This window comes from Rattus rattus, chromosome 13, assembly GCF_011064425.1.
Source record: "Rattus rattus isolate New Zealand chromosome 13, Rrattus_CSIRO_v1, whole genome shotgun sequence".
In the NCBI taxonomy this organism is placed as follows: Eukaryota; Metazoa; Chordata; class Mammalia; order Rodentia; family Muridae; genus Rattus; species Rattus rattus.
Window position 1 is genome coordinate 12414080 of NC_046166.1, and position 122709 is coordinate 12536788.

General features: G+C 51.2%; 6 protein-coding genes across 12 annotated transcripts; 4 read left to right on the plus strand and 2 right to left on the minus strand.

Annotated features, from left to right (window-relative positions):
- The first annotated feature begins 18643 nt into the window (after positions 1 to 18643).
- Positions 18644 to 21488, plus strand: LOC116914955 (myocyte-specific enhancer factor 2B). The gene is made up of 8 exons (XM_032919372.1): positions 18644 to 18697; positions 19119 to 19322; positions 19571 to 19705; positions 20114 to 20243; positions 20366 to 20499; positions 20609 to 20693; positions 20816 to 20903; positions 21070 to 21488. The coding sequence occupies exons 1-8, from the start codon at positions 18644 to 18646 to the stop codon at positions 21287 to 21289; spliced, it is 1050 nt and encodes a 349-aa protein (XP_032775263.1). The 3' UTR covers positions 21290 to 21488.
- A 4748-nt stretch (positions 21489 to 26236) lies between these two features.
- On the plus strand, positions 26237 to 36379 carry Tmem161a (transmembrane protein 161A). Of its 4 annotated transcripts, none has more exons than XM_032919097.1 (12): positions 26237 to 26284; positions 28190 to 28293; positions 29753 to 29833; positions 30354 to 30451; positions 30565 to 30721; positions 31763 to 31914; positions 33234 to 33294; positions 33420 to 33563; positions 33649 to 33762; positions 33879 to 34053; positions 34160 to 34256; positions 34611 to 36379. In XM_032919097.1, exons 1-12 carry the CDS (start codon positions 26282 to 26284, stop codon positions 34862 to 34864), a joined length of 1440 nt encoding a protein of 479 aa, XP_032774988.1. In that variant the 5' UTR covers positions 26237 to 26281; the 3' UTR covers positions 34865 to 36379. The 4 variants fall into 4 exon arrangements, with proteins under 4 accessions (XP_032774988.1, XP_032774990.1, XP_032774991.1 ...); XM_032919099.1 differs by having other exon boundaries at positions 30640 to 30721; XM_032919098.1 differs by lacking the exon at positions 26237 to 26284 and having other exon boundaries at positions 28171 to 28293; positions 30323 to 30451.
- A 601-nt stretch (positions 36380 to 36980) lies between these two features.
- On the minus strand, positions 36981 to 60145 carry Slc25a42 (solute carrier family 25 member 42). The gene is made up of 8 exons (XM_032918959.1): positions 60093 to 60145; positions 45398 to 45509; positions 43287 to 43392; positions 42200 to 42225; positions 41640 to 41806; positions 41135 to 41251; positions 40591 to 40742; positions 36981 to 39087 (listed from the first exon to the last, which is right to left on the minus strand). Exons 2-8 carry the CDS (start codon positions 45476 to 45478, stop codon positions 38780 to 38782), a joined length of 957 nt encoding a protein of 318 aa, XP_032774850.1. The 5' UTR covers positions 45479 to 45509; positions 60093 to 60145; the 3' UTR covers positions 36981 to 38779.
- Positions 60146 to 67853: 7708 nt separating this feature from the next.
- Positions 67854 to 82658, minus strand: Armc6 (armadillo repeat containing 6). 2 transcript variants are annotated; one of them, XM_032919515.1, is made up of 8 exons: positions 82303 to 82658; positions 79053 to 79179; positions 76797 to 76879; positions 72663 to 73236; positions 71229 to 71374; positions 70214 to 70345; positions 69769 to 69906; positions 67854 to 68524 (listed from the first exon to the last, which is right to left on the minus strand). In XM_032919515.1, exons 2-8 carry the CDS (start codon positions 79171 to 79173, stop codon positions 68312 to 68314), a joined length of 1407 nt encoding a protein of 468 aa, XP_032775406.1. In that variant the 5' UTR covers positions 79174 to 79179; positions 82303 to 82658; the 3' UTR covers positions 67854 to 68311. The 2 variants fall into 2 exon arrangements, with proteins under 2 accessions (XP_032775406.1, XP_032775407.1); XM_032919516.1 differs by lacking the exon at positions 82303 to 82658 and adding an exon at positions 82190 to 82292.
- A 2328-nt stretch (positions 82659 to 84986) lies between these two features.
- On the plus strand, positions 84987 to 109623 carry Sugp2 (SURP and G-patch domain containing 2). 3 transcript variants are annotated; one of them, XR_004389796.1, is made up of 11 exons: positions 84987 to 85105; positions 91353 to 92918; positions 95628 to 95748; positions 98514 to 99001; positions 100713 to 100824; positions 104068 to 104555; positions 105521 to 105582; positions 106256 to 106392; positions 107003 to 107123; positions 107741 to 107827; positions 109371 to 109623. XR_004389796.1 is itself a non-coding variant. In XM_032919517.1 (10 exons), exons 1-9 carry the CDS (start codon positions 84994 to 84996, stop codon positions 107121 to 107123), a joined length of 3207 nt encoding a protein of 1068 aa, XP_032775408.1. In that variant the 5' UTR covers positions 84987 to 84993; the 3' UTR covers positions 109371 to 109623. The 3 variants fall into 3 exon arrangements, 2 of the variants coding, with proteins under 2 accessions (XP_032775408.1, XP_032775409.1); XM_032919517.1 differs by lacking the exon at positions 107741 to 107827; XM_032919518.1 differs by lacking the exon at positions 107741 to 107827 and having other exon boundaries at positions 95631 to 95748.
- Positions 89119 to 90101, plus strand: LOC116915092 (transmembrane protein 60-like). Its single transcript, XM_032919519.1, has one exon. The coding sequence runs from the start codon at positions 89463 to 89465 to the stop codon at positions 89946 to 89948; it is 486 nt and encodes a 161-aa protein (XP_032775410.1). The 5' UTR covers positions 89119 to 89462; the 3' UTR covers positions 89949 to 90101.
- Positions 109624 to 122709: the final 13086 nt, after the last annotated feature.

Below are 122709 nucleotides of genomic sequence, written 5' to 3' on the forward strand. Positions count from 1 at the left end.
CAAACTCCAACAACCAAAACAGTGATGCCAGAGTCATTGGAGCAGTTGAGTGGAGAACAGAACCGGCTCTGCCTAAGACCTCAGCTGAGTCCATGTCCAGGTGTTCACCATACCCAGCTGTGCCAGACAGAAACTCCTGTGCCACTTACACATGCTAGGACCTGGGGAGATGGCTTAGCCAGCAAGATGCTTGCCTCACAAGTCCGCGAACTAGTGTCTGACCACCAGACCCATGTCAAAAATGCCAGGCATGGGAGTTGGGGATTTAGCACAGTGGTAGAGCACTTGCCTAGCAAGCACAAGGCCCTGGGTTCGGTCCCCAGCTCTGAAGGGGGAAAAAAAAATCGCCAGGCGTAGTGGCCAAAGCTTGCAGCCAGCACCCACGCAAATATGCGTCCACAGATACATACACATGAATGCTAAATGTGGATGTACCCCTGGGTCCAGCTACTGAAGCAGCGGGGCACTCTGAGCATTAGGGAGCAGTCCTGGTGTGCCACAGCCCCTGGTGCCCTTCACAGCTGGCAGCTGGCACCTTTCAAAGGTTTCAGAACAGTCTATCCCCAGCCTGAGCACCTGTTGTGCAGGCCGCCCCGGCCATGGCTGATTTCCATTTCATTTGTATTCTCCACACAAGAGCGGAGCAGTGGTTCGAGCACAGTGCTGCCTGCTCACACAAACCAGCCAGAGGCTCCGGTTCTTCAAAAGGAGCTGAGCCTCCCAGGGACTGAGTCACTCAGCAGGGACTTACATCTGCCCCCGACCAAGGCTTACAGCCTCCTTCCCCACCTAACTCAGTAACCTGGAGCCAGGTAGTGACCTTTCTGTGCCATGGGGCATCCAAGACGGGGCCTGACACCCACTGACTAGGGTAACCTGAAAGGGGTCTGACCTAGATGAAGTGTAGGCTCCTCCAGGTCTGTGTCAAGGGTGTGCGTTAGTGTCATGGCACATGTGTGGAGGTGACCAGAGGACAACTTGGGGAGTCCTTCCACCGTGGGACCAAACTCAGGGTCATTGGCTTAGCAGATAGCACCCGTACCACAGAGGCATCTTATAAACCTTGGATTGTTTTCCTTTTAGACAGGTTTTGCCTAGGTAGGCTGGTCATGAATTTTCCTCTGCTCAGCCGCCTTACTTCTGGGGTCAAAGCCAGCACCACCAGGCCTAGTGCTGCCAGCTTTTGAATAATCCGTTAACTCTAAAGTACAAATGAGGCTTTTTAAATATTAAAAAGATTGACTTTATTTTTAGTTGTGTGTGGGCGTGCAGGTGTCCACAGAGGCCAGAAGAGGGTGCTGGATCCCCTGGAGCTGGAGTTGAAGTTGTAAGCTGCCCATTGTGGGTGCTGAGAATGGAACTCAACAAAAACAGGATGTACGCTTAACCCCCACCAGTCACCTCTCCAGCCAGTCTGGCCTTCCACATGCTTCCCTCCCTAGCCCAAGCCCCCCTCGCCCTTTTTTAAATTTTCTGCTTTCTCTGCCCCTAACCTCCTGGAAACCCTCCCAAACTAGAAACAGACCTGTGTGTGCCCCAGACATAGTTCTGCCAGTTCCTCTTCAGGCCTCTGTGGGATCTGCAAGGCCTGAAGAGATCCAAGGCACATTGGGTCTGGCCCCAAGGTATGAGGAAGGATACAGAGTCTGACGTACACACCCCAGCGCTGGGGTGGGTGGAGTATGGGATGGAAATTCTTAGAGTGTGAAGGACTGGAATTGGTTCCCCCAGAACCTGTGGCTTTTGTCTCTGCCCTTTTCGCTCGCAGAGGTGCAGGGAGGTGAAATGCCAGCCAGAGATCACACAGCAGGCTCTGCAAAGGGACAGGGCTTTCCAACCCTAGGAGAGGTGGTCCTTGGCAAGCCTTCAGCTCTTCCCCGCTGGGTGTGGTGGTTCGAGCCTGGCATCCCAACACAGCTGCTAGGTTGAAGTCAACCAGACAGGCAGAATGAGACCCTGTCTCAGACAGCCAGGCAAGCTGACAGGTCCCTGTTCTGCCACAGCATGGCAGGTGGAGGCAGGAGGATCAGAAGTTCAGTGTTGGGGGTTGGGGATTTAGCCCAGTGGTAGAGCGCTTGCCTAGCAAGCGCAAGGCCCTGGGTTCGGTCCCCAGCTCCGAAAAAAAGAAAAGAAAAAAAAAAAAAAAAAAAGAAGTTCAGTGTTATCCCTTTTAGGGTTGTTTTTTGTTGATTGACAAGGTTTCTCTGTGTAGCCCTGGCTGTCTTGGAACTTACTCTCTAGACCAGTGTCCTGAAATTCAGAGATCCACCTGCCTCTGCCTTCCTCATACTGGGATTAAAGGCTTTGGTCTTCACACCAAGCTCAGGGTTGTTATTATTATATGAGTAATTTGAGGTCTCTGACAAAAAAAAAAAAAAATTGGAACAAAAACCCAATAAACAAAGAGCCCTGCCTTTTAGACCTCGTCATTCCTTGCTCCAGTATGTGCTGGATACACAAACTTCACTGAATAGCCCTCCAGGGATATTAAAAAGATGGGATCAAGAGGGTCCAGGACAGCAGGCCACCTCTGTGGACGTGGGGGAGTGGCTTCGTGTGGGCCAGGTAACGTCAGTGTCATCCTGGTCCTTGTCCAGTCCCGTTTCCCCACCCCCACCCCCTCCTAGCGCAGCGGCCCTGCTGCAGCTGCCGCCCTCATGTAACCAGAGCCTGCGGGTTGCATCAGAGCCAGGGGGAGGTGGCCAGGTAAACAGCAGGGGCCCCCGGGGCCAGGGCTCCCCAGGCTCCTTCATCACGGAGCCTCGTTCTTCATCACGGAGCCCAGGCAGAAGCCCCCAGGCTTGGCCCGGGTTCGGTTGTGTCCTGGGGACGCCTGTGTGTGTACAGCACAGCAGGAACTTTCCTTTTTTGAGTCTGAAGAGAAAGTTTATCGCTGTGGAAGTGGTTCGCTGCAGTCATCCAAAACTCAGGGGGTGAAGGCAAGAGGCTTGCCCTGAGACTGAATTAAAGAATGAAACATTGGGGGTTGGGGATTTAGCTCAGTGGTAGAGCGCTTGCCTAGCAAGCGCAAGGCCCTGAGTTCGGTCCCCAGCTCCGAAAAAAAGAAAAAAAAAAAAAAAGAATGAAACACTGTTGTGGGCGCGGAGTTGTGCAGACAAGGTTCCAATTACACCGGTGTAGGACAAGGCAGAGGCCACCCAGTCAGCTGTGCTCCTGTCCCACACCTCAAAGCCCCTCACCCAGGGGTGAGCTACTCAGATCAGAAAGCAAATGTCCCCGTTTCTGGGGTGCACTTCCCCATCCCCAACAGCACTCTAGGTCAGCCCTTCTCCACAGTTCTGGTCTGACCTCCCACTGTTCCCCACCCTGGCCCAGTACTACCTGCCAAGAGTTGGGGGAGGGAACGTGTGGAAATTCTACTTCCCTCACACAGGGCTTCATCCCAAAGCCAGCTTCATCTCTGACCTCTGACCCTGACATTCTTTTCACCCTGAGGCTTACCTCAAGTGCTCTCCACTTGGGTCTTCCTCTGGCCCTGGCTCTGGGCAGAATGATGCTGGGACTCCAGGCCGAGTGTGAATGGGAGTCCTAGAAGCCACCAGGGTGACTTTCCCTCTGCAAAAGATCTGAACTGGGCACGGTAGTGGAAGTATATGATGACACTGGCAAGAGGCACAGCTAGGTAGGACCACCTTGGTGACCCCCCACCCATATGATGGTTCTAATTGTGGGAGGGTGTGATCCAGCATAGGACCAGATTGGTCCAACTTGCAGAATCAGAGTTCTAAGGAAGTCTTTATTTCCTTATTGAGCAGAGTCTCATTCAGTAGCCTGGGCTGCCACAGAGCTAGATGTGTTCCTCCTGCCTCAGCCTCCTTCATCCCAAGATCTTGTTGGCTTTTTTTTTTTTTTTTGTTCTTTTTTTCGGAGCTGGGGACCGAACCCAAGGCCTTGCGCTTCCTAGGCAAGTGCTCTACCACTGAGCTAAATCCCCAACCCCTTGTGTTTCTTTTAGAGTTGGAGATTGGAGGTAACTTTCTGCATGCTAGGTGGACACTCTACTGTAGTCTCATGCCTCTTGTTTGTTTTTATATTTATTTTGAGCCAGGGTTTTATTATGTTGTCCAGGCTGGCCTTAGACTCACCATCCTCATGTGATCCATCGTCTCAGCCTCCAGAGTACCCGGGATTGTAGACTCGAGCCACCAGCACAATTTATTTCTTTATCTGCAGACAGTAGTCTCAAAATTGCCCAGGATATGCTTGAGCTCAGTGTGCGTCAGATTGGCTGGCGTAGTTGGAAGGACAGCTGTGTCACCAAACCAGCTGCTAACTGTATGTCACCCTTATTAAGGTGTATGGTCCTGGCTAACTGGTCCAAAATAAGGTTAGGGTCATCACAGTGAGGTCCAGGAGCCCTGAATCCTCAAGGAGAAACCTAGCTGTTTTTACAGCCTTGCCCTATATTTTTTAAATTTTAATTTTTAAGATAATATGTATTTGTGCCATAGCAGGTAGAAGTCAGAGGACAACTTACTGGCGTGGGTTCTCTCATTGCACAGTTCCGTACCAGAGATGGGACTCCTGTTATGCTTAGCAGTAAACCCTTTACCCACTGAACCGTTTTGTCTGGCTCCATGACCGTTTTCTTTTTCTTATTTTTCTTTCTCTTTCCTTTGGTTTTTGTTGTCGGTAATGGTCTTTGGTTTGTTTGTTTGTTTGTTTGTTTGTTTCCAAACAGTTTCTCAGTGTCCAAACACAGTTTCACAGTTCTAAGTCCCTGACTGTCCTGGAACTTGCTTTGCTCCGTAGACCAGGCTAGCCTCGTCACCCTGTACCTCTCCAAGGGCTGGGATTAAAGTTGTGTGCCACTATGCTCTGTTTTGTTTTGTTTTGTTTTGTTTTGTTTTGTTTTTCTAGGGTCTCTTGCTCTGTATCCCATGCTGGCCTGCAACTAGCTGCAGTACTCTTGCCTTAGCCTCCCGGTGTGCACTGCTTAGTCTGGCTTCCCTTCGGACCCTAGCATCTTCTCCGGACCTTGTTTGAAGCGCCTGGAGCCAGGACACTCCCAAGTATCCGCCCCTATGCAAATGTCCACCTCCATCCAATCAACTCTTGAGGGCGGGGCTGCGCGGGAAGGCTTCTGCTGCCTAGCCGGAGCTGAGTTCAGTGCGGCGGCTGCAGTAGGCGCCAGGACTCTCGCAGTGCACAGCAGGTGTGGCCGGCAGGGACTGGACTCCGGGGACTCCTGAGGTGTGCGCGACTCTGGGGTGGGTGGGGTGCAGAGGGCGGTGTGAGTGTGCTGTCTGAAAGTTAGGGGCCTTGCTTTCAGGAGTGTTTGCTAAGTAGGGTCTCTAGCCTAAGCTAGTCTGGAAGTTACTATATACTAGCTTCAAACTCACAGCAGTTCTCCTGCCTCAGTCTCCAGAGTGCTCGGATCACAAGCGTGTGACCACTAAATTGTTGGAGGTTTCTTCTTTCTCTTGAGAGGAGGGAGCTTAAGATAGGGCTTGCTCCATTGTCCAGGCTAGTCGATAATTCACTATGTAGTTCAGGATAGTACAAACTCAAAGCAGCCCTCCTCCCTCAGCCTGCCAAGTGCCAGGATCTCAAGGGTGTGACCACACTCCACTGTTGGAAGTTTGGGTTGGCAGTTTGAGAGAGGGTTTCACTCTACAATCCTGTCCTGGAAGTCTGTGTAGCCATACTCGGTGCTGCATGCCTTTAATCAGGCAGATTTTTTCAGGCTAACCTGTTCTACATAGTGAGCTACATGCTGAGACCTCGGTGGTGGGGACTCTGTAGCTCAGGCTAACCTAGAATTCATGGCAGTGTATCTTTGGTCTCCCAAGTGCCAAGATCACGATGTGTACCCACGGGTGACTGTGTTTGTGGTTTTCTTTGTTGTGGTTGGGGGGGGGTGAGAGGTTGAGACAGGGTCTTTGTGTGTAGTCCAAGCCAGCCTTGAGCTTTCTTCAGTCCTCCTGCCTCTGATTCCAAAATGTGGGCTCACAGGTGTGTTCCTACTTGAGGCTGTGTTTGAAGTTTCGGATTATGGTTGGTTCTGTGAGCACACTACAGCTGTGAGCTGAGGCACCTGCTTCTTGGGGTACACACCACTTGACATCCATTGCCCGTGTTTTCCTTCAGGCATGGACATGAGCATGGAAGATGGGATGAAGGTCTCCCCCCACCCCATGCCTGTGTCTTCCTTGGAAACTTCATTAGGAACAAGTCACAGAGCTCTGAGGCAGTGCCCTTCCATAGTGCTGACCCCTCCTCACCTCTCATTCTCCAGAGCAGTGGTCTTGGTGACCCCATCCTTGCCGGGCCCCAACCCTAGATGCAGATGGAGGTCAGACACAGCTCAGGCCTCCATCTGCTGTGTGGGACTCCTTACTAGGGAAAGCTAAGGGCTGTGGCCCTGTGGGACCGGGTACTAGAATTCTGACAGTGTGAGCAAACCTGGGTTCAATGGAGTCGTCAGTGGGCAGGAACTGGGAGAACACTTACCTAGAATCTACCAGTGAGGATCTGAGGAGGATACTCAGGAATGTGTGCAAGTCCCAAGTCCACCCAGGATCAGTGTTTTAAGTTTGATTACTAAGGCTGCAGGGGCCTCTGAAAGGGCAGGCTTGCTCCTTTCAGTCTCAGTATGTCACCTACCTCCTAGCTGAGAGCAAAACAGAACTTGTCCTGAAGGGGACAGAATTTTGGGACACTAAGGCCTGGGGGCCGTCTGAAACTGGTTTGGATTTTTCTCTTTTTGTTTTAAAGATTTATTTTATATCAAAGATTTATTTTATATCGTTCTTAATTCCATGTATGGGTCAGGGAAAGGGTACCAAAAGGGCTGGATTAAATACCATGGGGCTGGAGTTTTGAGCCACTCGCCGTGGGTGTGGAGCCAAGCTTGAGTCCTCTGGAAAAGCACATTCACTCTTAACCACTGAGCCGTCCCTCCAGCCTAAGAAGTGTGTCTTTTTGGGCCAGAGTGTCAGGTTGCCCAGGCTGACATTGAGCTCCTGATCCCCACCTGGGATGACAGATATGAACCTCCAGGCCCAGCTTATGACGCTGGACATCGGAGGAGAGTCCTAAGGACTGGTCGGGACACCCAGCCCTCCTGGAAACAGACAGGCCCTTGAGAGAATTGAAGCTGTGCCTGCAAACATAGCCACTGCACCCACCTTCCATGAGGTACCGTTTTGTCTGCCTTTGTGACCACGGCAAGGCAAATGGAGCCCAAACTTGGCTCTTGGGGATTTTGTTTGTTTGAGAAAATCTCCTGAAGCCTAGGCTGACCTCAGAGTTGCTGTGTAGCTGAGGATGACCTTGAACCACTGGTCCTCCTGCACCTCAGAGCTGGAATGGCCAGCATGTACCACCATCCTGGCTTTGCCCAGGAACATGCGCTCTGTCCTGACATAGTCCGGGACCTGGATTTCAATCCTTGGATGAAATCCGCTGGGTGACAATGTCAAGCCCACTTCCAAGTTACTCATAGGCAGAGACGTAGAGTATGGCAGGCTGATGCCGGGACCCAAGCCTACTCCTAACTGGGAACCTGGGAGTCTTGCCATCTGGCACTGGAGGGAAGTCCACTCCCTGTTTAGGGGGACCCTTGTCTCTTGGTAGCTGGCCTGTTTGTGCGAGGCGGGACGTGTGCGGGTGCCATGGGCAAACAGTAGGCACTCAGTCACAGTGATACAGTGAGCTGTTTCCAAGCAGAGGGGCTGGGGGAGGGGCAGCTTGTCCCTGAGACCCTCTTTAGGTAGTACTTCACCCCAGGTCAGGGTGAGGCTTAAGAAGGGAGCAACAATGCTGCTTAAGACGTGGCGCCCCCACAGCGTCCCTCACAGTTGTGACCCCAGCTCCTCCTGTCTTCTTTCCCAACATGCAACCCCGCTAGTCCAGGCCACAGCTGCTCTGATGTGCACCATCCCTGCTTCCTGCCTTCAAAGCCTCTCCCCACCTCAGCCACTACATCAAGAACAGTGAATGAACATAACCTTCCCATAGTGCTCTGCCCCTGCTCTCCACACTCTGCAGCCTTCACTCACCCTGTCCATCCTGGCTGAGGCAATGGGCTTCCCCCCAGGGCAGGTGGCAAGACAGCCAAGCGTCTCGGTTAGGGGCGGACTTCAGCATTGGCACCAGCATCCTCCTCAGGATCTTTGCACTGGCACTACCACCCACCAGGCAGGCTAGGACCTGGATGATGTACGTCCTTCTTTTTTTTTTTTTTTTTTTTTTTTTTTTTCGAGCTGGGGACCCAACCCAGGGCCTTGCGCTTGCCCCCAGGCAAGTGCTCTACCACTGAGCTAAATCCCCAACCCCGATGTCCTTCTAGCCTCAAGACCCCTCCTCAGACAGGCCTTCCTGGACCCTCTGTCAAAGCCACTCTCACAGTTACTTGCCTCAGTCTCCCCCTTCTCTTGTACATAGGTCTTACACAGCCTAAGCTACCCTCAGATTCACCCTGCAGCTGGTCCACCACCTCCACCTGCAGACTGCGGGATGACAGGCTTGCGGCACCAGAGAGTGGTGTCATTTCCACCCCTACCACACAGACCCCCACGGACAGACACAGTTACAGACACTGGCTAGAGGGGAACCCATTGTTTGTCCTCCCCCTGGCCTCGGTGTCCCTAACATTTCTGGGCATACCGAGGAGGACACAGGATGTCTCACACACCTCAACTCAGGTTTCCATCTGGTATGTCTTGGGGCTTTTTGAGGCCATGGGTACAGTCCCTTCCGCCCAGTGCTGACAGATGTGTTAATTTCCCAAGCTGGGAGGCCTGGGCCTCTGAGGACCAATTCCCCACAGGAAGATCCTTCTGTGGAACAAAGAGGGAAATCTTGGGCAGCCACTGTGGAAGCTCAGGGGACAAGGCTGGGAGCCTTGGGTGCCCCTAACACGGGACAGCAAGATTAGGCTCAGAGGATGGGTCTGTCCCTACTCCTGGGGCAGTGGCCTTGACGGGGGTAATCACACCTACACTTGCACTTTACCTTTTGAGATAGCACCTCGAACTGAACCTAGAGCTTGCCATTTTAGCAAGACCGGCCCACCATCAAGTCCTCTAGATCTGCCTGGCTTGTATGTGGGTTCTGGGGCTTAACCTCAGGCCACATGCTTACCTATACCGAGCCTTCTCAGCCTCAATCCAGCCCCCGTTAAAATCGGATGTTATGTTATGTGTAGAGGTTTTGTTTTTGTTTTTTCATTTCTGTTGCTCTTGTTTTGAAACAGGATCTCATTGTGTAGCCTTGGCTGGGCTGGAGCTCACTCTGTAGACCAGGCTGGCCTTGAACTCAGAGATCCACCTGTCTCTGCCTCCCAGTGCTAGGGTTAAGGGTGTACACCACCAAACTAGGCTTGATTTTTAATTTTAAGGTTTATTTATTTTATGTATGTGAGCACACTGTAGCTGTCTTCAGACACACCAGAAGAGGACATCAGATCCCATTACAGTTGGTTGTGAGCCACCATGTGGTTGCTGGGAATTGAACTCAGGACCTCTGGGAGAGCAGTCAGTGCTCTTAACCGCTGAGCCATCTCTCCAACCCCAGATTAGAATTTTTTTTTTTCTTTTTTCTTTTTTTTTCGGAGCTGGGGACCGAACCCAGGGCCTTGCGCTTGCTAGGCAAGTGCTCTACCTCTGAGCTAAATCCCCAACCCCAGTCAGTGCTCTTAACCGCTGAGCCATCTCTCCAGCCCCTTGTTTTGTTTTAATATGAGGCCTCACTCAGCCCAGGCTGGCCTTGAGCTCATTATGTGGTTGAGGATGTTCTTGAACACCCTTAGTGCCTGGATTATTGGTGTCCACCACCGTCATGGCTGTTTTCATGGAGTGATGCCAGTAGAATCCGGGCTTCATGCATGCTAGACCTACACTACCACCCGATGAGAACACGGTCTTACACTGTTGGCCACAGGTCATCTGTGGCCTTAAGTTTGTATTGTGTGCCATGAGGTCCTTACCAACGGCAAGAAATAGAACTCACCAACACAGGGCTTGCATAGCACACACAAGGCCCTACATGTCAACATATCGTCAGGCTCCAAAAGGAAAAAAAAAAAAAAAGCAAATTGGAACAGCATTTAATGACCATGAGCCTGCTCTGGATAGTCAGCCAGTGGCCACTATGGATCCTGACAGTGTCTGTCCTCTGAATTCAACATCTGTGTCCCCCACCTTGAGCAGACCTGGTAGGTGTCAGAGGGTTCCCAACTGGGCCTCAGTCTCCTCAAATGAACACAGGGACCCTGAGGGGCCTTCCTAGGATTCTGGAAATGAGGCTTGCTTGCCCCACCCTGTCAGATTTCCCAGCTCCTCATGCTATATGCCAAGCACCCACCTCAGTAGGGAAGCGGGAGCAGGACTGGGACCCACAGGGACAGGGCCACCTGTATCCGGAGATGCATGCATGTCACAGAGACCAGCCTGCATAAGTCAGGGAGGTGAGAGCTTTGGAGGATATTTGAGTGTTTGGGAGGTGTCTCTCTCTGTGTCGTAGGGCACTGGCTGTGTTTGTGACAGTCTGTGTGATGGAGGATGCCTGCATCTGAGGATTGCCACTTCTGGAGATTCTGTAGTGGACCTCATGTTGGGTTTAATGTTTGGAGAGTTGTGCGAATCACGGATATTTCTTTTTGTTTTGTATGACTGATTTCACTGTAGCCCCGGCTATCCTGGAGCTCATTATATTAGCCTCGTTGGCTTCCTCCTGCAATCCCCCTGCTTTACCTCCTGAGCTCCAGGATGACAGGCGTTACACTAGGTCAAATCCTTTGAAGACGTTTATAGGCTGGGATCCGGAGTGTTTGGGGACCTATTGTGGTATATACCTGTGGACGAGGTATTCTCCAAGTGAGTGGAGTCGCTTCCATTCTCCAACTTCCCAAGCAGCCGTTATAGGTAGAGGCTGAGGAGGGGCGACCCCAAAGCCATCTGAAAGGGCTAGACAGCCAGGCAGCCCTGGGCGGCGCAGATTGACCGGTTTTGGTGGTTAAGCTGCGGTTGCTGCGGGGAGGGGGCGAGGGAGTAGGTCACATGCATCTGCTCAGCCAGGCAGCTGCGGTGGGCGAGGCCCCGCCTCCTGACCTAGGCCCCGCCCACGGGGGCGGGTCGTCGGCTATAGAGGCCAGGAGATGGGCAGCTGGGGTCGTTCTCAGCGGCTGGGGCCCCCAGGAGAGGGCGGGGAGGGGTCCCGGCTTTCCAGGGGGCGCTTCCTGTCGTCGTAATGAGGAGTCCTGGGAGCAGGTGATGAAACCGCAGCCTGGGTTGCGTGAGGCCGCGTGTCCCGCGGGCCTGGCTCCCCACCTGCCTCTCACTTCTCCTTTCTCTGCTCACGCTGGGCTGTGGGTCCCTTTGCAGCCCGGTGGCCCATCACAGGGAACAGGTTGGAAGCTGGACGTAACCTAGCACTCAGAGCCCTGACATCCAAAGGTTGGCTTCTGAGAAGGAAAGACAAATCGAAAGCCCTTAGGGTAGGAGAGACAGTGTTTCTAACCTGCTTTCAATAACCGGTGGGGGAAAACAGGGGCCTCATTGGGGTAAGAGGCAGAAGGTCACTGGGAAGGTGGGATCTCTCCTAGTCACCGACATTTCAACCCCTGGGGACCCAGAGGCCTCACAAAGCTAGAGAGGTGATGGTTTGTGGTTTGTAGACCTCCAGGCAGTTTGTCGATCGACTTACTAACCATAACCACCAGACAGAAGGGTTGAGTGTGTATGGGGAGACATGTTTTTTATTTTAACTTAAAAAACTACATCCATAGCCAGGTATGGTGGTTTCACGGCTTTTTTTTTTTTTTTTTTTTTTTTTTTTTTCGGGCTGGGGACCGAACCCAGGACCTTGCGCTTCCTAGGCAAGCGCTCTACCACTGAGCCAAATCCCCAACCCCGGTTTCATGGCTTTAATCCCAGGAGGCAGAGGCAGGTAGATTTCTGAGTTTAGGCCAGCCTGGTTTACATGAGTTCCAAGACAGTTAGGGCTACATAGTGAGACCCTGCCTTTAAAACAAAACTTTAGTAGTCATTAATTTACCTGGGCCTGTGCTCACCATACCTGGTGCCTGGAGCTCAGAAGACACTTCAGGAGTGGGCCCTGCCCTGTGGCCACCCTCAGGTCATCATGTTTGCAGTCTTCTGCCCTGGACAGCAAATGTGTTTACCGCCCCGGCGCTGTGTGTCACAGAGAATTTCTGGTTTTCCGAGCACCTTGCCCCCTCATTGTTCACACCTGAGACTGGCTCTCAGGTCACCCACATAGCAGCTCTCTCTCCTCTGCGACCCTGCTGACCGGCTCTCACCAGTGGTCAATGCTTCCTCTAGGATCAGCCCCGCCTCTCCCTGTCACATCAGTCTACGCTGAATGGACACATCTCTGTGGCAAGAAGGCACTTGAGTTTGTTTTTTAATTTCACTTTAATTCTGAGTCAGGGTTTCATGTAGCCTATGACCTTGGATGCCCTTGACCTCCCGATGAGCCTCCACCCTACATCTTACCGGTGCTGGGGTGGCGGTGTTTATCTCTGAACACTCCCTTCCTAGCTGGACAACACTGGGCCAACACTTGGGTGTGCAAGGCCCCTCTCCAGTTCTCAGCTTCCTCCTTATGCCTGACATTCAAAATGTGCTGCCCCCTCCTCCCCACATTCCGATCACCCCAACATCTGGAGCTGAGGCAGTGGGGTACCTCTGTGGCTGGGTAATTTGCATGAAAGTACAAATAGGTCTGCTGAGCCCGGGCGACCGCCTCCGCACTCCACTCCACACCTGGGCCACAAGCGTCCCCAGCCCGTGCTGAGTGATCGGAGATTTGCATTGTCTTGAGTATTTCTGGGCAAGGTGTCCACTGGGGGAGTCTAAGAGGAAGTGTACAGGGAAGCTGGAGGTGGAGCTCTCAGCCTCAGCTCTCATGTGTGTGGTGTGGAGGCCAGAGGTCACCGTGGGGGTGGGAGTCTCCCTTAACCACCCTACATACTTTTAAATTCTTTTTTTTTTAAAGATTTATTTTATTTATTATATATAAGTATGCTGGGCAAGCGCTCTTCAGACACACCAGAAATCCCCAACCCCATTAAATTCTTTTTTTAAAAACCATTTATTTTGGGGTTGAACTCAGGACCTCTGGAAGAGGTCAGAGCTCTTAACATGCGCAAGAGCCATCTCTACAGCCCCTCAGCTTTTAAAAAAAAAAAAAAAAAAAAAAAAAAAAAAAAAAAGATTTATTTTTTTTAATTTATTATATTTTTGCTTTTTTTTTTTTTTTTTTTTTTTTTTTTGGTTGCTGAGGATTTGAACTCAGGACCTCTGGAAGAGCAGTCAGAGCTCTTAACTGCTGAGCCATCTCTCCAGCCCTACTTTTAAATTCTTTAGCTAGGGTCTCACTGTGTAGCCCTGGCCAGTCTGGAACTCCTGGTCTCTTGGCCTCTGCCTCCCTAGGGCTGGAATTAAAGGGCTTTTCCACATAAGTGTGGAATACATTGATAATAAATAAATAAATTAATTAATTAATTAATAATTTGAGAGCTTGGAGTTCAGCGATTCTGCCTGCCTGGCTGGCCAGTAAGCCCTCCTCATCTCTCCAGGGAAGCACTCTTGGCCCTCTATGCGGGTGCTGGGATTTCAACTCAGATTCATACTTAGGCAGCCACTCAGATGGGGCTGAGCCCTGGCCTCCTGCTCCCCATGAGAGTTTGCGTGTCATCCCAGCACTCTGGAGCCTGAGGTAGGAGGATCAAGAGTTGAAGCCAACCTGGAGGATGTTAAAGTGTGTCTCAAAAAATAAAATAAAATAAAATAAAATAAAATAAAATAAAATAAATAGCTAGGAGTGGTGGTTGTGTGCCCTTAGTCTCAGAACTGGGAGGCAGAGGCAGGCTGATCTCTTTGAGTTGCAGGCTATCCTGGTCTACATAGCAAATTCTAGGCCAGCCAAGGCTAAATAATGAGTACCTGTCCTAAAACTAAATGAATTAATTAATCAGTACTGGGACCGGTGGGTAAAAATGTTCGTCATCATCCTGATGACCTTAGTTCAACCCCTGGGACCCACATGGTAGAAAGAGAACCGGCTCCTGCAGTTGTCCTCTGAGCTCTACCACGCATGCTGTGACATCTATCTCCCCACAAAATAAATAAATTTAAAAAAAAATTAGGGGCTGGAGACAAAGAAGCACTGGAGCGGTTGAGAGCCCTGGCTGCTCTTTCTGAGTTTCTAGATTTGGTTCCCAGCACCCACCTGGCAACTCAGGACCATCTGTAACAGCCGTTCAAGGGAATCTGACTCCATTTCCACCTCCTGAGGGCACCAAGCATACATGTGCTTCGAATACATACATGGAGGCAGATGCACCCATGCAAGGCTAGGCGTGGTGTCGTGCCTTTGTTCCCAGCACTGGGGAGACAGAGGCAGGTAGATGTCTGTGAGTTCAAGGTCAGCCTAGTCTACATAGTGACACCCTATCTCCATAAAACAAACCCCAAGTCACTCACACACATAAAACAATTTAAATAGAGAGCTTAAGAGAGCTCAGGGTTAGGAGCACTGGTTGCTCTTCCAGAGGACCCGGGTTCAGTTCCCAGCACCCATGTGACAGCTTAGAACTGTGTGTAATATCTGGCCTCCTCAGACACCAGGCAGACAGGCACATGTTATACAGACTTACATGCAGACAAAACGCATACACATGAATAATAAATTAATTTTTATCACAGTGAAAACAAGTAAATCCAGCCAGGTGTGGTTGGGTTTGGGTCTGTGGCCCCGTTGGTAGAGCGCCTGTCTGGCATGCATGAAGATCTGGGTTCCACACTTGGCACCGCACAGCACACTCAGGAGGCAGGAGCAGGAAGATCGAGTTCAAGGGCATCCTGAGTTGTGTAAGAATGGGAGACCAGCTCGAGCGATATGAGACACTGTCTTAAAACAAAGTGTATTTTGCCTGGTGTGGTGGTGCATATCTTCAGTCCTAGAATCAGGAGGCAGAGGCAGGAGCATCTCTGTGAGTTTGAGGCCAGCCTGTCTATGTAGTGAGTCCCAAGACAACCAGGGCCATGAGAGACCCTGTCCTCTGCTTGAAACAGAGACCCTGCAGTCCCCTGCACCTGCTTTTCCTTCTTCCAGGAACCTGCCTATCGCTGTCCTCAGGTCTGTGTTCAGAGAGAGCCCCCATATCCCTTCTCTCTGCATCCGTCCTTTGGTCCTCCCCCTCACACCCGTGCTTCACATCTTGGGGGCAGAGGGAGATAGCCCAGTGAATGACTCAGGTCCAAGCATGGCCCGGCTCTCACGGGATCTGAAGTAGGAGACCTTTCCAGAGTTATCTTGGCTGGGGAACCTCCGGTCCAGTGCCGCCTTCAGTCTCCTGGGACCTGCCTGGGTTTTAACAACACATCCCAGCCCTGGGAAAGGCCTGGTTCCGGCTAAGGGTTAAAATTAGCAAGGAGGTTAAATTTAGTAAGAGAAGCTAGACCTGGGGCCCCAGTGGCCCTAGAGGTGCTTCTTAGACTCAACTCAGCGCGGAGAGGGTGGAGGCTAGCCAACCCTAACCCTAACCCACACAAATCTCACCTGTGCTAGCTGAAGTCTCCCACATTGCTGGGTATGCAGGGCTCTCAGACAGGCTACTTGGTTTGAGGACTAGGAAGCAGCGTGGCTAGCTTCACTAGCTGGGCCTGGCCTTGAGCCTTGCTGCTGCTGCTGCTGCTGCTGCTGCTGCTGCTGCTGCTGCTGCTGCTTCAGAATTATTTATTTTATATGAGTACACTGTAGCTGTCTTCAGACACACCAGAAAAGGGCATCAGATCCCATTACAGATGGTCGTGAGCCACCATGTGGTTGCTGGGAATTGAACTCAGGACCTCTGGAAGAGCAGTCAGTGCTCTTAGCTGCTGAGCCATCTCTCCAGCCCTGGCCTTGAGCTCTGCCTCCGCTTTCTCAGTACTGAGATGAAGTCATGATGCCTGATTAATTTTTGAGTCCCGCAATGTAGGTCTGACTAGCCAGGAGCTCCAGAGCTCGAGGAATTCCCTGCTGAAGCCTCCGGGGTGCTGGTGTCACTGGTGTGAGCCTCCATTGAGGCTTCCAGCTCTCATGTGCTTCAGGGCTCGTTACCAGCCAAGGTGGCACTGGATATGCTGTGTCTACCTGGGCTCAAGACAGTGAGCAGAGACTGAGGGAGAGGCATCCCTATTTGGAGATGGGTGCAGGCTGGCCCATGTGATCCTGAGGTGACCACTAACTGGCAGTGTCAGCCACTTGTGAGGCAAGAGAAGTTGTATAGCCCCCAGTCTGTGGAGGGGACGGACTGTTCCCCAAGAGGGCAAGAACCTCACTGTCTGGTCCTCCTTGTGTTATGAAAGGGCTCTGGAGCTACCCAGTCCCCAACACAGGGGTCAGCTTCTGCTACACAGCAAATTTGATGCCAGCCTGGGCTACAGGAGAACCTGTCTCCTAAAAAGTAAAAAATTAAAAGAGAGAAAAGAAAAAACAAAACAAAACAAACAAACAAAAAAAAAGACCATGAGAATGGCCAGTTACTGCTCTGTTTCAGAACAGTGTCCCAGTGCTTGGGTCTCTGTGAGTCCAGGTTTTCATGCAGGATATAGTGCTCTAGGCCAGTGGGTGTCCCCACCTGAGCGCTCGCGTGTGTGTGTGTGTGTGTGTGTGTGTGTGTGTGTGAGCTCTATGTGTGTATGAGCTCTGTGTGTGTGAGCTCTGCATGTATGTGTGAGCTCTGTGTGTGTGTGGGGGAACATCTAATGACCAGAGGTTGGTGTGGGATGCCATTACCTATGGCTTTCTGTGCTTGTCTATGTATCTATGCTTGTGTGTGTGTGTGTTTATGCTTGTGTGTGTGTGTGTGTGTGTGTGTATGCTTGTGTGTGTATCTTCCTGTGTGCACCTGTGCCTATGTATGTGTCTGAGCACTCACAAGTACACAGAAGACACTGATCATCACTCTACCTAATTCCTTCTCAGACAGGATTTCTCACTGAACCTAGATCTCCATGACCACCAAGCCCTGTGCTTGTCCTGTGTCCCCCATTCTCACCTAGCACTGAGGTTAGACATTAGCACCCAGACTTTCACATGGGTCCTGGGATTCAAACTCAGGGCTCATTCTTGTGAAACCAGTCCTTTTACACACACTCCCAACCTTCTCCCTACACCCCACTTCCTGGTCTTGAGACAGTCTTTTACTAAGCCAGGGCTTGCTCCTTTGGCCGCACTGGAGCCTGGGAGTCCGCCTGACTCCGCCTCCCAGTGGAGAGTGCAGTGTTTGCTCTGGGCGCGCTGGAGAACTCTGGCCCTCACATTTGCAGGGCAAGTGCTTTACCAACTGAGCTATGTCTGTAGCCTCCCTGCTCTTGAGGCCATCTCACAGGAAGCCCAGACTAGCCTAGAGCTCCTAGACTCCAGCAATCTCCTGCCTCAGCCACCGAGTGCTCATTCCATGCTGTGTCACCCATATGCAGCTCAGAATGTTACCTTGTTTTCTTTTGTTTAAGTTCTCACTGTAGCCCAGGCTAGTCTAGAACTCCTGGAAGGCCCACCAGGGAGCTCCTCACATTCCCATGTGGACCCTGTGGTGGAGTCCTCAGGTCTGCCAGCCTAAACCAAGCCAGCAGGGGAGTTTTCCGTGACTCTGCACATCAGGCCTTTCCCTCAGGCCCATGCAGAAGACCACAGCAGAGCATCTTTCCTCGGGATGTGACGGCCACATCTGTTCTACTGGCACTCTGGAGGCTGAGATGGGGACTTCGAGCTCTGGGTCAGCTACCCCAACTACTTAGCAAAACCACGTCTCAGAACACTCTCCCTCCGGGTCCCATGATGAAAATGTGAGGAGCCCCCAGGCCCACATAACGTGTGACCCCATGTGTGGGAATGTCCAGAACGGGGAACCCACAGAGCCAGAGAGCAGAGGGAGCAGGGGAAAGGAGCGAGAACAACTACTGCCTTGATGGCCATGGAATGTTCTGGAATTAGACCGAAGTAATGATTACACAGTGCAGAAAAGCACACAGTATGACCTATTGCCATGCCAGATAACACAGCGAATTTTGCACTAAAGAAAGAAAAGAGTTGGGTGTTGGATGCACGAGTTTGGGGCCAGCCTGCTCTACATAGCAAGTTCCAGGACAACTAGGGCCACATAGAAAGATCCTGTCTCAACAAAAAAGAGGATGCCTGAGATGGCTCATCTGGCAAGGCCATTTGGTGCCTGAGTTCCACCTGCAGGACCGTTGTGGCAGACAGAGGGAACCTGCAGGTTGTCCCATGCCGTGCCCACGCACACATGCGCACACTCAGTAGTGGGTGAACAGCCTCCACATCTGGTCTATTGCCCAGAGCACACCCTCCATCTTCCCTGTGGAGCTGAGGCTAGCCCGGATCCCAGCTTCTCCCTGCCCCAGCTTCCTGGGTATGAGAATGTGGAAGTGCACGGACCACTGCATTTATTGAGCATGTAGTACCCCCCATTGGTGCCCAGTGGGGCTGCCCTGATTAAGGGGCTTCCTTCTCCCTGTCATCTTGCTCTCCCCTTTGTTCTGCTGGGATTTGAAATGGAGGCTGGGTGCTGTTGGCCTTGTTATGCTCACGCCCGCCCTCCCTCTGCCCTCTCTTACAGAACAGCCACTCTGCACAGTCACCCACGATGGGGAGGAAAAAGATCCAGATCTCACGCATTCTAGACCAAAGGAACAGACAGGTGAGTTCCCAGGTGACTTTAGAAGGGGCGTGGCGGGGTTGGAGATTTAGCTTGGTGGTAGAGCGCTTGCCTAGCGAGTGCAAGGTCCTGGGTTCGGTCCCCAGCTCCGGGGGGGGGAGGGGGGAAGAAGGGGCATGGCGTTGCGGGCAGGGGCACATGCAGGCAAAGGTCAAATGGTCTTATAGAGAAGTCTGAGTCCTGAGGCAACCTTGAGGAGTCTGACTATGACAGAAAGCTTCTGCTTCTGGGGCCCAGTCTTTCTCTCAGAAGGGAACTGGACACTTGGGTGGAGTTGCAAACTCGCAGAGGCAGAGTGGTTTCCCAGGTTCAGATGGGAACCGAAGCAGAGAAGCTCGAGCTGCAGTCCCTTAGGCACACTCTCCTTTAACACCCCCACCCTGTCTCCGTGGCTGTGGTGTAGGTGACTTTCACCAAGCGCAAGTTCGGGCTGATGAAGAAAGCTTACGAGTTGAGCGTGCTGTGTGACTGCGACATCGCGCTGATCATCTTCAACAGCGCGCAGCGCCTCTTCCAGTATGCGAGCAGCGACATGGACCGGGTGCTGCTCAAATACACCGAGTACAGCGAGCCGCATGAGAGCCGCACGAACGCGGATATCTTGCAGGTACCTGAAGCCGCCTACAGTTCCCGCTGTGTGACCCTGTTAGTTCCTGATCCTTTCTTTCCTCTAACACTGTAGGGACTTGAACCTCGGGGGAACTCGGTGGTTTTAGTCCCTGGGGTCCATCTGGAGCAGGCCACGCCCATCTGTATCCGTGCAGATTGGCTGTGGAAGGTCTTCTCTCCCGGGTACCAAGTTCTAGGAATCCGGTAAGATCAGAGGGCCACCCCCGTTATCTGCTGTTCCCACAGACACTGAAGAGGAGGGGAGTGGGCCTTGATGGGCCCGAACTGGATATGGAAGAGGGGCCAGAGGGTCCTGGAGAGAAGCTGCTGAGGACGCTGGGAGGAGACAGAGGCTTGGCCTCGCCCCCGCCTCGGATCTACGTAAGAGGACTTTCCTGTTCCTTCTTCTACAGCCCCCCACCCCACTCCAACACACTTCAATATCAGAGTTTGAGTTTGAGACTATGAGAGTAGTGATAAAAGGCCAGAAGGGAGCGACCTGCATGGAAGCCGGTCTTATCCTGGGTGGGTGGGGAATGCACTTTATGACCCAGGCTTAGAAGGACCGTACCAGTTCAACAAACAAGTCTTCCTGTCAAATTTCTCCGATGATCCGACACCCTATGGTCTGCAGAAAGAGACCACAGCCCAGAACCAAGCTATGCAGCTCAGATGGAGCCCACCTGGCAACCCCAGCCTTGGGTCTAGGCCTTAATGGAGATGGATCCTCAGAGACATCTGAGGCACAGAGCAACCTCTGCTTCATTCTCCCCTCCTCTCTGTCCACAGCCAGTGGCCCCCGCAATGTCGGTCTCAGAGCTGTCATACCGGGTCCCACCCGCCACTTCAGGCTGTGACCCTGGCGGGCTGGGGGAGGCCCCGACTGTCCACAGCCGCCCGCCTCACTTTCGACCCCCGGGTGAGCGTTAGGAGCATGAGGGATGGAATGTGGGGAGGGCAGAAGGGCACGAGGAACCCGGGCTCTAGTCTCCATGAGTGACATGACTGCCCCTCTCTTCCTGGGTCTTTGCCTCCCTCCAGGCCTGGGACACCCCATCTTCTCTCCGAGCCACCTTGCGGGCAAGACACCCCCACCCCTGTACCTGGCGACTGATGGGCGGAGGCCAGACCTGCCCCCTGGCCTGGTTGGTGCCCGAGGGGGACTGGGCACATCGGTGAGAGGGGAGAGAGTTGGAAGAGGATGGAGGAGGAAGAGGGAGAGAGGAAGGGAGGAGGCAAGTGGTCACATCCAGCCTCAGTTTTTCCGCTTTGCTGTTCCTGCAGAGGAGCCTGTACAGTGGCTTGCAGAGCCCTGGCGCCCCGGGCCCGGCTCTGGGTAGCTTCGCCTTCCTACCACCAGGCTCAGCAGGTAAGACCGACCCCATCCGACTTGCCAGCCCGTTTGGGTCCCTCGTGTTCCCAACCCCGAGTCCGGGAGTGGGAGGGTTGGAGTACTGACAGGATTTCCGCTCATCCAGCCTCTGCCCGCAGATTGCAGTCCGGGAGACGCAGCTCAGGTCCCCCTGCAGCCCTCGCCCTGGCCACCAACGAGGGACGCGGTGGACCCCGCCGGGCCAGCGTGAGTTAGGCGCCCCCTAGCGGCCAGGAGCGAGACTCGCCTGGACCGGGTTGAGAGTGGGGCCGTGAGATTTAGAAGGGATTCCAGAACCCCATAGCCTGCAAGCCTTCTTATCTATCTGTGGGTCTCTCCCTTTCTTGCCTCCCTTCCCCCATCTCTCCAGCAGTGCCCGCAGTCTGTGCGAGGAGGGTCCCCCGAGCCGAGGGGCCTCCCCTCCGACACCTCCGGTCAGCATCAAATCCGAACGTCTGTCTCCAGTCACTGGGACCTCTGGAGACTTCCCCAGGTCCTTCCCCTACCCTCTGCTCCTTGCCAGACCCCTGGCAGAGCCACTGCGGCCTTCAGCGTCCCTGCGCCGCTTGACTCCCGACAGCTGGCCACGGTAGCGCTCTAAGAGGATCCTCCAGCCTCCGCAGAGTTCCCGCAGTCTCAGGTTTCCTGCAAGACCAGGAGGGCGAGGGCACCCAAGGTGCATCACTAATGAGGCCCTGCCCCTTCCTGGGAGCCGCTGTATCAATAAAGCTCAAGGATTCGGGAGGGCACTGTGCAGCCCCCAGCTCAGAGCCTCCCGAGCCCGGGATAGCCACACCCAATCTCCCCAAAGGTCTTCTTTTTGCCTACACTGATTTTGGGGTGCACTCCACAGACACAGATTCCAAGAGGAAGGCCATGTGGAGGGTGGGGATTTGACCCAAGAAGGAATCACAGGCATCGCCACCAAGGGCAAGCCAAGCTCCTGGAAGTGTGAGTCTGGGATGAGGCCACAGCCCTATCACCATGGTGGGTGAGAGTGGGAGTAAGAGTGGGCTGCCCGTGGTGACCAGGAGTTCTAGGACAGCTTGAACAAAGAAGACACTTTCAAAACAGTGGCTCTGGGGTAAATGCACTTGCCATCAATCTTGTTCTAGTGCTGGAAATTCTACCGGTGGCAGGGAAGAACCAACTGTGCCCAAGTTGACCTCTTTATGTGCAGCCGCCCACACACATACACAGATGCAAATGAACGGAAAATTTAGAAATGGGGGGAGGGTTAATGGCAAGAAAGCTTGCTGTGCAAGCATTAAGATCTGAGTTCGAGGGGTTGGGGATTTAGCTCAGTGGTAGAGCGCTTGCCTAGCATGCACAAGGCCCTGGGTTCGGTCCCCAGCTCCGAAAAAAAGAAAAAGAAAAAAAAAAGATCTGAGTTCGAATCTACAGCATTCATATAAAAAGCCAGATGTGGTCTGAATGCCTGTAGCCATCGTGCCAGAGTGAGGTGGAGATAAGATGGCTGGGGGCTTAGTGGCCCAGCTCCAGCTTAGAGGCAGACCCAGTCTGAAGGGAGTAAACACCTGACTGCTTCTGTGTCCTCTGATGCTATGTTGGCACCATCCCACAAGGAGACAGACATACAGTATGTAAGACCAATTAAAGGGTGGAGCCAGGGCTTTGGGGCTGCACCCTTCCTCCTCCAAGTGTGTCTTGGATTGAAGAGATGGCTCAGAGGATGTGATGCCCGCCATGTAATCATGTGACTAAGGTTCAGTTCCCAGTGCCCTGGTCACAAGCCCAGGGTTCCAGACACTGTTAACTAACTCTGCTGCAGGTTTGCTGGCTGCTAGTCTGGCCTAGAAAATTCAGCCTCTGGTTCAGGCAGAGTCCCTGCCTCGAAGGGGACACATGATGTCCTCTCATAGCTTCTGCCAGGGAACCAGCAAGGATACCAGGGAGCTCACATACACGGGCCTGAATGATTATTATACACAAATGCCTTTTAGTTTTAAGGGGATGGGGTCCGTTAGGACACGATGGCCCCACTGGTGGGAAAAGCACTGGCTTGCTCAGAGTTCAGTCCCAGGAGAGAGTGCACATGGCAGAAGGAGAAGACTGATCCCACGTGTTGTCCACTTGTGGCATCACCATACCTTTCCCCAGTACGCAAGTCAGTATTTCTCAACCCGTGGGTCACCTAAAATCATTGGAAAACAGGTGTTTACATTATAATTCATAACAATAGCAAAATTAGTTATAAAGTAGCAACGGAAATAATCTTTTTCTTTTTTTCTTTTTTTTTGGAGCTGAGGACCGAACCCAGGGCCTTGTGCTTGCTAGGCAAGCGCTCTACCACTGAACTAAATCCCCAACCCCCGGAAATAATCTTATGATTGGGGTCACCACAACATGTGGAACTGTTAAAGTGGCTTCCTAGCATTGACATAAGTCAATGTAAAAACAAGCTTTTAAAAATGGGTTTCTAGGCTCAGCTGTCTCCTTCCACCCAGGCCTCCTGGTCTCCATTATGACACCGTATCCTGGAGCAGGAGGGAGCAAGGTTGCTTCAGCCTTGGGTGAGCACTTAAAGGGCCTCTGAAACTCAGTGACCGTCTTCTGCCTGGCTATTCCTGGCTCCACACTCCCCCAGCTGAGTGCCTCAGACCCCACTGGGATTCAGGGCAGGGAACTGACTATGCCCTTAGGCCACTCAGGCCCAACTCTATGAAACCAAGTCAGTGGGCACTGAAGATTGAGGCCAGGTTGTAAGGCCCAGCGGGACTCAGGAGAGGCCTCTGGGTTCTAGAATGATCCTCAGGGCTTCCATGGCCCAGACATTGAGCCAGGAGAGCATGAGGATGTGTCTGAGAAACAAACAGGCCTGGGAAGCAGGGGGTGGTGTCCTATGTCTTTAATTCCAGCACTCAGCAGGTGAAAACGGCAGATTTCTGAGTTAGAGGGCAGCCTGGTGGACTACATAGCAAGACTGAATCTGAAGAAGACACCACACTAGAGGCCAGGCCAGCCCAGGCACCTGGAGCAGGAGCTGATGCAGAGGCTGTCAAGGAACGGCTCAGACTGCCATCTTCTTTCCCTTTTCCATTTTCTCTTTGTATTTCCAAGGCGGGGTTTCTTTGTGTAGTACCCCTGGGTGTCCAGGCTGGTCTCGAACTCAGCAGAGAACTGCCTGCCTCTGCATTCGGAGTGCTGGGATCAAAACATGAGCCGATACCCCTTAAAACCCAGGACCACCAGCCCAGGGATGGCACCCACCACCTATCATAGGCTGGGTCCTCCCACAACTACCGCGAGTTTTAAAAAGGCCCAAATGCTTGCCCACAGCTCAGTCTCGCGGAGGCATCTCTCAGTTGGGGTTCCCTTCGCCCAGAGGACTTCAGCTTGTGTCAAGTTGACCTAAAACTCCAGCACACTGAACTTCTGAACTAGACCAGACCAGACCATGAATGAGACCCAGGTTGCTCAGAGACCAAAGCAGCTGCACCTCAGACATGGACAGGAGTTTGAGAAAAAGCCAGGCCAGGTGTGGTGTGGCAAGTTTGTAACCTCCAGCACTGGGATGCAGGGATACCCAGCTTCTGCCAACAGAACCTTCTGAGTCCAGAGGGTCAAAGTCACTGGGAAGTCACGCAGACATCCATATAGATTCATAAGCAATGACGAGGTCATCACACGGGCAGCGCAGTCAACTTCACAGACAACATGGAGCGTGTGCCCCATCAGACAGTCAGACACCCAGGCCTGTCCAGGACTTACCCCAGATAAGAGATGCCCTCTCTCCAAGACACCTGGGGTAGACTGTAGGGTCCTAAGTCGACACTTAGCTCTTGTTCAAGCTCTCTCTGAGGCCGAGGTGGTTGTACGTGATGCTTTTGTTTGAAAAGCAAAACAAAGCAGAAACAAACTGAGGCTTGTCAGCTCAGGGTGCCCTCCTGACCCAGCCTCCCAAGAGCTGGATTCCGTGTGAGCGCCCCCACCACCCCCTGTGGATCTAACTCTAGCATTTTCTATTTCGTGAGCCTAAATCTTCCCTTTTGTTGTTTGGGCCTTTTGGAATTTATGTTTGAAGATTTGTCATTTGAATCAGAGCCTCACAGTGTATCCCTGCTGCCCTGGAACTCATTATGAAGATCAGGCTGGCTAGTTCCAAACCTCCAAAAATGGCTTTGCTCCGTCTCGCTAGTGCAGGAGTTAGCGACGTGAGCCGCCAAGGCTAGGCTGCACTCCCTTTTAAAAATTAACTACTATTACATCCATAGGTGTGAGTGTATATAATGTATGAGTGGTGTGGGGGTCAGAGGTCAACTTGTAGGCTTGGTTCTCCCCTTCACCACGTTGGTGCTGTGGTTGGAACTCAGGCCCTTATCATGGTAAGAAACTCTTTTGTCCGAAGAAACACCTCATCAACCTACCAGTCTTTAAATAGGAGGCTCTAGCAGCTTCAATCTGGCTACACAGCCTACGCTGTCTTTGGCCTTAAAACTGCCTCCACCCTCCAAGAGGGTAGAGAACTGTGTGATCCACCACACCTGGGTAATCAGTGAGGGGTGTGAAGCCCCAAGAAGGGAAGCACACACACGGATGTGCAGCCATACACTCTCTGGGCAGAGGTGATGGTGGAGTAAGCTGGAGAGGTCATTCACACAGCACAAACCTTGCCTGTGTACAGCGAGCTCCATCCCCAGCAATGAGAAAACTGACCAGGCATGGTGAAACACTCCTGTCACTTGAGCATTTTCCAGCTGGAGGCAGGAGGATCAGAACCTCAAGGTCATCCTTGTCTGCATAGCGAAGTTCAGACCCCACTAAAACCAAACAGGGCTAGCAAGTCTGTTCATCGCCTTGAGGCTTTTTCTGTGAAGCCTGAGTTTGATCCCCTGGGGCCCACATGATAGTAGGAGAGAACCAACTGTAGCAAGTTATCCTCTGCACCCCCACCACACGACCAAGTAAATAAGCATGGTAAGAAACACCCCCAACCACCCGAGTAAAAACAAAACAGCTTAGACAGCTGGTTAATTGATTAGGAGTGAGTACTGCTTTTGCAGGGAACCCAAGTTCAGTCTAAGCTCTCTTCTCAGTCTATAAAAAGCCACATGTATCTTCGGGTTCAAAGGATCTGGCCCTCTCCTCTAGACTCCAAGGACAGCTGAGGACTGCAGCCACGTGCACATACCCACAAAATAAAACGACCCCAGGCAGTAGTGGCACAGGCCTTTCTTTAATCCCCAGTACTCAGGAGACAGACACAGGCAGATCTCTGACTTTGAGGCCAGAGTGGTCTGTCTGAAGTAGGGACTCTGTACACGCGCGCGCGCGCGCGCACACACACACACTCACACACACACACACACACACACACACACACACACACACACACGAGACAAGGGAAGAAAGAGAAAGAAAGATAAGGAAGAAAAGAAGGAAGAGACAGTAGTCAGAAAAGCTCCAGCTAGAACTACAATTTCCAGCATGCATTGCGCACACCACCCCGTTCTTAGCCCGCTGACTGACTTCCCAGTTGATCGTCCACAGCATCCTAATTGGCTGAGATCCCTCAGCGCTTCCCCGCCTCCAGCCTTGTGCCAGTGTGCGCCCGGGGAGCGGACATGGTGAGCAGGCCCTCTGGTTTCCCAAGGGAGGAGGACGGCCCGGCCGAGCTGAAGGGATCCCCGAAGCCCTGGAGGCCTCGCGGGCAATTGGAAGGGGCGTGTAGTCAGTGGTGCAGGACCAGGTGGGAGGTGAAGCTAGGGCTCTGGTCTGGAGTGAGGGAGCTGGAAATGCAGCTCTTTGCTCTCTGATAGGGTCCCATGTAGTCTGGGTTGTACTAGAACTTATTCGTAGCCTATGGGGACCTCGAACTTCTGATTCTCCTGCCTCCGGAGTGCTGGGATGACAAACGTGTGCCACTATTCACAGCTGTTTTTCTTTTAAAATATTTTTTATGTTTCATTATTATATTTACTAAGTATGAATTGTTTTGTATGTATGTCTGTGCGCCACGTGTGTGTCTGCTGTTCTTAGAGGCCAGAGAAAATATGTAGGATTCCCTGGAAGCCGAGTTAGAGAGAGAGGGCTGTAAGCTGCCAAATTGATGCTGGGAATTGAACCTGCGACCTCTGGAAAAGCAATCAGTACTCTTAACCACTGAGCTATCTCTCTAGCATCCTGCTCCTTTTATTTTATTTAGCTACCCATTAAAGATTTTATTTACAAAGGGTCTTACCTGATGGTGTTGATGGGCAGTATTGGCAAATGCCTTTAATCCTAGCACTCGGGAGGCAGAGGCAGGTGGATCTCTGTGAGTTTGAAGCCAGCTTGGTCTACAGAGTGAGAGTTCTAGGACAGCCAGGGCTACACAGAGAAACCTGCCTCAAAAAAACAAAGCAAAGCAGTACACCACCACACCTGGATCACAGATTATTATTTTTTCCAAACTCGAGCTTTATTGAGTCTGAGTCCTTGCAAATACTATTCTTGGAGCCTGAGACATATACACCCAATGTCACTTGTAACATGGCTTGACTCTGGCATGCAGAGAACCCTTGTGCTAGTAAGTGAACACAGATTATTTTTAATGAGCAATTGTTTTAAATATTAATCTGTATTTCATGCTACTTGCTATTTGGCTATGACACCAGAACACTGGCAGCCGCTCTACTGGCACATAGTGTATATAATTAGATAATTACAGAAATTAGTGCTGTGTCAGGAGCCTGACTTAGCTTCCTACTGGAGGATTTGTGAAACTGTTCTGCAGTGCTGCTTGGTTTGTAGAGGAGAGCTGCCGGCTACTCACTTGGTAGGGTGATCACCCCAGAACTCGGGAGGTGGGGACAGGAGGCTTGGCAGTTCAGGGTCACCTTCAGCTACATACTGAAGTCCAGACCAGCCTGGGCTAGAAGAAATCAACCAACCTCCCTCCCTCCCTCCCTCCCTCCCTCCCTCCCTTTCTTTCTTTCTTTTTGTCTTTCTGTTTTTTCTTTTGGTTTTGTTTTCTCAGATATTGTTTCTCTGTGTAGCTCTGGCTGTCCTAGAACCCATGCTGTAGACTAGGCTGGCCTCAAACTCAGCACTCTGTCTGCACCTGCTTCCCAAATGTTGGGATTAAGCCCATGATTAAATACCGTGCCTGGCAAGAAACATCCTTTAAACAGATAAGTAGTTGGGTGTGATGGCTCTGGCCTTTAACCCCAACATTGGTGAGCCAGAGGCAGGTAGATTTCTAGAGATTGGAGGCCAGCCTGATCTATATAGGGCCACTAACCAGGGCTCACAAAGCAAACAAAAGTATGCAGGGAAAGGGGTCAGCACTCTTTGGTGGAAGCAGGGGTCAGGACCAGGTTAGCCGCTGGGGATGTCCAGGACTCTGAAGCAGACTCAGGCCTCACCCCACTGTCTTCTGAGAGATAGCACCAGAGGCAGATGCTGGCCCTCCCCCCCCGCCCACCTTCTCTATAAATAACCTGCATTACTTCAGGGAACTTGAGACTTTCTGACCAGAGCTGCCCCTTTAGGCGGTCCTTGGAGTGCAGCTGGTGGTGACTCTGTTCACCGCCACCCTCATGCACAGGCTGGCCCCACACTGCTCCTTCGCTCGCTGGCTGCTCTGCAATGGCAGGTAAAGTAACGTGGCCCTGCCCGGGTCACCTGGTGCATGCATGTTGCTTCTTCCTTGTTAAAAATATTATGGGGTTGGGGATTTAGCTCAGTGGTAGAGCGCTTGCCTAAGAAGCGCAAGGCCCTGGGTTCGGTCCCCAGCTCCGAAAAAAAGAACCAAAAAAAATATTATGACTATTCTTAATATCATGTGTAGGTGTCTGCACGTGTGGGCTGTGCACTGGAGGGCAGGTACCAGGGGAGGCCTGGGGGCTGGAGCTCCAGGCAGTTGTGAGCTGCCCAGTGTGGAGACTGAGAACCCTTTGGGGGAGCCCACGTGCTCTTAACCACTTCCGGCCCGGGTTCTGTGGGTTTTAATCAGTCTCACACAGTAGCTCAGGCTGTATGTGAAAGTGTGGCAGTCCCTCTGCCTCAGCCTCCCACCTGCATTTCAAAACCGATTTCATTTCAGTTGTGTGTGTCTGTGTGGTTTGGGCCTTTCCTAAGTGAAAGTTGTCAGTTCTGGATGGTTGTGGACTGCCCGACATGGTGTTGGTATCTCAGGGACATCTGCAAGAATAGCAAGAGCTTTTAACCAGCCACTGAGCCACCTGTCCAGTTTGCGCATTCTAAACTTTGATTTATTCTTCCTATTGTGCGTATGATGTGTAGGCGCCCGTCCTGGCGCTTGTGTGGACTCAGGCTGGAGAGTTGGTTTTCTCTTTCCACCCTAAGTAGGCTTCAGGCGTTGAACTCAGGCCACCGGGTTTTAGGCATGGTCTCTACATAGTCCAGGCTGTCTTGGGACTCACTTGGTAAACCAGGCTAGCCTGAGCTCACAGAGATGCCTTTTGAGAGCTGGGATTTAATGCAGGCACCACTCTTGATGTTTTGTAATGCAGTGGTACAGTGTGGTGGGAGGGGCTGCCTTAGCGGGCCCAGGGGGTGCCAGCCACACGGCAGGTTTAGTAGAAAATGAGGCATGGAAAGGGGGTAAGAAGGGCGTGGAGGCAGAGAAAGAAGGGAACAGAGGACAGAGAGAGGGGAAAGAAAGAAGGAAAGAGGAGAACGTGGTGGTGCGGCAGAGGGAGTGGGAGAGACACACCGTACCTGGCTGTTGGCTGTCCTAGGCTGTTGGCTGTACGGCAGAGCCTAGAAGAAATGCTAACAACTATGCCTGATGTCTTTTTTTAAGATTATATGTTTATAAGTACACAGTAGCTGTCTAAAGACGCACCAGAAGAGGGCATCAGATGTGAGCTACCATGTGGTTGCTGGGAATTGAACTCAGGACCGCAGCCTCTCTCCAGTCCCATCCTTTGTGCCTTTAAAGTACACCTTGGATCTGCTCTGCCCACCTCCAGCCCCCCCCACACCCCCTCCCCCAGCGCTGCCAATGCCCAATGATCTATTTTCAAGGCTAGGTTCAGATTCTTTGCCTCACACCCCTAGGCCAAGCGTTCTTGACTTTCCCCCCTCAGTCTGTTCCGGTACATACACCCGTCAGAGGAGGAACTGCGGGCGCTGGCAGGGAAACCAAGGCCCCGGGGCAGGAAGGAACGGTGAGTGGCCCCCACTTTGACCCCATGGGGCCCAGGCAGGCTATACCCTCCTGTCGGGGACAGGCCTCACCCCTGCCCAAGGGCTCCAGGCTGGGGGACAATGGCCTGCTCTCCCACTTGGTGCTGCCGTGCACAGTGGCAGCAGCTAGCATCTTGTATTCTTGGCTGTTGGCTCTGGGCTGGCCCTGTGTCTAGGCTGCCCTCACACCTGCTGTGGCTGGTCTAGAGGAGATGGGTGTGTATGTCAGCTCTCACTGTCCCTGTGCTATAGATGGCGGCTCTCCCTGTCCCTATGTTATAGAGACATCAGCTCTCACTGTCCCTATGTTATAGACCTAAGCTCTCACCATCCCTATGTTATAGACGTCAGCTCTCACTGTCCCTATGCCTATGTTATAGAGGTCAGCTCTCACTGTCCCTATGCTATAGAGGTCAGCTCTCACTGTCCCTATGCTATAGACGTCAGCTCTCACTGTCCCTATGTTACAGACGTCAGCTCTCCCTGTCCCTATGTGCTCAGGTGGGCAAACAGCCTTCATGATGAGAAGCCACTGTCAGTGCCTCGAGATGCCCATTTCCAGCTGGAGACCTGCCCCCTCACTGCTGTGGATGCCCTAGGTAACACCCTGCACAGTCCCCAGTCCCCTCCCCAGCTGCTGGGTCATTCTGCCCAGGGGGAGCTTTGGGTCAGGCGAGCCTGGAGCAGCTGGCTGAGGCTCCTGTCCCTGCAGTCCTGCGCTTCTTTCTGGAATACCAGTGGTTCGTCGACTTCGCTGTGTACTCGGTTGGTGTTTACCTCTTCACAGAGGCCTACTATTTTGTGTTGGGCCCAGTCCAGGAGACCAACATCGCTGTGTTCTGGTGTCTGCTCACTCTGGCCTTCTCTCTGTATCCTTCCTCTGGCCACTCACCATGTGGGTGAGTGGGACTCAGGCCCCAGCTTCCCTGCCCCTCTAACTTGCCGTCTATGGGATCACCCACTGTGCCATAAACCTGTTCCAGAGTCAGAGGTATGCAGGCCACCCTGGTTTCGAACTCCTGGCTCACCCTTCAGCTCTCTGGTGACAGGTGTTCATCACTACCTGCTACACTGTACACGCAGTCTGGTTTCCTTGTATCGGCCTCACCATGTGGGTTCCTGTTCCTCCAGGTCTAGAGAATCAGAGACAGCTTCCTGGGATTTGGCCCATCTTTTTTTGTTTGTTTGTTTTTTCAAGACAGGGTTTCTCTGTAGCCCTGGCTATCCTGGAACTCACTCTGTAGACCAGGCTATCCTTAAACTCAGAGATCCTCCTGCCTGTGCTTCCTGAGTGCTGGGGTTAGAATTGTGGGCCACCGCCCAGTCCATCTTTTTGCCCAAACTTTCTGGCATATATTCTGCATCAGGGAGGATCACCAGGCCAGCTTGGAGTTTGGAAAGACCTGGTCTGTCTGCATTGAGAGCAGAGGCCCAGATATGGTGGGGACTGTAGTCTAGGGGTCACCTGGCCACCAAGTGTTCAGGGTCTGAGTCTGGGGAAACCTTAACCAGGGGCTGCATCTTGGAGAGTTTCGAGGGTAACTGATGGAGGTACTGTGTGCCTTTGGCTCTTAACTAGCAAATCCTAATGGTGGGTGTGCCTGAACATTCAGGAAAAGGGCCCCTGGATTCACAGGAGCCTGGGGTTCTATCGCAAGCACTGTCTTTCCCATAGCATTCCAATGCCACCTCTGCTTGGGCCTCTCACTGCCCCACCTTCCCTAGGCACTGCTGCCACAGTGATTTCTGATTGGCCATGGTTCATTAGGTCACCTCCAACCAAATACCAGTACCCCAGCCCACCTGAGCCATGTCCCACCCAAGGCCAGTTCCTGCCTGGGTTGTCTGCCCTGGAGAGGGGGTCTGGAGAGGTCCCAGCCTGTCTTTGGCTTTCTTAACCCCATTCCCAGCAAGGTGTTCCTCATGGTGACCCGGCTGTACTTCAGCAGCAAGGAGGCCGGCGAGCGCTCAGTGTGTCTCTCCTTTGCTTTCCTCTTCCTCCTCTTGGCCATGCTGGTGCAGGTGGTTCGAGAGGAGACCCTGGAGCTGGGCCTAGAGCCAGGTAGGTGTGCTCTGTTGAGACCCAAGTCACTTTCTGTTTGTTTCTGCCCTCTCCCCTCTCCAGGTTTGAGACTGGGTCTCACTCTGTGGCTCTGGCTGGTCTCAAACTCACAGAGCTCCTCCTGCCTCTGTCCCTCGAGTACTGGGATTAGGATTTATCTGTTATTACTATTTTTAAAGATTTACTTTTATTCCCTGTGCACGGATGGGTGTTTTCCATCATGTGTGTCTGTGTACCAGGATTGTGCAGTACCTATAAGGGCCAGAAGAGGGCACTGGAGTTACAGCGGCTTTTGAGCCGCAGTGTGGGTTGGGGCTGGGAATGTGGACCCTGGGAAAGCAGCAAGGGCTCCTTACTGCAGAGCCATCTCTGTAGCCCTTGTTTTTGTTCGTGTGTTGCTTTTAAGATTTAGTTACTTTATGTATGTATGCCATGTCTTCATGCACACCAGACGAGGGCATCGGTTCCTACGGATGGTTGTGAGCCACCGTGTGGGTGCTAGGAATTGAACTCAAAACCTCTGGGGGGTTGGGGATTTAGCTCAGTGGTAGAGCACTTGCCTAGCAAGCGCAAGGCCCTGGGTTTGGTCCCCAGCTCCGGAAAAAAAAAAAAAAAAAAAAACCTCTGGAAGAGCAGCTAGTGTTCTTAATCAGTGAGCCATCTCTCCAGCACCCCTGCACCCTGTGTTTTCTTTTCAAGATTTATTTAAAAATTTTAATGTATGTATGTACATAAGTGTGGGTGCTATTGGAGACTAAAAGAGCTAGAGTCACAGATGGTTGTGAACAACCCTACCTAGGGCTTGGGAACCAAACTCTGGCTGTCTGGAAGAGCGTCCAGTGCCTTCTCTGAGCTGTTTCCTCAGCCCCGTTTCTTGAACAGTCCTGTAGTCTGGTCCTGGTAGGGCTGGGTGTGGGTCAGAGACCCGGCATCTGCGCTGCACATGCAGGAGCCCTGGGTTGTATCTCAGCCCAGGAAAATACGATTAGAATGGGTTGTCTGGGCTGGGGCCGGGGCCAGTGTGACAGCACTTGCTCTGTAAGCCGGAGGGCCTGAGTTTGCACCCATGTAAAAAGTAGAAATTAAAGGGGTTGGGGATTTAGCTCAGTGGTAGAGCGCTTGCCTAGCAAGCGCAAGGCCCTGGGTTCCGTCCCCAGCTCCGAGAAAAGAAAAAAAAAAGTAGAAATTAGTTGTTCATGCCTGTAAACCCGGTACTAGGGAGGCAGAGACGGGTGGATCTGGAAGAGGGAAGGCCAGCCAGCTTAGCTTTGGAAACCTCAGCAATCAGTCGACACCACTTGATCCTTTCCTTTCCCCAGGCCTGGCCAGCATGACCCAGCACCTGGAGCCTGTTCTGAAGAAGCAGGATTGGGACTGGACGTAAGTCCTGGGGACTGGATCACGTCCCCGGGACTGGATCTTGGGGGCGGGTGCAGGTAGGGGGAATATCTGAAGGCTGAATTCTGCCCAGTTGTGGGTTTCCTGATACCATCCCTTCTCTCCAGACTCCCTGTGATCAAGTTGTCCATCCGCCTTGGGCTGGCCGTGCTAGGCTCCTTGCTGGGCGCCTTCCTCATTTTCCCTGGCCTGAGGCTGGCACAGACCCACCAAGATGCGCTAACCCTGTCTGCGGACCGACCGCTGCTACAGTTAGGCGGGTCTCCTGGGGTGGGATGGAGTTGCCCTAGAGGCTGGGGGTGAGGAGCCTGGACCCACTGAGATGCTTGCCTTCAGGCTGCTCCTGCACACCAGCTTCCTGTCCCCCCTGTGCACCTTGTGGCTCTGGACAAAGCCTGTCGCCCGGGACTTCCTGTACCAGGCACCCATGAGGAACATGACCTTCTCTGTGTGCGTGTTAGGGGGCGCTGAGGGACCTGGGGTGTCTGAGGCCATGGGCTGGAACGATAGTGGCCTGGGGAAGGAGGGCTCACCCAAACTCCCAGCCTGCTTTGCTCTTGTTGCAGACCGTCGGAAGAGGCTTTCGACTCCCTGCGCCTCTGGGTGCTGGTGGTGCTGTGCCTGTTACGGCTGGTAGTGACCCGGCCACACCTGCAGGCCTACCTGTGCCTCGCCAAGGCTCGCGTGGAACAGCTGCGAAAGGAGGCTGGCCGCATTGAGGCCCGCGAAATACAGCAGCGGGTATGCACCCCGCGTAAGATGGTCCCAGCCCTGAGGGGGCCTGGTCGCAGGATCTCTGCCCTGGGAAGACCACCCCCCTCTACAATCCCCATTGCCTCCCCCTCAGGTGGTCCGGGTGTACTGCTACGTGACAGTGGTGAGCCTGCAGTACCTGACTCCACTCATCCTTACTCTGCATTGCACACTGCTGCTCAAGACCCTGGGTGAGGGGCTGGTGGGAAAGAGGGCGGGGCCAGAGGATAGAGGGTGGGAACAGGTCTGATAAGGGTGGGATCTTCAGATAAAAGCAAGGGTGTGGTGGGGTCTCTGAGTGAGGGCAAGGTTGGCAAGTAGGAGTGGGTACGTGGCTTGGTAAGGGCGGGGTCGGCAGATAAAAGTGCGGGCAAGGTTTGGGGAAAGCAACAGTCAAGACAGGAGGGTTGGAGGCGGGGCCAGCAGACTGGGGAGGATGGAAGCTCCTAAGGTCCATGGGGTGTAACCTAGGTGTGGGCGGGGTGTGAGAGCCTCGGCTCGCACCGTTATGTCTGCACCGGTAATTCCTTTCTTCACTTTTGCAGGTGGCTACTCTTGGGCCCTGAGCCCTACTCCTCACCCACTGGCCCCAGCCCAGCCCTCAGAGACTTTGATCTCTGTAGACCCTGCAGACGAGGCCCAGCAGACTGCAGCCCAGGTCGCAGGGATCCTGGGTGGCCTACTCACACCCCTTTTCCTCCGAGGTGTGCTGGCCTACATCATCTGGTGGACTGCTGCCTGCCAGCTGCTCTCCAGCCTCTTCGGCCTCTACTTCCACCAGCACCTGACGGCCTCTTAGCATGAAGGCACGGCATCTGATTTCTGCCCACCAGGCGCGGGACTCCGGTGTTTGTGCCTCGATGTCCTTAGATGACCTAAGGGTTGGTGGGGGAACTCCCTACCATCTCTCTCACCTCAGTGCCTAGGTCATGAACCTCTTGAAGCAGTCTCCCCTGGGTCATGATCCCCAAGTGTGTGGGGCACTTTTTACAGAAATGTCCCAGAGACTAGGAAGATGAGCGGGGAGCCTGGACAGTAAGAGAGGCCTAGGCAGGAGTGGAAACCTGGAGGTCAGGGGTGTCTAGGAGAGAGCTAGGGGTGGGACTCTGACCTAGCGTCCACACAGCCCTGGTGCCTGTCACTGTCACCAGGAGGAAGGACAAGAGTGTCTGTGCCTGTCTCCTCAGCACACTTGGGAGGCTGCGGCAGGAGGGTTAGACTAGTAACAAGACTGGAGAACAAGAGAAAAAAAGGGAGTCATGAAAGCTGAGGGGAGAGATGGCTACCACCCTCCAAAGCTGTTTAGATGACAGCTGTCGTGTGTTTTGAGGCCTTGGTGACTAAGGGTCACCTCCAACTCCAAAGCTGTCCTTTTGCTGACTTGGTGTGTGTACATGTGTATTTATGAGGTACGCAGACCCTCCTACATTTGTAAATGTGTACTGAGAATAAAAAGGAGGGCTCCTGCACTGCTGCCTTACCATGTCGCCAGTGTGGTCTGGCCCAGTCATGTTCCAAGAACCAACCAGTGCTCAGTCAGCCTTGAGCCTCCAGGTCTCATGCTGGGGAGAAGGCCCTGGTTTCTGTCCAAGAGGACTTAGAAAGGTGACTGCCTACGTGCTTGTGAACACGGGTGCTATGACACAATAGGTGTATGTGTGAGAGCAGGGATCAGAGGACAACTTGGCATGCAGATCCGAGCCTTCTGCCTTGAGACAGGGTCTCTTGTTTACCCCTGAACCCTTCAGGTCGGCCGTGCAGCAGGCTTCAGGGAGTCTCTGGTTTCCACTTCCACCTTGCAGTAGCAGTGCTAGGATTATAGACTTTGCTGCTGTCCTGCTTTATGTGGGCCCTGGGGACTTGAACTCAGGTCTTCACGACTGCAGCAAGTATGGCTGACGTGTGTGTGGTATGAATCAACGGGATTTCCTTGAAGGTCTGTCTGGAGTCTCCCTGCCTCCCAGACTGACCTGACAAGGGCTGTGGATTCCCATGGGAATCAGGGACGAGCAAGGGAAGAGTGATGTCCAGCAGGGGGCAGAAAAAAGCAGACACGGCTGGAAAGCAAGGCTCTGCTCTGCATTTCAAAACGTAGGGGCACTCCATGGTGCCAAAGGGTCCTGCCTCAGACACCGATGAGGGCTGATTGGGGCGGGGCCTCTGCTGAGCATGATGGAGCTCAGCTGATGACGCCGGAGGTAGGTGGGCCCAGCCAGCGCTTTGTAAGAACTAGAAGCTGGTATGGATTATATATCAAATATGTAAGTAAATCTGAGGCACTGTGTTGTTGCAGATTTAGCTACATGGCTACCATTTTCCTGGATCTCTTGTCTTTTTTGTACTGGCTAAGGAACGCAGGGCTTCTCAGTATAATAAGGGCTCTGCCCTTGAGCCACGCCCCCCATCACTGGGGGACTCAGGCTCCATCTTTGGCCATCAGTTTATTCCCAGTAGCCTGTGTCACATTTACATCTGAACAGAAAGAAGCACAGAGCGCCTGGACGACACACCTGGAGTCCCCAGCTCTTTCACAAGGATAGCCAGGGTTCTAGAGAGATGGCTCAGAGCACTGGCTGCTCTTGCTGACGACTCAGGCTGTGCGTGCACCCCACAGAGTGGCTCATGGTCATCTGTAAGTCTAGACTAAGGGTCGCCTGCCTCCTCAGGCACTAGGCATACATTCCTGCAGGCAAAGCACCAAATAGTGGCCTCTTGGTGGTGGTGGCGTACGCCTTTAATCCCAGTACTTGGGAGGTAGAGGCAGAGAGGCCAGCCTGGTCTACAAAGCAAGTTCCAGGGCAGCCAGGACTACACTGAGAAACTATTTAGGAAAAATTAAAACAAAAGTGCTAAGTAGCTTCACCCTGTTCCAGGGCTGAGGTTCAGATTGGGGGGATGAGCCAGAGTTGAAGGAGTGAGAAGCAGGAGTTATTAAATTTTTATTAAATATACTCTGTTGGCACAAATCTTCAAAATATATAAACATATATAAACAAAGTATCTTCATGGCATCAAAATAGAACTCCAGACTGGACAGTGACCATGGAGAAGGGCAGCCACAGAGGCAGAGAGCCCCTAAGCCAGAGCTACTGGGGGTATATGGGGAAGCAAGAAGATCAGGGACCCATGACACCCTCACGTCTCCTGCCCAGCCGGTTGCCTGATGCAGGGCTTGAGCCATCTACATGGTGCAACCTGTTGGGGTGGCCCAGGAGCTTCCGTCACCTCCAGCCTCCTGGCATGGAGTGCCCAGCCTCTCCATCCCAATATGGGGCCAGGCAGGGAACAGAGTGGGCAGTACACTCACAAGAGCACAGTCCCTCTAGCCACCAGAGGTTGCCAGGATACCGGGGGACATGGTGGGGATGCCCATCACCATACGAGGAGGCAGAGAGATGGCCGAGCATCACAGGCACAAGGTAAGAAATACAGAACGAGCTAGGACCACAGCAAGAACTGCACATGCCTGGAGGTCAAGCCACCCTGCTCAGGTCCTGCATGTGAGACGGCTGCCGTCCGTCCATCTGGCTGTGGGAATCAACACCCAGGTCACCACACTGCACAGGATAGGGGGTTTGTATGTGCAGACCTGGGGCAGGATAAGTTAAAAACTAGAAACTAGAGGCAGGAGGACTGCTGTAAGTTGGAGGCTAGCCTAGATAACACTGAGGAGCAGGATAGCCAGGGCTTATAACTGGGACTGTCCCAAAGACCCTAAATCCAGAACCCCAGACCCCAGAAAAGGTAATAGGTTCCTGTGACACCAAGGGAACCCCAGGAGTTCTTGAGAAAGCTGGCTGGTGGTCCCTGGGGACCCTGCCAGTCCCTATACCCCGGCCATGGATATATCTGTACTCACTCATACAGGAAAAGCCACCCATCTTGGGGCTTCATGTGGCCTGGCTGAATGACAGCCCCGATGGGTATCAGAGCCTCACAGAAGGCCCCGAGTTCTGGCTTGAGCAGTCTCAAGAGCTTGAGCCCACCTCCATGGATGCTGTGCATATAAGAGGCTTTGGGCCTGCGTGTGGCCTGACTGGTGTGCCTTGGGAGATGCCCCCCATGAGTGACGACACCCACATAGGCACTTCCAGTGGGTTAGAACTGGACCCCTTGCCTGGTGGCCATGGGGCCTCCTGGAAAGGTTACAAGCCAGGCAGTTGGCAACGGTCATGTGCAGCCCTCAGGAATGGGATGGGCACAGTGCTCTGGGGAGAAAGCTATGTGAGCAAGAGCAGCCATTTGTCACCGGGGAGAGGGTGGGCAGGTGTGGTGGAGGACTGAGGGACAAAAGTACGGCCACCACTGAGCAAGCTGAGACCCTCCAGTGCATGGCTTAAAGGAACAGCCATCACATCTGCAGGCCAGGCACCGTCATGGTAAGAAGGGATGGGCTCTGAGCCTGGTGTGCCAATGGGCACTAAAGTCAGCAGCACGTCAAAGGACACAGAGCCAGGAAGTGCACTTGACCCATTAGGGGCCTTTGGGTGATGCCTCAGGAGACTCACCAGCCAATAGCAAGGAACTGAAGGGAGGGGACAGCCAAGATCCATCATCACAATGTCACACCCTAAGGGCCAGCACTTCGCTATGGGCCCCACAGCCCCAAGCCAGGTCCCGCCCTCCTGCCCATCCTCAAAGTACCACAGCACTGCTGCCGGCACACAGCTGCATGCCCTTGGTCTGACAGCTCACCGTCCACGGTTGTCTTAGCCTAGCTCTGCAGCTGGCGCAGCAGGATCTGCATGAGGTCGAAAGTGGTGAAGCTGATCCCCACAGCAATCGGGCCTTTCAGCCAGTTCATGCTCAGACCTTTGTAGAGGCCCCGCACCAGGCCCTCCTCACGGACAATGGAGCGTAGTGTGCTCAGGATGGAGCCGTGCTGGTGGCCTGTGACACCTGCTGTCTGCATGCGCCGCCGCACCACGTCCAGAGGGTAGGAGGCCGACTGCCCGATAAGGCCAGCACAGGCCCCGAAGACCATGCGCTCAAAGGGGTAGGGCTGCGGGCGACCACTGTACTCTGCAGGGCAGAGGGCACATGAGTGCCACACTTGCAGAAACTAAGGCCCCGCTTCCTGGCCACCCTTTCTTAGTTCTCATGCTGGGAATGGGACCCAGGGGCTCGTGCACGCCAGATGAATGCTCTGACCACTGACCACACCCTCACCTAGCATTACACACACTGTGCAACAGAGAGACTTACAAGGTGGCCTGGGCTACATGTGCAGTAGTTCCCCCCCCCAGGGGTACAGGTCCCCACCCATCACCTGTGGAGGTGAATCCCAGGATCCCCATGGATGCCTGGCCCCTTAAGTACAGGGCTATACAGTGTCCTCCTGCATGAGGACATGCCTACGCCTGACTTCAGTAAGCTAGTGAGGACTGTCGCTACAGCTGTGTGGATGTGGTCTCCGTCCTAGTGTCCTGCTGAGGACGTCGGCCATCTACCACTCCATCTAGAGCCCTAGCACAGCCACACCACAGGAAGAGGACAGACAAGCATGCTGCTGCCAACTCTCAGATCAAGACGGCCAGGGATCAACAACCACTTGGTACAAGTACAGCACAGGCTCTGACGACAGGTTCTATTGTCAGCTGGTGTTCTGTGACAAGAGTGTCAGGGGTAGCCCAGGCTGGCCTCCACCTCATGCCCATCCTCCTGCCTGGCCTCCTGCATGGGACAGCAGACACAAGCCACCACACCCAGCTAGACTGAAAGGGTCTCAACATCCTGCATTTGAGCTGTGTGCAGACTTCCTTCTTGTCACTGCTGCCAGCTGAACAGTGTGACAGCTGTGCACAGCATCTGCATCCAGGTGGCCTGCCTTAGTGCCAAGGGAGAGCTGTGGGAAGAGGTCAGGCTCTGCGCAAACGCTGTGCCACTGCACACACTAGGGCTCCTCGAGGGTCCAAGACACCGTCCACACAAATAGGCCACTATCTTCCCAAGTGTTTGATACATGGTCTTGTTAGGTAGCACAGGCTGGTCTTGACCCTATAGCACTCCTCCTGCCTCCTTCTCCCTGAATGTCCACCCACCACTCTTGCATTCTGAAGTCATTTCCGGAATGCCCCCCATAGTCCCAGTGAGAGGCCTCAACTTCTCTAGATCGTTCCTGTTCAATAGAACACTGGGGGCTGGGGCTGCTGCCTGTCTGCAGGGTGCTTCCCTCCAATACAAGAGGGCCTGGGTTTCATCCCTAGCCCCTCATGAATCTGAGAGGCAGGCCTGTGACCCCAGTGCTGGAGGTCAGAGAATGAGGCACAGTTTAAGGTCTTGCTTGGCTACAAGGCAAACATGAGGCCAGCCTGTGTTACACAGTGCAGCCCTCTCTAAATAACTGAATGAAATGAATGGACACATTAAAGGTTATGGTCCAACTTCCTGGGTCCCATGGACAGAGGATGTCTTTGAATTGGGCTCTGGGTCCCTGCCTGACCTCTTGTGAGGCTCTGGATCTCGATGGAGGGTCCCCAAGGACAGTTCCCTGAGGTCCCATCTCTTCTCTCCATCTCTCCTTACCTCGGTGTAGGCTCTTCAGTGACTCGTACGTAAAGAAGCTGAGTCCCGCATAGGGAATGACACCCAGCACAGTAGGTGTGAACCCGAAATAAAGGGTCTTCAGTCCTTCCTCTCTTGAGATGCGGATGAAGACATGAAAGATGTTGCTGTACCTACGAAGACCATGTGACAGGGCTTGGTGCCTGCACCCCATCACTCCTCCTGTCCAGGACAAAGTGAGGGAGTCCATGGATAGCACCACCTGCCTGGCCTCCCACACTGCAATCACTCGGCTGGCACCAGTGCCTTGTGCATGTGCCAAGCAGGTGTCCTACCTCTGAACTGCTAAGTACCCCAGGCTGGCCTCAGACTCAGAGATCAGACTGCCTCTGACTCCTGAGTGCTGGGATTAAAAGCATATGCCACTATGGCCCCGCTACCCTTAGGTGTTTTGTCTTTAACAAATGATGCTCTCTGGAACCCTGTAGAATCTCACTCATAGGAGGGATCCCCAACAAGCACCCCACATCCAGCAGCACCAGCATGGACCCTGTGGTAGACTCACATCTCCTTGGGCGTCACAGCCATCCTTGCTCTGACCAGGTCCAGAGGGTATGTGAGGGAAGCCGCAGTGGTTCCTGCCAAGGCGCCAGCCAGGAGGCGTGGCCATGGGGGCAGGGCTCTGTGGACAGGCAGAGTAAGTTGAGACCTAGGTAGGGACAGTGGCTGCCCACACCTCAGCCTGGGGGACATGGAGCAACTTATGGGGTCTCTTAGGCCAATATCTAAGGCAGCCTCTTGCCTCCTTCCCTGCCTGCAATAGTGAGATGTCTTCCCTGAGGCTGGGGCTACCCGGTGCCCTGCACCCTTGGGAATCAGATCTCAGCAGAGCGGTATTTGAATGAGCAGACTGCACAGGGCAGTGACTGAGGGGAAGGATGACGAGTGGGGCCACAGTCCCTCCTGGAGGAAGGGTGAGTGAGGGCCAGAGCCCAAAGAGGGTGTGTGGGATGGATAGGGCCCTGTAGAGAGGGGCAGGACCAGATAGACAGGGAACCAGCAGGCCTCACTCTCCACGAAAGCCATAGTAGTGGCCCAGGATGCGTTTGTATTCTTCGTGTGCGCTGAACTGGATGGCTGCGTAAGGAATCACTCGCACCATGGTGGCCGAGTTCCCACGCCATAGGCTGAAGAAGCCCTCGTTGAGGTAGGTGAAGTAGAGGAGCCGGAAGGCCTCCTGAGGAAGACAGGGAGTCAGAACCTCTTTGCCACCACCGAACCTAAGCACACATGCAGGAGTGCCCTCAAATGCAGAGAGGGGGTGGTGTCCCCGAACCAGGCCTGCCCAGCCAGCAGAGGCTCCACCCACACTTCCTGCACCTGCTCTCAGTCTCCCTCAAATGCAGTCGCTGGTGATTGACAGAGTGGGGGTGCTGTAAGGTTGGTACGCACCACATGGCTTCTGGTCTAAGCATTCTAGTTTAAAGGTAGACTGCGAAGTCTCACCCGACAGGTATGTTAGGGCGACAGGACAGTAGTCTCAACCGTCCCCAGGAGACCTGTGCACAAAGGTCTCCTTGGAAAGCTGCCATCCCGACCACCCAATCCACCAGACCCTTTAGCAACTCACCTTGGCAGAAAATCTTTTTGAAGACACTGGAAGGAACAAAAGCAAAGAGACCATGAGATGTGACTGTGAAGCTCCTGGGTCTGCAACCCCAATACCTAGGGCTCTGGGGCCTGACCTGCGCTTGGGGCTGGTGTGAGCAGTGGACAGGAGTGCACTAAGTGGAGGATCCTGCCTAAGCCTGCCCTCGTCCTTTCTTCCCCAGGAAGGGCAGTGGCACCAACACCAGGCACCTTAGGGCAGCCAGGGCTTGGGATGAGCCGCTGAGTATTATGGGCACACACTTAGGAGGGACTCCAGTTCGCTGACTCTGCTGCCAGCAAACCTGGGTCTCATGAGAACAAGTCCCAAGGCTGTCTGGGTCTGCCCTCTCCTTCTCCAGGCCCCATCCTGCATGGGTGCACTAGCACTCTGTGGTACCACAGGCTTGCCCCGCTCCACACTACATGATGTCTTCAGTCCTCTATGAAGCAGAAGGCTGAGCTACATGGCCCAGAGGATTTGAGGGTGAGAAGAGCGTCCGGTATGGCCAGTGGACAACACTGCCCCAACCCCTATGTGAAGCCTGAGAATTTCTCTAGCCCTCAGCAGGAAATCGCCTGGTGCCACAGCTGAGCTCAGTTAGCAGGTGACTCGAGCTATGACTGCACACTGAGGTGCAGTAGCAGTGGACAGCCCTCTCTCCCAACAGCTGAAGGAGGTTGCCACTATTTGACCATCAATAGAAGGCCTAGCCTTACTCAGGTCTCCCTGGCAGCTAGGGAGGGATGTGGGTTCTACGCTATGTCCCCCAAATTACATCCACGTCCTCAGGCAGACTCTGGAAAGGTGACTGAGTTTAGAAACAAAGGCTTTGTGGGTGAGGCTGACTCAAGGTGCTGGAAGGTGTCCTAAAGCAGTGATTGGTGTCTCTGAAGAACACAGGGGCTGGGTGTGGTAACAAACACAAATGACCCCAGCACTTAGGAGCCCGAAGCAGGACTGCTGTAGATTCAAGGCCGACCTAGATTACAGGCGGTCTGGGCAGGAGAAGGGGGTTAGTGCTGCCTGGCCACCTCCACACTGCACACGGCAGGTGCACAGCGGTTACCTTGGAAGATGATCTTGGTCCGGTCTAGGGGGGCTACTGCTGTCTTGGCAAGTGCACCGGCCAGGGCTCCAGAGAGCAGGGAGCTGAGAACTTGCCTGTGGTCTCTCTGCAACAGAACTCCAGGTTAAGGTCTCAAAAACAAAGTGGTCAGGGCCTCATAGAGGGGCTTCTCATCAGGGGACCAAGGCCCAGAGAGGCACCAAGTGCCTTTAATGTTTGTGTTCTCATGTGCACTGGTGTGTGTGGAGGCCAGAGGTCAGCATTAGGTGTCCTTGCCATTTTTCGTCTCTCAGTGGGCTGTTTTAGCTAGACTAAATGGTAAACCAGCTCCAGGATCCTCCCATCTCCAGGCCTCCGTGCCCTAGTGTGGCTCACACACACAGGCTTCACGGTTCCATGTGGGTCCTGGGGGTCTGAACTCAGGTCCTCATGCTTGACAAAGACCTTTTCACTGACTGAACCATCTCCCCGCCCTTTTTCTCTTGATGTTTGTTTTGAGACAGGGTCCCTCTATGCAATCATGGCTGGTCTGGAATTTGTTTACTTAGAGCAGACTGGCTTCATCTCAGAGATTCTTCTGCTTCCGCCTTCTGAGCAATAGGACTAAAAGCGTGTGCCACGTAACTGTCATTTTCCCTGATTTGAGACAGGGTCTCATTCCATAGGCAATCCTCCTGTCTCAGCCACCCAAGTGAGCACTACTCTCCCTGGCCCACCTCTCCTACAGGCCCCTCGGCCTCAGTGTTGTTTCAAACACTGCTACTTGTGTGGTCAGCCTCTTGGGTGAGGGTGACAGTTACCCTGCAAAATGTCCCAAACCATCCTCCACCTTCCCAGTTTTCATGACTCCTGTGTGCAGTCCCTGACTCCCCATCCCTCCCCTTGTCTGTATAATTGTAGTGTGGCATTCTGGAACCATCTTGGAGGTTGGGGGCAGGGTTTCTCTGTGTAGCTCTGGCTATCCTGGAAGTAGCCCAGGCTGGCCTTGAACTTAGAGATTTGCCTGTGTGAGTGTTAGGTTTAAGGCATGCGCGACCACTGACCAGCTGAGCTGGTGGAGCTCAGTGTCAGGTGTGTACACTGTGCCTGGCTGGGAGTCCCCCCTTAGGGTCCAGTGGCAGGGGAGTGTGGGAGGTGATGGAGGGTGTTCACGGGAGTGGTGCTAGCAGCGGGTTCCTGCAGAGTCCTGGAAGACTCTGGAATGCAGATGGTTGCATACACATCCTTTGAAGTACCCCATTAGTGACCTCCAACCTGGCCCTGGTGAGTGCATCCTCTTGTCCCCCTGGCAGTCCCAGGTGGCTCCTGTAACTCAGGGAAAGGTCAGGATGGTCACAGGGTGCTGCCAGCTCAGCCACTGACACCATGGACTTTGGGACTGTTGGGTAGCACCTGCCAGAACTAGGGAGGCCCGAGGGCTGTGCCAGCCTGGATTGTCCAGCAGGGCTGCCACTGTGGCAGAGGTCCACAGGGTGGGCTGAGCTGACTGCTGTTGTTGAAGCTTTTGAGATGGGATTTGCTTACACTGCAGGCTGGCCTGGGACTCATGATCCTGGGCCTTAGACTACTGAGCTCTGCTGGAGTGACATCCTAGCATACCCAGCTTTACTAGTGGGGTACTTCAAGGGCCTCAGGGGTGAACCTGGCACCCCTGCTCTGCATTCGCCAGCTCTCCAGTGCTGCTCTCAGCTCTGGGTAAGGTCTCAGCCTGTTGCCAAATGCTGGGCCTGGCTGGATTTGTTTATCGACCAGGATTTGGGTGACAGTGCATGCAGTGGTATCTTCTTGTGACCCTTACAGTGAACACAGGCGGAAATGGGTACCTGCCACGCATCAGGGAGTGAGGATGGCAGGGACTGTGCTATGTTCTGCTGACCCAGTAGGAACCCCGGAGATGGTCCTGCAGCAGTGGTGCTCCACCTGGGGGGTGAACGACCCTCTCACAGGGGTCCCGTATCAGATATCCTGCACGTCAGATACTTACATGATGATTCCTAACAGCAGCAAATTACAATTATCAAATAGCAGCAATACATGAGAAACTGTATTAAAGGGACACGGCATTAGGAAGGTTGAGGACCAATGTCCCCCCGGGAGAAGGCACTACTTGCCTTTGTGGAGACGGCCCCGGCCAGGACGGCTTCAGCATCCTCTCCCAGGCGCACCGAGCCTTCCTGCACACCATTATCCATCCCAGGCGTGCTAACCTCGGGAGGCTCAGTCCTAAGGAACAAGAAGGATGGCGTGAGATGAACTAGATTCAGCAAAATGGTGACTATCCAGCCAAAGGTAGCTGCTGACTCTGAGGCTCATTTAGGCCAGCTCCAATGGCCTTTACCTCATGTGACTCTTGGCTCACCATTCTCACAAGGGCAACTCTGAGGCCACTATGCCCTGGGCTGAGAGTTTTGCCACAACAAACGTTGTTTTTTTTCTGTTACTTGTACATGACTGTCTTAGTCAAGATTTTATTCCTGCACAAACATCATGACCGAGAAGCAAGTTGGGGAGGAAAGGGTTTATTCAGCTTATACTTCCATGTTGCTGTTCATCACCAAAGGAAGTAGGACTGGAACTCAAGCAGGTCAGGAAGCAGGAGCTGATGCAGAGGTCATGGAGGGATGTGTCTTACTGGCTTACTTCCCCTGACTTGCTCAGCTTGCTGTCTTATAGAACCCAAGACACCAGCCCAGGGACGGCATCATCCACACTTCTTGATCACTACTAGTTGAGAAGATGCCTTACAGCTGGGTCTCATGAAGGTGTTTCCACAACTGAGGCTCCTTTTTCTATGATAATTCCAGCTTGTGTCAAGTTGACACATAAAACCAGCCAGTACAATGACCATCACAGTCTGTTTTTCTGAATTAGTGCTAGCAGATCAGAGACGGAAAAAGGCTGCCCGAGGCCACAACGCAGGGAGGAGAAAAGCAGGACACCCTTCTGACTATCATGATGGCAAAAACTGGAGGTCAGGGGACATATATGCCCAGAGCCACCTAGCACCAGCACCCCTACCAGTCCAGGGTGGTCTAGACCCAAGAGCTCCATCCATAGAGATATTGAGGAAATTATTATTTTCTCCTAGACCAGCTGCCTGTTTCTGCAGAAAGAAGTCGTGTGAAGCCTTGCTCCCTGCACTGTCCTGAAGACTGAGTCCAGCACAGCCAGCTGAGCTCAGGTCCCACCACCTCAGGCCACTGGCCCTCAGGGGAGCAGGGATGGAGGAACAACAGAGATGCTAGTATGCACTACTGCCTTCTGAGGTCTTGGTCTCATGGTTTTCACCACCCAATCACAGGCTTGGTGGCACAGGCCTATCACCCTACCACTTTGTGAGGCTGAGGCAGGGGGACCTGAGTCCAAAGCCAGTAAACTGAAGGTCAGGTCAGCCTAAGGTGAAAATGTAAAGGAAAGCTAGGGGGAGAGCACTGGCCTAGAAGCCGACAGTGAGGGGCTGCTGTGGCTCAGGGGATAGCCTCTGCCCAGATCACTCGTGGGACACCACCAGCCTAGCATACTTGCAGCTCAAAGCTTAATCCCCACTGTGGAAAAAACGTCCGCTCAAACAGGAGTGGGGCTCAGTGGCAGAGCTCGTGTGTGCCTGACACATGGGAAGTCTGGGGCGCCGTCTCAGAACCAACAAATAAAAGTACAAATAAGTGAACTAACGTGACGAACCAACACGCAGTACAATGTGACGATCAGCAGCTGCAGACCAGACCTGCAGCAGTAAGGGCAGAAGCAGCTCTGGCTGTGAAGCAGCCCACTCCCAACTCTGCCCTCGATATGGGCCCTAGCCTGAGTCCGGGAGAAACAGAGGGCCCAGCACACTGTGGGTGGCTGTCCCTGGGCAGACAGTCCTGGGTGCTACAAGAAAGCACAGTGGCACACACCCTGAATCCTAGCCCTTAGGAGGCAGAGAAAGGTGGATCTCTGTGGATTTGAGGCCAGCCTGGTCTACACAGTGAGTTCTAGGATAGCCAGAGTGACATAGCATCACCCTGCTTTGGAAAGTAAGAAAGAAAGAGAAGGAGGAAGAGAAGGGAGGGAGGGAGGGAGGGAGGGAGGAAGGAGGTGGAGCAGGCCATGGGGAACAAGCCAGAAGCAGCACCCTCCACACCCTCTGCATCAGCTCCTGCCTTCAGGGTCCTGCCCTGACTCCCTTCAGTGATAGCCTGGGACCTGAGTTCTAAGCTGCTTTTGGTCATGTTTATCACAGCAACAGAAACCCTAACCAGGACAATCATGTCACGTTGGGCAACTCACTCACAACCACCTCCAGTTACACCAACTTCAGTACACCACCACCCTCTACTGGCCTCTGCAGGCACCTACACCCAGTGTGGCAGACACACGTACTGACAGATATGTATACACAAGTAAAAATGGGTGGGTCCTCCCCCTTGATCACTAGTTGAGAAAATGCCTTACAGCTGGGTCTCATGGCGGTATTTCCTCAAGGGAGGCTCCCAGCTTGTGTTAAGTTGACACACAAACCAGCCAGGACACTGGGGTACGTGGTTGCCCACTTGCCTGCTACTGAGGTATCTTCCTTTCTTTTCAGAGAAGCTCAGTCAAGCCTAGCACTGAACTCCAAAGCGGCAGGAGATCTCTTAACTGGGGAGTCCAGCCCTGTCCTAGAAAGCCATGAGTTCCTTAATTAAGGCTTTACTTATCCCAGAGGAACAGCCACAGGATGGGGGTGGGGGTGGGAGTGGGGGGGGGGAAGACATGGACATCAATTCTCAAACAGCCAGACAGAACATAACCCTGTCACAGGCAGTGTCTTGAGCAGTTCAGTGCCCTGGATGCAGGCCCTCCAACATGCCAGGAGTCCCTCTCCGAGCTCATGTCTGGGGATGGGGACAGAAGTTAGTGTCTGGACCACCAGGCCATGGACTGGCTAACCTGCCCCTGCTGTGGGCCCATGCCACAAGGCTGCCTGATAGAGGAAAGGGGATGGGAAAACCACATGTGAGGGACTGCGGCCAGGATTCTGATCCTTGGCATGAAGACACCCAAGCTGTTGGCTGCCACAGCCTGGCCAGAGAAGACACCTCCAAGAGAGGATGAAAGACAAAGCTTGTGGGGTTGGGGATTTAGCTCAGTGGTAGAGCGCTTGCCTAGCAAGCACAAGGCCCTGGGTTCGGGTCCCCAGCTCCGGAAAAAAAAAAGAAAAGAAAAGAAAAGAAAGAAAGAAAGAAAGAAAGAAAGAAAGACAAAGCTTGCATGATTTTTTTTTTTTTTGGTTCTTTTTTTTTCGAGCTGGGGACCAACCCAGGGCCTTGCGCTTGCTAGGCAAGCGCCTACCACTGAGCTAAATCCCCAACCCCGCATGATTCTTAAAATCTTGGGGCAATGGCACTTAGTGGGGTGCCAGTTTCCTAGCCAATGCAACGTGCTGCCTGCCATCTCCTGTGCTGCCAAACAGCCTGTCACCATGCACTGGGAGGCTGATGGAGGAGGGTCAAGTTTAAGGCTTGGGCTCTATATACTCTTCTCAAGGGATAATAGTCACTCTGCCCCTAGTGAGGCTCAAGACCAGACCTTGTAGGCAAGGAAGAGAAACAGATGAGCCAGCTGGTGTTTTGGAGATCCTGTCCCCAGACAAATCTGGGTGGGGTTTGGCTAGACATGCTAGGTCAGGACATGTGATTCCAACACCCACACTCTATAGAAAGAGCCTCACCATCTGTGACGCTCTGCTTCCCAGCACCAGCCAGTTAGGTCAAGTAGACAGTGACCCGTGGTGACTTGAAAAGCAAACACGGAAATTGTCTACAAGAGCTGAGGGTGTAGGCAGCTTGCTGAGCAGGCACCAGGCCAAATACAAAGAGCATCGGCACTGAGCATGCTCAGTTTCCTAAGCAGCACTGTGGGCTGCTCTGCTTGTTTTTGCACTGTCCGGTATCCTGTCACTCAGGGAGGACACACGCAGGTTGTAGGCAGACGATGCACCACTGTACAGAAGGGGAGCACTGGGGGAGGGAAGAGCGGCAGATGACCGTGCTAGAGCCAAGGCTCACATATGACAGCAGAGGGCAGTGTTGTAGGTCTGTCGCTGTAGTCGCAGCCACCAGGCTTTGTTGTGGATCTACTAGTCACTCCGTGTATCCTTCCCTCTTGGAAAGCATCAGAAGTTACATACTGCCCAAACCATCTCCATCCTGCTTCCCTGGATCTATGTTGCCTCCTGTCTCCTCTCCTCAGCCTCTGTTGCTCAAGACCTGATGGCCATGGGGACACTGGCTGTGTCCTGCTCTTGTCCCAGTGCTGGGCAGGTCAGCTGTACTCACAGTGAGCCTAGGACACAGCACAGGGTTTCTGTCAGTGCTTGGGCCTGGACCTCCAGGTTAAAGTAAGGACAGCTAAGCATCTCCTGGTCAAGTGGCCACTCTGTGCTCTGTGCTCTGCTCTCTGGGATCACTTTGCTCTGGGGTGGGGTGAAGCCAGATGACTATGGAACAGAAAACACACTGGCCTATAGTACCCACATTGGTTTATGTATCTTCTATCCTGTTTTTGTTGGTAGGCTGCTCCCCCTGCCTCCTGCCTCATGAGACAGGTTTCTCTATGTAGCCCTGGCTGGCCTGGAACTCACTCTATAGACTAGGCAGGCCTCAACTCAGTGACCCTCCTGCCTCATGGGTGCCCGCAAACAGTTCAGCACTGTGACTGCATTCTCCCTACTGCTCCACTCTAGTGGGTGAGGGCTGATGGGGCAACAGCTCACAGGACAACAGTGTGGGGGCATCAAGTGAGGAGCACACAGTTACCATGGGGGAGAACTTGGGTTCCATCATCAGCACCCTTTACTGTCAGACTCTGGCTACCCACCTGCCAGGGTAGTGGAGGGCAGCCCATGCCCTCTGTGCCTCTGCCAGAGGGCTGCAGACAGCCCCAACCTGTAAGTGAAGAGGCACCTTTTCATTGACAGGATTTCCAAGCCTACTGTGGGTCCTACAGTGACAGCCAACAGAAGCCAGTTACCATCTGTCTGCCAATGATAAGGGTTGTTTTCTTTTCTAGATCATAGAGTTTGGTGTGTCTGGCATGGTGGCTGTTGTCTGCTAACCCTGACTGCCTGCCAGCCTCAAAAACAGACAGGAACTCCTCACTCCGTACTCTGAAGACTGTGACTGTAACCCTGGCTGGGAACTCTAAGCACGCCTCACAGTGACTCACATCTTAAAAGATCCAGATGACTCTGGTCATAGCACACCTCCCAACCCAGTACTTGGAATCTAAGGTACAAGTTCAAGGACAGCCAGGGTGGGATGATACATGGCAAATTTCAAGTTAGCTGAAGCAGCATAGCAAGACTCTTTCTCAGAGATGAAAAAGTACATGTGTATAGAGGAGTGGGGGACATATAGCTTGGTAGGAGATTGCTTATCTCTGGGTTCCAGCTCCACTACTGAAAAGAAAAAAGAAAGAAAGAGAAAAGAAAAGGGAAAGGGAAAGGAAAAAAAAAAAAAAAAAAGACTTGCTGCTAAGCCTGACGACCAGAGCTCATTCTCTGGAGCCTACCTGGAAAACTGAGAGAACAGACTCCTGCCATTTGACCTCTGACCTCCACAATATGCTGCAACACACACACACACACACACACACACACACACACACACACACACACACACCCCACACCCCCACCACACAAGTAAATAATTGTACAAAGAGTCACTGTCCTCTGCTCTTGCGCATCCACACTGTCACCAGTGACCCTTGGATATGACATAAGCCAAGGCACTCAAGCTCCTATGCTGGGTCCCCTTCAGTTATTGCTCATCTCCAAGGTCCACGTTCTCACCACACAGATGAGGGGGGCGCCTGGCCACTCCACAGTTACTCAGTGGACAGGTGGGTAATTACCTGAACATACTCAACCCCACATTTTCATGCTCTGCTCTGCTAGGAAATTTTCTACATCCTCTGAAGCTCATCCTAAAAGTCCTGTCTTTGCTGTCCCCAGCATTACCTGTGCCCTGAGCAGTCAAGTGACTCCCCTACTCCTTTCCGGTTGATTCCCACATAGGCTGGGGGATCCTGGAAGGCCAGAGTCTAGCAAGGGCCCAGATGTACAACACCCGCATGGTGCTTTAGTCTTCCCAGCCCTGTTCCTGTCTGTGTGCATGTCTCCATTGCTGCCCAATGAAGTTCTTCATCATGCTAATCCTTCCCCAAACGGGGACAGATCACACTGCTGCTGTGACAAGACAGAGGCCACATGTGACCTCTACTTGCTTTCCCATCTGTCACTATATTCCTAGGCAAGTGATATGTGCTGCAAATACGCTCCCTAGCAAGGGGACAGGCAGGGACCCTTTACAACCAATGGACCAAATGGGCCATGCACCTCCCGGCCCAATGCTCCTCTGCCATCTTCCTGATTGTTTGTTTGTGAGACAGGTTATACTGTGTAGCCCTGACTGGCCTTGAATTCAGAGATCCTTCTGCCTCTGCTTCCCCAGCACTGGGCCTGAGGGAATGTGCCTCCATGGCCAACCTTTTGAGAAATAGTCTTATGCATGGCCTTCAACATGGCTATATAACCAAGGATGACCATGAACTGCTGATCCTCCTGCTTTCCCATCCTGAGTGCTGGGAGGACACTTTAACTGTCCCCTGCCATGTTTAAGTGCTGTCTGCTCTGGGAAAGGCCTGGGAGGCAGCAGAACTGGGACGGCTTCCCCAGGGTGAGATGAGAGAACCAGGAGTTGCAGAGGAGGATGCAGTGGCTGATGCAGGGTCTCTATGGTCCACCCCTGCACTGAGCTGCTGGGCATTTCCAAGGCCAATTGTCAGAGGATCCAGGAGCACTACAGCACTCACTCCCTGTAGCTGCCATCATGAACTACCATGTCGCAGGTGATGTGAAAGTGCAGAGAAGTGTCTTCTGTCTGCCTGGGAAGTCTGGTGGACGTGTTGGCAGGACCAGATCCCTCTGGAGACTCAGGATAGTCTGTCACTGGCCTGGTGGCTACCAACAGCCCTGGTGGGGGTTGGCTTATAGCCACGTCATATCCTGCTGGTCCTCTACCTCACAGGTGTCTCAATGACATGTCTCTTTCTCCTGAGATGCCAGGTGTGAGGTTCTGGACATCCTCGGATACACATCAAGACCCTTGTGGGTGCCTGCTGGTGACGCCAATCCACAGTACTTACATTTTTCCTCTATAAACCTAGGCAAAGTCTCATATGTAAGTCAGAACAGTAAACTTTTCTTTTGTGGCTTTTGAAATAAGATCTTGCTATATAGTCCATGTTGGATTTGAACTCAGGGATGCACTAGCCTCTGCCTCTCAAGTGCTGGCTATATAGTCCATGTTGGATTTGAACTCAGGGATGCACTAGCCTCTGCCTCTCAAGTGTGGCACAGAGAAAGCTTAATAGCCAACAATGAAACAACAGAACAACGGACTGTAGTAAAAGTTTGTCCTTCTCCTCTGCTCACAAAACAAAAGCCTCTGGGCTGTGAGCACTGCTGCAGACAGTCACAGCAAAAGGTGCCTCAGTAAGAAAACAGATGTCCACAGGCACATTTAAAAATAGCATAATGACCCGGGAGAATCAGGAGGACAACAGTCTACAGTAACCACCCTGTTACTGGCTACTTTTTAAAATACACTTTCTTTCTTCCCACACCACATACTTTTTTTTTTTTTTTTTTTTTTTTTGGTTCTTTTTTTTGGATTTGGGGACCGACCCCAGGGCTTTGCGCTTCCTAGGCAAGCGCTCTACCACTGAGCTAAATCCCCAACCCCCATACTTTTCTTTTTATTTTATCTATTTGTCTATCTGTCTGTCTGTGTCTGTCTGTCTATCTATCTATCTTTTAGTCAGGATCTTTTTTTCTTTTTTGAGACAAAAGCTGTGTAATCCTGGCTGTCCTGAAATTTACTCAATAGAATAGGCTGGCCTCAAACTCAGACATCACCCTGCCTCTGCCTCCCCAGCACTGAGACTAAAGGATACCTGGCTTTTGTTTTGCTTTTCTTTTCTTCTTTCTTCCTTTCTTTCTTGTTTTGTGTCTGTTCTTTTTTTTTTTTTAGATTTATTTATTCATTTATTATATATAAGTACACTGTAGCTGTCTTCAGATACACCAGAAGAGGGCACCAGACCTGATTATAGATGGTTGTGAGCCATCATGTGGTTGCTGGGAATTGAACTCAGGACCTCTGGAAGAGCAGTCGGGTGCTCTTAACCGCTGAGTCATCTCTCCAGCCCGTGTCTGTTCTTGAGACAGGATCTTGCTATGTATTCCAGGCTAGTCTGGAATGGTCTTTCTGTCACAGCATTCTGGAATTACAGACATATAGCACCACCATCACCAGTGAGAAGTGAGACTCTCACTTCTTAGGCATTTAATACTTAAAATTAAAAATGCATTTCTGGGGCTGGAGAACTGGCTCAGTGGTTAAGACTGCTCTTTCAGAGGACAGAGTTTCCATTCCCAGCACACGCACGGCAGCTCACAGGCATCTCATCTGTAACTCCAGTTCCAGGGGCTCTGACATCTTTGGCCTCTCCTTGGCACTGAGCACTCGAGGCGTATAGAAACATGCAGGCAAAACCTCATAGACATAAAACAAAAATATCTTAAAAAAAAAAAAACCTTTTGACTGCATTTCTGAGTCCAGGAAGATGACTTGGTGGTAGGGAAGTTGTAGGTATATGAGAGAGCTCAGCAGGTAAATTGTAATCCTGAGTTCCACCTCCACAGCCCACACAGCAGAAGATCAACTCTCACAAGTCCTTTGTTCTCCACTGACACTTGTTCCGTGTCACATGCACCCCACTCACACATCCACTCCATCCTTCCACAAGTAAATGGCCCTGTGTGTCTGTAACACCAATATTGGGTTGCAAAACCAAGAAAATCCCAGGAGCTTGCTAGCCACCCAGCAGCAGAAGGCAATGGATTCAGCTGGAGCTAGAGTTAGCCACCATGTGAGTGGGGGCAGTGTAGCCCCAGTCTTCTGAAAATGTAGCTCTAACCTGTACCTACTTGTCCTTTAGAAAGAGTCTCACTACTTTGCCATAGCTGACCTGGAACTCTCCATACAGACAAGGCTGGCCTCAAATGCATAGAGATCTGACGGCTTCCTCTTCCTGGGAGCTGGGATGGGAATCAGGTTTGGTTGCAGACACCTTTACCCACAAAGTCATTTCACCAGCTTTCAAAGAAATAGACACTTTGTAGCTGGGCGGTGGTAGCATACTCCCTAATTTAGCACTCAGGAGGTAGAGGCAGGTGAATATCTGTGAAAATTCTAGACCAGCCTGGTCAACAGAGTGAGTTCCAGGGCAGCCAGGGTTAAGTAGAGAAACCTTGTCTCACAAACAGATAACAAATGGGGCTGGGAGGATAGCTCCCTGGTCAAAAGCTTGCCTAGTGGCCACCAATTCCTGGCCTTCATTCCAGCACCAAAACAACAGGCAAACAGTTCTTCTTGTGTGTGTGCTCAGGTATGTAAACAGTATGCATGCATGTTTATGTGCATGTGTGTCTATGTGCATCATGCATTCATTTACACACGTGTCCTTATCAGGTGCCTCCCTCAGTCACTCTTCACCTTATTCACTTATCCCAGACCTTAGCGAGTAGAGGCAGGAGGAATTAGACATTAAGGCCTAGAGAGGTAGTTCGAGGTCAGCCTCAGCTATATGAGACCCTGTCTCAGGCTATCTCAAAAATAAATCAATAAGGGCTTGATGTGGTTAAGCATAACTTTATTCCCAGCTCCCAGGAAGTAGAGGCAGTCAGATCTCTATGCATTTGAGGCCAGCTTGTCTATATGGAGAGTTCCAGGCCAGTTTGTGTATCACTTGTACCTAAGAAAGTGAGAAGATGGGGTTGGGGATTTAGCTCAGTGGTAGAGCACTTGCCTAGCAAGCGCAAGGCCCTGGGTTCGGTCCCCAGCTCCGAAAAAACAAAAACAAAAACAGAAAGTGAGAAGACAGTGTCAGATCCCAGTGGAACTGGAGTTACAGATGGCTATGAGCCACCATTTGTGTGCTGGGATTTGAACCTGGGTCCTCTGGAAGAGAAACAGGTGCTCTTTTTTTTTTTTTTTTTTTTTTTTTTTTTTTTTTTGAGCTGGGGACCGAACCCAGGGCCTTGCGCTTCCCAGACAAGCGCTCTACCACTGAGCTAAATCCCCAACCCCAAAACAGGTGCTCTTAACAGCTCATCTTGCTCTAGACCAGCGGTTCTCAACTAGTGGATCATGACTCCTTTGGATCAGATCCATATATATCAGATGTCCTGCATATCAGATATTTACATTACAATCCATAAGAGTAGCAAAATCACACTCATCAAGTAGCAACAAGATGTTATGGTTGGGGGGTCACCACAACATGAGGAATTGTATTAAAGGGCTGCAGCCCCGAGAAGGTTGAGAACCACTGCTCTAGCATTTCTTAAACTGTATTTCTCCCATTGGCTTAGAGCCTGTCATGTTAAGTGGGGCTGGGAGGCCAGTAAGCCCCCAGGGATTCACTGGTCTCTACCTCCCCACCCCGGGGTTCTATAAATTGAACTAAGGTCCTCCCGTTTGCACAACAAGCACTGTAGTCAGCCATCTTCCCAGCCTCACTATTGGTTTTCTTGGGGTGCCTTATCCTAAAATATCAAGTACTGGAGTACTGTTCGGGGTCAGAGAACTTGGCAAACATAGGTGATTTTCATCTTCTGTGTTAAAGGGGAAACCAATTCCAGCACCCCACCCCAGGACAACAGGTCACACCTTGATTCCTCGCCAAGATTTTTCTGAGCACTTTGCAGAGAGGGACTATGAGATGCCCTGACCTTTCACCTCACTGTGGAAGAGGATCCAAAGTTTGTTGTGAGGCCAGCTTCCTGAGCCAGGACATGGAAGTGGACAGATCAAAGACTTTCCAGCACTGTGACTAACCTGCCACAGGGGTAGGCCTGAGCCCTTAATCCTGTCTGAACTGGCTACTGGAGGAAGCAGGCCTTCCACCTTCTCCCTGAGAGAACAATGGACAGTCAGTCTCCTTGGCCTGGCCCTGGCAGCTGAACCTAAACATGAAGATGGGTGCTGAGGGGCTGCACAGCTAGAGCCTGACCACACATGCACATTCTTATGGCTACTCTAGAGGCAACAGCTTAAAGAGCCACCAATGGGGGACCTGCTACTCATCTGGCTTCACTGTAGCAAGAACCCATGTAGCTCTCATAGTCAGCTATAATCTTGCATTTGTTTGTTTGTTTGTTTGTTTTACTTATTTATTTGAATACCCTGTAGCTGTCTTCAGACACACCAGGCAAAGCTTATAAAGGACAACACTGAATTGGTGCTGGCTTACAGGTTCAGAGGTTCAGTCCATTATCATCAAGACAGGAGCATGGCAGCATCCAGGTAGGCATGGGGCTGGAGAAGCTGAGAGTTCTACCTCTTCATCCAAAGGCAGGCAGACAAGGAGAAAACTTGCTTCCAGGCATCTAGGACAAGGGTCTTAAAGCCCATGCCCGCAGTGACACACTTAACAAGGCCACACCTCCAATAGTACTACACACTAACCAAGCATATTTAAACCACCACAGCATATGGTTGCTGGGAATTGAACTCAGGGCGTCTGGAAGAGCAGTTAGTGCTCTTAACTGCTGAGCCATCTCTCCAGCCCAATCTTGCTATTTTTCTTTTTTTTTTTTTTTTTTTTGAGCTGGGGACCAAACTCAGGGCCTTGCGCTTGCTAGGCAAGTGCTCTACCACTGAGCTAAATCCCCAACCCTCCAATCTTGCTATTTTTGATATCTGTTATTTTTTTCTTTGCTTGACACATGGTCTCAAGTAACCCGAAAAGACCTTGAACTTTCAGTTCAGTAAAAGATGACCTTGAATTCTTTTTTTTTTTTTTTTCCTTTTTTTCGGAGCTGAGGACTGAACCCAGGGCCTTGCGCTTGCTAGGCAAGCACTCTACCACTGAGCTAAATCCCCAATCCCATGACATTGAATTCTTATACTCCTGTCTCCTCCTCCTAAATGCTAAGATGGTAGTGGGCATAAAACAGGCACTTCTGGGAATTTTTCGTTGTTTCGTTTATTGAAACAAGGTCTTACTATATAGTTCAAACTGGCTTCAATATCATCTCAGTTTCCCTCATCTGGGACTACAAGCCTTATCACTATACTCATGTGATTATAACTAATTTTTTTATTGTTTTGTTTTGTTCTAATGGGTGTTGCTATGTATTGTAGGCTGGCCTAGAACTTACCCTCTAGCCTCAGTCTCCCTGGTACTAGTTCACAGGAGTGCACAGCATGCCCGACAATACTGATTTATTGGAAATAGTCTCACTACATAGCCTTGGTTGTTCTAAAACTTACTACATAAACCAGGCTGGCCTCCAACTCACAAATCCTCCTGCCTCTGCCTTCCAAGGAATAGAATTAAATCCACCATTGCTAACATACCCTGGTGTTTAAACTGTGTCACTTATAGCATGAAAATCTAGTTTTATGTACACATGCTATGTATGTGTGTATAAAAGCATGTGTTCAGAGGGGCTAAGCAGATGGTTCAGCAGGTAAGAGCTCTTGCTGCACGCAAGCGTGAAAACCCAAGTTCAAATCTCCAGCACCCATGTAAAAAGCCAGGCATGGTTGCCAGAGCCATACCAGACATCCTCCCCTGTTCTGTGTTTGTGTGCCTTATCACATACACTAAACTCATACACGCATGCGTATGCACATAGCTCATATAAAAAACCATATATATATATATATATATATGTGTGTGTGTGTGTGTGTGTGTGTACATACTCCATATACATATTATAATTTTCCTTTGAAAGGCTGGGGTAAAACCCAAGGCTTTGTAAATACTAAGGAAGTATCCTACTACTGAATTGTACTCCATGACCTTGCTTGAAATCAAATGGAAAGTCCCAAAGGCTACAGTTCCCACAGGAGAAGCTGAAGGTGACATGACCAGGAGGGACATTCTGGCACCATCCTCAGGGAACCGAGAGACCACTGACAGTGACTGCACTGGGCCAGCCTTACAGGAAATAAGACCTTTACTGATTTTCCACAACAAAGCCACTGTCCTCCTATGCTACACACATGGAAATTGGACTCAGGAGAACCAAAAGACTGCCAGAAAAATCTTCCTTCCCCAATCCAGGCCCCCACCTTTTTGCATTGAAGCTTTAAGCCGTTGAAACATTAGCCCTCCCAACTCTGAGAAGTATTTCCTTACTGCTGAACAGCAGCAAGGAGCCTGGGCAGGTCACAGAGAAGGCCTGGTCCAACCGCAACCAGCAGCACCCCAGATGTTCAGCAATCCCCCACCCCCGCCCACCGGCCTCCGCCCCCGCCAAAGCCTGGAGACACAAGCTCAGGCAGCCACCTGGGGCTGTCCCTTCCAGCTAAGCATTTCCAGATTCAATCAGTCACGACTTGGGAGAAATGCCTGGGAATGGGGTGGAGTATGGTGGGGACTCCCCTCCTCCACTAACTCCAGAGAGATAAATAGCAGCAGCCAGTCTCTGACAGGAGGTAGCTTGAGGGGGACAGGCAGGGCCTGCAGCAGCATTTGAAGGCTTCAGACTTCTGGTTGGTGAAACGGGGACTGTTCTGAGCATCAGGGAGATGGGATTATTCTAAGTCCAGAAATGACTCGAAAGCTGTCCAGTCCTGGCTTTTTTCTTTGTTATTGGTCTTTCAGACAGGGTCTCTGTGTAACCCAGGCTAGACGTGAACTCCAGATCCCCCTGCTTTCACTGCCAAGTGCTGAGATGACAAGTGTGTATACTTGGTTTATGTGGTGCTAGGAACGGAACTCCAACCTCAAATTCACTGTGTGTGTGTGTGGTGTAAGTAACCTTGAACTTCTGACCTTCCTACCTCTACCTGCCCAGTGCTGGGATGACTGATAAATACCATCATGCTGTGTCAAGAACTGGTGTGTGTGTGTGTGTGTGTCTGCACCACAGAGCCCATGTAGAGATCAGAGGATAACTTTTGGCAGTCAGTTCAATCAGTTTGCTGAGCCATCTCACCTGCCCTCAAACGCTCTTATTTATAAGAGTTCAAGAACAACTTGGGTTATAATGAAAGACCTTGACTCCAAACTAATCAGTCAATAAATACAATAAAATGAGAAACTAGACCTAAACAAAACTAAAACAGTCCTGTTAAAACAGTAACAGAGCCAAGTGGTAGTGCACACCTTTAATCCTGGCACTTGGGAGTCAGAGGCAGGGAGATCTCTGTGAGTTCCAGGCCAATTGGCTCTAGACAGTGAAACCCTGTCTCCAAAAACAAACCACCCCACGCACAAGTACACTGGGGACGAAAAGAGAATAAAGAATTTAAAACCACAAGTTAGGTGGACTTTGCTTTGGGAGTGAAACGCTGGTTGCGCGACGGGGACGGGGAGAGGCACGCAGGTGCACGTGTGTAGCAGAGAGCAGCCGCAGCCGGGTGGCACCCGAAGCTTGCACCCGAAGCTTCCACCCGGGTTCCGAAGGAGGGACACGCAGCGGGTCAGGGAGGCACGCATGTGGGTTGCGTATGCGGCCACCTCGGCCTCACCGGGGTTGTCACCAGCAGGGCAGCTCGGTGTGAAATCGGGGTTCGGCCTGGCCGTGGGGACCCCGAGGGCGCGCTAAACAGTGTGTGTGAAGGGATCTGTCACCTCTCCACGCTCGCGACACTGCTGTCACAACGAAAAGACCCCATGCCGCGCTTCCTCTCAGCGCGGGTCGTGAGAACCCCGCCACCCAGCGTCTCCCCGTGGCGCCTGCGCTCCTTAGGTCGCGCTCACCTGCCCGGACGCGTCGCCGCCGCTGCCGCTACTGCCACAGCCGCCTCAGCCGCCGCAGCCCCGCCTCGCGCGGACTCGAAGCCCGAGGTCCGGGCGGGGCCCATGCTGTGCTGCTATTGGCTACTCTATGACCAATCAGCGCTGGAGACGGCAAGAATTGATAAGCATGATGCAGACGGACATCCGTTTTGACCAATCGCTAAAGTAAGGGGCGAGGCTACGTGGAGGGGCGGCCCTGGTTCTTCCGAGCGTTCCACAAGGGGTACTAGGGGGTGAGGCCTGGTGAGGAGGCATACAGGAATTGGAACCCGCGGAAAATGGACAGAGCTCCCGGCCAATTGCCAAGGGGCATAGGTGGAGCTACGAAGAGAGGCGGCTCTTGTTCTCTGAGAGTTCGGGGCACAAGGAGACAGAAGCGAGGATTGGATTCTGCAGAAAACAAGCAACGCTTTTGGCCAATAACTGAAGGGAGGAGGCGGGGTCTGGAGACAAGCGCTCTTGGCCAATGGCTGAAGAGCAAGGTCGGAACTCCAAATTAGCTGGCGCGCGGGGCAAGGGCGAAGCTGCAGGATCGGAGGGTGTAGCCGGAGGGCGACGATGATTGACTGCGACACAAAAGATGTACAGGTCCTGGGACCAATCGCAGCAGCCGTAGGCGGTGCAGCTTCCAGGGGGGAGCGCGCCAGGTGCAGACCTTAACGATCCTCCCTGCCCGGGATGATCTAGTACGTTCGGTGCAGATTCCTCAGGTTCCCGTGGAACGCAGAAGCTTTACTCTTCCCTGAACTTGGACCTTGACAGTTGAAGGACTCTTGGTTGTTTCTCGGCCCGTCCCTCCCTTACTGCTCCCCCTTGCAGATGACACAAAGGGCAGAAACTCAGATCACTCAGCCTCCCTCTGCTACTCGAGCTCGAGTGCAAAGCGTGGGAAGGCAAAGTACAATCCTTCTGACGCGATCTATCTGACTTTCCGAAAGTGACATCTCTGGGTCCAAGCTTTATCCTTCATGAGATCTTATGACATCCCCGTAGAACCTGTCCTTGCTAACTCTTTGGTGAATTAATCGAACAATAAACACAACCACAGATCAAAGGGAACGCAGAAACTAACACAGAGAGGTCAAGCTCTTTGAACAAGGTTACAGAGCACTTTAGCTGTTAAATTTGTATGTTGAAGCTCAGGAAGGGTAGTAAGGCAGTGGAGAACAGAGTGACCTGAGTTACTCAGCCTGCTCAAGCCTTGGGCAGAGCAATCCTTAGTTCAATCTTGCCTCCCTGATTCCTTTGTGGAAACTGAACAAAGAAGCCAGCAAGATGGCTCAATGGGTAAATGTTAATCCCACAGATTCGAGGAGAAAGACCACCAACCCAAATCAGGATCAAGATAATTAAAGCAAGCAATTAGTTAAAGCAAGCTTTTTAATTTACGTACATGGGTTGTCTCTCCCTAAAGGCCAGTTTAAGACATCATCAGAAGAGAAGTTTGTTTTATTTTGGGGGGTTGTTTTGTTTTGTTTTTCATTTTTTTTTTTTAGATTTATTCATTTATTATATCTAAGTACACTGTAGCTGTCTTCAGACACACCAGAAGAGAGCATCGGATCTCTTTACAGATGGTTGTGAGCCACCATGTGGTTGCTGGGATTTGAACTCAGGACCTCTGGAAGAGCAGTCTGTGCTCTTAACCACTGAGCCATCTCTCCAGCCCCCTTGTTTTTCATTTTTGTTTTGAGACAGTGTCTGTCTCACTTTGTAGCCCTGGTTGTCCTGGGACTGGGACTCAGTATGTAGACTAGGCTGGCCTCGAACACAAAGACCTACCTGCCTCTGCCTCCCAAGTGCAGGGATTAAAGGAGAGTGCCACTAAACTGGGATGGAAGATTAGGTCTTCATAACTCAGGATGAGGGGTTTCCAAATGGAGGGTTTGGGAGGCAAATTGGGTTACAGAAGCAGATCATAAGGATAACTGGTTGGTCATAACACCCACCTGAAACAAAGACATGTTATGACAAGGTAGTCACAACGTTTTGAAACTAAGACACGGTTGTCCTTTCCTGAAACAGGTAGTACAGAAAGAACCATCTGTAGTTAAGGCTACAGGTGGGACATAGCCCCAGCCTTGAGAAACAGAGACGTAATCATAAGCAGGACTGAGCCTGGATTGTCTTTACTACGAGATGGCTTTCAAGCCCAAGATGGAGTCAGCCTGGTCCTTCATAAAGGTACTGACCTGGCCACCAGCCCCAATGATCTGAATTTAATATCCTAACCCATATGGTGGAAAGAGAAAACAGAGTCCCAAAAGTTGTCTTTTGACCTCTACACACCCATGCTATGGCTTGTTCATGCCCAAGGCCGGCCCGGCTTCTCTGTGGAGCAGAGGATTGTGAGCAGGCTTTGCAATTGCCCACAGTGGAGGGACATACACCTGTCCCCAGAACCATTTCTTCTCTGATTTCCCAATAGCCTTTCTTTAACCTTCCAGACATCAAGAAGACAGAAATGAACTCTTATTTCCCACATGTTTTGGGTGGGGCCAGTGCAGATCAAGTTTAGCAGCAGAGCATCTTGGAAGGAAGTCAGGTTAAGCTTAATATTAAGGCCTCAGGTTTCAGGGCTGTGTAAAGCCCCAAACTCTTCATCCCCAGTGTTCAAATGGGCAGGCTCACATCATGCAAGCCAATTCTGCAGGCCACTGTGGGACTCCCCATAGACTAATTCACTGTAAACTTCCTGGCAAGAACGAAGATGTTCTAAAGAGACGAGTCAGAGGTTAAGACCACTCTGCTCTTGCAGAGAACCTGAGTTCAGTTCCCAGCACCCATATGGAAGCTCACAACTATCTGAAACTCCAGTCCCAGAAACTCTAATGTCCTCTTCTGGCCTCCACAGGCCCTGCACACACAAGGTGCACATAAATTCCTGTGGGCATACATACATACACAGGGTGGCATCTTTGCCCCTCCCTTACCTATCAGAATATTTAACAAGGGTCTCCAAACATTAGAATTTCCCCAGGGACCAGGGGGTGGTGGCACATGACTTTAATCCCAGGACTTGCGGGAGGTGGGGCACAGAGGCAGGCAGAGGGCTATGAATTCAAAGCCAGCCTGGTCTACAGAGTGAGTTTCAGGATAGCCAAGGCCATATAAATATAGAGAAACCTTGTCCCTCTGACAGCCGGTGAGCCCCAGCATCCTCCTGTTTGGACTCACCCAGCCCAGCCTTACGATGACAACCAGGTGCAGCCATGCCCAGAATGCTTTTCATGTGGGTGCTGGGGCTGGGGATCCAGAGCCTTATGCTTGCTTAGCGTAGCAAGCCATCTCTTAGCCACCAGACCATCCTTTTCAGGTCACACAGCCTTTGATGAGACAGGGTATCACTCTGTAGCCCTGGCTGGCCTAGAGCTCACCATACACACCGGGTTTGCCAGGAATTCAGAGAGACCCACCTGCCTCTGCCTCCCCAGGACTAAGATTGAAAGGCCTGCACTGCCACGCTGTGTCTCCCAGGTTTAAGTTTTGATTCAGGGTTTCATGGAGCTCACACCGAACTCAAACTTGTATAGCCAAGGAGATCTTGAATTCCTGATTCTCCTGCCTCCACCTCCCTGGTGCTGAGGTGACAGCTGTATGCCTCCATGCCTGCTTTATGTGGTGCTGGAGATGGAGCCCAGGACCTCACGCATGCTAGGCGAGCACCAGTCCAACAGAGCCCCAGCCTGGACGCACCTGTGTCTTTAACTGACCCTGGGGATGGATGGCTCAGCCTGACTTGTTATGGCCACCAGAGGCCAGGCTCCACCCCACAGCTCCAGCAACAACAGGGTCAGATGGCCAAGCAAAGAGGATGATGTCCCTGTGCAGAGAGTAGAGAGCTTCATTGTGGTCCTGCCAGGCTTTGAGGCAGAGGGAGGGAAAGAGGAGGGAGGGAATAGAGAGGGAAGGAGAGCTCCCAGAAGGCCTCATGGCTCCCTACTGATGCCAAGTGAGGCAAGGGTCAGGCAGTGGTCCAGCACTGAACTGAGCTGCCTCTACCAGTGATGCCAGAGTCACCAGCGGGGTCTGGGCATGGCAGCAGCTGATACTCCATTATGGCCCCACAGTGAAGAGCACTTGGCAGAGCTCCCAGCCTCTCTGCATGCTTGGACCCAGGCAAGATACTGTCTCCTCTTCCCTGTTTCCTCTCCCTCTGGGAATCCCCGGGTGTGTGTGTGTACACGGGTGGAGTGGGGGAGGGGCACGTCTTCAGTCCACTGTTGGCCAGGGCCCGGGATCAACTAAAGCCAAAATGTCACCTGTCCAAGATTAGAGAAGGGGCCTCAGCACAGTGTGGACTTTGGAATGGGTGCAAGTCTATGTCTCACCTGGAAGGTGGGGGTGGGGGAGCTTATGGTCCTGGAGTCCTGGAGGCTTGTCAACAATGAAAAGGTAGTCATGGCAGAGCATGCTGGAGGCAGAGACAGGAGGGTCAGCAGTTCAAGGCTATTTGCTGCCATGTAAGAAGTCTTGTCTTAAAAAAAAAAAGCTAGGGGTTGGGGGATTTAGCTCAGTGGTAGAGCGCTTGCCTAGGAAGCGCAAGGCCCTGGGTTCGGTCCCCAGCTCCAAAAAAAAAAAAAAAAAAAAAAAGAAAAAGCTGGGTGGCAGTGGTACAGGCCTTTAAGCCAGTGCTTGGGAGGCAGAAGCAAGTGGATCTCTGAACCTGAGACCAGCCTGTTGTACAGAGGGAGTTCCAGGAAAGGCTGCGCAAAGGAACCCTATCTCAAACAAACAAAACAAAACAATAAAAACAATGACAACAAATCAATACTCAAACCAACCAAACAAAGATAAGGCCAGTGGCTGAGAGCGCGTACAGCTCTCCCAGCAGCCTCCAGTTCAGTCCTCAGTGCTCACATCAGGTGGCTCACAGACTGCATCTCCAGCTAGAGGCTCCGATGCCTTTGGCCTCCACAAAGGTCTTCACACTGAATGGAGAGAGAGAGAGAGAGAGAGAGAGAAAGAGAGAGAGAGAGAGAGAGAGAGAGAGAGAGAGAGAAAGAGGAGGGGAGGAGGAGAAGGAGGAGGAGGAAGAGGATGGTGGAGGAGAAGGTTTGTAGATGTGAGGGAGAGTATAGCCAGCACAAGGCCATCTGGGGGGCCAGCATGAATGTGACCCTAAACTCAGCTATGTGAGCAGAGAGGGAAAGGAGAACAAGAGAGGATCCCTTCCCCCAACAAGAATGGTCCAGTTACATAATGGCTGAGTTATATAGTGACCAGGAGCTTGGTGGGGAGGGAAGGGCAGCCCAATGTCTGGGCTGGAGAGTTCAGGGGAGATAGTGGGGTATGCCAACCAAGAGAGCCCTATACTGTAACAGATACGGACTGAGGGATGCTGGGAGAATCTGATGGCCAGTGTCTGGTTTGATATGTTAACAGGCTTGAGACCTAACTCACACAAATGCACATAATTAAAAATAATAAAAATACTATTTTAAAAACCAAAACCGTTGGGGATTTGGCTCAGTGGTAGAGCGCTTGCCTAGGAAGCGCAAGGTCCTGGGTTCGGTCCCCAGCCCCGAAAAAAAAAAAAAAGAAAAAACAAACAAACAAACAAAAAAAAACCCAAAACCAAAGTAACTGGGTATGATGGCACATGTCTTTAATCCAAAGCTTGGGAGGCAGAGGCAGAGGGATCTCTGTGAATATGGGCTATCCTGGTCTGTATAGCAAGTCCCAGGCCAGCCAGGGCTACGTCGTGAGACTCTGCCTTGATTTACAAAAAAAGGAAGGAAGGAAGGAAGGAAGGAAGGAAGGAACAAACGTGTCAGTCCTATTCTCTGGACCCTGAGTGGGTCCCCCGCTACAGACACCCTGAGCACAGCAAGGGTAGGGTGTTTTTGGATCCAGATTGTGAGAGGTGATTTCATTATCCTTTTCAGACTCTATTTCTCTAGCGACACAGTGAGGTAGAAGCTATGCCAGACACAAACACGGGCTCTTACAGTAGCTCCCCCTTCAGCCCATCTCTCCATGTTATTAAGCAAGTGTTAAAGAGCAAGAGGGCCCCTCCTCAGAGAAGGAGATCCCTTTGAGGGGCATCCTCTGAGTTAGGACTCCCGGGGAGCTAAGGCTGTGACACAGCTAGCTAAGGCAGGAGAGGTCTGAGGTGGCCCAGTGCAGATGACTCAGGTTGCTGAGTAAGGTGACATGGATGTGTTGTCTCCAGCCCTTTGTGAGGCCCCACCAGGCCTGGCTCCACAGAGCAGCAGGCACAGCACCCTGCAGAGCTGGCCCAGAGGAGGCGGCTGGGGCTGAGCATGGCTTCTGCCCTCATGGAGGCTGGGGCAAGAAGCACCCACAAGGAGTGCACAGAGTGGGGCAGACAAATGTGGGAGGCCGCAAGCACGGCGACCTCTGTTCCTCAGAGTTGATCAATTGTCTGTTTCTCCAGCTCCATGGGATTCAATGCCCTCTTCTGGCTTCCGTGTCTCCCCATGCACATGCCCATAAATAAATATTAAAACAAACACCAAGCATCAACAACAAAAAACTGGGGTGGCTGGAAAATTAGAAAAAGCTGAGGGGGGAAATGGTGTGGTGTAGGAGTCTGTGGCATGCAGTTTGGTTTTGAATGGAAGGCAAGGGGAAGCCAGGGGCAGGCTGGGAATGTGTTGGGGTGAGAACTACAGGGCCAGCCCCTCCCTCAGTGTCCCTGCAAGTGTCCCAGGAGCACCTATCCCTGGGACTGAGGAACAGGGTTGAAGCCTGCCTACAGTCACACACATCACTGTCCCAGACACTAAGTTATGCAATCTAGGCAGTATAGGACTAGGAGACCCTTCACCTACATCCTGGTGTGTCTGTCCCCTGAGAGTGGAGAAGGCCGAGGTGACCTGGTCCAAGGTTCATGTCTATCCTTGAGCTGGCAGGGCCTCTCCCTGTCCAGTGGGGGAAGCTCAGACATCTGTGTGTCTGAGTTAGGATAACCCCCTCCACACACACACACACACACACACACACACACACACACACACACACACACACACTTTGAAGAGCTGCAGAAGCAATGGCTGGTTCCCATGGAAACCAAGAGCCTTCTGGGAAAGGCATACCAGGTCCAGAGCTATGAGAGGGGGAAGGGAATATGAGACAGAGGCAGGAGGTTCTGAGGCCGTTCTGAACCCCATGGGTCACACAGGTTCAGGAGCAGCTAGCTGCTTAGGAACCTGCAGAATGTTGGGGAGGTGGTGTGGGCATTTGAATTGGTGACAATGGTGTGCGTTTCACATTGGGGAAACTGAGACTCAGAGAGACGTGGGCTGCCTAAGATAGTGAGGAATGTCAGGGTAACACTGGTCTGGGGCAACATTTCCCGGATGACAAGGGCTGGAACTAATGATGCCTGTTCCCCTCCGTGCCCAAACACCCCATTGTTTCAGAAATACAGCGGGGCTCCCACAAGTCAGGCTAACTGCTCTCAGCCACAGATCTCAGCACAGATAGACTGTCCTTGACCCCAGTCTCGGTGGCCTATAAAGACCAGGCTCTGGCCCAAAGGCCCCTTGTGCCTGTAGCTAACTCAGGTGCCCTGCTCTCGCTGAGGCTGTGGTCACAGCCCCAACAGAGCTGTGAAAAGACCCCATTAGCCTGCACCAGCAGGCTGCAGTATCAGGGACCAGGGCTGGGGCAGACCCTGACGGATAAATCTGAAATCCCTGCCTCCACCAGCAGTCCGGTTCTCGACCTATTTTACAGGTAAGAAAAATGAGACGCTTTAAATTTACACTTCTTTATTTAGCACGTGTGTGTGCACCATAGCACACATGTGGAGTTCAGAGGACAGTTTGGAGGAGTCACCTCCCTCCTCCCACCGTGTGGATCTTAGGGAATTAGCCTTGGCTGAAGCACCTCTACCCAGGACGCCTGCCCAAGGAGCAGGGTCATCAACTGCTTGGAGTGATGCCCAGATTGCAGGCTGGCCCTGCCGGGACACCAGCTGGTGGAGGCCCCAAACTCCAGACAGAACACTGCAGTTCCATGTGCCCTTTGCCCCAAAGCTGCCGAGAAAGGCTGTGGTCGAAAGGGCACTGGGAACGGTGGGCCTCCAGGTCATCACTGCTTCTCCCCCCCCCCCAACCCCAAGCTAACACACTTGTGCTCTGGGTGTGGGGACAGAGAGGCAGGGCCCATAGCCACCCCATGTTTCGGGGTCAGAGCTCTCTGAGCCAGGGTCACGGTGCCAGGTTGCCCTTCTTTCCTGTCCATAGTTCACGAAGTTCCACACGGCAGCCCAGGTCTCGCAGTGCAGCCTTGGCCACATCTTCACAGTCCGGGTGGGCAGCTCGGGCTTGCAAAATGAGCTCCTCCGCCCCCAGGGCTAAGATGGGCTTGGAAAAGACCTGGCTACGGGACACCAGGTTTCGGATCAGCATGCAAGCCTGTTTCTGGAAGACAGAGAGGCTGTAAATAGGGGGAGCGGCCTGGGCTGGGGTCCACTCTGACCTCTGTACTCCTCAGAATATAATAAGACAGATATTCAGACCAGGCTAGACCCATGGTCCCATGTGACCTTCTCAGTCCCATGTCCCACAACTCCTAAGTGAGCACTCAGGACAGAATCTGGGACCCAGGCAGCCACCCATGTCCCCTGAGGTGGGCCCTGGAGATGGTGCAAAGAGGACATGGGGAGAGGGTGCCAAAGTTTGTTTCTCAATGAGTCACTCATTTGGGTCAGTTGAAGGACCCTTCAAGTTTTGTTTTTTGTTGTTTGTTTGTGTTTTGAGACAAGCTCTCTCTGTGTAGCCCTGGCTGTTTCAAAACTCACCCTGTAGACCAGGATGGTCTTGTACGCAGAGATCTGCCTGTCTCTGCTTCTTGTGTGCTGGGATTAAAGGTGTGCACCACTACATCCAGCCCTCCCTTGTGGATTTTAAGTCACTGATGCACAGGCACCGTCTTCCACAGCTGGGTCTGTGAACAGCATACATGCTCCATGGGCTGTCCTCTTGGCTGGGTGGCTCAGAACACAGCACAGTGGTGGCCCTGTGCATGCTGACAATGTTTACTGGTGACAGGTTGGTATGGTGGCACAGGCTGATGATGAGCCAGTGCCTAGAAGGCTAAGGCTGACCTCCATGCCTGCAGGAACTACAGATCTAGAGCTTGTTCCAAAGGAAGACTGGAGTGGGTGTCAGGGTCAGAGGTCAGTTGGTACAGTATTTGCCAAGCATGTACTAGACCCTGGGGTTGGTCTCAGTCATAAGTGTGGTGGTGCAGGCCTGTCACTACAGCAGTCACTGGGGAAGGCAAGAACAACAGGCGGTGAAGGTTGTTCTTGTAGCCAAAAAAAGTTGGAGACCAGTCTGTCTACTCTGTCTCAAAGGAAGAAAAAGAGGGAGAGGAAGAGGAGGAGGAGGAAGGGTATAAACCTAGAAAGACAATTTCAGGCATTTGTGCTTGCGCATGTGTGCATGTGTGCATGTGTGTGTGTGTGTGTGTGTGTGTGTGTGTGTACACTAAAGTCCTTGTGTATGAAAGTGCCCAGGCTGTCCTGTAGTGTAGGCTGGTCGGTCTTGAATTCATGCCTTTTGTGGGATTATAGCCACCACACCTGGCTCAACGTGCTTAGCTGATGAGAAGGAAAGGGCCCTGTGGGCTCAGACTGTGGTGGGCACAGCCGCTTACTCACCTGGACACCAGCCTCCTGTGGATGCGCCTTCATGGCCTGCAGAGCGGCCAGTGCCCCGCCGCCCTCGATAATGACCCGGCTGTTATCTGGCTTGCGCAGGGCCAGAACACAGAGTGCCGCACAGCTTTGCTCACACACCTGTGAGTGTGGAACAGGCAACTGAGACTGATGAGTGGACATAGTCCCCCTCCCCGTCAGCACAGCTGACCACCCCAGCCTGGATATTCTGCAGCTCCCCTCAGTGGGTCTCTGCTGGCTTGTGTGCTACAGCAGTGGTGGGCTGGGTGCCCGGGGTGGTGAGAGCAGTGACCCGGGAGAACCTGACATGGTATAGCCTCCTAGGAGTACGGAAACCCCAGTCCTTCACCCAGCCTTGCTGACAGTGAGGAGGCAACCCTGACCATCTGGCCACTGTCCTGCCCATCCGTGTGTCTGGGGTGGTTACCTGGGGGCTGGCCAGGTGCCGGGTCATGGCAGCTACGATGGACTGAGTACCGCCTGCCCGCACAATGGCGTCCTTCACGTCGTCATTGCCTGCGATAGCCCTCAGGGCACTGAGCACTTGCTTCACGAGGTCCTGTGTGGATGGCAAGGTGAGACCACCCTGGCTCATATGCCATCTGCAAGCCTCCTACTTGCTTGATGGTGGGAGGAGGGTGCTAAAAGGAGCACTCTGGCTGTTTCTCAGTCTGAGCAATGTGGCCATCCCAGGGCCTCAGGCCTGTCTGTGACAACAGGATCATGACCTACCGTACAGAGGAAGGGCAGACTGGAGGAGGGCAGGGCGGGTCTAAGTGAGATTTGCCTAATGCACCTCACATGAGTTGGGCATGAGACGTGGCTGAGGGAGGGAGAGCACTGAGCAGTCTGAGCCCCTGAGCTGAGGATGTTGTTCCATTGCCTCACTCCTGCTCCCGGGAAAGAACGTACAAGTGGGGCCTGGGCAGTGGCTCAGGGAGCAGTGTGTTCACTTCCCATGCACAAGGCCCCAAGTTTTAGCACCCAAAACAACCACAATGAACTGGGGGGCAAGGTAGCACATATGGGTCAAATTAAGGCCAGACTGTCTCCTTGTCTGTCTCCCTGTCTATCTCCCTGTCCGCGCCACCCACCCTACACAAACTCGCACACACACAGCCAGTATGGTAGCTCATGCCGGTCATCCCAGGACTTAGAAGGCTGAAGCAGGAGGATTGCAGTATCAAACCCAGCCTAGGCTACAAAGACTAAAAAAGGGTTGTGGTGTGATTTGCTGGCAGACGGCTTGCATGCAGAAGGCTCTAAGTCTCACCAATATAGGGAAACAAGAAAAAGAAAAAAAGAAAAGCCGGCAGAATGGAACCATGACCCTAAGAGTGTGGGCAGGTCTTCTGCATTCAGACTTTCACCCTTCCTCAGTGGGGTCAGCCTGGCCAGCTATGGCCTCAGGAGCCCTGGGGAAGCAAGACTTTGGGCTCCACCTGGTGGTCATTGCAGTCAGCCAGCAGGGTCACAAGGATGCCAAGGCCTCCGAGGTCTATAACCTCCTGGCAGAATTCATTCCGAACAGCCAGGCGGGACAGAGTGCTGCAGAGTTCGCTCAGGACCCCGGGGTTGTCAGAGAAGGCTGTGCAGAGGCAAGAGAGAGAAAGAGTTAGTGCTGAGAGGGACCAGGGACAAGCAGAGGTGTAGAGAGGAGCTGTCAGTCTTGGGAGAGCTTCCCACTTCACAGGCTGGCTGAGGTCATCCAATAAGCCCATGGGAGAATTGGTCCCTGGCTGGGCCTGCCATGCCCCATGCCAGTAATTACAGGAACTGACACCACAGTGGCAAATAACTGGCAGACAGGCTCCTGGCATTCCCTAAGCAAAGAAGGGGTGGGCATGGTGCACACCTTAATTCCCTGCACTCAGGGGGCAGAGGCAGGGGGATTTTAGTGAGCTCCAGGATAGCCTGGTCCACATAGCAAGTTCCAGACCCTCATCATGAAACACAGTCTCAAAGAAAGGTAGGAAGGAAACCAAACAATGACATGACTTTGAGGATCCTGTCTGGGAAGGAGTTTTCTAAACACCACAGGAAGCTGGTGAGGACACATGCAGATCAACTGGAGATGTACTGGGGGTCACCTGTAGGCTCTCTGTGGCACTCGCTACCTATGCCCACCGGTTCCCTCTTTTTCTGGCACAGGCTGATCTGAAAGGGCCATGGATGTACTTTAAGTAATGAAAGGATGTGGTGGGTGGCCCATCCAATCAGGTAAAGGCTTTGGTAAGTAGGACACCGAGGTTTCTCAGTGGAGAGTGTCTGGGGGCATCTGGGAGTCTCTGGTCTACCCTGGGGCCTTCAGACTACCAGAATGTGAGCCATCTTCTTTTAAAAAAAAAAACTACTTAGGGGCTGGGGTGAAGCTTAGAGCTGGGGCCTGGGCTCAGCACAGAGTAGCTTGTGCTTAACATGAAGCACATGCTATGCTGGGTTCCACAGCAACACCAGGAAGCAAAATGCAAGACGGACAAAGCTCCAAAGTTTGCACTCCTGCTCTACCCCTAATTAGCCAATTTCAAGCTGCCATAAACAAGCACAGAAGTGCAAACAATTCTTCAAGAAGCTGGCCGGTGGAGTTGGGGATTTAGCTCAGTGGTAGAGCGCTTGCCTAGCAAGCACAAGGCCCTGGGTTCAGCCCCCAGCTCCAAAAAAAAGAAAAAAAAAAAAAAGAAGATGGTCAGGCGGGCCTCATTCCTCAGCCACTGTTGGGGTACAGAACAGGAACTGAGAAAGGCTTTCCTATCTCTCAGAGGAGTGGAGATCCCATGCACAGGCCCCCTATGGAGGTGGAACCACAGGGCAGGCTGGGAGCTCATTCTTCTAGCTGAGAAGCATGCCCACCCTCCTCTTACCAGTGCTGCCCCTACCTCTGGCAGCCTCAATGAGCACCTTCAGGCCTCTGTTCTCCTGAACAATCATCTTGGCATGCTCATGGGCATGGCCAAAGGGCACTCTGATATCATCATCGAAGGTCATGACCCGCAAGGCCCAGCAGGCCTCCCTGACCACATCGGCGTGTTGACCATGCTGTGTAATAGCAGCCGTGAGCAGGGGCAGCACACCGGCTTTCACCAAGCCCTGCCGATTCTGTTCATGCTTTAGGCAGACATGGCGCACGCAGCGAATCCCACAGCATGTGAGTTCGGTGTTGGCAGCATTCTGTGCCAGCGTGGCCACGAGAAGATGCAAGCCCTGAGTATCCAGGAGGTCAGGTTGGCCATCAGTCAGCACTGCCAGGGCATTGAGAGCCTGGAGCAGAAGACCCTGGTCGCTAGTGGCAGCCAGCTGCCAAGCAGCCAGGAGGACTGGGTAGGCCCCCTTCTGGGCTGCCAGGTAGCGGCTGGCTTTCTGCTGCTTGCACTGGTCACAGAAACGGACAAGGTGGGCTGACACCTCCTGGAGCTGAGAGCCGGTCAGGGCCTGCTGCAGATCATTGAGAGCCTGGGGAGAATGTCACAGTATTAGATTCTGATGATAGCCTCAGCCCCACAGGGAGTCTCAACCCAGAATCTGGGCCCAGGCTGGGAGATAGGGCCAGACCCAACTGGACACTTCTACAGCTATACTGTATTTTAAGATACCTAGACTACTATTTTAAAACCGGATCTTGTGTGTGTGTGTGTGTGTGTGTGTGTGTGTGTGTGTACACAATACCCTCAGAGGCCAGAAGAGGAGGTAGGATCCATTGAAGCTGGAGTGACAGGCTGCTGTGAGCAGCTAGCACTTGTCACTGCTGAGCCATCTCTTCAATGCCAACATAGGGGCTTGATCTATAGCAAAGGCTGGCCTTGAAATTATGCTGTCTAAGCTGGCCTTGAACTCATAGAAAACTCCTGCAACAGCGTCCTGAGCTGTTGAGCCCCAGCTATGAGCCACCATATATGTATAATCACCCTATTTTAAAAATCTTGGAGTGTTATTCTATGCGTATGGGTGTTTTGCCTGCATGTCTATCCAACAACTGAACCACTTATGGTGCTTGACACCTGAGGATGCCAAAAGAGGGTGTCGTACCCCCTTGACCTGGAGTTACAGATGGTTAATGAGCAGCCATGTAGGTGCTGGGAATTGAACCCAGATCCTCTGTAAGGGCAGCCAGTGTTCTTAACTGCTGAGCCAGCTCTCCAGAGCCTGCATTTTTAAAAAAAGATTTATTTATTTGTTTATTTTATGGTTATGAGTGTTCTGTCTGCATGTACACCTACCTGCACACCAGAAGAGGGCATCGGATCCCATTACAGATGGTTGTGAGCCACCATGTGGTTGCTGGGAATTGAACTCAGCACCTCTGGAAGAGCAGTCAGCGCTCTTAACCGCTGAGCCATCTCCCCAGCCCTGTCCCTGCATTTTTTTTTTTTTTTTTTTCAGAGCTGGGGACCAACCCAGGGCCTTGTGCTTGCTAGGCAAGTGCTCTACCACTGAGCTAAATCCCCAACCCCTGTCCCTGCATTTTTAAGTATTGTGGATTGAACCTGGGGGTCCATGTGAGATGGAAAATGCTCTTCCTCTGAGTCACATATATCCCAGCCCTCAATTTTTTTTTTCATTATTTTTTTCTGTCTGTCTGTCTGTCTGTCTGTGTCTCTCTCTTTCTCTCTAACACACGCACTTTTACACACACACACACACACACACACACACACCACACACACACACACACACACACACACCATGCATGAAGATAGCAAAGGACAACTCCTGGGAATGAGGTCTCTCCTCCTCCCATGTGGAGTAGCCCTGCACGGCAGACACATGATCCATCATGGCCCACACCCGTAGTATAGAAACCTTGACTACAAGGCCATCGACTATAGAGCTGGGTCACTCAAGTGAAGTGAGAAAAAGTGAGCTTCCTTCAACTTTTAGTATTCAGTGTATCAAAAATCAGAAAGTGAGCCCTTTCACGGTGCCATTTATGGTGCCGTGTAGAGACGTGCCAGCCATCTCCACGGCTCTCCTAAGCAACCGCACGAGTGAGTGAAGACACACTAGAGTCTAAGTGCACTAAGCAGCCCTGGGCAAAAGCAGCAGATGAACTGCCCAGCTGAACCCAGCCGACAGAGCATTAGAAACACTTCGATGGCTGCTGCGGGGTTGTTCTACAGTGTAACTGGTCCAGTCTGCTTCTGGAGGGAGAAGGCCTCTTTTTCAGACTTGCCCATTTGGACAGCTCCCTCTCATCCACTCCCCAGAAATTTACCTGCACAGGGAAGCTGCATTACACACATATTCCCAAGATGCAACTCTAGGCCATCAGGGGGAATTATGAAAAAAATACTAAAAGCAAACCCAGCCAGTCTGGGTGACATGGCCTTAGGATGTACCCCAATATGAACCAAAGTTAAGTCAATGTGCCCAGTGCTACTGAGGTGGCTGGCAACCAGTCAATGAAAGGGAGGCTCAGCTGAAACCAGCAGCCTGGCCAGGGGGATTTGGTTCAAATTCAGCTACCAAAACAGGCAAAGACATCTGTCAGCCAGCCTTTCCCAAACCAGCCTCAGGAAGCTGGCAGACCATGTGACAATGGAATGGAACATTAAAGAAGCCAAGGGGCGGGCTGGAGAGACAGCTCAGTGGTTAAGAGCACTCACTGCTCTTCCAGAGGTCCTGAGTTCAAATCCCAGCAACCACATGGTGGCTCACAACCATCTGTAATGGGATCTGATGTAGTTGATGTCTTTATGCAGGGGAAGGCAGGCACAAGATAAGGCTAGGCCTGTGATTAGGCAGTGAAAAAATAAGGCAGGCACAGAGTTTTGGAGAAGGGAGAGAGGAGAAGGAAGAGAAGAACCAGATGGACGTAGAGAAGGATTCAGATCTGTGTGGCCTTAAATGGCTATAGGTAGCTATGAAAATCTTATAAAGGATGGATTATCACAAGACAATTTGTCTTATCTAGGTGGGCAGTTTATATCATTGCTAATCTGTCTAGAGTTTATTGTGTGGACAGTTTGTGGAGTGAGAATTCACTGATATAAATCTGATTGATAAATTACAAGCTTATTGAATTTTGATCTTAACGGGTTACTGGTAGTTGTGACTGTAACCACAGGGCGCGGATGCTGGAAATGTGAACAGAGTTTACAGCAGAGAGTCGCAAGAGGGCGGCTGCTGCAGGGCCCAGAGAGTAGGCGGCACCAGCTTGGGATGGAAATTGGAAGCTTAGCGAGTGTGGTTGTGATGCTTTGCTGACCGAGATGAAGATACCCTTCAGATGCCATGCGGCCCGCCGGAGTCGGCACTAGCCTGGGTTGGTAGATTCTCTTTTAATATTTACTGCTACAATCTGATGCCCCTTCCGGTGTGTCTGAAGACAACTACAGTGTACTCATATACATAAAATACATAAATCTTTAAAAAAAAAAAAGCCAAGGGGCCAGGGAGGTGGCTCAGGGTTCAGTGCTTCCTACACAAGCCTAATGACCTAGGTTCAATCCCCGAGACCTACAAAGGGGGTGGGGGATACAACAGATTCCTGAAAGTTGTTCTCTGGCCTCCATATGTGCCCCCAATAAGAACCCTGATGCTGTTCAAACAGGATCATATTATGTGGCCCTGGCTAGCCTGGGTTCAATACCCCTCCTGAAAGGGTGGGGTGGGGCATATATTAAAGGCATGTGTCATTGTTTCTATAAAAGTCAAGGCCTGGGAGGGGAGGGGCTGGGTGCACAGACTTGTTTAGATCATCAGAACCCACATCAAGCTGGGTCAGAGGCCCTTGACATATGTGTGTCCTTGTCTCACTTGGGCAGTGAGATCATGTAGGTACTTGTATGTCTCAGACATGTCCTTCAAGTGGTTCAGCTGTCCCCAGAGGCTGGGCTGCCCTCACATGGACTTGGGAAACATGGCTATAGACTTCTACTGGTCACAAGATGGACAGACTACTGACATTCAAATACTGATTTCTGCCATAAGGAACATGGGGAAGAGACACGCCCCCCCGCCGCAGCCCCCCCACCCAGATTGTTCCACCGTGATTGGGAGACCATGGCTCCTACCTGTAGGACATCATGTGTGGGCTCCTGGAGGCCATCCAAGGATACTTTCGGTACTGTCTTCACAATGTTGCTCAGATCAACCCCTGCAGAGAGGAAGATGGGACGAGTGCTGGGGTCAAGTGACAGCTATCCTTTCTCAAGTCCCCCAGGTCAGGAGGTCCCTGCTGGAGGCCTTCCTTCTGGGGTTCTTCCCAGTATTACCTAACCATAGGCTGCAAGCAAGGTCATGCCATACCTGCTGTCTCTGGTTAGTGACACCTGGCAGACAGATGGAGGGGTCCACACAGAGTCTTTCCCTTGGAACTCACAGCCCTACCAGTCCCACTTGTATCCTGCCTCCTGAGGCCTCAAAGGCATCCCCTCCTGTGGTGGGTATTTCAGGCGTGTATGCGTGTGCGTATGTGTGTGTGTGTGTGTGTGTGTGTGTGTGTGTGTGTGTGTGTGTGTGTGTGTGTGTTTTAGGAGAAATTTTTGTTTGTTTTTGAGACAGAGTCTATGTAGACCAGGCTGGCCTTGAATTTACTATGTAGCCCAGGCTACCTCAAAGTTATAGAGCTCCACCTTCTTACATCTGCCAAAACTGAGATGACCAGAGTGTGGTTAAGGTGTTTTTTCAGGTAGTCTTGCTTTGGAGCCCACACTGATCTCCAATTCACAGTAATTTTCCTACCTCAGCTTCCCAAATCCTGGGATCAGCAGGTAGTGTTGATGAACATTTATTATCCCAACATTGGGAAACAGAGGCAGAAAGATCAGTATTCAAGCTAGCCTTAGTTACATAATGAGTTAAGAGGTTAGCCTAGGCTATATGAACCAGTCTTGAAACAAACAAACAAACAAACAAACAAACCCAGTAACCAGGATAAGGAAGAGTTGGCAGTCACAGGCCTTTGCCATTGGGCTGTGCCTTGTTGGACATTATGTGTGTGTTTGTGTGTGAATGTGTTGAAGCGTGTGGGTGGTTATGGGGGAGAGATTTGTGTGTAGGGGTAACGGAGGCCCAGACTCAAAGTCACAGATGGCTCCTCAGGACCTCACTGGAACCCAGACTCACTAACTGGCTGACTAACAAACCCAACAATCTATCTGTGTCCACCTCAGTGCTAGGATTACAGACATACTCTACTGCCTGTGCACTGGCTGGCTGTGTGTCACTCTGACACACCTAGAGTCGTCAGAGAGGAAGGAGTCTCAGTTGAGGAAACGCCCCCATGAGATCCAGCTGTAAGGCGTTTTCTGATCAGTGATTGATGGGGGAGGGCCCAGCCAATTGTGGTTGGCATCATCCCTGGGCTAGTGGTCCTGGGTTCTATAAGAAAGCAGGCTGAGCAGTACCTGTCCATGGCTTCTGCATCAGCTCCTGCCTCAGGGTTCCTGTCCTGACTTCCCTCAGTGATGAACTGCAATATGGAAGTGTAAGGCGAACAAACTCTTTCCTCCCCAGTTGCTTTTTGTTCATGGTGACTCATCACAGTGATAGAAATCCTAACGCAGACACCTGGCAGTGGTGGTGCACACCTTTGACCCCAGCACTCAGGAGGCAGAGGCAGGTAGATCTCTGAGTTTCAGGCTAGCCTGGTCTACAGAAAAAGTTCCAGGACAGCCAGAGCCACACAGAGAAACCCTGTCTTCAAAAAACACAAAAAAGACCTGCACACTTCCCCCAAATCAAACACACCTCATTATGGCTGGCTTTTTACGTGAGTTCTGGATCAAACTCAGGGCAAACTCAACAAGTATTTTAGCAAGTGGGCGGCCTCTCCAGTCATGTCCTCAGTGTTACCTGATTGTCCACTAGGACACCCATTTGTGTGTCTGTCCACTAGGACACCCATTTGTGTGTCCTGGAGGCAGGACTTCTCTCTCTTCCCTTCTGGCTGACTTTACTGGTCGCACGGAGAGCGAGACAGGAGGGAATGGGTTTGCTGCTGCCTAGCACCCTGGCTCTCATCTTGAGCCTCAACCCCCTGCCCAGTGGCTCATGGTCTCCAAATCCTACCATTGCCACCACCACCACTCAGCAGCCCTACCACCCACTGTCCTCCATGACACTCACAACCTAGACATGGCATATGCCATGTGGCTCTGTGGCTGAGGACTGCCAGCCCTTTTTTGTGAGGCAAAGTGGGATGCTGGTGACAAGGTAGAGACAGGCAGCAGGGCTGATGTCGGCCGCACCTCACTACTGTGTTAGGCTGAGGGCTGTGGCCTCGTGTTACTCCAGCCTCTAAGAGCCAGTACTAAGCCACTGCCTACCTTGCGATTCAAACTGCTCCACAGCCTCTCGAATGGCCTCCTCAGCGCCCATCTCAAACTCCTCAATGTTCTCTCTCACTGCAGCATCAAAGGTTTCCTGGGTGATGCGCCTGGAAGCCATGGCTGCCTGTTGAGTAGAAAGGAACATTTGGTCAGAGGGACAGCAGGCAACTGGGAGTCTGGTACCTCAGGAATCCCAGTCTAGGGAGGGCAGAGACAGAAGGCTCCTGGCCAGGAGGAAGCCAGATAGTGAGACACTGTCTCAAAAAGCCAGAAAGATAAAGCAAAAGGCCAGCTGCTGAGATAGCTCTGTGGGTAAAGACCTTGCTACCCAGTCTCTGTCGTAATATCGAACACGGTAGAGAACAGGCTCCTGAAAGTTGTCTTCTGACTTTGGCTATGCAGGCTATGGCATTTGCATGCCCATAAATATAAGATGAATAAAACATAAAAGAAAAGGAAGAAGAATGGAGGGGTTGGGGATTTAGCTCAGTGGTAGAGCGCTTGCCTAGCAAGTGCAAGGCCCTGGGTTCGGTCCCCAGGTCTGAAAAAAAGAAAAGAAAAAAAAAAAAAAAAAAAGAAAGAAAAGAAAGAAGAATGGGCACTCAGGGGACTGTCTATCAGGGCCAGAGCAACTGTGAGAAGGCTCTTCTCACCTATACTGACTGAAGCTCAGGCCAGCCATCCTAGCACTTGGGGAGCAGAGGCAGGTGGATATCTGGGAGTTCAAGGCCAGCCTCATACAAATACAGAGTTCTAACCCAGGCAAAGCTACACAGTGAGACCCTAACAAACAGGACAAAGGCAAACAAACAAACAAACAAACCCAAGCTACATGAATTGGTCTCAATAAGCAATCCACTGAGATGAGGGGAAAAGGTGGCATTCGAGTAAACACTAAGGCATAAACAGAACACAACAGATGACAGTGTTACTTGGCAGTGTGTGGATGGTGCCCAGAGTCTTATGTATGCTAACAAGTTCCCCACCAAGCCTGACTCGGTTTTATAACCTATTTTATTTAATTTTTTTAAAAAGATTTATTTACTATATACAAGTACACTGTAACTCTCTTCAGACACACCAGAAGAGGGCATCAGATTCCATTACAGATGGTTGTGAGCCACCATGTGGTTGCTGGGATTTGAACTCAGGACCTCTGGAAGGGCAGTGAGTGCTCTTAACCGCTGAGCCATCTCTTCAGCCCCTATTTAATTTTTTTAAAAACTGCATTTTAGGGGTTGGGGATTTAGCTCAGTGGCAAGGCCCTGCAAGTGTAAGGCCCTGGGTTCGGTCCCCAGCTCCGAAAAAAAAGAAAGAAAAAAAAAAAACCCTGCATTTTAGGGCTGGAGAGATGGCTCAGTGGTTAAGAGCACTGATTGCTCTTCCAGAAGTCCTGAGTTCAATTCCCAGCAACCACATGGTGGCTCACAGCCATCTGTAATGGGACCTGATGCCCTCTTTTGGTGTGTCTGAAGACAGCTACAGTGTACTTATAGATAATAAATAAATCTTTAAAAAAAAACAAAACAAAACTGAATTTTATCCACTTGTAAGTGTTGGCTTGCATTTGCTGTGTCACAGGCAGAGGTCAGAGAACAGTTTGTAGTTCTTTTCAACATGGAGATACTGGGGGTTGAACTCACATCCTCAGGCTTGGCAGCAAGCACCTTAACCTGCTGAGCCATCTCACTGGCCTGAGTACTCTTTCTGATGATGTTTTTAGAACATTTCATATTTGCCCATCCACTCTAAAATCACAAATCAGATGTGGTGGTATACAACTGTCATCTCAACCCCAGAAGTCTTCAGGTCAGGGATGGGGAATTCAAGGGTCCAAGAGATTGTCTCAGAAAACAAAAACAAAAATTCCATCCCTGAGGCTCACAAAGCCATAGAAGAGAACTGACTCCTGTAAGTCCTCTAATCTATCTCTACATGAGGGCCACAGTACATATGACACACACACACACACACACACACACACACACATCACACATACAGGACACATATATACAGTAAATAAATGGATAAAAATCAAATTTAAAAAGCCATACTCTGGTTAGCTGGGCCTTATGGTACAAGCCTGTGATCTCCAGTCCCAAGCCAGCCTGGGCTACAGAGTGAGACCCTGTGTAGAAGAAAAGTGTGGAGGTTGAGGTGCTAGGGAGAAAGCTCAGAAGGAGAGGGTGTGCTGCTCTATCATTAGAACTGAGTTCAGTTTCCCACACACACATCTGGTAGTTCACAACTTGTGCACACGTGTGAATGCACAATAACAATAACAAATATGTTATTAACAAATAATTTATTAATAATAATACTTATTAAAGCATGAGTGAAGCAGAGGCAGGCTAACCTCTGAATCGGAGTTCCAGGGCAGCCAGGGCAACACAGAGAAACAAACTCTGTCTCCTTGAAAAACAACAACAAAACAAAACACACTAATCCCAGAACAATGGAGGCAGAAATGGTAGACCTCCGCGAGTTCTGGGCCAGCCTGATTTAGTCTAGTAAATGAGACCCTCCTGACACCTCCGCCCCGCCCCTCAAGTAAACAAAACCAGTCTGGTTCAAGCAGCTCGACTCTTCCATGAAATAATCCCCTCTGTTTTTGTTTTTTGTAAGTTAAGGCCTCTGTAGACCTGACTGTCCTTGAACTCCTGGTCTTCCAATCCCCAAACAACTCCGCTGACTTATCTGTTGTTTTTTGAGGCAGCGTCGGGTTTGGTATGAAACTCGCAGCAACAATCCTCCTGACTCCGCTTCTTGAGTGCACCACAACGCCTGTTCTTGCTTTTGGTTGTTTTTATTCTGAAATATTGGCTGACTACGTAGCCGAGGCAGGTCTAGAACTCATCAATACTTCTGCCTCTGTCTTCCTAAGGCACTCATGACAAGTCAAGCAACCACGCCCGCTCCATCACTACTATATATGAACAGCAACACCTTCGTCCCCTGAACCCAGAGCTACACAGTCTTGAACCTCCTGTACTCCTGGCTCTACTGCCTAAAATGCAGCTGAACACGTAGCAGGTGCTCAGTACACCGTTGCAGCACGAAAGAATAAAATGAATGAAAGAACCTGCACCTCAGAGAGGCGAAGCATTTGGTTCCGAAGTATCTTTGGTACGAACCTCTCCTTCCCTCAAACCAAGTCCGAGAGTCGTGCAGACACCACCACCCCGACCCCACGGCGCCCACTCCCCCTCGGCGCCAGCCACAGGCACAGGCGGCCGGTGCTCCTCACCAGGTCTACGCAGCCACGTGGGGAAAGGGTGGGGCTCGCAGCTGTCACCGGAGACTTGACTTTACTTTGGCTCCTTCCGGCCACTATACACGCGCAAGCGCAGAGGCGTCGCCTCGGCTCGGCGTCCCTCCTTCAGCTGAAAGGCTCCTTCCCGGGCAACGAGGGCGACCGCAAGCACAGGTAAAGCGAAGGGAGACACAGAGTACGTGTGGGCCTGAAACGCTTGCAGTCTTCTCAATGCTCCTTCTAGGTGTCGCTTCCCCTTAAAAGAGATAGTTTTCACCTAGGTATAATCTGCCCTGAGAATTGAGCAACGCGCCTGCGCGAAAGAGCCAACATGGCTACTTTCGACGCTTGCGTATGAGGACCTAGGCGGTGGCAGCCAGCGCCTGCGCACCAAGGCAAGGCAGCGGCTTGCGCCTGCGCGACGGGGCGCTGCGGAAACCGTTGGCTCATTTGCATCTCCCCGCCTCGCTAGGCGGTGGATAAGGAGGCTGAGGCAGCGACGGCGGGGGCGGCACCGCGCGCGGCAGGCTTAGGGTGAGGCCCGGGCCCTGGCGACCTGGGAGGGCGGGCCCGGGGCGGGAAGGACTCTGAGTACCCCTGAGGCGAGCGCGCTCCTCCCGCCGGTCTCGCGGGTCCATTCATTACGCTTGAGCCCGCACTCGGCCGGGCGAGCTGGGCGTAACGGCGAGCGGGCTTCGGGCCTCCACAGCCTCCGTGGCTGTCAGCCCCATAGACGGGGAAACGGAGGTGCAGACGATTAGGTACCTTGATTAGATTTCAGGACTAGCTGACCGGGAGGAGACTCTGCTGTTAAATGACAGAGAGAACAGGGGCGCCCTACAGCTTTCCCAGGGCGTAGGGAAACGGGGTGATGGTTATATAAATGACCAGAAGGGAGGTTTGCCTCTTGAAGTGTCGTAAGGCAGGCTGTCACTGATATAAATGCTACCTAGTTTTTTCCTACATAAATGCTCTCACAATGAATGCCCTGTTGGTCAGGCTCAAGACTAGGATGCCTGACTCGGTGGTTCACTTCTCCAAGTCTGCTTTTTCTCCTGTTTCAACCTCTTTTTTTTTTTTTTTTTTTTTTTTTTTTTTTTTTTGGTCTCAAACGGGTATGATATTTCACCTCTGTAATCCCAGTGCCCAGGAGGCAGAGATAGGGCAGATTACACTTTTTTTTTTTTTTTTTTTTTTTTTTTGGGGACCAACCCAGGCTGGGGAGGCAAGCCGAACTAAATCCCAACCCCGGATTACCTTTCTTTTTTAAAGATTTATTTATTTATCATTATATATAAGTACACTGTAGCTGTCTTCAGACACACCAGAATAGGGCATCGGATCCCATTACAGATGGTTGTGAGCCACCATGTGGTTGCTGGGAATTGAACTCATGACCTCTGGAAGAACAGTCGGGTGCTCTTAACCGCTGAGCCATCTCTCCAGCCCCCGGATTACACTTTCAATGCCAACCTTGGGGGGGGTGTGTGTATATACCCACACACAAAGTTTGAGGCCAACCAGAGATGTGTAGGTAGATCATATTTGGAATCCCTCCTACTTGACCATGCTACCAAAACATCAAAAAATAGTAAAAATAAATTAAATGAAAAAGACTGGGTCTCCAGAACGTGGCAGTACACACTGGCAATTCTAGTACTTGGAAGGCAAAAGCAGGAGTATCAGAGGTTTAGTACCTGTGCCAGTGTAGACTACTCTCATGTAGTTGCAAAAATCCAAACAACAACAAAACAAAACCCTCATGCACACAGAAAACTGGGTCTTGCTATGTAGCCTAGGCTGAAATAAACTAGGTAGCCCACAGGCTTTAAACTTGCAGTCCTATTGCTCAGCCCCTTAAATAGCTGGGATTACATGCTTGTACCACTAGGTCTTATCCTGTATGGGATGGGGGGGAGAAAAGACCAAAAAGTGATATCTGGTCACTGATATTCAGTGATCTTCCTTGTTCTTTATCTTCATCAGAGATTACAGGCACATGTGTCTTCATGCCCAGCTTTGTTTTTCTGCTTAATTTTGTGTATTTCTGGGTACATGGGCACATGGGTAGAAGTCAGAAGATAGCTTGGCCAGCCAGATTGGATGCAGGCTGTCTTGTTTGGCCCCCTACTGAGCCAGTTCAGCCCCCATTCCCCTTTTAAGACTTTGTGTTAGTTGCCCAGTGTGGATGCTGGGGACAGAATTGGGGCTCTCTGCAAGAGCAACAAGCACTTGTAACCACTGAGCACCTCTCCAGTCCCTCAGCCCTTTTTGTAGGTTCTCACTATAGTCTCGTGGCTGGCCTCGAACTGGAAATCCCATTGCCTCAGCTGGAATCACTGCCTGCAGCACCACACCTAGCTCCTTCTGCGCTTTAGGGACTCAGCTCTCGGGTGGGTTGTTGAAAGAAGCAAAAGAGATCTTGCTCTGAGACTAGCCCAGAGAATCCAGTTGCTAGCTTATTGTCCTCGTGTGAGATGCCACTCACTCATCCAGAGAATTTTCAGAGGTGAAATGAGCTCTGGGAAGCCCTTCTCTAAACTGTGAGTCAGAGTGGCACACCCTTCCCAAAGATTTTTTTCTAGGATCATCTTCAGTTCTTTTACTCTGGTTTGGGTGGTGAGTTTTGACCTGAGGCAAGCTGTCTTGATTAGTGTGACTTCTCTCACTATAGGAGACAAAAACATGGCAGCAAGGCGGATGGCACAGGAATCTTTGGACACCGTTCTACAGGATAAATCTAAACGGTATGGGGATTCCGAGGCTGTTGGTGAAGCTCTCCATCTTAAAGCTCAAGGTAAGTTAAGATGTTTGGCCTGTGCAGGAGGAGCTCTGTGGACTCTCATTCATTGGGTACAAGCTGAGCTGCTGTGAGGAGATCCTTGCGGGATTTGTCAAGAGGAGATCATATTTTCTTGTGGCCCACTTGCCAGCTAAGTATGCAGAAGGTACTGTTGTCAGTAAGTAGAGTATGTCATCCAAACATCGTCCTCACTAAAGAATTTGAGCATGGCCTTACTTGTGCTAAAGCACATATTCTGCCACTGACTATACCCCAGCTTCTACAGACGGGTTCCTTTGTGTGTATATGTGTGCACACCACCTAAAGCAGAGGGCAGAGGACACTGCAGAAGTTGGTTCTCTCCTTCTACCATGTGGGTTCCAGAGATTGAACCCAGTTATCAGTCAGGCTTGTGGCAAGCGCCCTTTACCCACTGAGACATCTCAACAGCTGTCCTCCACCATCCCCCTTTTTTAAGACAGTGTTTCTCAGTGTAACCAGAGCTGGGTGTCCTGGACTCGACTCACTTTGTAGACCAGGCTGGCTTCGAACTCACAGATGTCCTTCTGCCTCTGTCTCTGCCTCCCAAGTACTGGAGTTAAAGGCATGTGCCATCATTCCTGAATAGCTGCCCCCCTTTTAAGACACTGCCTGGGCTCCAGCAAAGTGGCTGTACTGAAATCTTAGTTCTTGCAGGCATATCTAAACCACAGCTTGTGGTTTGCTATGGAGGTAGCCTGTACAAAACTATAACTTACTGAAAGATTTGTTGTTTAAAAGTTTTTTTTTAGCTTGATTTAGTTTTCCTGTGTAAACTTTATAGATTACAACCTATATCAAAAGGTTGAACATGCCACGATACTGAAGTGCCTGATGGGTCTTTGGGGACTCCTCTGAAAGAGGTCATGACCCACAGGTTCAAAAACACCTCTTCATGTAGTTCTAATTGACATGGAGCTTGCTATGGGATTAAAAGCCTGGTTAATCTGTTTTTCGTTCTTGTGTGGTGTGGGTGTGTATGTGTGGTGGGGGCAGAGGGAGACACAAGATGACTCAATGAACCTGAAGCTCACCATTTATTTCGGCTAGACTGGCTGGCCAGTGAGCCCCTAGTATCTACCTGACTCTAACCCTCAGTGCTATGGCTGCAGCTTGCACAGTCATGGCTGACCCTTTTGTGGGTGGTAGGAATTTGAACTTAGGTCCTCTTGCTTGCACAGCAAGTATTTTTACCGACTGTGCCTCTCTCTACACATCACATCTTAATTTCCTCAAGAAGACTAGTGAGGGCTTGTGTTGTGATACATACATAGTAAGGAGCCTGAGGCAGGATGGTCCCTGTGGGTTTGAGGCCAGTTTGGGGTATATATCAAAGCTCTGCCTCAAAAAGGGAGAGAAAGTAAAAACTGATTGGCAGAGAAACAATAAGCCTTACAGGGTGTCGAGTGGTGTTGGAACAACGCTGTATGGGTGTCAGTCATCCTTTCTTAGGCTTCTGCTCTATCCTGGACATTTCTCTTTTCTGTAAACCTGGCATAGAAAATGCATGGTGCAGCCACGATTCCTCTTTTTAAATTTTGTTTTGTTTTGTTTGTTTGTTTTTGGCTTCTGAGACAGGGTTTCCCTATGTAGCCCTGGCTGTCCCAGAACTCACTCTGTAGACCAGACTGGTCTGAAACTCAGAGATTCTCCTGCCTCCCTTTGCCAAGTTGGGGATTAAAGCCATCAGGCCATCACTACCTGGCTCTGTGCTTGCCTCTTAACTCTGCTACCTTGACTGCACCAAGACCACAGTTAGGACCCAAGGTGATTTCCGTTTGTTTCTTGCTGATGGAACTTCATGTCTGGCCCCACCCCTTTAACACCAGCTACTGCCCCTTCGCACATGATGAGAGTGTCTTAAGATGATATTTCCCTCTGTATTCCTGCCTATTGGATTGCCCTGCTTGGCACCCACCTTCTGCCAGTGTATGTATGTGCATGGGGGTGGGGTGGAGGGTGTTCTTTTTCTGAGCTCAGGGTGAACTCAGGACCAGATATCTACTAGATAAGAGCTCTGCCACTGAGCCATCCTTCCCTTCAGTAATGGCAGTGCCTAATGTGTACACTTCAGTAAGTGCTTACTGAAGACAGGAACTTGTATTTGCCCAGGAGTGTGGATTTTTGTGTTTTCTTCAATTACTTGACTACCTAGTAACCTGTTCCCTTTCTTGCTTTTTTTTTTACTGGGGAGGGGGAAGGTGTGTACATGTTCGTATTTATGTGCATTCATGTGGGGATGCCCAGGGTAACATTTGGTATCTTCCTCAATCATTCACCACTTTGTTTTGCTTTTTAAAGATGTCTTTTATTTTTAAGTTATGTGTTTGTGTGGGTGTGTGTACCTGAGTGAAGGTGCCAGAAGAGAGCATCAGTTCTCTTGGCTGAAGTTACAGACTTGAGGCTGTGTAATTTGGGGAACGGAGCCCAGGTCCTCTGGAAAAGCAGCAAATGCTCTTACCACTGAGCCATCTCAGCCCCACCTTGTGTTTTGGATACTGGGAGCTTGCTGATGTGGCTGATGGGCTAACCAGTGGGCCCTGAGATTTCCAGTCTCTGCCTTCCCACCACTGGGGTTACAGACTTGTGCTGATGTGTTAATGTGGGTCTTAAGATGGAATCCAGGTCTTCTTGCTTGTCCAGGCTAGCCTTGAAACTCAGTCCTATCTCCCTCATCTCCTCAATGTTGGCCTTCCAGGTGTTTGTTACCAGTACCTTTTTGTCAGATTTTTTTTTCTTTTTTTTTTTTACTTTGTTGTAGATTTTGTTTTAAAATCCAAGTGCGTGAAAGATGCCTGGGGCCTGCTGCCACGACGGACAGCTTCTAGGGCAGCTTCTTGCAGTGTTTCTTTCTGGGTGCAGGAGAGACTGCAGCAATTATCTGCCCACCCTCACCCTATCCCTGGGTGACACTTCAGTCTCCTCCACCACAGCCTTACTTAGTGTGACTTATACCCCTGCCTGCCTCTGTCTCTGCTTCAGCCCCAGAGACAGGAGGGTTAATGCCAGGCAGGTCTCTCTACCACTTTGGGGTCAGGGATCAGGTGGTTGCCTGTTCAACGTTGTGGTGGGGGTGGGTCAGGCTGCTGCTGCCTTCCAGTGCCAGTTTGGGACAGGAAGTCTTGCAGGAGGCAAAGAGAGTGGCAGCCTCTGTAAAACTTGTGAGACAGTAGTGAGAACTCTGAAGTGGGCTAGGTATGGTGAAAGGTCCAGGTCTATAAACCAAGTCTCTTCTCTAAAGAGTAGCTAGCTAGATTGATGGTGAACTCGGGAGCCTGTGTCTGATGCTAATATGTGCCTGAAGGGTTCCCCACTGTCCTGTCTTGGCCAATGGCCATAACAGGCACCAGGTAAGCACAAGCCTGGTGCTTGCAGACATGTCCTTGGTGCCCATAAGACATGGGTGTAGTTCTCAACCTTCTGTGTACCCAGATGCCTCTGGGAACCCCAAAAGAGTTGTGAACAGGGGCTCCCATACTCCTGTGTACCCAGATATTGCTGGGAACTGTGACAAGTTGGGAATGAGGCCCTGAAGACCTAGGATGAGCCCGTGCTGTGGGGGATGCATACGACTTACTCAGAGTGGACCTAGATAAAATTTCTTTTGCAGGGCTGGAGAGATGGCTCAGTGGTTAAGAGCACTGGCTGCTCTTCCAGAGGTCCTGATTTCAATTCCCAGCAGCCACATGGTGGCTCACATGTAATGAGATCTGATGCCCTCTTCTGGTGTGTCTGAAGACAGCTATGCTGTACTCATATACATTAAATAAGTAAATAAATTTTTTTTTAAAAAGATTTCTCTTTTTAAAAAAATACCTTTTGCAGGAAGGGATGCCTGGGAAGGGAAGTTCATTGGGTAAAACTCGGGGGCCCCTGGATACCTTATTAGCATGGAGAACTCTAGGCTCTATGTCATGGACCTCTTAGTGGAGTGTTGTGGTCATGTGCTCCAGGATAGTAATCTCGTGAGATCGTCCAAACTCCTGCCATTCTCAATTATAGTTTTATCAGGGTTCTGAACTTTGCTACTACCTTACAGGTTCTTCTGTCTGGTGGCCCAATCCATTGCCCCACACATGGGTTTCTAGCCCCTATATAGTGCAAACTTAGAAGATGCTTCCTGGTGGTGGTTTGGAGAGACGAAACTATGTCTTATCATTAATTATTATGTGAGAGCCTAAGAATTTAATGGGAGGAAAAGTGTGGAAGAGGACTAGGATCCAAATTGGCGTATTTCCCGATCCTCGCTGCTCTCTCGGCCCTTCCGCCAGCCTCAATACCAGGGTGTATCTCCCTTACTTCATCCCTGAAACAGCCTCTTTAACCCGTTTAAATGAGAATGTCCTTGGCACAGAGAGTACTGCTCGCCTGGCTTTTCACACTGCTCTTCTTCATCGTGTTGGTGTTGAAACTGGATGAGAAGGCACCCTGGAACTGGTTCCTCGTATTTATTCCAGTCTGGATCTTTGACACTATCCTTCTTGTCATGCTGATTGTAAAAATGGCTGGACTGTGTAAGTCTGGCTTTGACCCCCGACATGGATCACACAATATTAAAAAAAAAAAGCCTTGGTACCTCATCACAATGTTACTGAAGTTAGCCTTCTGCCTCACACTGTGTGCTAAACTGGAACAGTTTACTACCATCAATCTTTCCTATGTCTTCATTCCTTTATGGGCCTTACTGGTTGGCGCTCTAACAGAACTTGGATATAATGTCTTTTTTTGTGAGAGACTGACCTCCGAGTACATCAACTCATTTATGTTGCTGTTCAACAAGCTCTACAGTATTTTAAATCTTTACAATTTTCAAGAATAACAGAACCAAGGGAAAATACCAAGTGTAGTCTTAAACTACTATAAAACAGGATTGGTGCGGCATGAACTTGTAGCCAACCCAAAGCTAAATTATTGAATATTTGAGTTGATATCTTTATTATCCCTGTGTAAATAAAGCTTGTTTCTGACCTCATTTTTCCACATGCCTCCTCTTACCTTGTGTATAGTCAGAACTTGATGTAAATACAAAGTCTTTCATTACATAACTGCATATGCCTTTACTAGACTGTGGCTCTGTATAAACAAAGTAAATATGCTTTTAAATTATGAAGTGAAAAATTGGTTATGGAAATATTTTAGGAATGCCCATTCATGTTCCAACTCAACAGTCTTGGTGTGGCAGTTTTGTATAGGATGGCTCACTTTGAGCTTTTCCTACTGCTTAGGATGAGTGAGCTGCCTATTACTGCTATTACCGAAGTCAGGAGCCTACTTCCCATTCCATCAGAAACCAGTTATGCCAATTGTTTATCTTGGAAATCTCAGACACAGTGCCTCATTCACTCTGAAAGTGTTCAGGTTTGAGAAACTATGTGGCTACCATAGCAAGGTACTTAACCAGTGCCGATAAAATCCAGGCAGCAATACTTCTGAAAAGTTTGGAAGTGACACACTTCAAAACCTGAAAATAAAACTTTTGTTTGAAAGAAGAAGGAGAAGCAGCAGCAGCAGTGCTTCCTCTTCATATGTAATGGCATGGTGGTATCTGCATAGCAAAGAGGCACTCATCTTCCATGTGTTTTGAATCTTCCCAAGTACAGCCAAGAACTGTGGGCAGCAGTGCTCCCTGCTGTTGTATAGGGGGAACGCTGGGAAAGGCCATCCTGTGAGTGTAGGTGTAAGTTTCCCATGTATTTTTACTCTGGCTTGGTTGAATGCATGGCTGCAGTTCTCAGTGGGTCAGTGCAGACTAGCCAGTGGAGAGTTGGAGGGGGGAGGGGCACTATAGGCATTTTCCTTATGGTGTGTGTGTGTGTGTGTGTGTGTGTGTGTGTGTGTGTGTGTGTGTACACCTGTGTCCTCGGTGTGTGCAGTCATTCCCCAGGCATTTTCCACTTTATCTATTGAAGCTGTGGCTCCTCCTGAACCTGGAGTCACCAATTTTGGCCACTGTGGCTGGCCAGTTTGCCTTAGGGATTCCTTATCTCTACTTCCTGAGAATGGGACATTACAGGTAGCCATGCCTGCTTTGTTTTTACTGTGGGTTCTGGGGATTTGATCTCAAGTCCTTACACTTGCATGGCAAGCACTAAGCCATCCTGATGCCTCTCTACTTAATTTAAACAATGTTAGAGCAAACTGTTTACTTGTCTAGAGTGTGGGTCATTCCCTTGCAGTTCATGTTCTAAAGTGCCTTCTGTCTGTCTGTGGCCATCTATTTCAGATCTCTTACGGACAGGCTCCAGAGCCAGAGCAGATGTCTATGAGGACATCCATGGTGACAGCAGGTGCTCTGTCAGCGGATCTGCAGTGTACTCACTAGACTTGGGAAGAGAGGGTCTGAGAGGCGACATGTTTGTGGGACCCTCCTTCAGATCTAGCAACCAGTCAGTTGGCGAGGACAGCTATCTTCGAAAAGAATGTGGCCGGGATCTGGAACCAGCCCATACTGACTCCCGGGACCAGAGTTTTGGCCATCGGAATCTGGGACATTTTCCTTCTCAGGACTGGAAACTTGCGCTCCGTGGCTCTTGGGAACAAGACTTGGGCCACTCAGTTTCTCAAGAATCCTCCTGGTCACAAGAATATGGTTTTGGGCCCTCATTGTTAGGAGACTTGGCCTCCTCTAGGCGGATGGAGAAAGAAAGTCGGGATTTTGACCTGGACCATCCTGGAGAGGTGGACTCTGTGTCTAGAAGCAGTGGGCAAGTCCTGGCCAGAGGCCGGTCTCTAAATATGGCTGACCAGGAAGGCACTCTAATAGGAAAAGGGGACACACAGGGCCTGCTTGGAGCAAAGGGTGTTGGGAAGCTTATCACACTGAAAAGCATGACCACAAAGAAAATACCTGTTGTCAGTCGTATTACTTCCAAACCTCAGGGCACTAACCAAATCCAGAAAGCCGCCCCAAGTCCTGATGTGACTGTTGGGACAAGTCCAGTGCTGGATGAAATCCAGTTCGCCGCTCTGAAGATTCCCTTGGGGATGGACCTTAGGACCCTCGGCTTCCCTAGAAGAAAGCTGGGTTTTGATGCCATAGACAAGGCAGATGTGTTCTCAAGGTTTGGCATAGAGATCATCAAGTGGGCAGGGTTCCACACTATCAAGGATGACCTCAAGTTCTCCCAGCTCTTCCAGACTCTGTTTGAACTGGAAACTGAGACCTGTGCCAAGATGCTGGCCTCCTTCAAATGCTCCTTGAAGCCAGAGCACAGAGATTTCTGCTTTTTTACCATCAAGTTTCTAAAGCACTCTGCTCTGAAAACGCCCCGAGTTGATAATGAGTTTTTAAACATGCTTTTAGACAAAGGTGCTGTGAAGACCAAAAACTGCTTTTTTGAGATCATCAAGCCCTTTGACAAGTATATCATGCGGCTCCAGGATCGGCTGCTGAAGGGTGTTACGCCCTTACTCATGGCCTGTAATGCCTATGAGCTGAGTGTCAAGATGAAGACCCTCACCAGCCCACTGGACCTGGCCGTGGCCCTGGAGACCACCAACTCTCTTTGCAAGAAGTCCCTGGCACTCTTAGGCCAGACCTTCTCCTTGGCTTCTTCCTTCCGGCAGGAGAAGATCCTAGAGGCTGTGGGCCTTCAAGACATTGCCCCATCTCCAGCTTACTTCCCAAATTTTGAGGACTCCACTTTGTTCGGAAGGGAGTACATAGACCACCTGAAGGCCTGGCTCATGGCCAGTGGCTATCCCCTCCAGGTCAAGAGAGCTGTGCCCCCAGAGCCCCGAGAACAGAAAACCACAGCTCAAACCTGGGCTGCAAGCACTCTGAGCCAAGGTAAGGGTTTCTTTTTTTAAACAATGTTCTCTCTCTCTCTCTCTCTCTCTCTCTCTCTCTCTCTCTCTCTCTCTGTGTGTGTGTGTGTGTGTGTGTAATATTTACTTATTTACATACATGTGCCTGAGTATGTGCACTACATACATGTAGGAACTGATGAAGATCAGAAGAAGGTGCTAGGTTCCGTGGAGCTGGAGTTCTAGGCATTTGTGTGCTGCATAACATGGATGCTGGGAGTAGAACTTGGCCCTTTGCAAAAGCAACATGTGCTGTTACCTGCCATCTTCTCTCTGGGATGTTTATACACTTTTTTAAATGTTGAGACTTAACTCAAGGGCTTAATTCTTTTTCCCTTTGTTTTGAGACAATCTCATGTAGACCAGGCTGGCCTCAAGCTTCTGATCTTTCTGCCTCCACTTTTGAGTTCTGAGATGACAGTGTGTACTACCTCCTCTACCCCTACTTTCTGAGGTGCCAGGGATGGAGCCCAGGGCTTCATACATGCTACACAAGTGCTGTACCCACAAAGCCCAGTTCCCCAGCTTCAAGATTATTTTGAAAAAGAGACCTATGTGGGAAAGAGGTACAAAACTGCCTGGCCTTCACTAGGAACAATGCATGCATGACCCCCTTCAGCATGTGTTGGAAGTTAGGACTCTGTGTTCTGAAGTACTTTGTCCTAGGTGTCAATGAAGGCAGAGAAAGCAGGACTCCAAAACCCAGTGGATCCTGTGCCCAGGTGGTGGGAGGGGTGGTTACTAGGCAGGCTGTGATTGGGTACTGAGGGGTGTCGAGGAGCAGCTGAGTCGTTCCAGGTGGTATTGGCACCTTTCATCCAATTCCTTCTAGACAGCAGTCAGTGGCGGCTCTGGTGCTGGTCAGGAAGTAGGATAGAAAAGCTGCTTGGTTTCCCTCTCCTCTCCTGTGATCCCAGCATGCTGTCACACCCAACCTTCAGAGGACATGGTACTCATCTTTTCTCTCCTGTGAAGTTACCTCTAGACCAGGAAGTGTCACTTTTGCCCCTGCCCTCCCCTTTATGGATCCCTGATTGCACCAGGTAGCAGATGTCCCAACACAGATATGTGACCACACTACTTCTAAAGAAAGGTTCTTTCCAGAAGCAGGCTAGATGCATTTCCTTTCCCATCCTCAAGTGCTGGAGGAGAAATGAGGACAGCAAGCACTGGGTGCTATGGGAGGCAGGGCTACAGGGCCTCAGACTTACCTAGCTCTCCAGGCAGGGCCCAGGCACTGCAGCAGCATACACACTGTCCTGAAGGTGCAGCTGCCTCTCCTCTCTTTTTAGGAGGAAGAGGAGGAGGAGGATGTTGTTGTTGGTATTGTTTTAAAGAGTCCTTTTATGTAGTAACCGCAGCTGATCCGGAATTTGCTGTGTGACCAGGCTAGTCTCAAATGCAGAGAGATCCACCTGCCTCTGCCTTTATGCTAGGTTTAAAGATGTGTGTGTGTGTGTGTGTGTGTGTGTCCATCTATCTTTAATTGTAATAAGAACAGAAGCCTGAAGTGGGTATTAGGTCTCTTGACTGGGTGAGGAGATTGGCTTTTTGCTTGGGTGCTGGATGGACTCTGCACTCCAGTCCTCATGAGCACCAACAAGGACTGCTAATCACTGGAACAAAGCCCTTATTTGTCTTTTTTTTTTAAGTTGGGAGTCTTGATATGTAGCCTACACTAGTTAGTCTCAAGCTTTAAATTCCCTGCCTCAGTTCCTCCATATGCTGAGAGGACTGATATCTCAGCTTATCTGAGTTTCTGCCATACTTGCTACATCATGACACTGATCATGTGTAAATGACCCCACTTTTCCCTCAGGGGCTTCCATTGTCTGGTAGTAGTAGAAGTTTCTGACACTTTGCTCTGAGTGCACAGCTGTGTGGCCAACCATAGGACTGCCCAGCTGCTTCAGCTAGTGTCACCTGTCCCTCTACAGATGCTCAGTGCTCATTGAGCTTGGCATGATGGCACAGGCCTGTCATTCTAGCCTGGGCCAAGAGAGACAAGATGCTGTAAGACCTTGACTCAGAAAGCAAAAGGGATGCTGAAGAAATGATTCAAGAGTTAAGAACACTAGCTGCACTTTCAGAAGACCCATATGCTAGCTCACAACTATCTGTAACTCCAGGTTGTCCAATGTCCTGACCTCCATGCTTATCAAGCCCATAAGTAGTACACAAACATGTAAACAAAACACCCATACACATAAAATAAAAATTAAAAAACTAAAAGAGGACGTGGTAAGGTGGGTTAAAGGCACTTGCCACCTAGTATGACAACCTAAATTCAATCCCTGTAATATTACTATATTGCCCAGGCTGTTTGGGAATTCTTGGGGTCAGACAGTCCTCATGCTTGACCTCCTGAGCAGTACCACGGGGCATACAACACTAACTCTGCCTCTAGCTGCATCTCACATGCATGTTGATCCTGAAGCAGTCAGAATTTAAGCAGTGGCAGTATAGTACAGTGGTAGTGGATGCATGTTTAACAGCTCCTCTCTGGAGTCTGCACCTAGCTCTGTGCAGCCCAGTGACTCTCACTACTTCTGGCTACAACACCAGTGTTTTATGATTAAGGTTCCAGCTGCTATTGGCCTTGTGGATTTCTGCTGCCTTCCAGTTCTCGGTCCTATTCTCCAGGTCTTTGTGGTTCACCATTGTTTTACAACATCCATTCTGTATATTACAGCAGTTCCCCAGCGGGCAGATCACAGGGTGGTGGACACCATCGACCAGCTTGTCATGCGTGTCATCCAAGGAAGGCTATCTCCCAGAGAGAGGACACTTCTCCTGCAGGACCCTGCTTACTGGTAGGCATATTTGTTTTTTTTAACCATTTTATATTTTTAAGGACATGTCCTTATTTAAGAATAATTATATTATGTGTATGAGTGTTTTGCCTGCATGTATGACTGTGTACCATATTCATGCAGTGTCTGAGGAGGCTAGAAGTGTGTATCAGATTACCTAGAGATAGTTTTCAGCTGACTATTTATTTATTTATTAAAGATTTATTTCTTTTTATGTATATGAGTACACTGTTACTATCTTCAGACACACCAGAAGAGGGCTCTAGATCCCATTACAGATGGTTGTGAGCCACCATGTGGTTGCTGGGAATTGAACTCAGGACCTTTGGAAGAGCAGCTGGTGCTCTTACCCGCTGAGCCATCTCTCCAGCCCCTCAGCTGACATTTAGGTGCTGGAAATTGACCTGGGGTCCGCTGGAAGAACAGCAAGTACTCTTAAAGAGTTGAGCCATCTCTCCAGCCCTATTTTATTTTTTGCAAGAACAGTTGAGCACCACTCACCTTCTCTGCTGGAGTGTCCTAGGGTGCAAAGAGACAAGTATCCCAAAAGCACATGGTAATAAAGGGAGTTTTATAGCCCTGGGAGGCAAGAAGATCAGAACTGGCAACCAGCCTAGACTACAGGATAAAGACTCTCTGAAAAAACCTAAGACTAAAAATGTACCACATGCTTGGTGGCTGGAGAGGTCAGAAGGTGGCATTGGATCTCTGGAATTGGAGTCATGGATGGTTTTGAGCCACTATGTGATTGCTAGGAATTGAACCTGGATCTACTGCAAGAGCAGGAAGTGCTCTTAATCACTGAGCTAACCCTCCAACCTCTCTGATTTTTTAAATTTTTTTTCTTAATTATAAGATAGGATATTAAGTTGTGGCTCAAGCTGTGCTCAAACTGTCTGGGCTGAAGGGATTCTCCTGACCCAGCCCTGGGTGCTGTTGACTCTACACTGGCAACTTATGAATTGGTCTGAGGCGTTCCTTACTTTACAGATAGAGGCACTGTGCTTGCAGGATGCATAGCTAAGATGAGCTGGAGCAGAGATCAAGAGCAGGGGAGGAAGCTGGATGGCCTTAGCTTGGTGAGGGAAGCTGAGACCCCTTGATAAGAAGGCATCCTGGTATAGAGGCCTAGGGGTGATGTCACCAGAGAGACCTGATCTAGAGAGGACTGCCTCTGCCAGAGACACTGGGCATAGCCTAACAGCTGATGGTCACCACTAGAGGTGGCAGATAGAAGCCGTAATTGTTAATGTGTAGTGGAGGAGCTGACTTTGAACTCTGGCATTTCTCCTGCTTTAACCTCTACTGCTGAAGTGGCAGGTGAGAGACGAGCACAGAGGTGTGTAGCCATGCTTCTCTTTGTTGCTGGCTCTCTCATCACTTGTCATTTATAAGGGAAGCAGGGCTCTGGCTCTGCCAGTTGTTCCCTTGGCCTTTGGGTAACTGTCAATCCCTGTTACAGGGACTTTTCAGTTGTCACCTCCAGTATCAGCAAAGGGCTGGGTTCAAGACCGTTGGGTCCTAAAGTCTGGGTGTTTGGTGCCCCATGCAGAACAGTGTCCTGTCTGCATGAGACACATCACCTCCAACACACGGTTTGCTCTGAATTTTGAGAGTCTCTGTGTAACCTGGGCTGATCTGGCACTTGACATCCTCCTGCCTCAGCCTTCCCAGTGCTGGGGTTGTATGTTGTGCCACCTCATCCACCATCTTGTGTGCTTTACATAGTCTCTAGCTGGAAGCACTGGCGGCAGTGTGACGTGTCCATAGCTTCATTGCGAAAGGGCAGCGGCAGCAGGGTTGTCCTTCTCTTCCTGTTACATCCAAGCTCAGCTGACGACTCAGCAGCGAACCTGAGAGTAGAGGGCCAGCCATGACAGTTGTCTGGGTTTTCGCTGTTGCTGTTTTTTGTATTTTGTTTTTGTTTTATGAGCTGGTGAATGCCAGGGTCCAAATGGAGGACATAGGTTCCCATCCCTTCTGTTCTTTCACAGACAGCAGAGATTTGACATCCTTGTACCTGAGGGAGGCAGTGAGGTGACCATCTCAGCCTAGTTTATTCAGCTGTCCCTAGTACATTTGTGGGTGTCTGGGACTCCCCTCAGTCTTGCCACACCTCCCTCACTGGCACAGGGAAGCTCACAGAGCACTGGACCGTCTGGCCGTGTGAGAGGCGCCCCTTGTCTGCGGTGGTGCTGCAGGACAGTGGAGCCTGTAGCTTCCCAGGCTCTGAGCTCCCTCATGGCTGCTCACCAGAGTGGAAAAGGAATCTAATAAATGCTTGATTGGACACCTTTAATCCCCGCATTCTGCAGACAGAGACAGATAGATCTCTGTGAGTTTGAGGACAGCTGGGTCTACATTGTGAGTTCCAAGCTAGCCTGGGCTACATAGTAAGGCTATCTCAAAAACAAAAAACAAATGAAAAGATAATGTTTCACCAGGCAGTAGTGGTGCATTCTTTTAATTCCATCACACTGGAGGCAGAGGTGGCGAGATCTCTGAGTTCAAGGACATCCTGGTGTACAGAATGAATTCCAGGACAGCCAGGACTACACAGAGAAACAAAAAAAGAGAATGCTCATTTTGTAGTGCAGGCTGGCCTTGAATTTGCTGCAGTCCTCCTGCTTCAGCCTCCCCACTCTCTGCATCCAGTTGGATCACAGCTCCTGAACTCCTGGGGGCACCCGGGCAGCAGAGGGCAGCCGTGCCTTGCTGCACACAGTACCGCTTTCATAGTGCTCTGCCCCTTGTCTGCTTGGCAGGTTTCTGTCTGATGAGAGCAGCCTGGAGTATAAGTACTACAAGCTGAAGTTGGCAGAGTCACAGCGACTGAATCACAGCTGGCCCATCGTGGAGCGGAGGCCCACGCCAGCACAGTGTGCAGTGCGTGCCATGCTGTACGCACAAGCTGTGCGAAGCCTCAAGCGCAGACTCCTCCCATGGCAGCGCAGGCGGCTGCTTCGCTCCCAGGGTCCTCGAGGCCTGAAGGCCAAGAAAGCCACCACTGCCCAACAGATATCCCTGTCCTCAGGCACTCGGCTAAAACACCATGGCCGACAGGCCTCTGGTTCCTTGAGAGTAAAGCCACCACCACGGGATTCAAGTGATGCTGCCCAGGACTGCCTACCAGAGCCTGCCAAACCCTGTGCTCAGCCCTCCAGCCCTGGAGCCTTGGGCCCATCTCCTCAGCCAGCAGCAGGGGATGACTCGGAAGCCCTGCCAGCCTCTTCTCGATGCTCCTCTGCTAATAGTAGGTGATCACCCCTACCCCATTCTGTCCCGTGCTCATCTGGGTCCCTTGGGGTGGTAGGTGTCGGGGTGCTAGGTGTTCAGTAGTCTGGGGCAGATAGCAAGCTAGAGTAGTCAGAAGAACCTGGGCAGGATGGGTACATGGCTGCACTGTCCTTCATATTCCTCCTGACACAGTGCTACCCAGGTCCTTGGCTGGGCACCCTCATGGGCTGCTGATATTGGGGTAGCCAGGCCAGGCCTGAGTCTCTATCACATGTGCCACTATTAACCCCACATGTGCCAGAGCACTGAGGTAAAAGTCATGTGGAAAAGGACACAGTTTTTAGAGAACCTGCACGCACAGTCTTACTGCTTTGCTCGGCTTTGGTTGTGTTTATGAGAGGTTTGAGACAGGATCTTTCCATGCAATTCTGGAGCTCTCTCTGTAGACCAGACTGTGCTCAAACTCACAAAGATCCATCTATCTCAGCCTAATCTCAGTGCTGAGATTAAAGGCATCCACCACCATGGCCTGCAAGAGCTTATTTTGTGGGGCTGGAGGGAGATGGCTCAGTGGTTAAGAGTACTGATTGCTCTTCCAGAGGTCCTGAGTTCTAATCCCAGCAACCATATGGTGGCTCATAATCATCAGTAATGTCAGTAATGAGATCTGATGCCGTCTTCTGGTGTGTCTGAAGACAGCTACCACCTATAGATAATAAATAAATCTTAAATAAATCAAAAAAGAGCTTATTTTCTGTAAGACAGAGTCCTGTAGCTTTGGCTGGCCTGGCCAGGACTGGGGCTGGGACTTAGAGCCACTGACCTGCTCCATGCTTATCTTCATGCCTGGCCTCTACTACATTTTCATCCTGCCTGGGTTGCTTACAGCATCTAGCAGCACCCACACTACATGAGGCTGGCGGTTGTGGGGCACACCTGTCATCCTAGCACTTGGAAGGGGGGGGGGACCCAGGAGGACCCAGACTTGCATGGTCAACCTCACCTATATGAGACCTTGTCTCAAGTAAGAGAAATAATTATTCCTATATTATTTGGGGTGGGCGAGAACGTGAAGTATGAGCAGAGGCAGTGCTTTCTAAGTGTCTTCATTAGCCTGGGTTCAGCAGTGCTAGCCATTGAGTGCAAGGCCACAGGCCTGCTGGGCAGACACTCACCACCAAGCTGTGCCCCAAGAGCATTGCAAGTATTTCCAACCTGGCCTGGGGTCCAGGTACTGCACACCCTCCATGGTATTTTCTTAGATGCCTCTTGTGCCACTCTGCCTCTGTGCAGCTGCACTGCTGATGATACAACCCCTTTGGTTACCGCCAGCTTTCCTTTCTGGCCCCGGGGTCCCAGCCAGCTTTAGGTGGGGACATGCGCAGACTGCACAATGCCCAAGCCTCACCATAGACCACCCACACTTCTTTGCTCCTGACTGACTCCAGCAGTGTCCTGAGCTGTTGGCTGGATGTCTGCTGACCTAAGCTTGAGAGTCTGAGCCGCAGATTGGCAGCCTCTTGGCTGAGGTGATGAGGATGATGGCCATTTGCCTGTTCCCCACAGCCACCCCAGGTGTCCATGGGGCTGCTGATGCTTCTGCCACAACTGCCTATCAGCTAATTGTGACACAGAGAAGACTCCAGAGTCACGTGGTACAGGAAGGACCAAGGGCAAGCAGCTTGAGTCAGGCTAAAGAGCCACAACCACTGCTTTCTGTTTTGTAGTGGATGCAAAGACCATGGAGACTGCTGAGAAGCTGGCCAGATTTGTGGCTCAGGTTGGCCCTGAGATTGAGCAGTTCAGCATAGAGAACAGCACTGACAACCCTGACCTGTGGTACGTGCCTTGGACCCCACCACACCCCATAGCCCACATGCTGGGAACAGGCAGGATGGGTTCCACCTTCACCAGAGCCTGGCCCAGAGCTGGTGTCTGTTGGGTCAGCCTTCACCCAGATCATCAGGAAATGCCTTGCCCTCTTTTCCATCCACCCTCACACAAAGACAGAGGGCTGGGTGGACCCAAGCGCATTTGTGCATGTGCCTCACAGATTGTCTAAGAAAAATCCAGAAAGCACCCCTGAACAGCCACAGATGCTGTGAAAACTCTAGCCTGTGGTGGAAGGCCTCCATGACAAAGATGCTCCTAGGCTCCTCCAGAGACCGTATGAGACCTCCCCACTTCCCCCGTGCCCATGTGTTCCCAGGACTAAGATTGGCACTACTGGGTTTCCTCCTACTTGCTGGAGAGCTATGTCATGGTCTGACTGAAAATGTAGTTGGATATTTGGCTGTGTGCAAGAGGCCTGGTCTGTCCCTGGTGCTGCAGTGGAGTACAGTTAGAAACCTACAGGTTTGAGCCAGGGCTGGAATTAAGTTAATATATTTCTTGCCTGATTTGCACCAAGCCCTAGTGTCTGTCCCAAGCACTGCATAAGCCACAGGATGTTCCATCCCCGTGTTGCTAGCACTTAGAAAGTGAAGGCAGGAAAATCAGTAGTTGAATGTCATCTTTGCCACATAGGGAAGTTGAAGTCCTGTTTCTAAAAGCACAGACCAGAAGGATGGAGAGCAGGCAGGATGGACAGAAGGCAGACAGGCTGGCTCACAGTTGTAAAGAACTTATGGTTCCAGTATAAAGAGAGCATGCTGCTCTGGCTGGCTGCCTGGGCTTGGTGTATGCGCAGTGTCCTGCACTCGAGCCCTGACCCAGGCTGCCTCCTACTCCCGGGAGAGCCAGTGTACCATGCTCAGAGTCACATCCTGCTTGCTGCACACATGTTCTGTCAGGGCTTCTGTGCTATCTCCTGGGTCTAATTCAGTGAAGATTACAGTTTGAAAAGAAACCTTGCTGTTAGTTTGTGTTTACGTGGTTTGTTTACTTGGTGGTGGACATAGACAGATGTGAAGATCAGGACAACTTGCAGGAGGTCCAGGGCTGTCAGGCTTGGAAGCAGGCAATGCCTTTATCCACTGAGCCCTCTTGCTGGCCCTCCAGAGTGTTGGGATTAAAGGCGTGTACCACCGCACCGAGCTGGAATTTTTAATTAATCTATGTTCTAACATGCAAATCACCTAGAGAAGACCCATTACCCTTCTCAGTAGCAGGGAGCCATCTTGTTTGTGCATCTTTCAGTTTCTGAGTTGCTGAGCACTTGCCCACTTAGCATAGCACTGCAAAAATGTTTCCAGGCCCCTCTCCTTTCTACCTGCATATCTGCCCTCCTGACTGGTTTTGGATCCCCTGCCAGCCTACAGTCATTCATAATACTTCTTTAACAGTGCTGTCCAAGGGGTTGGGGATTTAGCTCAGTGGTACAGCGCTTGCCTAGCAAGCGTAAGGCCCTGGGTTCGGTCCCCAGCTCCGAAAAAAAAAAAAAAAAAAAAAAAAAAAAAAAAAAAACAGTGCTGTCCAGTGTGTTCATGAAGGAAACACCTTGACACTCGCTGACCCCATAGCCATTCAACTCTGCCCCCCAAACCCTTTGTGCCAGCCAAGCTCAGCATGACCCTGTATGCTCCTCCCCACCCCTTGTCTCTTACCTCTTCCCTCCCCAGGCAGCTGCTCATCACTGCCCCTCTCAGTCTACTTGCTAGAACTACTGTGTATGTGTGTGCCTGTGTGTGCTTTTATATGTGTGTGTCCATGAGTCTTGGTGCACTTGCTTATATGGACACACAAGGAAGCCAGACACTGAATGTCTTCCCCAATTGCCTTTCCTCCTTAAGTTTTTGTTTATTTGATGTTTGAAGATTTATCTTTTAAAAATAAGTACATGTGTATGTGTGTGAGTTTATATGAACTGCATGTATACAAGTGCCCATGGACTGCATGTGTGCAAGTGCCCATGGAGACCAGAAGACAGCATTGGTTCTACTGAAATTGGAGTTACAGGGTGTTGTGAGCCTGGTGTAGGTTCTGAACCTGGAATCAAGTCCCCTGTAAGAGCAGTACACCTCATTATTAGTGTTGGGACATTTACAAAGTAGCTTCTGTAAGCATTTTTATAGGGAGATTGTGGAATAAGGTACTAGGCCCTGTGTTCCAGCATCATTGAAGAAGGAGAGACTTTTTGTGGCAACTTGTTGCTATCTTGGGGACAAACCCTGAGGTCAAGAAAAGCTGGTTCTTGGCGCTGAAGATCTAGCTCTGTAGTTAAGAGCACTGGCTGAGGGCTGGAGAGATGGCTCAGCAGTTAAGAGCACCCGACTGCTCTGCCAGAGGTCCTGAGTTCAAGTCCCAGCAACCACATGGTAGCTCGCAACCATCTGTAATGGGATCTAATGTCCTCTTCTGGTGTGTCTGAAGACAGCTATGGTGTACTCCTATATAATAAATAAATAAATCTTTTAAAAAAAAAAAAAAAGAGCACTGGCTGATCTTCCAGAAGACTCTGGTTCAACTCCCAGCAACCACATGGTGCTCACAACTATCTGTAACTCCAGTTCCAGAGGATCTGACACCTTCACGTAGACATACATGCAAGCAAACACCAGTACACATAAAAAAATAAGATTAAAAGGAGTCATCAAAAAAATTTAAGAAAAAACAATGGCTGGTTCTTAGTGTGCCTGCAGGCTGAAGAGCACTAGCTCCCTTGCCCTTAACCTCTGTGCTTCTCACTCAGCCTTTGCGCCTATGTATGAGCTTCTGGTGCAGCTCAGGCAGCTCAGATCCTCCGTCCATTTACTTTATTTATTGTGTGTTTGCTGTGGGCATTTGTGGAGGTCAGAGGAACCAGGTTCTCAGTTCTGTGTGCAGCAAATGTTGTTATTGGCTGAGCTGTCTTGCAGACTTCTTCCTTTTCCTTTTTATTCCTCTTTTGAGTTTGGTAGGGATGGAATGGGGCTGCATCTTGCAAGTTGCAGAAGCATCTTGTCTTGACAAACTTCAGGATCATCTTGTCCTATCCAGAGAAGATTATTAGATTCAGCAGTCCTAGTCCTACAGGAGTCTGAACATTCTGTCTCCCATTAGCTGCTCTGTGAACCCATAGCAGGGTTATGGGGTGGCCTGGCCTCTACCCTGGCCAGGTAGGAACTTCATGCTCCTGCAGCTCAGCAGTGCATTTCCCCTTAGGTTCCTGCATGACCAGAGCAGCTCAGCTTTCAAGTTCTACCGAGAGAAGGTGCTGGAACTGTGCCCATCCATCTCCTTCCAATCCACGGGTGAGGCTGGGGACTCAGTACAGAGCCCCACAGCTGGCAAGGAGGGTAAGGGTGAGCCAGAGGAGGGTCGCCCTGAGCAGGAGGCTGCACTGGAGGGCTCTGAGGTGCTGCCTGAGGAGGAAGAGGAAGATGAGGAGGAGAGCGAGGAGGACGAGGGCGGAGAGGAGACCTGCACTCTGACACCACAGACAGGAGCTGCCAAGTGTCCAGGCTCTGAGGGCAGTTCCCCTACTGAAAGCATCCCTGGAGAGGGGGCCAGGGAAGACCAGGCTGGCACCCCTGGCCTGTCACAGGCCTCCTCTGGCAGCTGCTTTCCTAGGAAGAGAATCAGCAGCAAGTCACTGAAAGTTGGCATGATCCCTGCCCCGAAGAGGGTGTGTCTCATCCAGGAGTCAAAGGGTGAGTATCCCATAGTCATCTGTGAGAGACATATTCAGTAGCCATTCTGGCTGTGCCAGCCACAGCCAGTCACTCTACCTCCTGCTGACACCTGCTGGCCTTGTGTGTGCAGATTGTCCCAAGTGCCTGGCACAGTACTCGGGGTTCTCTGCTCTTGGGATTTAGGATTTGAGTGAGTTTTTGGGTTTTGTGGTGGTTTTCTTTGAGACAGAATATATGTGTTTAGCCTGTGTTGGCCTCATATGGTAATCTTCCTGGCCAGCTCCCACAGGGTGAAACTGCAGGTTTGCCACCACAACCAGTTTCTCTTTGGTTCACAGTGCAAAGCACCAAGGTAGCTAAGGTAAGATAGAAGTATGGTTCATCTGCCAAGATATAGGACAGACACAAGAGTCACAGTGGGGCCCTAAGGACTGTGCCAAATGGACATCTCTGACTATAAAGTGACAGTTTTACAGAGCCCATAAGGTCCAATGGTTACTGTCTTCCCAGCTTCACTATAGGTATGGGGAGAAACCCTGTGTGCCTCAAGGTCAAGGGTAGGAAATTGCAGGCTGAACTTCTACCACAACCTAGTGGTGACAGAGCTCCTTGGAAGGAAGGAGGCCCCCTTACTGGACAGGTCTCATGCTAACACCATAGAGTGCAGTGTACAATGGCTAAAAATACCAAAGCACAGGCCCAGGGCCCATATAGCACTGGCCTGCCTGGCTCCCCTGCCAGCACTGTGAGGGCCAGCACTCTGAGGTTGAGTGGTGCCCTTGGCCCTGACAGTGCTGCTGCTTCATCCCAGCCATTCACAGTCAGGTTAGGAGAGCTGGAGACGGGATGGGAGCCAGCAGCAGCCACGTAGTAGGCAGCAGGCAGGCAGGCAGGCTTGTCTTCACCAGGCAGCATGTCTGTCTACCTCTACTGGCATGGGGCAAGTGTCCACTGGGAACAGGTCTTTCCCTTTTGTCTTACAGTTCATGAACCAGTTCGAATTGCCTACGACAGGCCTCGGGGTCGTCCCATAGCCAAAAAGAAGGTGTGTGTGACTACATTGTGATACTTCCGTACCCCTGAGGTTTGGGATCAGAATGGTTGACTTGCTGCTCATGCTGAGGCTTCAGGCACTTGGCAGAGCTGGGTGTGGAGCATGTGCCTGTGTCCGGGTGCTCAGAAGGCTGGGTAGGATGATTACTGAAGCACAGGAACTCCAGGGTGGCCCAGACATCACAGCAAGCCCCATCCCCGAGACAGCAGCCAGGCACAGTCATGCCTGTTAGCACTTCGCTGCCTTCAGGAGGCTGGGCTGGAAGGTCTCAGGTCTGAAGCCAGCCTGGGCTGGAGAGTGGGATTACAGTCAACCCTACAATATAAACTATGCAGTGCGCAGGAGAGCAGTCCACTCAGAAGAGGCTGGCTGCCAGAGGGCCATTCATCCTTAGAGCTCTCTTGTTCAGTCACTTCTGCTTTGGCCTGGGCCCTGCCATCCTCACAGGGTTTCCCTCATAGTCTCAGTACAGGGCAGCAGTATGCCGACCCACAGCCACTTACCAGTTCTAACCCTGGGGTAAGTAAGGAACCTGGCCTCAAGAAGCCCCCCAGCAGGGGTGTCACAGGGGAGCCGGAGGGAAGTAGAGCTCACCTCTCCACTACTTGGAGATCCAGTGTACACTGGAGCAGACTGCTCTATCAACCCACCTCTCTCTCCTCAGAAACCCAAGGACCTGGAGTTTTCCCAGCAGAAACTGACAGACAAGAACGTGGGCTTCCAGATGCTGCAGAAGATGGGCTGGAAGGAAGGCCACGGCCTGGGCTCCCTTGGGAAGGGCATCCGAGAGCCCGTCAGCGTGTATGACATGGCTAGGGAGCCCTTGGGTGCCTTGGGCTGGGGCTAGACCAGAGTACACAGCCAGGTCATTTCTTTACTAGCTGTTCACTCAGACACACAGGGCGGCCAGCTCCTTCCTGTATAGACCACTGACAGCAACATTTAGTAATGGCACAGGTGTTGCTGGAAGCCATTATAGGCTGCAAGACACAAATCCTCAGCCCCTGATCATATGTCTAGAGGGTGTGTCCCTCAGCACCGACACACCCTGGATGAGGTGACCTGTTGTGATCAGGCTGCAGACCTACAGAGGGCTCTAGCCAGGCCTAACTGGATCTTACCTGTGATCCTGGAAGACTGGGGCAGGGATATTGTGAGATCTAGGCCAACTTGGGCTACATAAAAGACTGTCTCAAGCACAAAAGACCATGTTCCCAGGAGCTAGTGGCTTCCTTGTCTTGTTTAATTTTTGTTGTGCTAGGGAGAGAACTCAGGGTCTCACCACATGGCAAGTACTCATTGAACCGTACCCCAGCCCTCTGACTATTTCCTCCCTGAATATCTGTCCCATGTCCCTGTGCACCCTAGTTGACTCCTGATCCTAGCTCTGACTGTCACCTCTGCTCTGCAGGGGGACTCTCTCAGAGGGAGAGGGCCTGGGAGCTGATGGACCTGAGCAGAAAGAAGACACCTTTGACGTCTTCCGCCAGCGCATGATGCAAATGTACAGACACAAACGGGCCAGCAAATAGGTGCGTGCCAGGGCCTAGACCAGAGATCCGAGTGAGGCAGGGGCCTTCCTGCTGTGTGCCCTCTTCCTGTCCAGACATGCAAAGGAGGAAGCTCCCCAACAAAATGGCAGCTCTCTGGCTCCAGCCTTCCTTCCCATCATCCCTCCTGTGCCTCTGCCTGGCTTTGATCATGCATGCTGTCATGGGAGCAGGCTACCCTTGGCCATGCCTGTTCCTCCTCCAGGTTTCTCTCAAAGATGACAGTCCCTTGCAGGGGTCAAACAATTAGGACAGACCTGATTAGTCACTACACTCCTTCCTGAGGGACTCAAGTGCTATTTTGTTAAGGGTCTACAGGCCTCATCCTTCCCACTCTTGGTTCTTTTTTTTTATTTTAACTTTTACTGTGTGTATGTGTGTAAGTAGGTGTGTTGAGGTGCCCACAAGAAGGGCAGAGGACAACTTGTGGGTCAGTTCTTCCACCACGTGGGACTCTGGAATTGAACTCAAGTCCTAGGGCTTGGTAGCAAGTACCCTTACCCATTGATCCCTATCGCCGGCCCTCATTCTTGGTTCTTGACCTTCTCTCCCATCATGCTCCATACACAGTTCTGAACAGCCATTCTCTTCTTAACTAGATCAGAGCCACTGGCGACAGAGATAAGCCTCGAAGCAGCCTTGCCCTTCCCGCCACCCTGCCCCGGACGCCTGCAGCCTGAGCCTCGGTGTGTACTCGGTCAGCTCCACATCCCTAGGTCAGGTTCCACCAGGCCTTGCCACTCTGCACAGTGCAGCGGCCACTCAGGCACCCTTGTCTGTCCTGCTTCTGACTCTGTCTTTCATCTTATTCCTCTTTGTAGGGTGGTTCCTCGGCCTTGGTGCCAGGGCCTGGCTCCTCTCTCAGGTCTCCACACAGCCCTGCCTTCCAGAGCCCTGTGCTGCTGTCTTCAGAGCTTATCTGGAAACAGACAGGCTCCAGTGAGCGGGAGCACTGTGGAGTCTTGCTTTAGAGCAATGGTGTCTGAGAGCTTTGCAGGCTGGGGCAGAGGATCTAGGTCTAGTTAAAGTCCTGCCTGGCTGTGTAGCAGGGCTCTGTCTTGAGAGACTTCTCAAAATCTTAGCCCTAATTTAATATAGTTGGTGGTTAGAATATGCCTGTTTCCGTCTCTGGAAGTGTGTTCTGAGGAACACGCCAGTCCTTGCACCTCCAGCCTCTACAGTGTGTGGCTCCTGCAGGCGTGTGTTTGATGCTGCAACACAGTCTCCATGTACAGTGTCTTTCTGAAGCCTCTGGAAGGACGGCGCGGCCCAGCAGCAATGGATGTCTGTATTGGAGCCCAACTCCACCTATGCCTGATGCCCCCATTTGGTACAGATACTCTTGCTGCGCCCCAGCCTCCCTGCCACAGTGCTGGGCTTTTGAAATCAGTCCGTGGAAGTCTGGAAAGGCTGATGTCAGGGCTGAGGACATGGTGGTCAGGTGTCAACCATAAGTGCAGCTGGAGGATCTTGCTGTAGTGACATTCAACACTCACAGGCCGTACGCTTAGCTCTACCTTCTGTTTCCCAGTGTGCTCTTCTTCACAGCTACTGCCGCCCACGCCTACCTCGCTCTCTTCTGTTGTCTTGGCAACTCACAGGTCTTTGTAGCTATGGAGATGCTGCACTGCCAATGGGTCTCAGTCTGACCCTTGAACACTGTAATCTGCAGGGTGGGAGGTGACAGGTCAGGGACCCCAGGCTGCGGCTTCATCTTCAGGTCTTTGATTTCACTTTCAAGCAGCTTCCATGTTGGCTGTGGGTTGGAATAGGGCCCTCGTTCGTGGTGGGCTCTTAAGAGGAGTTCCCATCCATAAGTGGAGCACGCATACCTGGGCATGCTGCTCCATCTATATCTCCAGCTTCTCTCCAGACATCTGCATTTGTGCTGGTCCATTGGTCTTCAAGATGATTGAGTAATTGTGGGTAGATGATCCTGGTGCCAAGTCTCTGTCACTCTGGGAGCTGAGACTGTCAGGCTGCCTCCCAAGTTGAGAATGACATTCTTGGGCTCTTTTCTGGAGGTAGGATGGATGGTGTGGGAGAGAGCACATAGCTCAGGCCCATCAGTGTGAGCCGCCGTGACCCTCCTCACACACCCTGCTGCCCCTGCCCTTCTGGGTCACCTTGCTCTCCAGCCAAGCTACTCTGGGGACAGGGCTGTAGAGGACACCTGATGCACATTTGTGTGACCTTGTCCCTGTCACAGTGTTTGTCCTGTCATTCTAGTTCCAGGGTCACATCCACTAGGACCATGGATTCCAAAAGTTGTGCTGGCCTGACCTGGCCTGGCCTGGCCTGGCTCCGGTGTGCTCCTGTCCCTGGATATGCGTCGTGCAAGTTGATTGTGTACCTGGTAAAAGCTAGAACACACGTGTGATGTCACCACTTGGACGTAGCTGTGTTTGTAAGGATCTAAGAAGTCATGGTGTTCGGTGTTGAGTGCTTGGAATAAATGAAGAGCAGTCCCGCTGCCCGGCTACCCTGCTGCAGTCACTGAGGCCTCCGTGGGGGTGGAGGCATGAGGACTTTGAGGCCAGCCTGGGTTATATCATACTCTGTATTGAAGAAGAGAAAATAAGTTGGATAGGGTAGCTCAGGCCTATAATCTTAGCACTGGGGAGACTGAGGCAGGAGGATTGCTTTCAGTTCCAGGATACCCTGAGCTACAGAGTGAAGCTGTCTCAAACATGTGAGTCCTGTGAGGAGGACATGAAAGGTGGCAGTGCATACCTAGGCCTGATGGGTCTGATGGCCAGGAATGGGGACCTGAGCCCTGATGAGCAGTGTCCCTGGGTCCAGCAATAGTCCCCAGAGTCCAGCCCTGACCACAGAGATAGCAGTTTATCAACCCAGACCCAATGACAAGTGTCTAGCTCTCATGAGTCTCCCAGGTCTGATGACAGTGTCACCAGTCCCCAAAATAGAGGTCTTCCAGGACCAACAACACCATGCCCTGACTTTGACAGATGTCTCCCAAGCCTAATGATAGGCCGTTCCCTATGCGTGACGATGGAGTGCCCCAGGCCCACTGTATTTCGCAAGCCTCTAATAACTAGATTTGTCCTCCAGGTGCCTTCTGTGACCCAGGCTGGTCTTGAATTCAGTATCTTCTGCCTCATCTTCTGGAGTCCTGGGATCATCACCAGATACTCTGTCACCAGATAGTCTCTGAGAGAATGGCTGTCCATGGCTTACCTGCCTTGTCCCTACCTGGGGCAAGAGCACTGAGTAGTGGGGCCTCAGACATGATTTTGTTCTCGAAGGATCCCTTGCCTCTGGTTTTCCTACAGATACTTCCCTATCCCTAAGCAGGAGCGTGATGAGGAGACCAGGCTGGACATAGTTCACAGGGCAGTTGATGCCACACTCAGGAAAAACCCTGGGGTGGCCTAGAAACCAACAGCACAGGGCCCTTCAGAAGTTGCACCTCTTCTGCTTCATCCGAGAGGAATTCTGACCATGATGGTGGCCAGCCAAGCCCTGCCACCTGGCACCCTGTCTCCTGTTTCTCCTCACCACAGCCATTGTAGGCGAACACAGGGCAGAGTCTCCAGCCACAACGGGGCGGAGGATCCCACTCAGGCTTTGGCCTCTGTCCTCAGTTTCCTTTGACAGATTGTAAAGAGCCATCAGAAGGTAAAATGTCCTCGGTGGCTTAGGGTTTCTATTGCTGTGATAAAACACCATGAACAAAAAGCAAGTGGGGAGGAAAGACTTACACTCCCATATCACTGATCATCATCACGCCATCAGGACAGGAACTTGCCACAGGGCAGAAAACTGGAGCCAGCAGCTGATGCAGAGGCCATGGAGAGGTGCTAGTTTGCTCCATATTGATTACTCAGCCTGCTTCCTTATAGAACCCAGGACCACAGCCCAGGAATGGCCCTCCAGGCCTGCTTACAGCCCAGTCTTACAGAGACATTTCTCTCCATTGACATGGCCCCAGCCTGTGTCAAGTTAACAAGACTGTCCAGAACACCCTCTGAATTTAGGGCTGTGTGGCAATTAAATGTGTCTCATACAGGAGATTGTTCCCCTCACTCAGCTTCCATGGTTCAGGGAGGCTGAGGATGTATATATAAGCAACAGACTGAAACATTAAAAACAAAACCCAGAGAGCAAGCTGTGTGTAGTGACCACACATGGTCATGACCGCTTGGGACACTGAAGCAGGAGGGTCACTTAACGTAGAAATTTGAACCCTACATGGAGGCCCCCATTCAGCACAAGCCAGATGCATGCAGAATAGAGCACAGAGGACCCTTCTACAGCTGCAAAGTAAAATGACAGGCACATATGAGCCCCAGCAACATGAGACAGCCAGGAATTCCTGAGTATTTCCTTAATGCATGGAGCAGAACAGAAGCCTGTCCCCTTCCAGGGTGTTCTGCATGCATAGCTGCAGAGAAAACAGGTTTGAGACAGTTGGAGTTGGAATTATGATTCATATTTCACAGCCTTTTTGCTAAAATTTTTAACAAAATTACTTATTGGGATTAATGATATGGCTCAGTAACTAAGAGCACTGGGCCTTCCAGAGACTGGGGTTCAGTTTCCAACACCTACATGGCACCTTGCACCATCTGTAACTCTAGTTCCAGGAGACCTGTCACCTTCTGGCCTCAGGCACTGCGTGCACACTGTACAGTTATACATGCAGGTAAAACACCAATACACATGAAATAAATATCTTTAAGTTAAAAATTGGTGGGCTGGAGTGATGGCTGCTTTTCCAGAGGTCCTGAGTTCAAATCCCAGCAACCACATGGTGGCTCAGAACCATCTGTAATGGGATCTGATGCCCTCTTCTGGTGTGTCTGAAGACAAGAACAGCGTACTCGTGCTAAATAAATCTTTAAAAAAATTTTTGGTGTGGGTATGTATGTGTGGTGAACAAATGTGGCTGTATATGCCATCGACCTGTGAGAAGGATGGGGAGTCAGTTCTCTCCAACCATGTGGGACAGAGTTTACACTCAGGTTATCAAGCTTAGCAAGTGCCTTTAGTCACTCAGCTACTCCACTGGCCCACCATTTAAAATACTGTTTTGGTTTTTTTATATATGTTTAATTTTATATATAGGTGTTTTGCCTACATGTATGTCTATACCACATGCATGCCTGGTACCTGCAGAGGCCAGAACAGGGCATCAAATCTCCTGAGACCATAGTTACAGGTGGTTGTGAGTCACCACTAGTTTCTGGGAGTCAAATCCTGATCTTTTGGAAGAGTGGCCAGGGCTCTTAATCACTGAGTCCTCTAGTTCCTTAGAATATTCTTGTGTTTGTGTTTTTTGGTATTCTTGAGCCTGAGTGTGTAGTTCTGGTTGTCCTAGAACTCTATGTAGGTCAGAGTGGCCTTGAACTCACAGAGATCTGCTCACCTCTGTCTCACAAGCACTGGTATTGAAGGCATGAACCATCATGCTCAGCCCATTAAAATATTTTTTAAAGAAGTATTTTATGTATATGAGCACACTGTAGCTGTCTTCAGACACACCAGAAGAGGGCATCAGATCCCATTACAGATGGCTGTGTGCCACCATGTGGTTGCTGGGAATTGAACTCAGGACCTCTGGAAGAGCAGTCAGTCAGTGCTCTTAACCACTGAGCCATCTCTCCAGCCCACCCCTTAAGATACTCTTAAGGGAAACATTTACATATTGGGGCTGAGCAAGTGTCACTTTTTTTTTTTTTTTTTTTTTCCCCCGGAGCTGGGGACTGAACCCAGGGTCTTGCGCTTGCTAGGCAAGCGCTCTACCACTGAGCTAAATCCCCAACTCCCTCTCTAGACTCTTAGTTTAGTTTTTGAGACAGAGTTTCACTACACCAAGCCACTGGCCTGGAAGTCTCTGTGTATCAGGCTAGCATCAAATTCATAGAAATCCATCTGCCTCTGCCTCCAAAGTGCTGGGATTAAACATGCACCTCAGCATACATCGTAGAATAACTTGAAAGTATACATACATACATACATACACAAATTGTCATGAAACACACCTCTCACATCCATTCGGCCCTGACAATGAATCCCAGAGTTGAGGGTCACCCTGCCCCAATGTCCATCTCTCTATCCCACCCATAGTCCTCTACTATCTGAAGTGGGGCCTCGGGCAGAGAGAAAGGAGATGCAGGCTTGACCCACTTTTTTTTTTTTTTTTTTTTTTTCAGAGCTGGGGACTGAACCCAAGGCCTTGCACTTGCTAGGCAAGTGCTCTACCGCTGAGCTAAATCCCCAACCCAGACATCAATATTCTTATTTCTTTTTTCTTTTTTTCATTTTTGGAGCTGAGGACCGAACCCAGGGCCTTGCGCTTCCTAGGCAAGCGCTCTACCACTGAGCTAAAGCCCCAACCCCATCGACCCACTTCTTAAAGTCCATATAGTCCTGCACTGACATTACTGGCCTGTGGTCCAGGAGCCACTGACCGACCTGCAGGAACTTGAGCCCCTGGTGGAGTAGCAGTGGCCACACAGCTGGTGGCCAGTGGAGGGGCTGCCCACAGTTACAGAGTAAGCAGGGATGGGCTGCTGCTCACTGCTGCCCCTAACTTCCACCTTTGGGGCCCAGACTCGGGAGCAGGGGCCATCGGCCTGACAGGTGTCCACATTTCACAGGCAGGGAAACAGATCTAAGAAGAGCTGAGTTGCTCAATTCTTCAGAGCATATTTCCCTGTTTGGTCTTGACAGCAGGCGGCCATGCTTCCTACTCAGTGGAGGTTTACATCCTGGCCCAGAGGTCAGGAACCTCCTGGTTCTGTATGTGAAGTGTGGACAGGGAAGGTCCCCACCCCCAATCACTTTGCCTAGGCTGACTTTCCACCCATCCTCCTAGCAAACCCAGTTCCAGTCTTCCTTTCACTGATAAGAAAACAGAAGCTGTCTTTCTGGAACCCAGGCTGGCCTAGAACCTGTGATCCTCTTGCTTCAGCCTCCTAAACACTGGGGTGACACGTGTACATCAGCCCATCTCACATATTAACATTGTATGTACAGTGAAAATGGGTGTGAACACCTTCAATCTTAGTGTCTGGATCCAATTTAAGTGACATACTGAGATGTTGTCCAAAAAAGAAAGAGGAGGGGTTATAAGGAGAGGAGGAAAGGCCCACACAAGTTACTTTCTGGAGCTCACCTCATTTGGTCTGTAGGATATGCTGGTTTGCTCCTTGACAGATGAAGGCTAAACAGGAGTCTAGGCAAACAAGGCTGATATACTAGTCTTGGCATGGTTTTGACAAAGGACCTCTCACCACAAGAGTCCCTGGGGCAATTAAAGCATCCAAGCTCTGAGACTAGGCCTCTGAATGGGGCCTCCGATCAGGGCCTAGAGCCCAGGATCTCTCACATCCTAGGCAAGTGCTATTCACAGAGGCCCCTTGGCTTATCTTAGAGGCTCCTGCATGTACAACCTTGAACCCCGACCCTGCCACCTCTGGGGCACCACCACACCCAGCTTACCAGAAAAGCTTTCAATAACCTGTGTACCCTCTGATCCTTGTGTGGGAAGTATGGGTGCTGTCCACTCCCCAGCCTGGACCATGTGGGAAGGAGAGTGCCTGCACAGTTCCAAAAGGAGCCAAGGAAGAAGGAAAACAGGAAGTGTGAAAATGGCAGGCTGACATATGCTGAGGGAGCTGTAACCACGAGTTTTGTTTGGGAAGCAGCTGTGGTACATTGAGAGAAAAGCCTCCAATTTGAACCAAACAGTGCCTTCCTGTGCCAGAGGGTTAAAGACAGATACGCTTCCACTCACTATGTGTTTAAGGAACACACTGCTTCCCACCCCACTTCTGAGACCACAGTGAAATTAGAAGCTGCAGGGTTTATTTGAAGGATACCTCTACAAGGAGTAGGAGAGTGAGAGAAAAGACCCTGAGGTCTGGAAAGAGGACCTGGAGCTTGGCAGGTAAAGGGAACAGCTCGTGCAGAGGTCTTGTGATGAAAATAACCGTGGCTGTCAGGAGCGTGAATCCCTTCCCATAACACCTGAGAGTTTTTAAAAGATTTATTTGTGTCTTTGTGTGGGAGTGAGTGCAGTTCCCAAGGAGACCAGAAGAGGGCATCGAATCCCCTGGAGCTAGAGTTGCAGGTGCCTGTGAGTCCCCATGTGGTCCTCCACTAGAGTCTCCAACCCCAGAAAAACTGAAAAACATTTGACCATGAATTGTTCCCCCACAGATCTGCAGGTTGATGACGTGTTCCTCCGTGGATGGTGTTTTCAAAAGGGTCTGGAAATGAGAGTGGGCACATCTTCCAAATGGGACCACAGAGGGTCTTCAGGGACAGAAGTGAATGGCACAAGAGCTGTGTGTTCTTGGGGGATGGGGGGATGAGAATATAATAGAAGCCCAACCTGGGTCAGACTTTTTCAAGTGTCTGTGGCAGGGAGCAGGGGTGCCCCATAAAGAGGGGGTCACATCCTCTAGAGTTAAGTTATAAGTGACTTGGTTGCTTGGGAACCAAGCTCTAGTTCTCTACAAGAGCAGCAAGCACTCTGAGCCACTGGATGCTTCCAGATCCCAGGCTGCAGTTTTTGTGTGTGTTTGGAAGGCTCCGAGTGGCGATGGCACACCCCTGTATTCCCAGCACTCAGGAGGCAGAGGCAGATGGATCTCTGAGTTCGAGGCCAGCCTGGTCTACAGAGTGAGTTCCAAGGACATCCAAGGCTGCACAGAGAAACCCTGTCTCAAAACAACAACAAAGTCATGCCAGGTCCCCTTTGTAACTTAGGTGCAGTGCTGCATAGAACCTGTAGGTCCGAGGCTTTAAGCCCTCTCTAGAGGCCGAGGGCAGTGGTTCTCAACCTTTCTATGCTGCCACCCTTTAATATAATTCTCCATATTGTGGTGACACCCAAGCTTAAAAACTATTTCATTACTACTATGTATAACTTTGCTATTGTTGTGAATCTTGTGAACGTGTGTAGTTCCCTGTGGTGTTTTAGAGGGTGGTGAAGCACAGATTGAGAACCACTGGCCTAGAACACTCGAGAGCTGATGTACAGTTGCCACACAAACTCCCAGGACAGGGTCTCTCTCGGTTGGTGCTGTGCCCGCTCTCAGCAGTGGTGGCTTCTGGAGAGCCCATGATTTCCTCGGACCAGTGACTCTCATCCTCGCCACTCTGTGGAAAGACTTGAAAGCCACGGGTGAGGGTTGAAGATACACTCACTGCACGTGTGAGTGAGGACAGTCCCCTTTCTGGAATGTTCAGACAGACATGTTCTCTGCTGGCTGTGATTGACACGCCATGAGTTCAACGCTTCACAGAGAGACCCCCCGTCTCAGATCTTGAGGTTCTAGAAAAGGGGAGGCCTGAGTTGTGGCAAAGAGAACAAGGAACTGAACGAACAGTGACTGGAAGAGTGAACTAGTGAGCGAGTAAGTAGATGACTAAAGGAATTGGTGAAGAACACATGAATGAGTGAATGGTTGTGCGAATTAGAGCATGTGAATGAATGCCTTGGGGTCTCATGGCTGTGAAGAGGCACTGACCATAGCAACCCTTATAAAGGAAGACACTGAGTGGGGTTTCCAAGCTTCAGTCCATTATCGTCATGGGGAAAGCATGGCAACGCGTAGGCAGACGGTGCTGGAGAAGGAGCTGAGAGTTCTATCCTGGTCTGCAGGCAGCAGGAAGACTGAGCCACCAGGCCTGGCTGGAGCTTCTGAGACCTCAAAGCTGAACCAATGACGCACTTCCTCCAACAAGGCCACGCCTCCTAATAGTGCCACTCCTTATGGGCCTTTGGGAGCCATATGCTTTCAAAGCACCACAATAGACCAATGCAGGAGATGAGTGAAGGGGACATAGGCAGGTGAAGGGGGAGTGATAGATGGGTGAGAACGTGAGCAATGGACTCTTACAGAAGGGCACTGCAGAAAACCAGGCCCCGGGTTGGGGATTTAGCTCAGCGGTAGAGCGCTTGCCTAGGAAGCGCAAGGCCCTGGGTTCGGTCCCCAGCTCCGAAAAAAGAACCAAAAAAAAAAAAAAAAAAAAAAAAAAGAAAACCAGGCCCCACATCCTTATCTGTTGACTCATGTGGGCACTCTTGATTCTGGTAAACTCCAGGTCCTCTCAGAACCCACGGCCCCCAGAGCCATGCCTGCCTGGACTCCAAGTCAAACACAGACAAACCACAGTGACCATAGTGAGGAGTGGACAGGAGTCTGTTAGATGCCAAGAGCAGAAGCTAAAGCCAGGTGGGTCACAAGGCACAGTGGGCCGCAGAGGTCCTCCTCAGGCTCAGATGTACTCCAGCCCCAGGCCATGCCAGAGTTGGGGCTTGCAGCTTTAGCTAGAGGCTCTTGCTTCAGGGGTGGGAGACAACACTCATCTTCACCGGTGTTCCCCAGGGCAGAGGCCAGTTGCTTTCATCCAGTTTCCCAGAGCGGACAAAGCCTAGCCAGAGGCTCAGAGCACAAGGTCTGTGGAGGTTGGCTGTGAGTGGAGGCATGGACCTACCGCCCAGAACTAGGGAGGCGGAGGATCTATCAGAGTTCAAGCTCATCTTTGGTGTCTTCGTGTTCTATCTGTGAAGAGACGCCATGACCAAGCATTTAATTAGGGTCTTGCTTAAAAAGATTCAGAGGCTTTTAGTCTGCTATGGCCAAAGTATGGTGGCATGTATATCACTGGAGCAGTATCAAAAACCTACATCCTGCTCCATAGGTGCTGGGGTGGGTGGGGGAAGGAAGGGGAAGGGGAAATGGGGAGAGGGAAGGGGAAGGGGAAAGGGGGAGAGGGAGGGGGAGGAGGAGGAGGAGGAGGAGGAGGAGGAGGAGGAGGAAAAGGAGAAGGAGGAGAAGGAGAAGAGGAAGAAGAATGAGAATTGGATGATTGGTTTTGGCATGAGCTTTTGAAACCTCAAAGCCCACCGTCACTAATATGTCTGCTTTAACAAGGCCACACCTCCTAAACCTTCTAATCCTTTTTTTTTTCTATTCTTTTTTTTTTTTTTTTTTTTGAGCTGGGGATCAACCCAGGGCCTTGCGCTTGTAGGCAAGCGCTCACCACTGAGCCAAATCCCCAACCCCACTTCTAATCCTTTCAAATAGTATATGAGCTCGCTTCTTTAACTCAGACCACCATACTTGGCTACCATAGTGAGTTGGAGGCCAGCCTAGCTAAATGAAACCCTGACCAATAAAGGAAAGGTAGTATGTTGACACTTGCATGCATCAGGGATGGACCCTGGGTGGACCACCATCCTTTCTGTGACTTGGCTGCACCTCCACACCCACCTTTTCAGTGTTTGAAACACAAAAATAAAAGCAGAGGGGTTGGGGATTTGGCTCAGTGGTAGACCGCTTGCCTAGGAAGCGCAAGGTCCTGGGTTCGATTCCCCAGCCCCAAAAAAAAGAAAAAAAAAAAAAAGCAGAGGGGCTGGGCCCAGTTAGCCAAATGCTGCCCTAGCATTCTCCAGCCTGGGTTCTATCTCCCCATTCTTCTGCCTTCACCCTGTGACCTGAGGATCATTTCCTAAGGACAGCTCAGTGGATATAAGTGTGTGCAGGGGAGGTAGGGGTCTAGGCAAGGGTCACTGGGTACCTAGGTAGTACCAGAACAAGCCCCCAACACCATCCCCCAAATGAGCCAGAAACAGCCAGGACTTGCTAACACAAAAGTACAACGGTCACCTCAAAGGGGAAAAGAGTTTGTCCAAGGCCCGGGAACACAGATTCAGGTTATCCTGCTCCAGTGTGGTAACAGTTTTGAAGTATTTATAGTAACAGGACAAAGAAATCATTAATCAAGATGCTTTTCAAATGCATCGTTGGCTCACAGGCAGGTGGGTCACAGCAGAGTGAGGATCTCAGCTACAGGCCTGATGCTTGCTAACCGGTGTAGCCTTTAATGGGTGGGACTTGTGATCTGCTAACTTAATCCATACCAAAAGGTTCCCCTGACTGTTAATAAAGACATTAGAATGAACACAGACGTGGCCAAGGATTGGCTCATAAGGAACTAAACACAGCCAAGGTAAACTGCAATTAGGCACTGGGCCTGCAGCACTACAGGTCTTCACAGCCACTGAAAGTTCGTCAGGGTGTCAGTCTTTCAGACGGCTCTATGTAGGGTGCAACCTCTTTCCAGAACCTTCCATCTCAGATTCCAGCCCATGTCCTCCCTATTGAACCCATGTCACCATAACTCCACAGGGCCCCACCTGTCCCAGGTCTGTCCTCTAGGCTGTCTGAGGGAGCTTTGCTGAGTCAGCAAAACCGCAAGGCTAGGAGGAATCAATTGGGTGTGGTTGCCACCTCCCTCTGGAAGCTCTGACCCAGCGTTCCAGGGAAAAGGCCATGTTGGCACAGTGGGCACAAGACTCGAGCACCTTGTCCCTCTGGATGCTCCTGAGAAAGGAATCAGCTGGGCTGTGAGTGCAGCCTAGTTCCCGGCCTTACTCCAACTGGTCTATCCCCCAAACCTCCCAGATCAGGCCTCAGTAAATCCCATCCTCCCTAACTGCTCCCTCAGCCTCTAGAACATTCTTCCACTTGACCAGCTTTCCACGCCTGCCCCTAAGAGAGCCATCTCCCTCCACAGATATTGCCAGCTCGTGCTTGGCATCCCTGACAGCACCAGTCACTTCCAGTACACTTCCTCCTGCAGCAGCTGTGAGGAACATTCTAGAGCTTTCAAACTCATCTTAGTCACTGTTCTGTGGCTGTGATGGGACACCATGACCAAGGTGATGGGACACCATGACCAAGGCGACTTATAAAAGAAAGGACTTAGGGGGCTGGAGAGATGGCTCAGTGGTTAAGAGCACTGGCTGCTCTTCCAGAGCCTGAGTTCAATTCCCAGCAACCACATGGTGGCTCACAACCATCTGTAATGAGATCCGATGCCCTCTTCTGGTGTGTCTGAAGACAGTGACAGTGTACTCCTATAAATAAAATAAATGAATCGAAGAAGAAGAAGAAGGAGGAGGAGGAGGAGGAGGAGGAGAAGAAGGAGAAGAAGGAGAAGAAGAAGAAGAAGAAGAAGAAGAAGAAGAAGAAGAAGAAGAAGAAGAAGAAGAAGAAGAAGAAGAAGAAGAAGAAGAAGAAGAAGAAGAAGAAGAAGAAGAAGAAGAGGGGTTGGGGATTTAGCTCAGTGGTAGAGCACTTGCCTAGCAAGCACAAGACCCTGGGTTTGGTCCCCAGCTCTGAAAAAAAGAAAAAGAAAAAAAAAAAAAAGGAGGAAAGAGGAAAAGAAAGAAAGAAAGAAAGAAAGAAAGAAAGAAAAAAGAAAGAATTTAATGTGGTTTACAGTCCTGACTTACAGTCCTGAGGCAAGTCTACAGTCATCACAGTGAGGAGCATGGTGGCAGCAGGCAGGCATGGCACTGGAGCAGTGGCTAAGGGTTGACATCTGACTCTCTTACTGCCAAGTTGTAGTCAGGGATTGGAGAGACAGAGCTTGGCCTGGGCTTTTGAAACCCCAAAGCCCACTGTAATAGTAATTCTTGGGGGGAGGTTGTACACCCTCCCTTGTTCTCAAATAACCATTGGCTGTTTCTACACACACTCTAGGTCATTTTAGCCCCAATAAAGACACAGAGACCTGATATTTTATTAACAAGATGCAAGTCTAAGTTGGGCAAGCTCCGAGCTCTTCTAATCCTCTAGGTCTGCCTATTTCCCGGCCACTTGTTCCTCTACCATCAATCTGAGTCTCACCTTGGCTTACTCTATCTGTGTGTGATTTCATGGAGACTCCCTTGGAAACCTGCTCATAGCAACTCCTCATGGTCTCTCCACACCTTCCTTTCTGTTCCTCTCTCCTTCTCCCCTCTCCTTCCTCTCCTTCCCCTCTCCCTCCTCCCCTTCCTTCCTCCCCTTCCCTTTCCCTCCTTCCCTTCCCTCCTCCCCTTCCCCTCTCCCTCCTCCCCTCTGTTCTCCGCCCTCCCCCCCCCTTTCCTTCCTCCCCTCCCTTTTAATTTTAGTCTATGCATGTTGATGTTTACCTGTATGTATTTCTGTGCTGCATATGCATGCAGTGCCCATAGCATCCAGAAGAAGGTGTTGGATTTCCCTGGGACTGGAGTTAACAATGGTTGGAAGCTGCCAAGAGGGTGCTGGGGACTGAACTCAAGTTCTCTCGGAGAGTAGTGAATGCTCCTAACCACTGAGCTGTCTCTCCAACCCTGAACTCCTCATTTCTGAGGTCTTCAGGATATGACAGAGAAGCTGGGCCCTAATCCCTTCTACCACAGCTCTAGCCTCTCTCAGAGCTCGAGACCTGGAGGTTCCCATGGTCCGTCTGCTGCTGTGCAAACCCACACCTCACTCCCAACCTGTTTCCCGAGCTGTAAGAGGCTGAGGCAGAAGCTCTACCCTACGGCAGGAGTCTGAGCTCATTCTTAGTTTTAGTGCGTGGATGCAACCTACTCTTAATACTTTTCTGTTTGGTTGTTGAATGTGACTTAGACCAGCCTCATCGATTGCCCTGCCTCTGAGCCACACCTCTGAGCCACCTCACTTCTGAGCCCAGCCTCAAGGTCAACATTTATTCATTAATTCCTCAAGACAGGCTCTCCCCAAGTAGCCCTGGGTGGCTTGTAATGCCCTATACCTTAAGGTAGCACAGATCTGTTCTCCCGTGTCCCAAATGCTGGGATTAAAGGTCCCAGTTATTTAGATTTATGTATACACGAAGTTTCGTGTAACAGGCTGACCTCGAACTTAGTAAGTACCCAAGGCTGGCCCTTGAACTCCTGATCCTCCTGCCCTGGTCTACTGGGTGCTGGGATGTGTCCACCTCGCACCCTACTTCTAAAACACCCCCACTAAGTAATCTGCCTGTCACCAAACCCAGGACTCCATGTGGATCCCTCTCGGGAAGCTCTGAGGTTGGGAGAACAGACTCTCCAAACCCTAATCATACAGAGGAAGATTCAAGCCCAGACCCCTGGTAGTGTTGTGTGTGTCTCCTTTGTGGGGCTCATTTTCCCCTTCTCTCAGTGACCCCCTTGCTGCAGCGCAGGGATTGACCCCTTGGGCTGGGCTGTCCCTTTTACTCCCGGAAACAGGTGTCTTTCCTGCTACTGTGGCTGGGACTCAGTGATAAGACCCAAGGGTCCCTTGGATAGAGGAAGGCAGAGGGCAGGAAGAGGACTCCAGGGATGGGCTTCCTGTCAGCGCAGGAGGGAAGTGAACTCCAGAGCTCATCCCCGAAGAACAAAGCAGAGCTTCAGTCTTCCCGTCCTCTGCCACGGCCCTGGGTTGCTCCATCCTCAGCTATGGAAATGGAACAAGAACAGAAGAAGCTGGGTGTGGCAGGCTCAGTCGCTCATTCCACAGGGATGGTGGAGGCAGGGGGACCAGTTGACGGTTAGCCTAGCTACCAATTGAATTCACAGCCAGCTCGGGCTATATGAGACTCTGTCTCAAACTGCTACTAGCCCTGGTGGTGGTGGCACACGCCTTTAATCCCAGTACTCAGGAGGCAGAGGCAGGAGGATCTCTGTGAGTTCAAGACAGCCTGGGTTGCATGAGACCCTGTCTCCTCAAGAGACAAGAAGCATGTTCCTGAGGGCACACATTGTCCAGGTATCAAGGATTCTGAGCTT

Excerpts from the sequence above, each read along its gene's own strand:
- LOC116914955 (XM_032919372.1), top strand. The coding sequence starts at position 18,644 with ATGGGGAGGAAAAAGATCCAGATCTCACGCATTCTAGACCAAAGGAAC. Across the intron at positions 19,706-20,113 it reads CGCCCCCGCCTCGGATCTAC|CCAGTGGCCCCCGCAATGTC; the intron begins GTAAGAGGACTT and ends CTCTGTCCACAG. Across the intron at positions 20,904-21,069 it reads GTGGACCCCGCCGGGCCAGC|TGCCCGCAGTCTGTGCGAGG; the intron begins GTGAGTTAGGCG and ends TCTCTCCAGCAG.
- Tmem161a (XM_032919097.1), top strand. Across the intron at positions 33,295-33,419 it reads AAGCAGGATTGGGACTGGAC|ACTCCCTGTGATCAAGTTGT; the intron begins GTAAGTCCTGGG and ends CCTTCTCTCCAG. Across the intron at positions 34,257-34,610 it reads ACTGCTGCTCAAGACCCTGG|GTGGCTACTCTTGGGCCCTG; the intron begins GTGAGGGGCTGG and ends TCACTTTTGCAG.
- Slc25a42 (XM_032918959.1), bottom strand. The coding sequence starts at position 45,478 with ATGGATAATGGTGTGCAGGAAGGCTCGGTGCGCCTGGGAGAGGATGCT. Across the intron at positions 41,252-41,639 it reads TACTATGGCTTTCGTGGAGA|AGCCCTGCCCCCATGGCCAC; the intron begins GTGAGGCCTGCT and ends GCCTGTCCACAG. Across the intron at positions 39,088-40,590 it reads ACTGAAGAGCCTACACCGAG|AGTACAGTGGTCGCCCGCAG; the intron begins GTAAGGAGAGAT and ends TCTGCCCTGCAG.
- Armc6 (XM_032919515.1), bottom strand. The coding sequence starts at position 79,173 with ATGGCTTCCAGGCGCATCACCCAGGAAACCTTTGATGCTGCAGTGAGA. Across the intron at positions 70,346-71,228 it reads CTGACTGCAATGACCACCAG|GACCTCGTGAAGCAAGTGCT; the intron begins GTGGAGCCCAAA and ends CCATCCACACAG. Across the intron at positions 68,525-69,768 it reads CACAGGAGGCTGGTGTCCAG|AAACAGGCTTGCATGCTGAT; the intron begins GTGAGTAAGCGG and ends TCTGTCTTCCAG.
- Sugp2 (XM_032919517.1), top strand. The coding sequence starts at position 84,994 with ATGGCAGCAAGGCGGATGGCACAGGAATCTTTGGACACCGTTCTACAG. Across the intron at positions 95,749-98,513 it reads CTGCAGGACCCTGCTTACTG|GTTTCTGTCTGATGAGAGCA; the intron begins GTAGGCATATTT and ends TCTGCTTGGCAG. Across the intron at positions 100,825-104,067 it reads ACTGACAACCCTGACCTGTG|GTTCCTGCATGACCAGAGCA; the intron begins GTACGTGCCTTG and ends ATTTCCCCTTAG.
- LOC116915092 (XM_032919519.1), top strand. The coding sequence starts at position 89,463 with ATGAGAATGTCCTTGGCACAGAGAGTACTGCTCGCCTGGCTTTTCACA.